We start from the raw sequence: 144,179 nt of genomic DNA, 5'->3' as shown, positions 1-144,179 counted from the left end.
ACATAGCGTGCCGTTAAAGAAACTATGGATTGTGTATGCGCCGGTGACATCATTAAAGATTGCAGGACGGATTATAAAGACACTGTACCAGTAACTGAAATTTCACAGACAGCGATCAGCAGGCTTAGCACTGTAGATTCTAATGAGCTAAAGGGAAATTTGAGAGTTTACAACAGGGGCCAGATATAAGCAAGCAAAGGGCTGCATCTGGCCTCAGGTCCACAGTTTGGTGACTGAGGAGGATCCTGAGGAGGCATCTGAAGAGGGAATTAGAGGAATGTTGAAGTCCCCCCGCCCTCAGATCCAACTTTTATGTTTTTACATATTTAAAAGTCACATTACTGTATGTACAGAAATTCATAAAAACATTATGAGGCGCTATCAATAATCTTTTTGCAAGGTAGGTACAGTATATCCCTCATAGACTCTCAATTCATGATAGTTGAATGAGACCCATAAAACGAAATAATAATAAACTAATAATAAATATAATGTTTATGCATATCTGTATCTTTTGAATTAAGAGGTCCATTGGCCCCAAAAGTGCAAAGGAACTGGCTCCTGCAAACATTGCCATGTGACCTAACAGACACTGGCAATAATATATTTACTCAGCACTGTGTGCATGTTTATATAGATATGTATAGGCCTAGGAGGATACACTTACCTCCCAAAATAATGAGGTGCTTAGAACATAGCACACCATTATGTTTTTATTAATTTTTGTACATGATGAGGTTTTTAATATGTAAAAATTAAAAGCCATGCTTAAAAAAAATACTATTAAGCTGCACAAAAGTGCCTTAACCACTTCAGCTCCGGAGGATTTGGCTGGCCAAAGACCAGAGTACTTTTTGAGATTGGGCACTGCGTTGCTTTAACTGACAATTACGCGGTCCTGCGGCGTGGCTTCCAAACAAAAATGGCGTCCTTTTTTTCCCACGAATAGAGTTTTCTTTTGGTGGCATTTGATCACCTCTTTTTATTTTTTGCGCTATAAACAAAAAAATAGCGACAATTTTGAAAAAATAGCATTATTTTTTACTTTTTGCTATAATAAATATCCCCAAAAAAATATATAATTTTTTTCCTCAGTTTAGCCAATATGTATTCTACATATTTTTGGTAAAAAAAAAAGAAAAAGAAAAAATCGCAATAAGCTTTAATTGATTGGTTTGCGCAAAAGTCATCGCATCTACAAAATAGGGGATAGTTTTAAGGCATTTTTATTAATACTTTTTTCATTACTAGTAATGGCAGCAAATTTTTATCGTGACAGTGACATTATGGCAGACAGATCGGACAATTTTGACACATTTTTGGCACACTGACACTGAATAGTTGTGGGTCTATACATGCAATGTACCTGTTTTACACACTATAGTGGAATGGTAAAGCTCACAGTAAATGTAATCATTTTAATTTAGGAAAGCTTGGCTCCCCTTTCAACGCTACTTAGCAATGCACACAAGGGAAAAAAGGTTTGTATAGATTGTTAGTGTAACACTGCATTGATATGTGCACAAAGTAGCACAATTGTGACTTTTTCACAGGTTTACAATTGCTGAAAATCCGAATTACAAAGCTTTCACTTAATGTGAGCATTTGAGCATTTGATGCTTGCACAGTAAACCTAAATGTCACCCACATTGTCCAAGATCATTGGCCATTCATTGAGCATAAGCATTCATTGTGAGAGAGAATATTATTTGTTATTTTAGTGCAAGGGTCTTCATACTTCCTAAAGAAAGGGCCAGATTACTGTACTTAAGACTTTTATCATTTATACTTGTATGAGGGGGAAAAATAGTTGGAGTCAGTGGGAGGTATAGTGCCCAGTTATTGTTGTCAATGGAAAGAATTATGCCCCATTGTTGGTGTCAGTGGCTGGAATTATGCCCCATTGTTGGTGTCAGTGGCAAGAATAATGCCTTAACCTTCCTGGGGGTATGATTATGTCTGATTTTTGATGCTGAATGCCGTACATTGTTTGGAATTTTATATTGTAGGCCTGTAATTCTTAGGAATAACTCACTTAAATCTGTCCATACAAGAGTCTAGTAGACATCCCGGGTATGATAAAGTTTGAAACACAAAATCATAAATTATAATATAATAAATAACAACAAATAATAGTATACTAATAACACATTTTATTCAATAAATTTTATTCAACAATATAATCAAAACACTGAAATTTGTCCAAACAAGGGTGCAATATTACTAGTCATATTGGTTCAGTAAACATCCCGGGTATGAAAAACTTTGAAACATCGGACTGCACAAAGTCTGACGTCACAGGACAATGGAATCTGGTTTCCTTTCGGATTTTCTTTCCACTGTCATCTCGCTTTGAGCAACAAACCAAGCACATTCTTGTAAGTGCTGACTTTTTCTCAGTTGGTGGGATGTAGTAGATGAAGTGATGACCAGTCAGGCATTCTAACTGGTCTCAACGCCAGCAGTACGACGTCCAGCTCTATTCAAAATTTGGTGGTTCATGAAGATCAGTTCGGAAACTTTCCAAATAAAGACAGAATGGAATGTAGGCATTCCACAAGCATTGCTCAAGAAGATGCCCGAAGATCTTATAGTACTTTTTTTGCTGTTTCCACATTGCTGGATAGAATGTCATTGCTTGGTCAGCTCTATCAACACCTCGCATGGTGTTATTGTAGTCTATCACTACTTGTGGCTTCATGATTTCTTTCTCACCTTTTGTGCGTACCATAACAGCAGAGGTATTATGGACTGTACTCCTTAGGCACACTTCTTTTTTGTCACACTATCGCAGTGCCATCATTTTGCCTTTCTGCCAGGCAATCATTTCTCCAGTCTTCTGCTTCTTACTGACAAACATTGGCAGCATGTCGCTCCGGTTAGCCCTAACGATTCCCTAGGCAGTGTATAGGACAGAATTCCAAATGTAGCCAGTTGACAACTCGCATAGCATGAAGGATTTTGCGCCAAATCTTGCTCTCTTTGACGCCATGTATTGTATCCAGCTGAGCCTTCCCTTGTAGGCCATTAGACTTTCGTTTATGCTAATATCTCTATCTGACACATAGCTCTGTTGGAAATTCTTTAGAATCATTTGATATACTTCCCAAATTTTCTTGAGTTTTGGTGCTAGATGAGTAGTTTCGTCAAGTTCTTTGCTGTTTTCGAAGTGCAAATATTTCATTATCAGGGAAAATTTGTACTCTGACATGACCATGCCAAAGAATTGAGTGGCAAGTAATTTGTTAGTTGTCCAATACCACTTCTGCAGGGATTTCCCCACCACTCCCTGAAGTACTATTAGGCCCAGAAATTTCCAAATGTCATCTTTGGTCATTGGTTCCCACTTTCTACTTCTTGAAAACTTCCGATGCATAGTAGCGTGTTGCTCTTGGTACCGGTTTGTCTCTGTAACAATTTTTTCAATAACCTCATCACTCAGAAATAGTGGATATACTTGTAGGTATGCCAAGGGGTCCCCTTCAATGTCCACTTTCTTACCAGGTGCTCCAGTAAATGGGAATCTTTGGTGTGCTGCATGATCCGTACTGCAGTCAATAGAGCACCAAGTCCACGCACCACTGAGCTCTGTTGCAAAATCGTCGCTGAAATCACTTTCTGTGTCTGATGACGAATTTCCCCACAAATCAATATCACTCAATTCTGCAAGTGATTCTGAATCGCTATCGCTGTTTTCAAGCAGGTCATAAACCACTTTTGATGTAGAGGCACACTGTTTGGATGCAATGGATGTTCTCCAGTTTCCAGGCAGAAAGAACAGTAAAACTGCAGGCAGGGCACTGGACAAAGCACTGGGGACAAACTGAGGTCAAATGATTTGATACAGTAATGTAATCCAATAGGATTAAAATGTATTGAGTGTGTGCTGTGTTTTATATATTTTGAAATTGCCGCCGGTTCTGCCCCCATGCGTCGCAGCGCTCACAGGGAACAGCATTCAGGCAGAAGATCTAGCCACCGGACACAGCGAAATTACATAGTGGGATCGTGGGGACAAGGTAAGTAACCTCTTCCAGGATCCTACAATGCAATACCGAGTGTGGCTTGGGGTTACCGCTAATGGTACTGAAATTTCACCCCAAGCCACACTCGGGAATACCACCAGGGAGGTTAAAGAAGTAAACCCTGGATTTTTTATTTTTTTTATAAATTATCAAACAACAATGTATATAGATGCCTTCCATATTAAAAAATTATTAAAACGAGTGTTGGAAATACCTTTTATTTCTTTTATAAAATATACCTTCTTCCTGGAATCGGCTGCGCCATCTTTACTACTGATTTCTTGTTCTTGGGTAGATGTAATTTCCACCCTTTCTTTCTTTCCCTGTCTAAATCTCAAGCATGCGTGATCGCTCGTATGGAAGTAAGTGTGCTGCTCTGGTTCACTCCCCCTGTATAACGTCTTATACAGCCACAAGGGGAGAACCATGAAGCTAAAGAGGAGGGCACACTATTGTGAGGCTTCCTGTATGTGCTGTCTTTAGTATAAGAAAATAATCCGGCATGCTGTGGCTATTGCTGTGGCTATAGAAACGGCACACATAGCGTGCCGTTAAAGAAACTATGGATTGTGTATGCGCCGGTGACATCATTAAAGATTGCAGGACGGATTATAAAGACAATGTACCAGTAACTGAAATTTCACAGACAGCTATCAGCAGGCTTAGCACTGTAGATTCTAATGAGCTAAAGGGAAATTTGAGAGTTTACAACAGGGGCCAGATATAAGCAAGCAAAGGGCTGCATCTGGCCTCAGGTCCACAGTTTGGTGACCACTGTTTTAATATATATATATATATATATATATATATATATATATATATATATATATATATATATATATATATATATATATATTATATTTATATTTATATTGTTGTGACAAACAACCCCTGTTGTGCATGAAGTGTATCTGCCACATAGGATTTTGCAGCTCATAAGGTAAATGGGTGGCAGTGAGAGGTTTGGATCAGGATGCACAGGGTTAAGCTCTGCCCACACCTTGCTCCTGGGGTACAACTTTTCTTTCCCTGGGTTAATTGGTTGTTGGTGCTGAGAAAGAAGACAAGCAGGCTGTGAGGTAACATGTCTGCAAGCCTGAAGCCGACCCAGTGAGGTCTATTTACTAGCCAGATAGCCAGGAGGCTTAATAACTGTTTTGCTGGACTATTTTTTTTTTTGGTCTGTGATTCTTTTACCCCTGCACGGAAATCCTCTTTTTTTGCTGAACAATAAACATTGACAGGAAACCCTTAAACTTACATGTGGCTTTGATTACCCCTTTGCAAACTCTTCACTTGAAGCTGAACTGAACCCCCACAGTATATATATATTTTTTTTATTATTATTATACACGATTTATATAGCGGCAACAGTTTACACATCACTTTACAATGTATAGGGGGGACAACACAATTACAGTACAGTTCAATACAAAAAGGTACAGGAGGGTCCTGCTCGTAGAGCTTACATTCTAAAGGGAGGGAGGGGTGGTACAAAAGGTAATAGCTGCAGAGAATGATTTTATGGGGGTGGCTCTGGGACAGTTGTTAAGTGGGTGTGGGATAGGCTTCCCTGAATAAATTAGTTTTCAGGGATCTCCTAAAGGTTGACAGGGTAGGGGCTGATCAGATATGCCGGGGAAGGGAGCTCCAGTGGATGGGAGAGGCTCTGGAGAAGTCCTGAAGGTGAGCATGGGAGGAGGTAACAAGGGAGCTAGAGAGCGGGAGGTCCTGGGAGGAGCTGAGGGGACGATTTGGGCGATATTTGCAGATGAGGTTGGTGATGTAGATGGGGGCGATGTTGTGAATGGCCTTGTGTGTTATGGTTAGCATTTTGAATTTTACACGGTGGGGTAGGGGAAGCCAGTGAAGGAATTGGCAGAGAGGAGCAGCAGTCACAGGTCAGTTAGTGAGGTGCCTGCTTAAGGGTAGGCCATTAAGGAGAGAATTGCAGTAGTCAAAGCGGGAAATAATCAAGGAGTGAATAAGTTGCTTTGTGGTGTCAGTCAGGAAGGGTCGAATTCTGGAGATGATGCAGAGGTTAAGGTGGCAGAATTTAGCCAGAGATTGTATATATATATATATATATATATATATATATATATATATATATATATATATATATATACACACACACACACAGTTATGCTCAATAATGAATAACCCAAAGACTTTTTTTCACTCATGGTTAGTGTTTGGCTGAAGCCATTTATTATCAATCAACTGTGTTCACTCTTTTTAAACCATAATAACAAAAACTAGCCAAATTTCCCTGATTAAAAGTTTACATACCCCAGTTCTTAATACCGTCAAATCAATGACAGTTTGAAGTCTTTTGTGGTATTTGTGGATGGGGCTTCTCAGATGGTAAAGCTGCCCATCCCTCTTGGCAAAAAGCCTCCAGTTCCTGTAAATTCTTGGGCTGTCTTGCATGAACTGCACGTTTGAGAGCTCCCCAGAGTGTCTCAATGATATTGAGGTCAGGAGACTGAGATGGCCACTCCAGAACCTTCACTTTATTCTGCTGTAGCCAATGAGAGGTCGACTCGGCCTTACTGTGCATCTTGAAACAGCCATACCACATGATTTCAGAGAGTCCTGTATTTCACCTGAAGTTATTTGTGGGTTTTTCTTTGCATCCCAAACAATTTTCCTGGCAGTTGTGGCTGAAATTTTAGTTGGTCTACCTGACCGTAGTTTGGTTTCAACAGAACCCCTAATTTTCCACTTCTTGATTAGAGTTTGAACACTGCTGATTGGCATTCTCAATTCCTTTGATATCTTTTTATATCCCTTTCCTGTTTTATAAAGTTCAACTATCTTTTCCCATAGATCCTTTACAATTCTTTTGCTTTCCCCATGACTCAGAATCCAGAAACGTCAATGCAGCACTGGATGAAAGATGCAAGGGTCTGTCAGGAGTCCAGAATCTGATTGACCTTTTATAGACACACACTAATTACAAGCAAACAGATCGCAGGTGAGGATGGTTACCTTTATTATCCGTCCAAATCCTCCTATGTTAACTTGTGTGCATGGCCAAAATCACCAGGGTATGTAAACTTTTGATCATGGTCATTTGGGTCGTTTCTGTTGTGATTATGATTTAAAAAGAGAAAAGAGAAAACACACTTGATTGATAATAAATGGCTTCAGCCAAACATTAACCATGAGTGAAAGTGTATATATACACACACACACACACACACACACACACACACACACACACACACACACACACACACACACACACACACACACACACACACACACACACACACACACACACACACACACACACTGTATTTCTTCTATTTTTTTATACTTCGGTATATGTGAACCCTCAACTAAAACAACCTATTCAGTTTTAAGAACAGAAATGAAAGGCAAAACATTTGTGTATACAGTATCTCACAAAAGTGAGTACACCCCTCATAGTTTTGTAAATATTTTATTATATCTTTTCATGTGACAACACTAAAGAAATTACACTTTGCTACAATGTAGTAGTGAGTAGTGAGTGTACAGCTTGTATAACAGTGTAAATTTGCTATCCCATAAAAATAACTCAACACACAGCCATGAATGTCTAAATCACTGGCAACAAAAGTGAGTAAACCCCTAAGTGAAAATGTCCAAATTGCGCCCAAAGTGTCAATATTTTGTGTGGCCACCATTATTTTCCAGCACTGCCTTAACCCTCTTGGGCATGGAGTACCCCAGAGCTTCACATGTTGCCACTGGAGTTCTCTTCCACTCCTCCATGATGACATCATGGAGCTGGTGGATGTTAGAGACCTTGCGCTCCTCCACCTTCCGTTTGAGGATGTCCCACAGATGCTCAATATGGTTTAGGTCTGGAAACATGCTTGGCCAGTTCATCACCTTTTAAACATAAACTGTAACTCGCGCTAAATGGAATAAATGTGAACTAAACAATACACATGTAAGACCGCAGCTGCTGTTACAAAGGTACTAGAACCTTATAAGGTAAAATAAATCAATAACAGCGCTAGCGGAATAAGGTGCTACCATTTGACACAATGTGATACCATATGACACAATATCATATACAATGTGACACACTGAACGATAAAAGTGCTTAAGTTCTTTCAATAATAAACAATATTGATAAAAAAACACAATGTGACTCACTAAACAATAAAGAAAAATATTAATAAAAGTGTTTAAGTGCTTTCAATGATAATCAATATTGATGAAAAACATGCTTCCAATTCTTTAGAGTCCCCTCTCGTGACCCCACTCACCAGAGTTAATGGCCCCTTGGCTTTGCAGTCCATGGGTCAAACCAGGCTTAAGGTATTTAGGAGGTATGACACAGGTGATCAAATTATCAAAGGTGATGGGTCTCAGTGGGATCCAGGATATTAAAATATGACGAGGTAAAAAAGAGAGAAAAAGTACATGTGACGTACCACCAGTATAAAAGCACACTGCGCTGCTAACATATTTCACTCACGAGACTGAATGCAAAGACAAGCACCAGCGTGTTTCCGGGTCCGCACCATCCATGTGCGTTCCACGGGAACCGGAAGTAGCGTTATAGTGAACCAGTGATGCTACTTCTGGGAGCATCACTACTACTAGTAGCATCACTACTAACTACTTTTCCTACACAGGGAAAATGACTCATTGGGCCCAATTTGGACATTTTCATTTAGGGGTGTACTCACTTTTGTTGGCAGCGGTTTAGACATTAATGGCTGTGTGTTGAGTTATTTTGAGGGGACAGCAAATTTGCACTGGTATACAAGCTGTACACTCAATACTTTACATTGTAGAAAAGTGTAATTTCTTCAGTGTTGTCACATGAAAAGATATAATAAAATATTTACAAAATGTGAAGGGTGTACTCACTTTTATGAGATACTGTATATATAGAAAAGTGATAAATACCTTTCCTGGCAGTATACATTTGGGTAGCCCTGCCCCGGCTCCTACCCCATAGGACCCCACTCCCATAAATTTTCAGGCTGAGCCAGAGGCCGCAGTCCTTTTTTTCTCCTCCTCACTCATAGGACCATTTTGTATGAAGTTCTCCTTCCTACCTTTTGGAAGTATCTGCGGCCAGGTCTCATGTGGGACAGCTGTGCAGATGTCAGGTGCGTCCTGTGGTGTCCAGAAGTCTTCCAGGATAGCTCCAGTTGTCACTGAGTCGATAGTTATCAGCGGGGTGGTGTCATGGCACACATATGTAGAGCATCGATGCCTGGAGAAGCGGGGGGGGGCAGCCATTGGTGGGTGTTTTCATTGGTCAGATGCCCAGGCTATTGGTGACCAATAAGTGGTTGGCTGCAGCTTCTGTTCCTGCTCTGGGATCCGGGACTCCCTGCGAATGCATCGATTGCCCTGTGGAAGAGGTCCAGGATATGCGAGTATGTTTGGCTTGAGGTCAGCAGAGGGGACCAGATGCCATGCATGCCGTTAGGAAGTAACTCCACTTATGTTTAAAAAAAATAACAAAAATATAAATTTATGAAGATGACTGAGCTCCCTGGCTGATCTTTATGCATTGCAGTATTTTACGTTTGTCTTTTTTTCTGTCCTAAACAAGATGTTGTATTGCAGGCTCTGTTTAATGAAACACCTGTTGTAGTGGTGCTCTGAAACTGTAGAGTCAGTATTCCTTTAGCAGTAGTTAACCCCTTAGGGGTTTTTCTAACCAAACAGAAACAATTATCACAATGTCTTTTTTTGAACAGCTTAGGAAACTTCAGCTGCAGTTTGAATTGGGAAGGTTATTTAATGATTTACTACATTTCTTGAGTAGCAGTTGTACATGTTATAATATTTCATTTTTTCTTAACAATGGGGGGACAGAGGGGGACAAGACCCCCGAAGTCGGAAGAAGACCCCCGGGCGGCGATGAAGAAGAAAGCCAGGCTCCTCCGCTAGTAAAAGAGCTAGCAGAAGATAGCGGAGGAGTCCGGCGAGAAGACCCCCCCAAGACGGAAGAAGACCCCCCGAGCTGTGCGGACCCCCCGTCCGCAGACCCTGACAACCAACAGCCATGGTTGTTGGGAAGAGGCCCTTGTCCCTTTCCTGACCGGACAGGTTGCGTAATCGGATAAGGGTCTTATATGGACCTTGGGGGGACCCCATGCCGTTTTTTTGGCATAGGGCTTCCCCTTTAAGTCCATATCAGGTGACAGGGCCAGTGACGTGTCAATCTCGCCGCCGAAAGCGGCGACATTGACTTCCTTTGCTCGTCCCGGCTACCTGGAGCCACGTTCAAAATGAACGGACTTTCCTCCATGTGTGGGCAAGTCCGTTCATTTCAAAAGTACGGCGGACTCCCGCCATAGTCCGGCAGACCTAGTCCGCCGGAAAAGTCTGGTTGTGTGTGGGCAGGTCCGCTCGTTCGGAAAGTCCAGACTAAGTCCGGCCAGACTAAGTCCGCTGGATAGTCTGATCGTGTGTACGCGGCATTAATGTAAGATCCTGCAGAGGTACCTGCAATGCAAGTATTTTTAGCACTTTCAAAGAAGTGTGTCGCCTTTTTTCCCTATGATGTTTAAGCTAGAAGCTCATTCTAGAAGAGTGGTGCAAATTAAACAGAAGGACAGAGCAGCAGAATGTGATAGTGGTCAACACCTTGCAGCACTGGGTTTGCTCAGTTCAAACCCCAACCAGGACACTTCTACCTGCACTGCAGGATGTCAGATTAGGCACTTATAGACCCCTTGCTCACTGTGCTGCCTATAGTGTCGGCTGTAAAACACCGATATTTTTAGCACCGTTTTACCGCCGGATTTGCGACGCATTTCGGGCGCTAGCAGGGCGCTTTTAACACCCGCTAGTGGCCAAGAAAGGGTTAAAACCACCAATGACATTTTGCCGGTGGTATAGCCATGCAGTCCCATTGATTTCAATGGGGAGGAGCCGTGGAGGAGCGGTAAACACAAAGCTCCTTCATCGTTCCAAAGAAGCTGCTGGCAGGACTTTTCCTGATGACCTTCCAGCGCACCACTTCACACTGGAGACAATGGTGCAGCTGTTTGAGGGCAGATTGCAGGTGCTATTTTTAACGCTATAGCACCTGAAAAATGCCGTCGGTGTGAAAGGGGTCTTAAGGAAGAGGATTTCCTACATAATGAGTCACCTATTTGGTTGATGTGGCCTTCATGAACTTAGCTGTATGCATGGAGTTGCATTGCAAGATGCTGTGTCCTTTAGGGGTATACACAATCATGATGATTGGGTGTGTCTTTGGGGGGCGTAGTGTTTTCTAAAGGTACCTTTATGTGTTGGTCTTGTCCTTAGGGGGCATATCTGTCTGAAGTTGCAGCCTGTGAATCTGCCTTAACCTTTGCCTCTCTTCCAATGCAATGGAACTTGGGATGAACAATATTAATTCTTTCCTAAATAATAATTTTGACAAGTGGGACAATCTTGTCTGCATTGAGAGAGTCTAAACAGTCCCCTTCAAAGTCTAGCTTGATTTTATAGCAGAGTCAGTTTCTTACTCTAAAGAGGTTTGCTCCTGCAGTTGGAGTCCAGATTGAATTGAAGAGAGAAAGAGAGTCCTCAACCAAGTAGTCAGCAAAGAGCTCCACTTCTGGGGGAGAGGTTGCTTACTTGTATTTTTCAGATTGTGCCACCCATACATATCTTATGGGTACCTGGTTCCCTCTTTTCTGATAGGAGGATACAGCATTCATCTCAGACGCTTGGACCCTCAGAACAAGCACTTCAGGCCATGTTGGACAATCGGTCACCTTCAAGCCTCTGTGCCAAGTGGAATCCTTTGCTCCAGCAACAATAGACAAGTTCTGCTAGCCAACATCAATCTTACCATCTCTAGGGATGGAAATTCCAATTACAGCAAATGTGATTTTAAGATGAGTACTATTGTTGCTCAGAGGGATGCCTATTTTCAACTCCCAGACATATCTTCTCTGACATACCTCTGTTTCTACATGTGTCAAGGCATAATGCAGCACACATGTCTGCTGGTTGGAATCCCGATCCACTCCTTCTCTAGATAGGGATCCCTGTCAGAATACAGAGGGAGTTCTCAGAGCCCTACAAGAAATTGGCTGGCTGGTCTTTCAAAAAGGGTCATGTGACTCCTATACAAATCCTTGTGTATCTGAGAGCTTAATTCATTATGGTTGAGGATACATTGTTTTTTGCCACTAGAGCATACTGATGGTAGGATGCTGGGTAATATTGGCTTTTCTCTCTTCATTTGTCAGCATCTCAATGCCTGATGATCAGGACCATGGTCTCTCTCAATCTATATTGAGGTGGGCTCAATGAAGAAGGCTTCCTGTCCTAAAAGGTTTTTTTTTTTTCTCCAATATTGATCATGCACCCAGCTATTTATGTCTCACAAACAGACAAATAAAGCCTTGGGTGCTGGTAAAGTAATAAATCTTCTGTGCTGCAGAGCTATTGCCAGTGAAACTCCCCTGTCGCGTCGGGAAGTAGTTGTTGCCAGTGGAACTCCCCTATCGGGAAATAGTCATTGCCAGTGGAACTCCCCTGTCAGGAAGTTGTTTCGAACATTCTGGTTTTCTGGCAAGCTCTTTCTGCTCTGTTTGCCTGACAGCAGGCTTTTTAGTCTCCAATGAGGCTGAACAACATTGCAGTGGTGTCCTACACCAGGAAGCAGGTCAGAACCTGCAGGGTCAGTCCACTGAGAAGAGGTAGAAATGACTGTGATCTGAGTGGAGTAGCATTTCTCTAATATCTCTTTGAGTCTACATTCAGAACTTCTGGGAAGAATCCATATATGTGGCCCAATTGGGCAACAAGTGGTTCCTACATCCAGGTTCCTCCAAGTGCATTTCAACTCTGGACAAGATTTCAGAGTTAGATCTTCTAGTATCTCCTTACTATTACAAGCTGGAGAGCCTTTTCCCTAGCGGCCATATACAGTTTTTTGGGGTCTGTTGCTTAAGACCATGGCAATTAATGCAGGAATTACTAATTGGCCAAACAGGCCTTGGTCCCTGCTTTTGATACCGGATTATTGCATTGAAGTTCTTTCTCTCGGATGAGATCTTCTGTTACAGAGTGCAATGCTCCACCCTTGTTCAACTATTCCAGTTTCTTATCCTGGGAGGAGGAGACTGATCAGGCTTGGCTGTTTCTCTAAGCCAGTGGTTCTCAACTCCTGTCCTCAGGACCCACTAACAGGCCAGTTATAACTGATAACTGAAATACATCACAGGTGATATCATTTGCTGCTCAGCGATTGCAGTATTCTAGTCTGCATCTCCCCAAGGTAATACTTAAAATTTGGCCTGTTAGTGGGTCCCAAGGACAGGAGTTGAGAACCACTGCTCTAAGCTAATATCTATAAATCCTACAAAAGAAAAGGATTTCAATAAAGCGTGTTCAATTTAGACTGCTTTGTTTTCTTTTGCTTTGGTCCTCTGGCCAGGTACATTCTGGTCTTAAACTGATATTATGCTCTCTTAGAGTGCAGATCACTGCAGTCCCTGTCATATCCATCATTTCATAGGTGGACTATCCCTTACTCATCCAGCACTTTGATGGGGGGCTGCATCTGAGACTTGAAGGAGAACCAAGACTCTCTAGGTGGGATTTACTACTTGCTCTGGACTTCCTTGCTACCTCCAGATGAGATCTATTTTCAGTCCAGCTTGGGTAAAGACTGAGCTATTAAGACATGCACTCTTAGCCCTTGTACACACGGTCGGATATTCCGATGGACAATGTCTGATAGGACCGTGTTGTCGGATAATCCGACAGTGTGTGGGCTCCATCGAACTGTTTCTATCGGAAGATCCGACGGACCAAGTTTTCCAACTTGTCTATAAAATTTTCTGACAACATGCTCCGATCGGACTTTGTCCGATCATGTGTAGAGAATTTCCGATCGGACAAAGTGCCACGCATGCTTAGATCAAATTCCTAGACCAAAGCTATTGGCTACTAGCCTGAACGTAGTCCCGTCGTAACGAAATAACGCCATCACATTAAGTACGATCGGATTTTCTGGCAACTTTGTCCGACTGTGTGTATGCAACAGTTTCGGACAAAATCCGTCGGACAAAATCCAACGGATTTGGTTGTCGAAATGTCCGACCGTGTGTACAAGGGCCAAGGGCTATCTCGTCAGCCAGGAAGTTTTCCAAAATCAAAGCTTTAGGCTAGGAAGGATCCTTTGGTTACTTAGAGCTTCAGATGGGATCACCTCCAGGCCAGTTGGAGTAAGGATTGAGCCATGATTTCACTCTCTCTAAGGGCTACATCCTCAGACGGAAGCTTGGCCAGAATCAGGGCCTTTAGGACCCTTTGACAGCGTTTTGCTCCAGACGGTATCTCTTTCAGTCCAGTTTTGAGTAAAGTCTCAGTCATAAAGAGAGCCTCTCTAAAGGTTCTTTTTTTCCTTCGGTCAGGAGGTTTGCTGGGATCTGGGCCTTGTGCCATGAGGGATCCTTGTTGTCATTCTGCCTAGTATGGGTAGCATTTATATCCATTCTGGGTTGCAATCTGAGGAGAACAAAGGTTTGTTCCTCCCATATGCAGAACCACCAAGGATAACTGCTTCCATACCATGTATATTGGGATACTTTGAGCATGCTCTCAAGCTATAGCTTTGCTCATTTTTAGGACATATTTGTCACTCTCTCTAGCAGAACCAGTGGGATGGAGATATCATCCACAATCATTGCTGGATGGGTCATTCCAGCTAGCCAATAGGCTTATAGAGCTCAGGGCTTGGTTCCTATGGAAGAAGTCACCACACACTCAACCAGGAGTGTGTAGGCTTCCTGGACTCCCTGTGAAGGGGCGCCAAGAATATTTTTAGGGAGATGACATGTCTTCCATTAAGGCTGTTTTGGCTCATTGTGGGGTGTAGCTAACTTCCTTATTCTGTTAATGTCTATCCATAGGTTTTCTGTTGCCTAATGCTCTGATTGAAATCCTACTTTTTTTTGCATCCCACCATTGTTTTTTGGGCTAGTTAGTTCCCAAATGTATGCTGCCATGGAAATCTGTCAGGAAAATAAAAAAATGTCATATCACATACTTAATGTAATTTTACTTTCCTGATGTCATGAGTAGGCTAGTTACAGAAAACAGCCTCTGGCTCAGCCTGAAAATTTATGGGAGTGGGGTCCTATGGGGTAGGAGCAAAGGCGGTGCTACCCAAACGTATGCTGCCATAGAGTCCGCAAGGAAAGGAAAATTATGTTAAGTATTTCATAGGAAATTTTTAATTATTTTCCCCTTTTTTTTTATAAGTGATCCCATACACTCTGTTCTCAGCTGCATAAGGGGCTTAGAGAGGTGGGAATGGAGACACAGCAGTACACTGATATTTCCAGTGAATGGCTGTGCAGAAGGGAGCGTTAGAAGAAATATGATCATTGGAGGGCAGTTAGGCTGTGCTCCCAGCAGACCAGAAATCTGACAAAAACTGGGAAGGAAATTATTCTTTGTCTAGCATGGTCAGTTTAAAAATAGGAAAGCAGGGGCGACTGGCATAATCTCCAGGTATTTCACACAAAGGAAAAAATACAACACAACACAAGTACATGGTACAGACACATAGCGGGAATATGAAATGTTGGGGTAACATATTCTTTAATGCTAGATTGGTTTATTAATATTATATAGATTTAAATCGTTATTACATCTGAATTAAAACAAAGTATTTGACATTTTTATTGGGAATACACTTAATCACTTTCTCCTTGTGGGTGATATTTTTAGTTTAACTAATATTTAGAATAAGAAATGTTTGTGACATGCTATATGAAGTCCAACTGGATCTTTGAAGGCATGCGCTAACATGAATAAGCCTGTTAGTATAATGGTATTACAGCAATTCATTACAATGAAACCCTTTCCTTTGTTCCTGGTTTCTAAGATCTTATTTTCTGTGTATCATCCGATTAAATTCAGCCTCTTGCCGACTTGATGTATGCAAATCCTGCCAACATCTTTTAGAAAACTGCATGAAAAATGAGGCACTTGTGTCCTGCCTTGAAGGCTTGTCTTTCCCTATGTTACAACTTAAAGTGCAAGAGCAATTGTGTGAGTGTTTAAGCAACCAGTTTATAATAGGTTTTTGCAAATTATAATGCATGTGCTATACAAAAGGACACATTCTGTTGATAAGCAGAGTTACAGGAAAATATTTTTATTAAAATGTGCATTGTAAAAAAATAATAAGTTTATGTCACCACTAGGATCCACACATCTCAGTTTTATCTATGCCAGACAGTATGAACTCAAAACTATAATAACCAAAACCAGAATATAATTTTTCCCCCGTTCACCTCTTGTCCATTCATGCAATGCCTTGTATTTTATAAATGGGTATATAAATTGCATTATGGCTTTGGTGTATGAGAGCTGCATCTCTCAAAGTCACAGCCAGGGCAGGACTTACCATTGGGCTTGACTGGGCTCAAGCCCATGGGCCCCCGCCAAATAGGCCCCCCCCCCCGCCGAGATACATAGCCGAGTGTACTCGGCTCGGCTCCACTCACAGTCACGCCCTATGATGGACTTAACACAGGCACTGGGTGTGACCGTGAGCCAAGCTGAGTACACTCGGCTACTCTCTGCTCCGTTTGGGACTGCGAGAGGACCCGAGAGCCACCAAGATAAACAGGACTCTGTATTTCGGCGGCGCCATTTTTAAACTTCAAGACTGCAATGACAAGGCTACAAATGACAAGGCTGCAAATGACACTAGGGCAAGGCTGCAAATGAAAAGGCTACACTGACAAGGCTGCAAATGACACTGACAAGGCTGCAATGACACTGGACAAGGGTGCAGATGGACACTGATAAGGGTGCATTGATGGGCATTTAAGTTTTTTTCCTTAAACTTCCCTCCTAAAAGTTTTTTTCCTTAAAATCCCCTCCTAAACTTCGAGTGCGTGTTAAAACGCCGGTGCGTACGCTGATAAATCCGATAATGTATAGAAGGTAGGGCCCGAAAGTGACTCAAGCCCAGGGGCCCCCACCACCCTAAGTCCAGTCCTGGTCACAGCACCAGATATATACGATCTGGCATCAAGGAAACTGTAAATAATAGATACCTGAAGACTTCATTGCGACGAAACATATAGGGCGTGGACTGGACTTGGATGTTGAACTGAATGGAAGAGAGAGCTGTCAACTGTTTACAACCCACAGCCATCTGCTTTTATAACAACACAGGAGTGTGTTTTAAAGTGATATATGCATTCTTCTTTTTTAACATATGATTGGTATTTTATTGATATGATTTTATGAATAAAAAAGCAGTGAACACTATGCCAGTTTCTATTTTCTTTTGAGCATATAACAGGAGCGCCCAATCTTTTGACCTTCCTGGGCTCCATTGAAAAAAGAGGAATTGTCTTGGGTCACACATACAAAACACTAACAAGAAGGATAGCAGGAACTTTAGAACACCGCAAAAGTTAGGACCCGAATAACTAACCCCATTAAAGTCAATGGGATCTGAACGTCAAAAATCAAAAGTGCTAATTTTGAAGGTTTATATGCAAGTAATTGCCCATATAATGGTTATAGGGGGGTCTGTGTCCTGCCCTGGGGGACATGTATCAATAAAAAAAAGTTTGTGAAAAATGTAATTTTTAAATGAGCAGTATTTTTTTTTATTTTTAAAGTGAAAGCATAAAAATGAAACATTCCTTCCAGTATATTGCCTGAGGGGCCCCCTTAGTCTACCTGTAAAGTGTCAGATCTGTGCCTTGTCTAATAATTAAATTTATAAAGCCCAAAAAAATAAATAATAATTCCCTGCAAGCTGCCTTTATTTTGCTCAGCAACAGCTGGGGAGCCAGTGTGTATGATGAGGCCACAATGTAGTGCACTGGGAACAAGATTAGAGATTTTTTGGATACATTCTGGTGCCACTTTGACTTTGGATAGAAGTAACAAATGCATAAAAATTGGTCTTTGGGTGTCGATGGCGCCTTCCCATAGTAACCCTCTAGCGGTAATCTTGATTAAAACAAGAATTGGCCTTGCTGTAACAAATTGCAATAATATGCACCTGTATAAAGAAAACTCTGAAAAAATGGTTCAACTCCTACAGAAGGTGAGTTAATCCATCAAGAAAGAGTTAAAAACAGCGCGTATTATTTCTAAATACAGACAGTAACAATAATAAGCATTCACATAGTTTAAAAATCTCCTCAAAATATTCAAACCAAAAAAATGCTAAATGATTTCCAAGCTCAATGTTTTATATTGTGTCCATTTAAACCAATGTCCAGCTCAAAATTAGTGCTTGGTGACGGAGATATCGATCTCACAATTATTCAACATAGTTCATTGGAAATTATATATTGCACTATTGCCCGACATGCACCTCCACACGTGCATACATGTAAAACACTGCCCGAGATTGTTGCCAGTAAAGAGATAGTCCCCCTTAGGTATTACTCTTACCAGACGTTGGCTGGTTTCTCGCAGTTAATCAAGAAATCCTCATAGGCGAAAGATGCAGGCGTCTTCCTTTCTTCCTTCATATACTCCTCCACTCAATCTCCGTCGAAGGTATAATTAGAAAGAAAAGTGCATATAGCGTAATTCCGTAAAACCAATGAATGCTTTATTAGATTTAAAAACCCACAAATAATACACTCACAAACGTAAAGAGATTTCAAGCATAAATTCAATATGTAGATTGACAGCTAGGGTCAGGTAGAGATAGCTAGGCTAAACGATGGTCCTACCGCCCTCAGCGACAGATCACTCAGCTGATATTCCTCGGCTTAGCGCTTCTCCCCTTCTTACTCCTGTCACTCCTGCTGTGTTCAACCTCATATGGTTCCACCCTGACGCGTTTCGTCTTACTGACATCATCTGAGGGTGGGGCCATACGTTCCCATTCCCTTTTTATATCTATTCGGGTAAATTAACTCATTAACCCTTCGTAAACCATTTTCGTATCTATTCTAATAGACCTCTATGTTATATGTACCCTGCTTGTTGCTGAGAAGTCTTGCAAAAATCATTATAGATAGTTCTACCAAATCACCTTATCTTATATTATTCCTCTTCAAATAACATTTCTAACCGAGTCATGGCTAACATGAAAAAAATATATAATCTAAAAAAATATATAAATACCTTAATGCTGCTAAGCATATACAATAAGTAAAAAACGACGGCAAGTATATGGAAAATAGACCAACAGAGAATAAACAAACAGAGAATAAATAAGAGGCAATGAATCTGTTGTCTATCAAAGCATTCCACATGTGCGGAACACCATCACATTCAGCAGCGCGCTTCAGCGCTCATCAGAAGAATGTAATAATAAAATGTTGAACATCCTCCTCGGGGAATGAGTAAATGGTCACCCTTAATGGTCACCCTTAGTGGGGGACTCACCCGAGTGTTTTAACCTTTCAGGATATCTGCTCAAGGTGCTAACTTTTAGAAGCAGCGGTGGATACAACAGCGCGCGTAAGCGCTGATGGAGAGCAATATAGCATGGAGAGCGTATGATGATAGCCACTTTCCTTAAGAGGTTGCTGAATGGTCCTCCTTGCTGGGCAATGTACATTACCCACATCAAATAATGTATTTAGGGAGACCGGCGGACTCCACAGCGCGCATCGGCGCTCATCTAAATGATAATACACATTCTCCTCCAAAGCCAATTTCATGTTCCTCCCGAAATGAGAGGGCATCTATTTGTATCTTCAGTTTCCCGCTGCAAATACTACCGTTATATTACTAATCTAGTACATGTCATCTGCTAATTCACCTTCCATAGATTCAGCCCCGTCCCACACTGCACAATGGGCGGATCGGCATTCCTCATCTACTATCCCATTAGTAGCTTTATACAAATACCACCCTTTTTGGCAGCAGGGATCTGGTGTGTATTTCATCTAATCATACACTCCCCAATCTGAATCGATGGGGGGGATTGGTCCAACTAGAAAAACCTGGTTCTTATTTCGTTTTATCCCCTTATATAGTTTAATCTATTTTTTATCCATACTTAAACCATTGATCACTACAACTTTTATTCAAGCGTTGGTTTTGTATAAAAAAAAAAAAAAAAAAAAAAGTTAAAACTACACATACCCGCATATTACCCCCTTCCCCCAAAGTTAAACCGATCTCATCCTAATTCTACTATTTATTTAGTCCGAAACAATTATCTGTTCCAACTGTATTATTACCGTATATAAATCTAAAAAATTTAAAAAATGTCCAAATAAAATACTGTCCAAATAAAAATACCCTGAAGAGAGTATAAAGATGCAATGAATCCGAATAAGGAAAACGGCAACGATATGTGATATTGCAACAACTGCTTCTTCCCACAACTTTCCAAAAGGAAGTATTGGAATATGAAAGTCTATCCGCACATATATGCATACATACATACACACACATACACACGCACACAAATGCATGTACGTACACACACGTTAAAATCAACATGCGTATAAGAAGTACATATATATGTATGCATATATGCATGCATATGTACCTGTTTCGCGAAAACATGTATCAAAATTACTAAAAAGTTAATTAAGAAGTGTGTACTGCATATTATGTCGCCTGACCCTCTATATACAGTACTTCCTTATCAATAACGTGCAGATATTAAACGGAAAAGAAGATTACTTATAAAATGCGATTATTACTCCAGAAACGAAGGTGCATGTGTTCTAAATGCACCGTTATTTTGATATATTGCCTTTTTAATTTTATTTTTTGATTATTTAATTTTAATTTTAACTTGTCTTGAACAACAAACCCCCACAAAATCACTGTTATTATATCTCTAAAAATCACTAATGAAACAATTCACGTCCAGTTCCACGTTTAATCCGCTAGGCGTGAGCGTATTCATTTGATATATCCATTGTGTTTCTTTTTTGGAGATTTCTCGGACCATATTTGACCCCCGCCAGTTGGTATACACCCTATCAACTCCCCAAAATTTTAATAAAGAAGGGTCCTGATTGTGGTGTTTTTTAAAATGTAGGGACACACTGTGGTCTTTGTAACCAATTTCTATATTATACATGTGTTCTGATATGCGCTTCTTCAATGTCCTCTTTGTTCTTCCTACATACATCTTATTACATGGGCACTGTAACACATATACCACATGTGTGGAATTGCAAGTAATAAATTCCTTAATTTCAAATCTCCTATTATTACCTGTTGAGGAGAATTCCGTAAGGCCTCTGATCACATGGTTACTAGTGACACAAGGTTGACACCTCCTGCATGAAAAAAAACCACATCTATCCCAGAAAGTTTCCAATTTTTTGGGGGGATTCAGTATCTTTTTTACCAACCGATCACCAAAATTCGGTGCCTTTCTATAAATAAATAACGGTTTGGGAGGTAAAGCCTGAGCTAATGTTCTATCTAAAAGCAATATATGCCAGTGTCTTTTCAGTATGGTCTCTATTTCTTTATATTGCACATGATAATCTGAGATGAATCCCCATTCTTGATTAGTAGATTTCTCTTTTAATTTATTTTCTAGGCACTTATGCCTCGGGATATTTCCTATTTCAGCTACTACTTTATCCAAAACTTTTTTGTCATACCCTTTTTCCACAAAACGCTTCTTAATGATATCTGACTGGATCAAGAAATCGTCGTCTAATGTGCAATTGCGTCGAATGCGCATAACCTGACCCTTAGGAATATTTTTTAGCCACTGTGGGTGATGACCACTCCTCAGAGGTAAATAACTGTTCCTGTCCGTGGGTTTAAAATACACTTTTGTGATGAGGTCCACACCTTGCCTTGTTATCTCCACATCAAGATAATGTATTGTATCTTTACTGCATTCATATTCCAAATGGATATTATTATTATTGGTGTTTAGCAATTTCATAAATTCACCCAGAGAGGGTTCTGAGCCCTCCCAGATGAACAGGAGGTCATCTATAAATCTTTTATAAAATACAAGGGGTGTGCTGTGCTGTTGTTGTCGTGCAAAGACCACTCTGTCTTCCCACTCGGCCATAAATAAATTTGCTATGCTGGGGGCAAATTTGGCCCCCATAGCTACGCCTCTTTTTTGGGAGAAGAATTGCTGGTTGTACCAGAAATAATTCTGGGACAAGCAAAAATCCAAAGCTTGTCCCAAAAACACCTTCTGTTCGTAGGGTATATCTTCCCTTTTGCTTAAGGCCCAATTTAGAGCCAGTAGGGCATCGTCATGCTGTATAATACTATACAAGGAAGATACATCAGCTGTAACTAAATGAATATCTGCCCCTTCTGTTAATTTTATCTGGCTTATTAATTGTAATAGATCTTTAGTGTCTTTTAAATATGCCTTCGTGTTTTGGACACTAGTTTGCAAAAATTTATCAAGGTACTGGCCTAATCTTGCTGTTACCGATCCAATACAGTTTACAATTGGTCTGGCGGGGGGTTTTGTTGGATTCTTGTGCACCTTGGGTAATGTGTAGATTGTTGGTACTCTACAAAAACTAGGTACCAAGAATTTAGATTCTTTAGCATTTAAAACCTTGTTTTTTACTCCCAGGGAAATCAATTTTTCTAAATTTCGGTGATACAACAGAGTTGGATCCTTATTTAATTGTATATAGGTGTCTTTATCGGATAACATGTTTTCTAACTGTGATTCGTAAAAAGATTTGTCAAGAATCACCACACCCCCTCCCTTGTCGGCTGGTCTGATTATAATGTCCTTCCTTGTTTCCAACATTTTAATACCTTCTTGCAAATAGTGAGGGTTTATGTTTTTTCTTGGTACTATGGTCTCTAAATCTTTTAAAATTAAATTTTTTTAAATACTTCAATATGCTGGTTTGCGACATTCGGAGGGTTAAACAGGGACCTATTCTTTAAACCACTGTCTACACCCACTATGCCGTTATATGTAGCTTTTCGATTATCAGAATTAGAATTTAAGAAATGTTTTTTCATATTAATTTTTCGAATGTATTTGTGAATATCCATATAAACATTGAATTTATTTATGGATTTTCTGGGGGCACATTTCAGCCCTAGTTGCAATATATTCGTTTCTTTTGGTGTTAATGTGATGTTACTCAAATTGTAGATTCCACCTGATCCTGCTCCCTCCTTCTTTTTTTGGACTCTCCGACCTGCTCTGCATCCCCTTTTTGATCTCTTGTATGTTGAACTAGTTCTTGCAATTGTTCTGCTTTTTGATATGCCGCCTGAGCTGGCTGCCATGTAGTTACTGGCTGTTGTTGTACTGCTTTTTGAGGGGGTTGAGGGTTCGGTTGGTTGTAAGGGGGGTTCCACCATCCCTGCTGCGGGTGCGGAGGAACTCGATTTCTCTGGGAGTAATTGTTGTGGGGAGGGTTCCTCCCCCTCCCTCGGGGTGGCCATCGTCCTCTCCAACTCCCTCTTCCTAAAAAAGGCTGTGGGGGGTTGTAATTGTTCATTGGGGCTGCTCTTAAGGGGTCAAATCTATTCGAAATAGGGACACTATAATGTTGTTCAGTATATTCATGCCTCAATTGTGGATAAATATCTGATCTTTCTCTGTATTCACCTCGTCTGGCTCCTTTCGGGAAATTTCCCTTTTTTCTTCCCCTCTTATACTGTGGCTCCACAATGGTCCGACCCTGTTCGCAATACCTTGGGGTGGATTGATCATTAGGTCGAATAATTCCCCCCCTCCTCTCTCCTGCTTTAGGGGTCACAGGAGGGCATTCTCCATTTATCATATTCCCAGAAGGTTTGTCCCCTAATTTGCTTTGCCAAACATAAATATTTTCATTTTTGAAATCATTAAGATCTCTGTGGAATTTTTTTACTTTCTTTTTTTGGGTATCTGCATCGATTTTTTCTAATTTCCTATTAATATTAAAATTAAAATCAGTCCATAGCTGAGTCCCTCTGATACTAACTAATTCATTAGATAATTCATCGATCCGTTTTCTCAGTTTTTTCATCTTTCTCTCTTTCCTCCTTAAAACTAATTGCTGCAACTTAAATCCTACCCCATTAAAAAAATCCAACCACTCTCTCATAGATTCATCATCATCCAATCCATCCTGTGGAGTGACTTCCCATCTTAAACTCCGTACAATGATATTCTCTTTCAAATATTGTTCCAGGGTACATATATCCCACCAGGTTCGCACCTGTTTTTCTAAAGCGTTCCCAAGGGACTGTAAAATGTCTTTAAAATCACTTGTTTCCGCTGTTTCTACATTTGTGGCAAAAATCGAACCGATATCTATCTGTCTATGGGTCAAAAACTCCACCGCCTCCATAGCAGCTTGTTTAAATTAAAGACAATCAAATACCACAATATTCCTACACTTCGCGCCGCCTAGCTAGATGTAAAAAAATTAACAAGCGCTCACATCTAAAACTGTATGTGTGCGTATTCTGGAGGATGTGGAATTATGTTCCTATTTCGCAGCTGTTTTAATTAGGTTCTATACGCTGATACAACTTTATCACTATTGTATAAAGAAAACTCTGAAAAAATGGTTCAACTCCTACAGAAGGTGAGTTAATCCATCAAGAAAGAGTTAAAAACAGCGCGTATTATTTCTAAATACAGACAGTAACAATAATAAGCATTCACATAGTTTAAAAATCTCCTCAAAATATTCAAACCAAAAAAATGCTAAATGATTTCCAAGCTCAATGTTTTATATTGTGTCCATTTAAACCAATGTCCAGCTCAAAATTAGTGCTTGGTGACGGAGATATCGATCTCACAATTATTCAACATAGTTCATTGGAAATTATATATTGCACTATTGCCCGACATGCACCTCCACACGTGCATACATGTAAAACACTGCCCGAGATTGTTGCCAGTAAAGAGATAGTCCCCCTTAGGTATTACTCTTACCAGACGTTGGCTGGTTTCTCGCAGTTAATCAAGAAATCCTCATAGGCGAAAGATGCAGGCGTCTTCCTTTCTTCCTTCATATACTCCTCCACTCAATCTCCGTCGAAGGTATAATTAGAAAGAAAAGTGCATATAGCGTAATTCCGTAAAACCAATGAATGCTTTATTAGATTTAAAAACCCACAAATATTACACTCACAAACGTAAAGAGATTTCAAGCATAAATTCAATATGTAGATTGACAGCTAGGGTCAGGTAGAGATAGCTAGGCTAAACGATGGTCCTACCGCCCTCAGCGACAGATCACTCAGCTGATATTCCTCGGCTTAGCGCTTCTCCCCTTCTTACTCCTGTCACTCCTGCTGTGTTCAACCTCATATGGTTCCACCCTGACGCGTTTCGTCTTACTGACATCATCTGAGGGTGGGGCCATACGTTCCCATTCCCTTTTTATATCTATTCGGGTAAATTAACTCATTAACCCTTCGTAAACCATTTTCGTATCTATTCTAATAGACCTCTATGTTATATGTACCCTGCTTGTTGCTGAGAAGTCTTGCAAAAATCATTATAGATAGTTCTACCAAATCACCTTATCTTATATTATTCCTCTTCAAATAACATTTCTAACCGAGTCATGGCAAAAAAAGAAAGTAAAAAAATTCCACAGAGATCTTAATGATTTCAAAAATGAAAATATTTATGTTTGGCAAAGCAAATTAGGGGACAAACCTTCTGGGAATATGATAAATGGAGAATGCCCTCCTGTGACCCCTAAAGCAGGAGAGAGGAGGGGGGGAATTATTCGACCTAATGATCAATCCACCCCAAGGTATTGCGAACAGGGTCGGACCATTGTGGAGCCACAGTATAAGAGGGGAAGAAAAAAGGGAAATTTCCCGAAAGGAGCCAGACGAGGTGAATACAGAGAAAGATCAGATATTTATCCACAATTGAGGCATGAATATACTGAACAACATTATAGTGTCCCTATTTCGAATAGATTTGACCCCTTAAGAGCAGCCCCAATGAACAATTACAACCCCCCACAGCCTTTTTTAGGAAGAGGGAGTTGGAGAGGACGATGGCCACCCCGAGGGAGGGGGAGGAACCCTCCCCACAACAATTACTCCCAGAGAAATCGAGTTCCTCCGCACCCGCAGCAGGGATGGTGGAACCCCCTTACAACCAACCGAACCCTCAACCCCCTCAAAAAGCAGTACAACAACAGCCAGTAACTACATGGCAGCCAGCTCAGGCGGCATATCAAAAAGCAGAACAATTGCAAGAACTAGTTCAACATACAAGAGATCAAAAAGGGGATGCAGAGCAGGTCGGAGAGTCCAAAAAAAGAAGGAGGGAGCAGGATCAGGTGGAATCTACAATTTGAGTAACATCACATTAACACCAAAAGAAACGAATATATTGCAACTAGGGCTGAAATGTGCCCCCAGAAAATCCATAAATAAATTCAATGTTTATATGGATATTCACAAATACATTCGAAAAATTAATATGAAAAAACATTTCTTAAATTCTAATTCTGATAATCGAAAAGCTACATATAACGGCATAGTGGGTGTAGACAGTGGTTTAAAGAATAGGTCCCTGTTTAACCCTCCGAATGTCGCAAACCAGCATATTGAAGTATTTAAAAAAATTTAATTTTAAAAGATTTAGAGACCATAGTACCAAGAAAAAACATAAACCCTCACTATTTGCAAGAAGGTATTAAAATGTTGGAAACAAGGAAGGACATTATAATCAGACCAGCCGACAAGGGAGGGGGTGTGGTGATTCTTGACAAATCTTTTTACGAATCACAGTTAGAAAACATGTTATCCGATAAAGACACCTATATACAATTAAATAAGGATCCAACTCTGTTGTATCACCGAAATTTAGAAAAATTGATTTCCCTGGGAGTAAAAAACAAGGTTTTAAATGCTAAAGAATCTAAATTCTTGGTACCTAGTTTTTGTAGAGTACCAACAATCTACACATTACCCAAGGTGCACAAGAATCCAACAAAACCCCCCGCCAGACCAATTGTAAACTGTATTGGATCGGTAACAGCAAGATTAGGCCAGTACCTTGATAAATTTTTGCAAACTAGTGTCCAAAACACGAAGGCATATTTAAAAGACACTAAAGATCTATTACAATTAATAAGCCAGATAAAATTAACAGAAGGGGCAGATATTCATTTAGTTACAGCTGATGTATCTTCCTTGTATAGTATTATACAGCATGACGATGCCCTACTGGCTCTAAATTGGGCCTTAAGCAAAAGGGAAGATATACCCTACGAACAGAAGGTGTTTTTGGGACAAGCTTTGGATTTTTGCTTGTCCCAGAATTATTTCTGGTACAACCAGCAATTCTTCTCCCAAAAAAGAGGCGTAGCTATGGGGGCCAAATTTGCCCCCAGCATAGCAAATTTATTTATGGCCGAGTGGGAAGACAGAGTGGTCTTTGCACGACAACAACAGCACAGCACACCCCTTGTATTTTATAAAAGATTTATAGATGACCTCCTGTTCATCTGGGAGGGCTCAGAACCCTCTCTGGGTGAATTTATGAAATTGCTAAACACCAATAATAATAATATCCATTTGGAATATGAATGCAGTAAAGATACAATACATTATCTTGATGTGGAGATAACAAGGCAAGGTGTGGACCTCATCACAAAAGTGTATTTTAAACCCACGGACAGGAACAGTTATTTACCTCTGAGGAGTGGTCATCACCCGCAGTGGCTAAAAAATATTCCTAAGGGTCAGGTTATGCGCATTCGACGCAATTGCACATTAGACGACGATTTCTTGATCCAGTCAGATATCATTAAGAAGCGTTTTGTGGAAAAAGGGTATGACAAAAAAGTTTTGGATAAAGTAGTAGCTGAAATAGGAAATATCCCGAGGCATAAGTGCCTAGAAAATAAATTAAAAGAGAAATCTACTAATCAAGAATGGGGATTCATCTCAGATTATCATGTGCAATATAAAGAAATAGAGACCATACTGAAAAGACACTGGCATATATTGCTTTTAGATAGAACATTAGCTCAGGCTTTACCTCCCAAACCGTTATTTATTTATAGAAAGGCACCGAATTTTGGTGATCGGTTGGTAAAAAAGATACTGAATCCCCCCAAAAAATTGGAAACTTTCTGGGATAGATGTGTTTTTTTTTCATGCAGGAGGTGTCAACCTTGTGTCACTAGTAACCATGTGATCAGAGGCCTTACGGAATTCTCCTCAACAGGTAATAATAGGAGATTTGAAATTAAGGAATTTATTACTTGCAATTCCACACATGTGGTATATGTGTTACAGTGCCCATGTAATAAGATGTATGTAGGAAGAACAAAGAGGACATTGAAGAAGCGCATATCAGAACACATGTATAATATAGAAATTGGTTACAAAGACCACAGTGTGTCCCTACATTTTAAAAAACACCACAATCAGGACCCTTCTTTATTAAAATTTTGGGGAGTTGATAGGGTGTATACCAACTGGCGGGGGTCAAATATGGTCCGAGAAATCTCCAAAAAAGAAACACAATGGATATATCAAATGAATACGCTCACGCCTAGCGGATTAAACGTGGAACTGGACGTGAATTGTTTCATTAGTGATTTTTAGAGATATAATAACAGTGATTTTGTGGGGGTTTGTTGTTCAAGACAAGTTAAAATTAAAATTAAATAATCAAAAAATAAAATTAAAAAGGCAATATATCAAAATAACGGTGCATTTAGAACACATGCACCTTCGTTTCTGGAGTAATAATCGCATTTTATAAGTAATCTTCTTTTCCGTTTAATATCTGCACGTTATTGATAAGGAAGTACTGTATATAGAGGGTCAGGCGACATAATATGCAGTACACACTTCTTAATTAACTTTTTAGTAATTTTGATACATGTTTTCGCGAAACAGGTACATATGCATGCATATATGCATACATATATATGTACTTCTTATACGCATGTTGATTTTAACGTGTGTGTACGTGCATGCATTTGTGTGCGTGTGTATGTGTGTGTATGTATGTATGCATATATGTGCGGATAGACTTTCATATTCCAATACTTCCTTTTGGAAAGTTGTGGGAAGAAGCAGTTGTTGCAATATCACATATCGTTGCCGTTTTCCTTATTCGGATTCATTGCATCTTTATACTCTCTTCAGGGTATTTTTATTTGGACAGTATTTTATTTGGACATTTTTTAAATTTTTTAGATTTATATACGGTAATAATACAGTTGGAACAGATAATTGTTTCGGACTAAATAAATAGTAGAATTAGGATGAGATCGGTTTAACTTTGGGGGAAGGGGGTAATATGCGGGTATGTGTAGTCTTAACTTTTTTTTTTTTTTTTATACAAAACCAACGCTTGAATAAAAGTTGTAGTGATCAATGGTTTAAGTATGGATAAAAAATAGATTAAACTATATAAGGGGATAAAACGAAATAAGAACCAGGTTTTTCTAGTTGGACCAATCCCCCCCATCGATTCAGATTGGGGAGTGTATGATTAGATGAAATACACACCAGATCCCTGCTGCCAAAAAGGGTGGTATTTGTATAAAGCTACTAATGGGATAGTAGATGAGGAATGCCGATCCGCCCATTGTGCAGTGTGGGACGGGGCTGAATCTATGGAAGGTGAATTAGCAGATGACATGTACTAGATTAGTAATATAACGGTAGTATTTGCAGCGGGAAACTGAAGATACAAATAGATGCCCTCTCATTTCGGGAGGAACATGAAATTGGCTTTGGAGGAGAATGTGTATTATCATTTAGATGAGCGCCGATGCGCGCTGTGGAGTCCGCCGGTCTCCCTAAATACATTATTTGATGTGGGTAATGTACATTGCCCAGCAAGGAGGACCATTCAGCAACCTCTTAAGGAAAGTGGCTATCATCATACGCTCTCCATGCTATATTGCTCTCCATTAGCGCTTACGCGCGCTGTTGTATCCACCGCTGCTTCTAAAAGTTAGCACCTTGAGCAGATATCCTGAAAGGTTAAAACACTCGGGTGAGTCCCCCACTAAGGGTGACCATTAAGGGTGACCATTTACTCATTCCCCGAGGAGGATGTTCAACATTTTATTATTACATTCTTCTGATGAGCGCTGAAGCGCGCTGCTGAATGTGATGGTGTTCCGCACATGTGGAATGCTTTGATAGACAACAGATTCATTGCCTCTTCTTTATTCTCTGTTTGTTTATTCTCTGTTGGTCTATTTTCCATATACTTGCCGTCGTTTTTTACTTATTGTATATGCTTAGCAGCATTAAGGTATTTATATATTTTTTTAGATTATATATTTTTTTCATGTTAGCCATGACTCGGTTAGAAATGTTATTTGAAGAGGAATAATATAAGATAAGGTGATTTGGTAGAACTATCTATAATGATTTTTGCAAGACTTCTCAGCAACAAGCAGGGTACATATAACATAGAGGTCTATTAGAATAGATACGAAAATGGTTTACGAAGGGTTAATGAGTTAATTTACCCGAATAGATATAAAAAGGGAATGGGAACGTATGGCCCCACCCTCAGATGATGTCAGTAAGACGAAACGCGTCAGGGTGGAACCATATGAGGTTGAACACAGCAGGAGTGACAGGAGTAAGAAGGGGAGAAGCGCTAAGCCGAGGAATATCAGCTGAGTGATCTGTCGCTGAGGGCGGTAGGACCATCGTTTAGCCTAGCTATCTCTACCTGACCCTAGCTGTCAATCTACATATTGAATTTATGCTTGAAATCTCTTTACGTTTGTGAGTGTAATATTTGTGGGTTTTTAAATCTAATAAAGCATTCATTGGTTTTACGGAATTACGCTATATGCACTTTTCTTTCTAATTATACCTTCGACGGAGATTGAGTGGAGGAGTATATGAAGGAAGAAAGGAAGACGCCTGCATCTTTCGCCTATGAGGATTTCTTGATTAACTGCGAGAAACCAGCCAACGTCTGGTAAGAGTAATACCTAAGGGGGACTATCTCTTTACTGGCAACAATCTCGGGCAGTGTTTTACATGTATGCACGTGTGGAGGTGCATGTCGGGCAATAGTGCAATATATAATTTCCAATGAACTATGTTGAATAATTGTGAGATCGATATCTCCGTCACCAAGCACTAATTTTGAGCTGGACATTGGTTTAAATGGACACAATATAAAACATTGAGCTTGGAAATCATTTAGCATTTTTTTGGTTTGAATATTTTGAGGAGATTTTTAAACTATGTGAATGCTTATTATTGTTACTGTCTGTATTTAGAAATAATACGCGCTGTTTTTAACTCTTTCTTGATGGATTAACTCACCTTCTGTAGGAGTTGAACCATTTTTTCAGAGTTTTCTTTATACAATAGTGATAAAGTTGTATCAGCGTATAGAACCTAATTAAAACAGCTGCGAAATAGGAACATAATTCCACATCCTCCAGAATACGCACACATACAGTTTTAGATGTGAGCGCTTGTTAATTTTTTTACATCTAGCTAGGCGGCGCGAAGTGTAGGAATATTGTGGTATTTAATAATATGCACCTGTAAAACAGGTGCAGAAAAATTACTCTTTGGGTGTCGAAGGTGCCTTCCCACCATAGCCCTATAGCGGTGCTCTTGATGAAGCACCGTTTAAAATTTTACAATAAATACACAACATGAGTCAGGTTATATAACAGGACTTAAGTCAACTTTAACCGCTTCCGGACCAGCCACCGCAATTATACTGTGGCAGGTTGGCTCCCCATCGTAGCTGTACGTCAGCTCTTTAAGACGCCTCCGGCATGCCCGAAGTGTGTCCCCAGAGCCGATTACCGGCAAGCACCCACGATCCTTCGTGACAGAGCGAGTACTGGGATCTGTATGTGTAAACACAAAAATCCTGGTTCTCTCAGGAGAGAGGAGAGATATCATTTGTTCATACTAAGTGACCACCGGGCACCCACGGTCCTTTGTGACAGAGCGAGAACCAGGAACTGTATGTGTAAACACACAAATCTCAGTTCTCTCAGGGGAAAGGAGTGAGATTGTGTGTTCATACTAAGTATGAACACCGATCTCTCTCATTTCCTAGTCAGTCCCATCCCCCCTACAGTTAGAACACACCTAGGGAACACAGTTAGCCCCTTGGTTGCCTCCTTTCCTGCCAGCGTCATTTATACAGTAATCAATGCGTTTTTATAAGTGTCACTGGCCCCAAAAATGAGTCAAAAGTGTCTGATTTGTCGCAGTCCCAATAAAAAAAAACACAGATTGCTGCCATTACTAGTAAAAAAAATAAAAAAATAAAAAAAAATGGCATAAATCTATCCCCTATTTTGTAGACGCTATATCTTTTGCGCAAACCAATCAATATACACTTATTGCGATTTTTTTTTACCAAAAATATGTAGAAGAATACATATCGGCCTAAACTGAGGAAAATTTTGATTTTTTTTTAAATTTAGTATATTTATTATAGAAAAAAGTAAAAAGATATTGTGGTTTTTCAAAATTGTCAGTCTTCTTTTATTTATAGAGCAAAAAATAAAAACCACAGAGGTGATCAAATAGCACCAAAAGAAAGCTCTATTTGTGGGAAAAAAAAGACAGAGAAGGCAATGGCTTGGCGGGAGCCATTCCCCTGTCTACACTGTCTGTGTTGATGAGGGAATTTCTTTCCTGCAACCCGTGGTTTTATGGCCAGCCTTAGTTACATGATTTTAAGCATTAACTAGTAGATGTAAGTCCTCACCCAATGGTGTATACGTAGTTTGCAAAAGCACAGTGTAAATGTACTATTAGAGCAGCAGCTACCCCAGAGAATTGTTATTTTTGCACATTTTTTTCCCACAGAAGCACTAGGTAATTCACGTATTTGTACAGTATATTGTTACATGGATGACTTTATTGTATAAAAGCACAGTGTAACATACACAATTGCATTTTTTAAATACTTGTTTTCATCTTTTTTTTTAGCCTTTGTTCCATCTTACTGCTGATCTTTAGGAGACTCTTTGCAGCCAGTGTTTAGGCACAAACACTAGCATATTTCTCATGTTAGACAATATACATGATGACAATGCAGGAGCACAATTGTGAGACATAGTGTATAGTCGCCTCCAGGAATTTTGAATGAAATTACAGGTTCCCCTGGATTGGAATGATGTTGTATTTTATCTACAGTATTTTATCATCTGTAATACATCTTTAACCACTTTCAGACCGGACCATTTTTCTGGCTTAAGACCAGACCACTCTTTGCAATTCAGCACTGCATTGCTTTAACTGACAATTGCGCGGTGGTGCGACGTGGCTCCCAAACAAAATTGACATAATTTTTTTCCCACAAATAGAGATTTCTTTTGGTGGTATTTGATCACCCCTGTGGTGTTTATTTTTTGCGCTATAAACTAAAAAAGAGCGACAATTTAGAAAAAAAAACACATTATTTTTTACTTTTTGCTATAATAAATATCCCCCAAAAATGTATAAAAAACGTTTTTTTTCCTCAGTTTAGGCTGATACGTATTCTGCTATATATTTTTGGTAAAAAAGTAAAAGTTATAGCGTTTACAAAATAGGTGATAGTTTTATGGCATTTTTATTAATAATTATTTTTTTACTAGTAATGGCAGTGATCAGCGATTTTTATTGTGACTGCGACATTATGGCGGACACATCGGACATTTTTGAAACATTTTTGGGATTATTGTCATTTATACAGCAATCAGTGCTATACAAATGCACTGATTCCTGTGTAAATGACACTGGCAGTGAAGGAGTTAACCAGGAGGTGGCAGTGTAGGGGTTAAGTGTGTCCTAGGGGCGTGTTGCTAACTGTGGGGGGTGTGGCTGTGTTTTACAGATCATTGATCTCTGCTCTAATCACAGGGAGCAGAGATCAGTGTCACTGTTGCTAAGCAGAACAGGGAGATGCTTGTTTACTTTAGCATCTCCCTGTTCTTCCTCCCCGCGTGACAATCGCGGGTATCCCCACGGTGATCGAGTCCATGGGACCCGCGATTGGACTCACGGGGCTCCCGACCAGCGCGCACGTGATGGCACGGCTGCACATTTAATGGGACATACCTGTATGCCCATGTGCCTGTCCATGCCATTCTGCCGATGTACATCGTCGTGCGCCAGTTGGGAAGTGGTTAACCACTTCAGCCCCAGGAAGGATTTACGCCCTTAATGACCAGGCCATTTTTTTGCGATACCACACTGTGTTACTTTATCTAACAACTGTGTGGTCATGCGATGCTGAACCCAAATAAAATTCCTGTCCTTTTTTTCCCACAAATACACCTACGGCATTTTGCGCAGCCTTGCCAGCCCGCCACAGTATAACTGCGGCAGTTGGTTGGCAAGCCGTTAAACCAAGCTAAGTAAATTTTACTTTTATTATTGTACTTTTGAGTTGTCTGAAATTATTGCACTACATCCACGTATCTGAAAGGTTAAACATAAGTATCTGGAAGTAATAAAATATAACCCTTTATTGCACATCCTTTCGTAGAAATCCTCCTCCTCCTATTCCCAATCCCCACTCCTACCGATGTAACCTTCCGCTGTGGCAGGAGTTAATAGAGCAGACAAAATTGGTCATCTAGACTGCTCGTCATTTCCGTTCAGCTGCTCCATTCATGAAAGCCGTAACTATAGTTTCTATGAATGAAACACGAGGATGATTGAAAGGCCACCCCCTCCATTTATAGATCACGCTTCATTCAAAGAAGCTGTGGTTATGGGTTCTATGAATTCAGGATCTGGGAGGAAAAGGTGAGCATGGTCAAGCACTCTTGATAAGTGCCTGTGGCAGCTCCATTGACTCCATCGTTGCACCAGAAGACTATAGCGGCAGGAGAGGGGGGGGGGGGTGACTTGGAGGAAGCAGCACAAGGGACACAAGGCATCAATCATAAGTAATGTCCCTTGTGCTGATTTTTGTTTTTTGTTTGTTTTTTTGAGGGGTGGTTCAGTAAACATAGGCTTTAAAAAACTAAGGGCTTAATTTCACTGTAAAAACAAAAGGCAGAAAAACCTGCAAGGAACTGGTTATTTGTGATATTAGATGACAGCAGCAGAAAATATAAAGAATCTCAGTGTAGCATCAAATATTTGCAGAGGAGTGGAGAGTGGGGGTAGAACTTTATGACTCACCATTACTTCATTCCTCTTAGTGTCTTTCTAGAACAATATTTTCTTTGTGAGCTTTAAATCAATCTCTGGATCAGCGGTTTTAAACACAATACTGCTTAGTTTCTAGATGAAAGTGAATAAAGTCAAGTATGTAACCGAAATGATTTCCTCTGATAAGTAATGTTCTAAAAACTATAAAGTAAATTACTACCTCTAGCTTGGGCCATTGCCAAGGCCGTCTCTTGATAGAGAGATTTTATTCTTGTAGCTCTTCAAAAGGTTTTTCCAGATATTAAAATCGACATCATGACGAAGGAAAACTTCAAAAAGAATGCATCTTTTTTTTTCTACCGTAAACAGGTACATTTGAAAGATAGAACCTGGTTTGGGAATAGGGGATAACAGCTCCACTTTTGCACCAGTTTTAGGAAACCAGCCTTGAAAACCTTGAAGCTAGGAAACAAGTTGCTATAAGAAAGTTCTCCAATTTTGCTCAAGCTTTTATAAATTAGCCCCAGCAGCTAAAATCAATTTCTTGAGGGAAGATATGTAGAAATTGGAGCAAGGAAATTTTAGGAAAGGTGGAGTAGTTGCCTATAGCCATCAGCTAGTTTTTATCTTTTATTCCAATTAAAACAAAGAATCTAGGCCACAACTTCACTTTCCTCTACTTCCCTACTAGTTTTTATGGCTCAACTATTGGTTTAGAGCAGGAATGTTAAAATCAGATAAAAATAAAGGGGCTGCATTATATCTATTGAAGACTGCACCTACTAAACTTCAGAAAAATATTATAGTTTTACGTTTTAAAATAATGCAGCTTACATTATTGAGATGGAGAAAGGGGCCATAAATAATTTCCTTAATGATTTAGATGCAAATTAACATAAAGACGTAACTGAAGAACACTGGGGGTGCATTTGTTATTTTTTTTTATTCCTAAACTGGTGAAGGCTGCACAAAAAGAGCATTAGGGGGTCAGCTGGAAGAAGTTCATAAAGCACCAAATCGATATGCCTGATTTAGAGCTTAAATAAAACAGATCAGTGGTTTAAAATGTAATGCGTTTTGAAATAGGATTTTTGATTTACCTTGGAGGACCTCACAGGACAAAGGTTGATAATTCAGTCGCTGATGAAGTTAAAGCCTAGTACACATAATGAAATGATTGGATGAATGATCGTCTGGGTTTTTTTGCATGCTAGTCTCCATATCGAATGCGAATAGGTTACTAAAGTACGAAAATTCTCGTACGACAGAAAAAAAAGTGCTGTAATGTATTGTATTTTCGGACAAAAACTGTACTGATTAAATGAAAATCGTACGATCTGGTATTGAACAAAAGAAGTTTTCATGTTTGTCCGCTCAGAAAATTTCAGACGACAGCTGTATACTAACGATCAGATTATCATACGAAAGTGGGATTTTTTATCTGGTTTTCTCATCAAGTGTTCAAGGCTTAAGCAGCTACCAGATGATTGGATTGGTGAATAAGAACTTGTAGGTGCACATTAATAAACAAATCAAACGTAACTAACATTGATAATCTTATCTGTAAAACCTTGCTACTCTACATAGTTGTGCATTCTATAAAACCCAACCATGTTTAAAGCAGTTATGCTTTCCTTTCCCTCAATAGCAACCCCCATCATGGAGGCTTTTTTGTAAATTAGGAAATTCTGCTCATTTGCATGTGCTTCCTGGCTGCTTGGATGTAAGCAATGCAGGTCTCAGACCCCAGGACTATGGTCCATGCCTCCCATTCCTCCTGGCTATTCACGAAACAAAGCCTTGGGCATGATGGGGGCCTTAACTGTGATAACTTTGTTGTGCCCGGAGTTCAGCTTTAAAGGAAACCTTTCCATAGGGAAGCACGGTGACTGCAATTGCTGACTCTGTCACATTCTGCAACTGCTGTCTTTCTTGCTTTTATGATATCCACTTGCACAATGCTTTTAGTCACGTAAGTTACTTTCCAGGTCAGTGACAAACAGTATAAAAAATCTACGGTCAGCATAATAGTCATGTAAATATCATTTTTGAAAGTAGGTCCGTCATGAAAGCCTCATTCATATCCCTTAAAAATGTTTACCTATTTAAAAAAAATGTGTTTTAAAAACAGCTAGTATAGGTACCTAAATTGCATTGCAGTGCTGTCATTTTAAAATAGTGAGGTAGATTTACTAAAACTGGTGCAGCTGTGCATGGTAGCCAATCAGATTCTAAGTTCAGTTGGTTCAATTAAGCATTGGCAATAAAACCTGGAAGTTGATTGGTTTCTATGCAGAGTTGCACCAGAGTTTGCACGCTCCAGTTTTAGTAACCCCCCCCCCCCCCCCAGTGTGTTTGATGCCAGAAAGAATGATCAGAATGGTCAGAAGAATGGCCTGTTCAGTGTTTTGTGACCGTACCACTGCCAAGCAGCCAGCTGGGTAAGTTGGGTGACCAAGCTACATAGTAGGTAAGGTTAAATAAAGACAATAGTCCATTCAGTTTAACCTGTGTAGGTGTACATGCGTCAGTGTCTATAACGATTTCCCATATCCCTGTATGTTGTGTTTTTTAAGTTGCACATCCAAGAGTCTCTTAAATATATCCATACTCCCCATTGACACCACCACTTGTGAAAGAGAGTTCCATATCCCCGACAGTGAAAAACTCCCTGCGCAGTTTAAGAGGTTAAACCGCTTCTCCTCCAATCTCATTGTGTGGCCCTGTGCTTTGATCTCCATTGAGATATTTGTATATCGATATCTCCTTTCAAGCGTTGTTTCTCCAGTGAAAATAGATTTAGTGCTTGCAGGCGTTACTCGTAAATTAGGTCCTCCAGTCCCCTTATCAGTTTTGTTGCCTTTCTTTGGACTCTTTCCAGTTCCAGCACATCTCTTCTGAGGACCAGAACTGGACAGAGTACTCCAGATGTGGTCTAACCAGAGTTTTATAAATTGGCAGGCTTATTGTTTTATCTCTGGAGTATATCCCTTTTTTTGTGCATGCTAATATTTTGCCGGCTTTGGCAGCTGCAGTCTGACATTGCATGTTATTGCTCAATCTGTCATCTACTAGGACCCCCAGATCTTCAACCTTGATTCCCCCAGCGGTTCTCCCCTAGTGAGTCGTTTACATTTAAAATTTTTGCCCCAGGTGCATTACTTTACATTTCTCCACATTAAACCTCATTTGCCATGTATTTGCCCACTCCATTAATTCATTCAGGTCTTTCTGTAAAATTTCTATGCCCGGATGTGAAGTTATTGCCCTGCCTAATTTTGTGTCGCCTGCAAAAACTGAGATTGAGCAATTTATCCCATCCTCTATATCATTTATGAATAAATTGATTAGAATTGGTCCTGAGACAGAACCTTGGGGTACCCCACTTACCACTGCAGATCAGTGTGAGTACACGTTATTTATCACCACCCTTTGGACATGCCCCTATAACCATTGTTTTACCCAAGAACAAACCCTGTGGTCCATGCCTGCAGACCTCAGGTTGTAAATTAAGCATTTATGGGGGACTGTCTTGAATGCTTTTGCAAAATCCAGGTACACTAAATCTACAGGCCTCCCCCTGTCTAGATGGCAGCTTACTTCCTCGTAGAATGTTAACATATTGGTCTGGCAAGAATGACCTTTCCTAAACCCATGCTGAGAACTACTAATGATATATTTTTTTTCAGTACCTTTTTGGATATAGTTTCTTATCATCCCCTCTAATAATTTACCCACTATTGATGTTAGGCTGACTGGCCTGTAGTTTCCAGGGATTTGGCTGCCCTTTTTGAACATTGGTACCACATTGGCTTTTCTCCAGTCAGCTGATACAGTTCCTGTTGGTATGCTGTTCGCAAAGATTAGGAACAATGGTCTGGCTATAACCTGAGTTCTCGGAGGACTCTCCGGTGTAAGCCATCTGGTCCTGGTAATTTATTTGTATTAAGTTTATTAAGTCTTTCCTTCACTCTGGCCTCTGTTAGCCACAAGGGTTTGCCCTGTGATGTGTCACTACCAGCAGTGCTGTATCCTGGCCTAGGCCGACAAGGCCCAGGCCTAGGGCGGCACTTTGCAGGGGGCAGCAAAAAAGCCGCCCCTTTGCTAGGGTGATGGCAAAAAAGCAGCCCCTCTGCTATGTCCCGCAATGCAACAGACCCAGAGCAGTCCGGAATGCAGGCTACAGGGGCAGACTGAGCATCTGTAGCATTGGCTCCACTCCCACCTGAGACTGGTCACTAGTTGCTAGATCCACTTGGTGTCTAGCAACCAGTGACAACATGGCCTTGAATGCCCAGCATTCAAAGTGGAGGAGGATTCAACTTTCTCCTCCTCCGCGCATGGTGCTCGTGAGGCCCAAAGCAGCTGCCAAGTTGAGCCCACGGAGAGTCCCAGCAGCGTGGTGCAGGTCAATGGAGCTAAATCAGCAAATCAGCGTCTTCACATAGCGAGCGACTGGCCCCAGTGTCTGTGGGGAAGGCAAGCAGCACTAGCACAAAGCTGTCTAGAGGGAGGGAGAAGACATCCACTGCCACCCTGACCTGAGCATCAGCGGGCACATCATCCTTGGCGCCTCCCAGAGTCTGCACTCCTCCTCCAACTTCCACTCTGTTCGCAGCTGTGACATGACATCAGTAGGAAGACCGAGGGCCCAGAGGATGAGGGTGGGCAGGAAGTAGGTGCATCACACACACTTACCCACAGACGGGGGGCACAGGAGGGACTGCAGGCAGGGCTAGGGGGTCTCTTTCACCCCCCTTTCAAGTTTTTATTGTGTTTTAATTTGTCTTTACTAGTAATGGCAGTGCTTAGTGACCTTTAGCAGAACTGAAACATTGCAGCAGACAAATCGGACACCTAACTCACACTTTTGACACTTTTTGGGGAACAGTGACACCAGTACAGTGAACAGTGCTAAAAAAAACACCAGCAGGGAAGGGGTTAACATCAGGGGGTTAAATGTGTGCCTAGGGAGATTTTACTAACTGTGGACGAGGTCCGGTGTTCCTGCTTCACAGAAACACGCAGTGTCTTCTGTACTCGTGATATGACAGTCTGCCTTGTTTACATAGGCAGACTGTCATTCTGCCAGAGTACTGAATGATCAGTGGGTCCGGCCGGACATCGGGTCTGCGGGACCTGCTGATCAACTCCCGATGTGTAAAATCACAGCGAGAATGAGCTGGCGGTGTCATGTGCCCAACACCCAGACATACAGAATCACGTATATATATACTTGATTCTGCTCACAGTGGCCGCCCAGTAGCAGTAAAATGTCTATAGGCCAGTCATATAGTGGTTAAACAGGCAGGGGTGGGGAAAAGTTTAGTTTAGACTTGCCTAGGGCAGCACAAAACCAGAATACGCCACTGACTACCAGTACTGTCGTGGTCGGTTCCCCACATAAAAAACTGAGGACAAGAAGGCATTTAGTACAGTTGCCCTCTCTGTGTCATCCGTAACCATCTGCCTATCCTTTTTCTTTTATGTGGCAATGTGCTCTGATCTCAACTTTTTTAAAAATCTACGATATATTGGAATAAAAAATACTTCCTAAGATATATGGAAGAAAAAATGTCCCCTGGGTCTAGAGACAAGTAAGCTTATGATTCCAATAAAGCCGATAAATGGGTACGGGGGGGAGGGGGTAAAAAATCTAAATAGGAATGCAATACATCAAGTGCTAAACACTGGTGATTTGGTCAATGCTTTCTGTTTCCTTTTAAACACCTACTTCTTCAAAGGTGAGTCAGCCTAATATTTCTACAGCAGCAGGAATTGATTCACATACAGCACCGTTTTTTGTTTTGTTTTTTTACCTCCAATAATGTTGGATCCCAAGAAGGGTTCCAACATGGAAACACAGGAACCCAAAACACCATTAAGCCCGATAAAGTGATAAATCTCTCATCACTTGTTCTAGCAGATAATCAAATTGAAGTATTATCTTTGGGACTAAATTTTTGTCCAACGCAGAAGATCGATAAATTTGAGTTAGTAAAGGATGTTCATCTTTTTATATAGAAATTGATGTATAAAAAAGATTTTTGATAAAAATCAGGAACCTTTGTCAACCAGTCCTCCTAGTGAATTATGGGAGAATTTTTCAATTGAGGCTCTATAAGCCATCAATGATTTGATGGATCTTTGGGAGGAGGGAAACCCACCAGGGGGCTCATTTTTGCTGGATGTTGGTGAAGTTGGTCTTCATCCCTCCGGCATAAGTGGGCCTCCTATGGACTCTTGTTTCCCACCACCCAAACTTTATAAACCTAAATCTCAAACTTTTCCCTTCCTCCACGCTAATTCCAATATATGGGCGTTTACCCAGCAGGTAGTTAATGTGATCCAAAATACTAGATGGAAAAACCCAGCCGTTCCCAATCTCAGGCCAGGGCACAACATGGCCCTGGATGAATTAAGAAGAAATTCTGATTTAGTCATAAAGCCTTCAGATAAAGGTAAAAAACATTGTTGTAATCAAGGTTGCCCAGTATGAACAAATGGTTTTGGACATACCTGACAACCAAGAATGGAAATTTTCTTGGCTAGAATGACCAACAAATTTAGATGCCTTGTAAATGAAGCCTTCCTAAAAGGCACTATTGATAAGAAAACACTTGAATTTCTTGATGTTAGAACGCCTAAAACGCCAACTTTGTATGCGCTAGAAAAAATCCACAAGAGTCTAAAAATCCTCCGGGAAAGCCAATAGTATCAGGAAAGGGGTGTCTAACTGAACCTGCTAGCCAACTAATTGATGATTATTTGAGACTACATGTTAAAGCACTCACCTCTCATATTCAAGACACCAGCGATCTCATACGAGCCCTGGATGGCATAGATATGCAAGAAGGGGCCTGGTTGTGGCCCTCGATGTAGAGGCTCTCTACAACTCCATCAAGCAGGTCCCTACAACCAATTCATTCCCACACTTTTGCGATTTATCCTAGTGAACAATGTTTTTCTTTTTAGGCGCTCCCACTACTTCCAGGTGCAGGGGGTTGCACCTGGAAGTAGTGGGAGCGTATGCCAACCTGTACCTGGGGGGGTGGGAGCGTGACTTATTCTCAAGAGAGGATTTTCAGGAACATCTGAGCAATATAGCCGTGTGGAAGAGATTTATTGATGATGTTTTCTTTATTTGGTTGGGGTCTCTGGAGGGTTTGATGTGATTTTTGGAAGTCTTGAAGATTAATGATTATAATCTCAAGTTTACGTTTACCTACCACCAGAAGACTGTACATTTCTTGGATATTGAGATCTATAAAAATGAGGATGGCAGTCTGGGCTCCACCCTCTATAGAAAACCATCACCAGGTAATACTATTCTTAATGCGAACAGTTCCCACCCGACACCTTTGATATCTAGTATACCATATAGTCAGTATTGCTTTTAGTGTTATCAAGCGCAATTGCTCCAAACAGGAAGATTTTATGAGGGAGTCTAAAGCATTACAACAAAGTCTCAAAAAGAGAAGTTACAGCAAAAATCTATTGAAAAAAAGCTTTTTTAGTGGGCCAATAGACAAAATAGAAACTCCTTGATACATGGATCAAAACCAAGGGTAGAAGATAATAATGTAAGATTAATTACACGTTATTCTGGGCAGCAGAGTCAAGTTCAGAAAATAATAAGCAAATTTTGGTACTTTTTGAGGGCAGATGAAAAAGTTGCTAAACATATAAAAGAATACCCAGAAATTGCATTAAGAGATCTGAATCCCTACGAGATAAATTGGTCCACAGTCACCATGTACATTCTAGGAAGAAATGATCTCCCAAAATTGGTGGTACTGCCAAATGTGACAAGTGCAACTTCTGTCGATACATCTGGGAGGCGCAGGAAATCCCATTGCCCAATGGCAGGATGTATAGACCTAATTTCTTTGCTAATTGCCAATTAGGTCGGTAGGTATCATGTATTATATGGAATGCCAATGTGGCATTTTCTACGTTGGAAAGACCAAGAGGCTGTTTTTCCATAGAATTAGGGATCACGTGGGATTGGTAAATGCCCCATTTACCACCATTTGAAGCTACAAAGATGAGTTTTTTTGCCTTGGAACACATCCCCCCAAATGAAAGAGGGAGTGATGTGGACAAGTTGCTTCTACAACGAGAAACAAAATTAAAATGGATTTTTAATCTTTCGGCACCAAACATCCAGGGCTAAATGATGCGCTATGTTTCAAGCTGTTTCTATAGGGTTAACCAGGACCTTGGGATGATTTGTCGTCCCAATGTGTTTTGGCTCTCTATTGCCGTTGCCATCTACCATTATTTTGAATTAAGGGGCCATGGTAATGGTTAATTTGCATTTCAAATGTACAAATTAATTTTATTGTGAAGTTCCTCTGATGGTGTGTCACTCTGATTCCTATGTGGTGTGGGTACTTGGTGTCCTTTTGTGGCCTGGGGGAGTAGGTGGACATATGAGCACCTTTTTACCTTTGATAATATGATAATCGTTCATGTTAATATAGCTATTTTCAATTACATTTAACTTGATTATCAAAGAATCGTTTTTCTTTCTTCCCTCCAGATGATCTGCACTGATTGGACATTATCTAATTATTGTGGAGATATTTGAATTTGGATTTGTTGTTTGGTGATATGAGCATTCATTGATTGCCTGATTAATTGCTTGCTGACCGACTCACACCGATATACATCAGCAAAGTGTCACGGGTGTGCAAAACAATGTATCCGTAAGTCGCTGCGTCATCCATCATCCACCGTGGGAGTGTGCCCGCGGGTGGCCCGTGATCGTGGCACGGAGAGGCAGATCGGGGTGATACCTATGTAAACAAGGCATTTCCCTGTTTTGCCTAGCAACATGACAGGGATCTACTGCTCCCAGTGATCAGGAGCAGTGATCTCTGTCATGTTCTAATGAGACCATCCCCCCTATAGTTAGAACATGCTGATTGAACACAATTAACCCCTTGATCACCTCTTGGTGTTTTACCCCTTCCCTGCCAGTGACATCACAGTAATCAGTGCATTTTTATAGCACTGATCGCTGTATAAATGCCAATGGTCCCATAATAGTGTCAAAAGTGTCCGATCTGTTTGCCGCAATGTCACAGTCACAATAAAAATCACAGATTGTCGTCATTACTAATAAAAAAATAATATTAATAAAAATGCCAGAAATCTATCCCCTATTTTGTAGACGCAATAACTTTTGTGCAAACCAATCAATATAGGCTTACTGCGATTTTTTTTTTTTTTACCTAAAATATGTAGAAGAATACATATTGGCCTAAACTGTGAAAGAAATTCATTTTTTTATATATATTTTTTGGGGATATTTATTGTAGCAAAAAGTTAAAAAAAAATATAGCTTTTTTTCCTAAATTGTTGCTCTTTTTTTGTTGATAGAGCAAAAAATAAAAACTGCAGAGGTGGTCAAATACCACCCCAAAAGAAAGCTCGATTTGTAGGAAAAAAAGGATGTGTTTTGTTTGGGTACAACATTTCACGACCGCGGAATTGTCAGTTAAAGCGACGCAGTACCGAATCACAAAAAGTGCTCTGGTCAGAAAGGGGGTAAAATCTTCCAGGGCTGAAGTGGTTAAATACAATTTATGAAATTTGTATTATCAATTTGATTACATTTTTTGGTACCTCAAAACTCCCAATCTCCCAAACAAAATTTACGTCCTTTTTCCCCACAAATAGAGCTTTGTTTTGGTGGTATTTAATCACCTCTGCATTTTTTATTTTTTGTGCTATAAATAAAAAAGGCTGTGAATTTTGTATAAAAAACAATATTTTTTACTTTTTGCTATAATAAATATCCCCAAAAATGTTTTTTTTTTTTTAAATTTCTTTATCAGTTTAGACCATATATTCTTCTACATATTTTTGGTAAAAAAATTGCAATAAGCATATATTGATTGGTTTGCGCAAAAGTTATAGTGACACATATTTGGGACCATTGACATTTATACAGTGATCAGTGCTATAAAAATGCACTGATTACTGTGTAAATGTCACTGGCAAAGAAGGGGTTAATACTAGTGGGCGATCAAGGGGTTAAATGTGTTTTCTAGTTAGTGTTTCTAAAGCCTCATACATACGATCGGACTTTGTACAAACTTTCCTGTGGATTTTTGTACAAAGGGCGTCGACTGAGAACTTGTATTGCATACACACGGTGGGACTTTTTCGGCCAACTTATACCAAATCATGTGTTTTTTCTGCTCTTTACCGCCACCTTTGGTCAACTTCTGTATTGTTGTCTGATCTTTTGCATTGGTTCTGGGCATGCGTGTTTGTACTTTGTACAAAAGTCCTATGGTTTTCTGTATACACGATCAGACTTTGCTCCATCGGACTTTTGTTGCCAGAAAGTTTGTCCATTCGCACAGCCAACAAAAGTCCGATGAAAACCAAAAAAGTTTGTCCGATGGAGCGTACACACGGTCAGATGTTGCTCCAAAACAGCTAATTTGCATGTTTGTTGTCAAAAAGTCTGATCGTGTCTATGGGCCTAAACTGTATGGGGATAGGACTGACTGGGGGAGGAGACATATCGCTGTTCCTACTTACGAGGAACAAACAATATGTCTCCTCTTCCCTGGCTCTCTTGCCACTCTCTCTCTCACAGATGCCAGCCATGGCCAGCCATGTGCATCGGGTCCCCCCACCATGCAGCGGGCTTGTGCGCCTCTGCCAGGTTTTAAAAGGCACAACGTACCAATACGTTATGATATGGGAACATGCCACTTTGCTGGCGTATATTGGTATGAGTCGGTCGGCAGGTGATTAAAAGCCCCTCCAACTTCGTGGACATTTTTCTTCCCAGTAGAGCTGCACCATCATCCCCTTTAACCACCTCAATACAGTGCAGTTACACCCCCTTCCTGACCAGACCAATTTTCAGCTTTCAGCGCTCTCACAGTTTGAATGACAATTACTCAGTCATGCAACACTGTACCCATATGAAACTTGCGTCCTTTTTTCCACACAAATAGAGCTTTCTTTTAGTGGTATTTAATCACTAGTGAGTTTTTTATTTTTTGTGCTATAAATAAAATAAAATGTAAATTTTGTGAAAAAAATGCCTTTTTCTTTGTTTTTGTCATACATTTTTGCTAATTAGTAATTTTTCTTCATACATTTTGGCCAAAATTTATACTGCTACATATCTTTGGTAAAAATAACCCACATTAGTATATATTATTTGGGCTTTGTGAAAGTTATAGAGTCTACAAACTATGGTGCCAATCGCTAAAAATTGATCACATCTGATCAGGCCTTCAGTACATCAGGTGTACCTCATTTCTTGAAACACTAACAAGTCAGGAAAGTACAAATACCCCCCAAATGACCCCTTTTTACAAAGTAAACATTCCAAGGTATTAAGTAAGTAGCATGATGAGTTTTTTTAAGTTGTCATTTTTTCCCATAATTCTTTGCAAAATTAAGATTTTTTTTATTATTATTGTTTTTTTACAAAATTGTCATATTATCAGGTTATTTCTCACACACAACATATGCATACAACAAATTACACCCCAAATTACATTCTGCTACTCTTTCCGAGTACGGCGATACCACATGTGTGAGACTTTTACACAGCCTGACCACATACAGAGCACCAACATTGATGTAGTACCTTCAGACGTTCTACGAGCAAAAATGACGCATCTCATTTCTCAACCACCTATTACACTTTTGAAGGCCCTGGAGTACCAGGACAATGGAATTTCCCATAAAATGACCCCATTTTGGAAAGTAAACACCCCAACGTATAATCTGTGAGGCGTAATGAGTCTTTTGAATGGTTACTTTTTTTCCAGAAGCTTTTGGAATATGTGGAAAAAAATTAAAACGCATTTTTTTTTTACACAAAATTGTCAATTTATGAGATATTTTTAACACATAGCATGTATATAGCAAAAATTACAACCCACAACACATTCTGCTACTCCTTCCGAGTATGGCGATACCACATGTGTAGGACTTTTACACAGCCTGGCCACATAGAGAGGCCGAACATTGAAGTAGTACGTTCAGGCGTTCTAGGAGCATAAATGACACATCTCATTTCATTCCTACCCATCACACTTTTGAAGGTCCTGGACCACCAGGACAGTGAAATTACCCACAAAATTACCCCATTTTGGAAAGCAAACATCCCAACGTATATTCTATGAGACATGGGCTGCAAATAGGTACTCGGGTACTCTGATGGGCTGGAGATAGGTACTCTGGTACTCTGATGGCCTGGTGACAGGTACTCGGGTACTCTGATGGCCTGGTGACAGGTACTCGGGTACTCTGATGGCCTGGTGACAGGTACTCGGGGTACTCTGATGGCCTGGTGACAGGTACTCGGGGTACTCTTATGGCCTGGTGACAGGTACTCGGGGTACTCTGATGGCCTGGTGACAGGTACTCGGGTACTCTGATGGCCTGGTGACAGGTACTCGGGTACTCTGATGGCCTGGTGACAGGTACTCGGGTACTCTGATGGCCTGGTGACAGGTACTCTGTTGGCTTGGTTACTGGTATTTGGGTACTCTGAAGGGCAGTGACAGGTACTCATATGGACTGTGACAGGTACTTGGGTACTGAGATGAACTGTGACAGGTACTCAGATGAACTGTGACAGGTACTCGGGTACTCAGATGAACTGTGACAGGTACTCGGGTACTCAGATGAACTGTGACAGGTACTCGGGTACTGAGATGAACTGTGACAGGTACTCGGGTACTCAGATGAACTGTGACAGGTACTCGGGTACTCTGATGGGCTGTGACAGGTACTCGGGTACTCTGATGGGCTGTGACAGCTACTCGGGTACTTTGATGGGCTGTGACAGGTACTCGGGTACTATGATGGGCTGTGACAGGTACTCGGGTACACTGTTGAACCGTGACAGATACTTGGGTACCATGATGGACTGACAGGTACTCAGGTACTCTGATGGACTGTGACAGGTACTCGGGTACCCTGATGGACTGTGACAGGTACTCGGGTACCATGATGGACTGTGACAGGTACTCGGGTACTCTGATGGACTGTGACAGGTACTCGGGTACTCTGATGGACCGTGACAGGTACTCGGGTACCCTGATGGACTGTGACAGGTACTCGGGTACCATGATGGACTGTGACAGGTACTCGGGTACTCTGATGGACTGTGACAGGTACTCGTGTACTCTGATTAACCGTGACAGGTACTCGGGTACCCTGATGTGCCGTGACAGGTACTCGGGTACTTTTATGGGCCGTGACAGGTACTCGGGTACTCTGATGTGCTGTGACAGGTACTCGGGTACTCTGATGGGCTGTGACAGGTACTCGGGTACTCTGATGGGCTGTGACAGCTACTCGGGTACTTTGATGGGCTGTGACAGGTACTCGGGTACTCTGATGGGCTGTGACAGGTACTCAAATACTCTGATGGACTGTGACAGGTACTCTGATGGACTGTGATTGACAGGTACTATGAGGGGTGGTGACAGGTCCTCTTTATTGGGGGGGGCAATCAGTGTGATTGGTGTACACTAGGCGGTAACGAGAAGTTACCGCAATCTCCTCCTCACACACGATTGGTGTGTGAGGAGGAGAACAACCCGGTAACATCACGTTACCGCGGTTTGTTTACATTTTAGTGATCGGCTGTGAAAGGATCACAGCCGATCACGTGGGTAAACAGCCGGCCAATGGCTGTTTACCAGCGTCGGTGACGAGCAGTGTTCCCGGGGAACACGCCCCCACCGACGCGCTCGCGCGCATGCGCCATGCACAGCCGGGGTGTGACCATGTGTGATCGGCCGTGACTTCATCTCGGTACTCTGATGGGCTGGAGATAGGTACTCTGGTACTCTGATGGCCTGGTGACAGGTACTCGGGTACTCTGATGGCCTGGTGACAGGTACTCGGGTACTCTGATGGCCTGGTGACAGGTACTCGGGGTACTCTGATGGCCTGGTGACAGGTACTCGGGGTACTCTTATGGCCTGGTGACAGGTACTCGGGGTACTCTGATGGCCTGGTGACAGGTACTCGGGTACTCTGATGGCCTGGTGACAGGTACTCGGGTACTCTGATGGCCTGGTGACAGGTACTCGGGTACTCTGATGGCCTGGTGACAGGTACTCTGTTGGCTTGGTTACTGGTATTTGGGTACTCTGAAGGGCAGTGACAGGTACTCATATGGACTGTGACAGGTACTTGGGTACTGAGATGAACTGTGACAGGTACTCAGATGAACTGTGACAGGTACTCGGGTACTCAGATGAACTGTGACAGGTACTCGGGTACTCAGATGAACTGTGACAGGTACTCGGGTACTGAGATGAACTGTGACAGGTACTCGGGTACTCAGATGAACTGTGACAGGTACTCGGGTACTCTGATGGGCTGTGACAGGTACTCGGGTACTCTGATGGGCTGTGACAGCTACTCGGGTACTTTGATGGGCTGTGACAGGTACTCGGGTACTATGATGGGCTGTGACAGGTACTCGGGTACTATGATGGGCTGTGACAGGTATTCGGGTACACTGTTGAACCGTGACAGATACTTGGGTACCATGATGGACTGACAGGTACTCAGGTACTCTGATGGACTGTGACAGGTACTCGGGTACCCTGATGGACTGTGACAGGTACTCGGGTACCATGATGGACTGTGACAGGTACTCGGGTACTCTGATGGACTGTGACAGGTACTCGGGTACTCTGATGGACCGTGACAGGTACTCGGGTACCCTGATGGACTGTGACAGGTACTCGGGTACCATGATGGACTGTGACAGGTACTCGGGTACTCTGATGGACTGTGACAGGTACTCGTGTACTCTGATTAACCGTGACAGGTACTCGGGTACCCTGATGTGCCGTGACAGGTACTCGGGTACTTTTATGGGCCGTGACAGGTACTCGGGTACTCTGATGTGCTGTGACAGGTACTCGGGTACTCTGATGGGCTGGGACAGGTACTCGGGTACTCTGATGGGCTGGGACAGGTACTCGGGTACTCTGATGGGCTGTGACAGGTACTCAAATACTCTGATGGACTGTGACAGGTACTCTGATGGACTGTGATTGACAGGTACTATGAGGGGTGGTGACAGGTCCTCTTTATTGGGGGGGGCAATCAGTGTGATTGGTGTACACTAGGCGGTAACGAGAAGTTACCGCAATCTCCTCCTCACACACGATTGGTGTGTGAGGAGGAGAACAACCCGGTAACATCACGTTACCGCGGTTTGTTTACATTTTAGTGATCGGCTGTGAAAGGATCACAGCCGATCACGTGGGTAAACAGCCGGCCAATGGCTGTTTACCAGCGTCGGTGACGAGCAGTGTTCCCGGGGAACACGCCCCCACCGACGCGCTCGCGCGCATGCGCCATGCACAGCCGGGGTGTGACCATGTGTGATCGGCCGTGACTTCATCACGGCCGATCACGTGGTAAACAGCCATAACCAATGGCTGTTCACCCCGTTCGGTGGCAAGCGGTGTCTCCGTGACACGCCGCCACCGAAGAAACAGGGATGCGCGCACACGATCGTGCGCATTCCCTGTTTAAACGGGAGGCCGTCATATGACGGCCTCCTGCCACAATAGGTGCGCCGCCTGGCCGTCATTGGACGGTCGGCGGTCAGAATCTAGTTAAGGTACAACCTGTTCTTACTAAACGTCTGGTAACCGACTGAGAAGTCAGCACAATTCTCCAGAAACCTGAACCCCTCTTTCCTACTCCAGTTCCTCAGCCATTTGTTCAGTTCCCTAAGCTCCTGCTGCCTCTCTGGTGTGTCTCAAGAGACAGGTAGTATTTTTGAGAAAACTATCTTGGAGGTCCTTCTCCTCAATTTACTCCCTAAATCCCTGAAATAATTTTTTAAGGCCTTCCTCTCACTTAATCTGTCCACCCGATCCACGATGTGCTGAACACGAGCACCCGGTAAACAACATAATGTTCGGCGACCACGGCCTTTTTTGACAGATTGCCCTTTCTGACCTCCTAATAATTAAGTAGTTACCCTACTTAACTGTAGGAAAGAAAAGTGAGGGGACAAATTTGGCCTTTACTGTCTGTAAAGCGTTACTGGATCACTAGAACAGCTGAACAGAATTTAAAATCCTTTAGCAGGTAAAACAGTTGACATATATTTACTAGGGTGTATTGTGGCAATGACAGTGGTGCAATAGATGTCACAGCAGGTAAATTGTACATGGATAGTACACAGCAGAATAATGTAGATTTGATTACTGCCTTGCTTGCCATGCACATATATGTATTCCATCTGTTTATTTGGTGGTTTGGCGTGTATAATATATATTTTTACCGATATCACTTGTATTTATGATGTGCTGTATTTTAAAACACCAAATTCATATGATAAATGTATTAAATAGAAAATACTTCTAGGTGTTCTTGTACAATTGGTTAAAAACTAGTCTTATAAAAGGTACATTTGAACGTCTGTATAATAATAAGTGAACAAAAGGCTGCCACCTACTGGCCATTATATATACTGTTCACTATAGAGATGTGTTTGTTTTTCTCAATTTTTTTTTCTCTCTCCTTTCCCTCAGATATGTTTCATTATTATTATTTTTTTTAACATTCTGCTTAAAAATTTGTAAATCAGTACTGCTTGGACCTTGAAGAAGGGGACATACCCCGAAAGCTTGTCCTGAAAAATTGTATGTTAGTGCAAATAAAAAAAAGTATCACGGACAGTATTCAATTTTCTGTCACTATAGAGATACAAAAGGGAAACTGACTGCTACCAAGGGTGAGTAGTTTCTCTAATTTGGATTTCATGTTTACACGCTTGTGCTTCCATACTTTTTATTGAAAAAGAAAACATTTATTTTTACTACTAACAATGTTGGGAAGACACAAGCTTACATTGGTATAACCAGTCAGTTCCACAGTAGTTACATGCTTACCATGTTCAAAACAATATCCCATGTAAAATAAAAAACATATTATAAACCTGTCCCTTAGTCTATGTTTTTTTTGTGCTACAACATAGGTCATGTGTCCTCATTTATATCCTATCCTCCAGCTCCCCTCCCCAGAGCCTGGCAGGCCTACAGAGCTGGGAAGGAGTTCCACTCACCCCTAAACAATAGAGTGTCACAGTATTTATAGATATACCCTTATGGTGAAAAAGAATACACAATTAACTGTAAAGCAGGTAAACCTGGAACCTCCAACCAACCATTCCATATATTTTCACATTTTGTTGGGCTACCCCTATGTTTATACATTAATTGTTCCTTTAAGAGGGTCTTGTTTATGGCAGTGACCCACTTCACATATGTAGGAGGTAACGCAGAGAGCCATTTCCTGGCTATAAGTTTTCTAGCAATAAACAGGACTCTAAGAATAGCAGTATAGGTATGGGGTGTATACAGCTCCTCATCTAACCAGCCAAGTAGGCAAAGTTTCATATTTAGTGCAATCGTGAGGTTCCAAATTCTGTTAAGAGAGCCAATCACTACTGACCAATAGCCCATCAACTTGGGACATTTCCAGAGCATGTGCATAAGTGTACCATTGTCCACCTCGCATCGGGATATAACGGACTGTTTCTTCTATGCCACTAAGGAAATTTATATGGGGTACGATAAGTACAATGGATAATAAACAGTTGGGTATGTTTTTGGGAAGAGGAAAGTGATACCCTAAGGACATTATTCAGTGTAGTGGATCATTCCTCATCTGAAATTTGACCTATATCCTCCTCCCAGCCAGCTCTACAGTTGACTGACATAGCCTTGGATATCTAACACAATAATGAACCATATAGGGAAGAAATCTGCCCCGTCCAAGACGATGATGACACTAGCTGCTTAAGCACGGTAGGCATAGTTAATTCCCAGTTAGTTATGACATACTGCACTGAAATGACGTGCCTGAGTTGCAGGTATTGGAAAACTTGGTTATTTCGCAAACCATATTCCATTTGCAGAGACTGAATCTTTCAAGAGGTTTCCTTGGTATAACTGAGGGATATACACGAAACCACGCTCAGACCAAGCGGAGAAGCCCCGCAGCTTATCCAGCTTGGAGTAGTTCCCATTGTTCCAAATACAGGAACAGTTAGTGTGTGTGTATATATATATATATATATATATATATATATATATATGTATATATTGGAAGCGCTGCTTGATCTTATTCTGTCTATGCCCCTGTACACACGGTCGGAGATTTCCACAACCAAATCCGTCGGATTTTGTCCGTCAGATTTAGTGTGACGGATTGTGTCCGAAACTGTTGCATACACACGGTCGGACTAAGTTGTCAAAAAATCCGATCTTTCAGAACGTGTTGATGTAATTTCGTTATGATGGGACTAGATTCAGGCTAGTAGCCAATAGCTCTGGTCTAGGAATTTGATCTGAGCATGCGTGGCACTTGGTCCGATCAAAATGCTCTACACATGATCGGATTACGTCCAACCGGCCCAGTTGGTCGGGAAATATTTCCAACAAGTTGGAAAATTGGGTCCGACGGAGATTCGGACGGAATCAGTCCGATGCATACCACACACAGTCGGATTATCTGACGACACGGTCCGATAAGACGCATTCCGACGGATTCTCCGACCGTGTGTACGCGGCATAAGAGTACTAATGTGGGGTGACTGAACATTGTTATAAGTTCTCCTGCCTCTATACAGTATCTCATGAAAGGGAGTATACTCCTCACACTTTTGTGAATATTTTATTATATCTTTTCATGTGACAACACTGAAGAAATTACACTTTGCTACAATGTAAAGTAGTGAGTGTACAGCTTGTATAACAGAGTAAATTTGCTGTACCCTCAAAATAACACAACACACAGCCATTAATGTCTAAACCACTGGCAACAAAAGTGAGTACCCTCCTAAGTGAAAATGTCCAAATTTGGCCCAATTAGCCATTTTTTCCATCCCCAGTGTCATGTGACTCATTAGTGTTACAAGGTCTCAGGTGTAAATGGGGAGCAGGTATGTTAAATTTGGTGTTATCGCTCTCGCTCTCTCATACTGGTCACTGGAAGTTCAACATGGCACCTCATGGCAAAGAACTCTGAGGATCTGAAAAAATAAAATTTGCTCTACATAAAGATGGCCAAGGCTATAAGAAGATTGCCAAGATCCTGAAACTGAGCTGCAGCACGGTGGCCAAGACTATACAGTGGTTTAACAGGACAGGTTCCACTCAGAACAGGCCTCACTATGGTCAACCAAAGAAATGGAGTGCACATGCTCGGCGCCATAAAGTGTTAAAATTTTGTGTCACCTGAGGTTGTCTGTCATATCCAGAGGGAAATATACTTAATTGCTGCAGAGGTTGAAGGGGTGGGGGGCCAGCCTGTTAGTGCTCAGACCAAATGCCACACATTGCATCAAATTGGTCTGCATGGCTGTCGTCCCAGAAGGAAGCATCTTCGAAAGATGATGCACAAGAAAGCTCGCAAACAGTTTGCTGAAGACAAGCAGACTAAGGACATAGATTACTGGAACCATGTCCTGTGGTCTGCTGAGACCAAGATAAACATATTTGGTTCAGATGGTGTCAAGCATGTGTGGCTGCAACCAGGTGAGGAGTAAAAATACAAGTGTTTCTTGCCTACAGTCAAGCATGGTGGGTTTAATGTCATGGTCTGGGGCTGCATGACAGCTACTGGCACTGGGGAGCTACAGTTCATTGAGGAAACCATGAATGCCAACATGTACTGTGACCTACTGAAGCCAAGCCTGATCCCCTCCCCTTCGGAGACTGGGCCGCAGGGCAGTATTCCAACATGATAATGACCCCAAACACACCTCCAAGACAACCACTGCCTTGCTAAAGAAGCTGAGGGTAAAGGTGATGGACTGGCCAAGCATGTCTGGAGGCCTTAACCCTATTGAGCATCTGTGGGCCATCCTCAAATAGAAGGTGGAGGAGTGCAAGGTCGCTAACATCCACCAGCTCAGTGATGTCATCATGGAGGAGTGCAAGAGGACTCCAGTGGCAACCCGTGAAGCTCTGGTGAACCCCATGCCCAAGAGAGTTAAGGCAGTGCTGGAAAATAATGGTGGCCACAAAAAAATTTTTTACACTTTGGACCAAATTTGGATATTTTCACTTCGGGGGTGTTTTCACTTTTGTTGCCAGCGGTTTAGCGATTAAGGCCTGTGTGTTGAGTTATTTTGAGGGGACAGCAAACACTACTTTACATTACACTGTTATACAAGCTGTACACTCACTACTTTACATTGTAACAAAGTGTAATTCCTTCTGTGTTGCCACATAAAAAGATATAATAAAAAATGTACAAAAACGTGAGGGGTGCACTCACTTTTGTGAGATACTGTACATTCCACTAACCTTCACTGGAAAGCAGTGTGTGTACAATGTTCCCAATAGGGTCAGAAGGCTTGGGGTTTAGCCATCCTGTTCAATGCTGCAATTGCTCTGCTAAGTAGTAATAATATGGGTTTGGTACTGCCAGTTCACCCAAGTCCTTAGCTGCTTGCAAGGTTTCCAACTTGATACGAGGGACCTTTTTCCTCCATATCGCACAAGGAATATGGTGCTGCACTTTTTGAATCATGAATAGGGACACAGATGGGTGCATTGTGGAGCGCATATAAGAGCTGCGGACTCCAGATCATATTTATCAGATTGCAGAGCCCTACTACTGATAAAGGTAATTTGATCCAGCTAGCAGTTTTTTCTTTACATTTTTGAGAGTAATGGATTAAAATTAAGTTTAACCTATAACTCAAAATTGGGATGAATGACTATGCCCAGATACTGAAAGGTATCAACTATTTTAATCTGCTTTGCTAGCTGGGGTAGGGGTACAGTGAGCGGATCCAATAGCAATAATGTGGACTTGTCCCAATTTATTTTGAATCCAGAAAAGGCTCCAAATCTTTGTATTAACGCCATGAGATTCTCCAAAGAGTCAGAGGTGTCCCCCAGACACAGGAGTGCATCATCGGCATATAATGCCAATTTGTCCTTCAGCTTTCCCTGTTTAAATCCACAGATGCTAGGGTCTCCTCTGATGGCAGCAGCCAGGGGTTCTATGGCCAAGGCAAGATTGGTCTGGGTGGACAATTTTGACTACCACTTTCGAGAGTCTCATGGCTATGACCTTAGTAAGCAACTCAAGGTATTCGGGGAGATCAAGATCCTTCCCTGGTTTCAATATGACCACCGCCACTACTTCATACGTATCTTGATCATGTGCATCTATAATTGTATGGCGTAACTCCGGTAAGAGTATATTGCTAATTTTTTAAACATAGTTTACCTTTAACTGTTTACCCTTAAATATATTTTTTTAAATTGCATTTTCAAATATTGACATGAATATGTTGTGTAAAATATTAGAAAAAGTGAAGATTGTTTTCAAATAAATATGTTGCACATATCATTGGATATAATTACTTAGCCAACTTGACTATTGGCTCCAGGAACACCACCCATTTTCTTGGTGAGTTGCCAGGCTATTTCTTTATAGACTCTTCAGGGGTATCCACCTTCTTTTATTTTGTGTGATTATAAAATTACTAAGACAATAAAAACTTTTTAAGCCTGATTGATCTGAACACCGGCTGCATGTTCCACTGATTACAATGGTTTAAGTTCAAACTGCATCCTTTCACAAGAGTGTATTTTACATCTTTAAGCAGAAAAAAATACATTTTATATAGCAAAAGCAGGTGCATTGACTGACTGATAGTCATAGTCATGTAAGCAGGGGCAGAACAGGGTCCTAGCCAAAAAAAAACAGCTCCCCCTCCCCTGCCCCTTCCATTGACATTGATAAGGACTACAATAGGCATAAATAAGCTGTCCAATTTGCATTTCTGAGCTGGCATAGCCTCTCATATTAGACATCAACCTTGTGTAGTGACAGGCAGTTGCACAGATTTGACCAGTTGTGCTATTCCACTGCTTTACTACAGAAGCTTGAAGGTTGTAGCAGGGCCCTTGGATATCCACCAGTCCCTAGGCTCTGCAGTAGGTTGCCTTGTGGATAATAGGCCTCTGCATTTAAGAGTAACACCATGAGTATTACAAAAGTTGGAAAGTGTTCCTTAAAATTTTGTTTATATTGATTTGCAATGTAATTAAATACAATAACAGTATGCTGCAGTGCAGCAAGTATGGACCTTTATTACCCTGAAGTCCCTCCTTCCTGTGCCATGGGAGAAACCCTGAATGCATGCACCATGCATACACCTTTCACATATACACATACCTATCAACTTTTGAAGTTCAGAATGAGGGACACCAGCAGGAAATGATCTGCGGTGCGCTTAGTGTGCCGTGGAAAAACGTGTGTGTGGCCAAACCCAAGCCAAGGAGGAGGAGCTGCCACATATACACAGCAATGTGGGACCCGAGACAACCCCACACAAGCAGGTTGGGTGTTAGTGCCCGTGCTAGCACGTGCTTGCGGGCTAGTTACTGGAACCAAGTTCTGGAAGCACTGCAATATATAGACCACTCCTTTGGTTCTGCATAAAATAAAATGTTTTATTGTGTACGCCCAAGTGGTACTAGTGTACGAAAATCTTGTGCATTTTTGACCATTAAAATTTGTATTTTTACACACATAACACCTTTTACAGGGATAAAAACCCTCTCCCTGGAAAAAAAAAAACTCATTTGTATTCCTGGGGGTGTCCACTACATTACGTGCTACTATATCCCTCAAAGTTGGCGCCCTCCTATAAATCGGTGCATACTAGCTCATTATGCCTTTTGCCTTGTAGGTGTGAAAAGAAAAAAAAAAAAAAAAAAAAAACACGTCAGCGAGTTTACTACCGCTTTAATTTTCTGCCACACTAAGCATTATGCTTTTAGGCCAAAAAGTTCAATTTTGGTCTCATCTGACCAGAGCACCTTTTTCCACATGTTTGCTGTGTTCCCCACATGGTTTCTCGCAAACTGCAAACAGGACGTCTTATGGCTTTCTTCTTGCCACTCTTTCATAAAGGCCAGATTTGTGGAGTGCGTGACTAATGGTTGACCTGTGGACAGATTATCCCACCTGAGCTGTGGATCTCTGCAGCTCTTCCAGTGTTACTATGGGCCTCTTGGCTGCTTCTCTGATAAATGATCTGCTTGCCCGGCCTGTCAGGTTAGGAGGACGGCCATGTCTTGGTAGGTTTTTTAGTTGTGCCATATTCTTTTCATTTTTGGATGATGGATTGAACAGTGCTCTGTGAGATGTTCAAAGCTTGGGATATTTTTTAAAACCTAACCCTGCTTTAACCTCCCTGGCGGTATGATTATTTCAGATTTTAGGTGCTGAAAGCAGTACCATTATTTTGCATGGAAATTTGGCGTTTTATATTGTAGGCCTGTAATTCTTAGAAATAATTCACTTAATTCCACCCAAACAAGAGTCTAATTTTAAATGTGAAATCAAATTATAATATATATAAAAAATAAATAACTATAAATAACAAATAATAAAAAATATTCAATAATGTAATATCAAAAACACTGAAATGTGCTGAGTTGCAGAGTTGTCGCCATCATTACTTTTAGTGTTTGATGACAAATTTCCCCACAAGTTACTATCGCTCAATTCTGCGAGTGATTCTAATTTATGTTTTCTAGCTGGTCTATAACCACTTTTGATGTAAACAGACATTTTTTGGTTGCTATAGACAATCTCCAGTTTCCTGCCATAAAGAACAGTATTTATAATATAAAACTGCATGCAGGACACTGGACAAACCACTAGGGACAAAGGGGATGTGCAATTATTTAATACAGTACTGTAATCTGTAACATACTGTGTTTTTCACTTTTTGAATTTGGCGCCGAACTCAGTCCCCATGGGTTGCAGCGCACGGAGCTCTGCCCTGTCACAGATTGCGCGAGACACGGTGGCTCGCTGATCACAGCGGGGAGACATCGCTGGATCCAGGGGACAAGGCAAATAACCCCCTACATGGATCCAGCGATGCGATCCCGAGTCTGGCTCGAGAATACCGCTTTTGGTAATTAAAACTCACCTTGAGCCAGACTCGGGAATACCGCCAGGGAGGCTACACTTCTCCACAACTTTATCCCTGACCTGTCTATTGTGTTCCTTGGCCTTCATGTTGCGGTTTCTTCACCAAGGTTCTCTAACAAACCTGAGGGCTTCACAGAACAGCTGTATTTATACTGAGATTAAAATACACACTGTAAAAGGGGGCTGAAAACAAATGCACGCCACACTTTTCAGGCATTTGTAAAAAAATGTTGAAAACCATTTATCATTTTCCTTCCATTTCACAATTATGTGCCACTTTGTGTTTAATTCCAATAAAATACATTTGTTTTTGATTGTAACATGACAAAATGTGGATAATATCAAGGGGTATGAATACTGTTTCAAGGCACTGTATGCTATTCAAAATAAAAAAAAATTCTAAATTCTGAAGCATTTTATTTCATTGTGGCCCACGACCTGTTACTAAATCACTTATGTGGCCCTTGCTCTTTAAAAAGTATAATAAGAAAAGTATATGTTCTTCGCTAAGTCATAGCTAAAATTCTCCAGTCAGCAGGGAGTGTGAGCTGTGCTGATTGCCAAACTTTCTTGGACTCAATAGGGGGGCGTCAGACCTCTTCAAACAGAGGAATCCTTTTACAAAGGTAGTAAAGCCCCGTACAATGGGCAGAATGTCGGGAGACATTTGCCAGTTCAAAACAGCCGACATTCTACTTGTGCATGTTGATCAGCTCGACAGATTCTGTCAAAAGTGCATGCCGGAAAAAAAAAAAAAAAAAAAACGGTCAGCTTTTTTCAGTTTAAAACTCGGGGTTGAATGAAAAAAAACAAATCGTGTGTACCTGGCTTCAGGGGGCTTTCTCTGCAGCATTTTGGTAAGAGACAGGCTTTTTTTTTTTTTACCAGGGCTGTGATTGCTTTCTAAAGAAAACAAACTGTACAATTTTAAAGCTGAACTCTAGGTATGTTTTTTATTGCATAGTTAAATTGGTCTAGCTTGGAAAAATGTAAGTATACATATTTCATACATTTAGGACTGCTGTGGAAGTAGATATTTACTGTGATAGTTGCAGCTACTGCAATGAGGAATACAAAGCGTTCTCAGATTGTGCGAGGTCACACTGAGTACTAGTGACACAGGGAAATGGTGCGCAAAACTCTTGAGAGGCAGAAACACCTTGTTTGGCCTCAGCCAGTCCTTGAACAGAACATGCTGTACTAGAGGGTGAATCAGAAAGGGCCTAGTAGGTTTCTTTGTTTTGGGAAGGGATCCGATACTGGTGAGCCTAGGTCCAGCTGATGGCAATGGTACTATCTTCAAACAGGAGTACAACTCCTCCACCAAGTTTGGGTGAGATCAAGGGCAACCGTTTATCTTCCCAGAAGTTCTCAGTCTTCGACAGCTCCACAGTGGTGGTATACATAAACTATCAGGGAGGAACCACAAGAATCACTATGTCAAGAGAGGCAAATTGAACCTCTTTACTTCCTCATCTTTCTGCCTTCTCCTTATCTTCATCAGGAAGCAATGCTGTTGCTATTGACAATGACTCAGCAGAGGATGCTGACAAGTGGCACACATTATGTTTATAGCGGCAACATGCCATTTAAAATGGCACACACTAGACCATGGCTGTGACAAATCTAAAGTACCACGGTAGCCCTGTGAAACACTTCATTCAACCTAAGGTGCTCTTGCTGCCCACCCTAATGTGCCCAAGGCAGGGGCCTGATGTCCCTGGGGGGGCCCACACAGGAAGAGACAAAGTCCCACACTCACCACACCAGGTCACAGGCAACATTCCAGGTTATATATCACCAGGTAGAAATTCCCTACAATACCCACTTTGGAGGAGGAAAAACTCTCCTCCGTAGAAAGGGTCTTCAGGGACTTGACTTACCAGGATACAGATTGCCACTGCCCTGGACCTGTAGAATGCTCTACAGAGTTTGCATGTTCTCCCTGTGCCTGCATGGATTTCCTCCCACACTCCAAAAGACATGCTGGTAAGTTAATTGGATCCTGTCTAAAATGGCCCCAGTATGTGAATGTATGTGAGTTAGGGATCTTAGATTGTAAGTTCTTTGAGCGTAGGGACTGATGTGAATGTTCAACATATATGTGAAGTGCTAAGTAAATTGATGAAGCTTTTAAAGTAGAGTCCACTAGTGGAGGTAACATTACAGGCCAGCCCAACATCTTCCATTTTGTGTGGTCCAGGTACAGTTCGATCCATGGCTCAGAGCTCCATGGCTCTCATGCACCATTTATACAGCCAGTGCCCACAAACCCAGAAATAGGATCGAGAGAAGATGGCAGCACCAGGGAGCTGGGACAGCACTGCGCTGGAAGGCTCCATGTGCAGGTAAGTCTGTGGTGCATATTAGTACATTATGACCTAAACCTGCAGGGGGGCCCGTTTTATTTTTATGGCAGTTTATTACTGCTTTAGGGAAATCTTCAAAAAATTATATGGTCTGTCCTACAATTTTGTTTGCCAGTGTTGTCTTCTGAAGATGACAATATATAAATCTATGATCAAGACTTGAAAAGCCATTGTCTTGTACCTTATGATGAATACAAGTGCAAGTAAGAATTTAACTATAAAAAAGCAATAGCAGTTGAGAAGTACAATTTTGTTTTAAATATTGTTGATTTTTAAAAATGGCAGTCTGCAACCTTTATGGTAGAAAATAACATCTTTTCTTTAATAGGCTTAACGCAATCACAAAAATACTGTCCACAATAGTGGGAATGACTGAAGACAGTCTGTGCTTTATTAAAGGAAAGCCTTGATGAAAACACATTAAACTCATCGAAAAGGCTTCAGAATCTCTGCAGCAAGTATATAAAAGTCACAATCTTTACCTATTTCAGGGGTACAGGTAGTGTGGAATTCATTTAAAACATATACAATATACAACACAATGAAAAACACAGTTCAGATAATTTAACAATGATTTACATTTGAAAGTAGACACAGCAATTTATACCAAGACCCAACATCCTTTTATTAATTTTTAAAATATTTAAAAAAAACTGACCTGCTTCTTGCAACATTAAGGCTTGTATTGAGCAAAGCAAAGAATAATGTGCAAAGTAACAGTATGCACAGCAACCAATCCAAATGTGTGTCTCATGATTCTGACTGCTTTAAAACTGATCCACCTAATTGGTTACCGTACTACGATATTATGACTCTTTGCACTCACTCATTAAATAGTAACCAAGAGGAAGCACTGCTAAAGTGGTTTCACTTAAGGTCTGGCATCTGACAATATATTATAAAAAAAAAAAAAAAAAAAAAAAAAAATGCATTCTGGGTGCATCAACTTAAAAATGCTCGTAAATTATGTCTAAAGGCTGTGCGAATCAAACAGTGGTGAATTCGATTTAACAATTAATTATTCCTCCACCAGAAAGCAGATCGCTGTGAGCCATTTCCACATGTATGCAGTATATTTGCACTGCAATTTATCCAGATAATTCATGCCACAGGTTGGAAGATATCAAGTAGTCCCAGTAGATGTACCATGGACTGTAGGAAAACAGCAAACTAGCTAATCTATTGAAATTCCTCACCAGCTGCACCTTTTATTACTAGTCACAACTGCAATTATATTTCATAGCAATCCATTACCAACAGTTATATAAAAAATAACAAAAAAACAGCAATGATAGACAAGAAAGAAAAACACCAAAATAGAAAAAAAAATGCTTTGGCATTTGGAGGTCAGTAACCATTTACCACAATCAAAAAAGATAATTTTTTTCCCAGACCAGCTTCACAAGTATATATTGCAATGACAGACAGAGAAGAAACCTTTTTAAGAAGTGCAGTGAAACCCATATACAATTTGTAACAATATTAACATAATATTGTATACAACTTGGTCACATATAAAATTGTATGATCTGTGAATATGAACATGCAACATTTGTAGGTTTCATTTGATAAACTATTTAAAGTGGAAGTTCAGTCAAAATCTAATTAAGGCTAAATCTACTCCCATCCCTAGTCTACCGGTAAGACTTTTCCATCTACCCTGTAAAAGAAAAGATGCTTATACTTACCTATTCTGAAGCTGCTCTTTTCCAGTCCCATTATCAAGTCTCAGCGCTGGCTTCACTGTAGAGGAGAGGCAGCCAACAACGGATGCCCCATAGTAAGCCTGTGGGTGACATCAGCACAGGCATTTGCCAACGTTGTCGGAGATGTCTTCTACTTACTGAAGCCAGTGCTAGAGAGATCATCTGACCGAACTGGAGCGCAGTCAGAATAGGCAAGTATAAGCATCTTTTCTTTCACAGGGTAGATAGAATAGTCTTAGAATAGGGGTTGGAGCAGATTTAGCCTAAGTTAGATTTTGACTGAACTTCCACTTTAAAGTAAATGAGGAATGAGAGATTTTGATACAAGCACAATTTTAGGCATCCCCTGTAATATGAAATACATTTTCAAAGAGATAATTTCTAAGGTGTGTGGGATGCACACACTGTAGTTTTAGTCATTTACTTCAGGTGATAATGAACCCAGACACTCCCATTCAGGAATCAATCTGGAAAGGGCATGGTGAAAAACAGATATTTCTGAACAAAAAAAAAATCAGCAACAAGGTTTGTTAAAATGCCTGCAATGTACAAAAATCAACAAAAAAGTGTAATTACACTTTAAGTGAACTATCCAACAATGCCCTGAAATGATACTACACCCCCCTTATCGCACTATTTTGACATTTCACTGCATTTGATAATCTATGAACAGTGCAAAGATTTTCTGATTAAATAGTAGTTCATTTGTTGCATTGCAATTTATTTTCACAAACTGTTGAGAGGTTTTGCAACATGTATTCTTGCAAGCACCATCCAGAACACGTTTCATCACTTTTTAATTTGAATACTCTTGTGTCCTTTCATTTGGAGTAATTCACAAAATTTTTGCTTTAAGGTAGAACTACTGACGCTCAGGCATTTTTCCCCATCTGTGTCCTATTTGGGACATTTCCCTTTGTTTCCGGTCTCATAGCCACAAAAGGAAGTGAGTGAAAATCAAGTTGTCACCAGGACTTGTGCCTCCGTTAGAAAATGTCCCCTCTGTTGCTGTTCTGGCCACAACTCAAAATGTTTAATTTTACAAAGAGGGTGAATTTCCATAATGGGGGCACAGACAGCAATAAAAACTTGACAGTTCTAATCCATCTCGATGCTATCCACATTTTTTTTTTCAAATGTTGTGTTTAGTTATACTTTATTGATACATTAATTATCTGAACAGTGTAAAACTATGAAAGATTTAGGGTGGTATTGCTTGCAGCAACCAGATTTTTCAGTTTTTATACTATGCTAGAAAAAATAAAAATAAAAATAGGATTGAGCTTGAGGCATACAGGCTTGTGTGGCAACTATGCAACAATAAAATTAATTGTGTGATATTTTGTTCATACATTCATTAACTTTACCCTCGCATTCATTTAGTATGCAGTTTATAAGATCAGAAAGTCAGTAGCCTTTTATCTAAGAAGGCAAAAGAGAAAGGTACAGTAATTCATAGCAAACATCCTGATTAATCAATCTTTTATTAGTTCCACTAGACTGAACTAGTGCAATTTAAAATTAATATTCTGCACTACCATTGCTGTCTGAACTATTTTACTAACAAGTAGAACAATTTACAAAATATTTAACGGTTACTTATAGCAAACAATCAGGTTACTTGCTGCATGTAAAATCAGATTGTTTGGTAAGGGTAACTGCACCATTAGCTCTGAATTTTGCCCCTCAGACCCAAGCGGTCATTGTGCAAATGAAGACCAACATCCTACAATATAGGGCTGATTTAAAAGAATGGTGCAAATAAACTGGAGCAAAAGTAGATCACTAAAAAGATTAAAAGTAGATAACTAAATTGATATGTAGTTGAACATTATGGACGGATGTTCCATTTTTGTTCCAGTTGTCTTTGCACTAGTCATTTTAAATTAGAACCCATTTTAGTGTCTGCTTTTTACCTGGAAATAAAATACATTCAACCAAAAAATTATGGCTTAAAGCTGAATATATCAGCTTAAAATAAAATAATCATATTATAGTATTTAAAAATCATTAAATGACTGCAGAACACATTAGCTCAACATAAATATCGAAAGGAAACTAATTTCCATGGTTATACCTAGCCAACGTAAAATATAAGATCAATTAAACTCTTCAAGGGCAGGTTTCACGGCCAGCACACACTGAAGATATACCTAGATAACTTCTTGTAGAAAGCCAATCCTGATTTGCAGGGATCTTCATATGGATGGATATTAAAATATTTACATAAAGAGGTATGGAAAATTCAGACTATAGAACAGATTGTCCACTGTAACAAATCTTAAAATCCCTTCATGCTGCTGCTTCACATCGTTGGCTGAACAAGACCTCCACTATGCTGGGATCTGCCAGTGTAGATATGTCTCCCAAATCTTTCTCATTCCGGGCAATCTGTCTGAGGACCCTCCGCATTATTTTACCTGAGTAAACAGAACATTAGTCATTTAGTTATGTTTCTACTCAATCAGCCAATGCTGTAGTCATTTAAATCCCATTGGCTACTTAAAATACCTAAAATCTATTGTCAGCAGAGTGAACCCCTTTAATTTATAGTATAATAAAAATAGGATTTTTGCACTCACCGTAAAATCCTTTTCTCTGAAGTTCATTGACGGACACAGCACCTTTAAATCTTGACCTTCGTGTTAAATTGCCACCTTTAGGAGAGGACTAGGCAGAACACATAAAGCTGTACAGTAGCGCCCTCTGCTACCAGCAGCTCAGTTCGTCAAAAAGCAGTACAAACATAAATAGGAGGGGTGGATGTTGTGTTCGTCAATAAACTTCAGAGAAAAGGATTTCACGGCGAGTACAAAAATCCAAATTTTCTCTTTCATTCATTGACGGACACAGCACTTTTAATCTTGACCTTAGGGATGTCCCCAAGCAGTGTCAAAAACGAGGGGTCAGAACAGAAAGAAAATAAACTCCATCCATAACAAAAAGAACTCCTCAACAGAGGAGTTGCTTGCAACTTTAAATGGCCGCCTGCAAAACCTTGCAGCCGAAGCACGCATCCGAAGATGCGCTCACATCAACCTTGTAAAATTAAGTGAAAGTGTGAACGGACGACCAGGTCGCCACCTTACACACCTGGGAAATGGACGCTTGATGTCGGAAAGCCCAGGAGGCACCAATTGCCCTGGTAGAATGTGCCGTGACAGGAAAGGGGGGCGCCCGCCCCCTTATGGCATAAGCTTGAACCAAGATCTGTCTGATCCATCGAGAAATGGTGGGCAAAGAGACCGCCAGGCCCTTCTTCGGACCACCAACTGATACAAACAGGGAGGTCGACCTCCAAAAAGGAGCTGTAGCAGACAAATATACCCACAGAGCCTGGACCAAGTCCAAAGAATGCAAAGCAACCTGTTTGGGATGTGACGGCCGAGGACATAAGGATAGAAGCACATCTTCATTTAGATGAAAGGCCGAAACAACATTTGGAAGAAACAAAAGGCTGCAGACGCAGCACTGCCTTATCCTTGTAGAGGATCAAGTAGGGAGACTTGCATGACAAGGCCGCCAACTCAGAAACCCGCCTTGCAGATATAATGGCCACTGGAAAGACTACTTTCTGAGAGAGTGTCAAAAACGGGATTTCCCCAATGTTTTCAAACAGAGGTGTCTAAAGCACCGAGAGCACCAGATTCAGGCCGTAGACAGTGGCGCGCCGGCGCACTATCGCCGATAGCAGCATGCCGTTAGTGGCGGCTCCCGTGCGCATGCTCGGGAGCGACATCATCGCTGCTCCGATGCTGTGAGAAGATGGACGCTCCATACTACAGGGGACAGCAGTGACATCGCTGGCTTCTGTGCCAGGTAAGTGACACATATTGGGCTACTATGCGATGCATAGTAGCCCATTATGCTTTATCTTTGCAGGGAGATAAAGAAGTAAACCCATCTTCCTCTTTAATGGTGCTTAATGCAAGTTTCTGATCCCCTCCTCGCTGCAAAAACAGCAGGATCCTGGAAACTGAGTATGTACGCGGACGCCACCCCATCTCCTCACACATGGAGAAGTAGGCCTTTCACGTACCATGATAAATCTTCTGAGAAGAGGACTTCCGCTCCCTCAGCATAGTGGAGATTACCGAAGCCGACAGTCCTCGGTCCCTTAAAGCGGTAGTAAACCCGCTATTTTTTTATTTTATTTTTTTAACACCTGCAAAGCAAAAGGCATAATGAGCTAGTATGCACCGCATACTAGCTCATTATGAAATACTTACCTTAGAATGAGGCCCCGACATCTGGCCCGATCCACGCCGAGGGAGCTGACATGCTCCCTCTGCGTTTCTTCCGGGTATCGCGGCTCCGGCGCTGTGAGTGGCCGGAGCCGCGACATCGTCACTCCCGCGCATGCGTGCGGGAGATTTCATTCCGGCCGGTCAGCCACTGCCGGATTTTCAAGGCGAGAATCCCCTTGCAGTCAGTGGCGCAAACCGAGGGGAATATCTCCTAAACCGTACAGGTTTAGGAGATATTTTTTTTTACCTACAGGTAAGCCTTATTATAGGCTTTCCTGTAGGTAAAAGTAAAAAAAAATGAGTTTACAACCACTTTAACATCTGGCTTTCAACAGCCATGCCATTAAAACCAGCGTCCGTAAAAAAGGATGAAGTATTAGACCTTGCGGCAGAAGGTCCTCCTACAAACGGCAGCCGCCAAGGAACATCCACCACCATTCGTACTATGTCGCCGTACCAAGGACATCAAGCCCAATCTGGGGCAATCAGAATCACTGGAATCCCCTCGGTCTCTGCGTAGCAGACGAGGTAGGAGTCTGAGCGGGAGGGGGGGTGGGGAGGCATAAATCAGCCGATAATGCCCCCATGGAGCCACCAACGCATCCACCCAGGGATCTCTTGACCTGGCCACAAACCTCCGTACCTTCAGATTGACCCGAGAGGCCAAGAGATCCACATCTGGCGTGCCCCACCTTAGGCAAATGAGCCAAAAACACTTCTGGATGCAGCGACCATTCCCCCTGGTCCAGAAGCTGACAACTGAGGTAGTCCGCCTGCCAGTTTTCTATGCCCGGAATGTATACCGATGACAGAGCCAGCATGCGCCTCTCTGCCCACTGTAGGATGTGAGCGACCTCCAGCGCTGCAGCTGAGCTCCTTGTCCCTCCTTGATTGTTGACATATACGCCACCGCCATGGCATTCCAACTGGATCCTGACCGGACGCCCCTGTAGCCTCTGCGACCATGTGGAGAGGCACCGCCTGATTACCCGAAGATCCAGCACATTGATTGACAGGCGGGATTCTTCCTGCATCCAGCAACCCTGGGCTGACTGTACACCCCAAACTCCCCCCCAGCCGGTCAGGCTGGTGTCCGTTGTGATCCCCGTCCAATGAAGAGGAAGGAATGACTTCACGGACCAAAGGGATGGAGACCTCAGCCACCAGAGAAGGGAATCCCTGACTAGCTGGCTCACCCAAATTTGACAATCCAGAGATATTGGAGATTTGTCACATTTGGACAGGATCTCTTTCTGCAAGACTTGTGTGGAATTGAGCATACGATACCGCCTTAAAAGTGGCTACCATGAGACCCTGAACTCGCATCCAAAAACGCAGCGACGACCACCGGCGGGACATCAACAACTGCACTGCTGAGTGAAGAGTCTTCAGCTTGTCTGAAGGGAGAAAAACTCTCGCCCCTGAGGAGTCCAGAATCAAGCCCAGGTACTCCAGGCACTGAGTCGGCACCAACACCAACTTCTGAAGGTTCAACACCCAACCAAACTCCCGGAGAGCCTGTATGGTGATCTCCACATCCTCCCTTAATTCTGAGGCAGAAGCTGCTCTCAGGAGGAGATCGTCCAGGTAACCCACGATTGCGATCCCTCGTTGTCTTAGCAATGCCAGAATTGGCCAGAAAGGGGCTAGCACCTTGGTGAAGACCTTTGGCACCGTCGCTAGGCCAAAGGGGAGTGCCACAAATTGGTAGTGCTCGTCCCCGACCGCAAATTTTGGAAACCTCTGATGGCTGATGCATATGGGGACATGCAAGTATGCATCCTTGATGTCCAAAGACACCAAGAAATCCCCCTGATGGAGTGCAGCAACCACGGAATGAACCGATTCCATCCCGAACCTTCGCACCTTCACGAAGCAGTTGAGGGCCTTGAGATCCAGGACCAGGTGGACCACTTCCTTCTTTGGGACTACAAACAAACAGATTGGAGTAGAATCCCTGAAACCTTTCCAGCGTCGGTACAGGTACTATCACCCCACGCAGCAGCAGGTCCTGTACTGACCCAGACAGGGCCTCCTGTCGAGCCGGCAAAAAATAAAATAAAATCAGTTTGGCAGACAAGAAAGAAACTATCTTGTAGCATGACAAAACCAGTTCGCAGACCCACTGGTCAGAAAGAAGAGAGGTCCACTGGACTGCAAACTCCCGAAGGCAGCCACCCACCTCAGAGTTGGGTGGGGGCGGACCTTCATGCAGCAACAGTTTTGCTCGCAGACTTGTTCGGCTTGCGAAAACCAGAGACGTTTTTTGTCCCTCCGCGGGTACCTTTTCGGACTGGGAATGCTTACCTGCCAACCTGGACAGACGAAAAAGCTACTTTTGAATGGAAACGAGGGCCCCTGCTTACGGCGTGGCTCCTTACCTATCATGGACTGTGGGAGCAAAGTACTCTTTCCTCCAGTAACATTCTTAATAATGTTGTCTCACCTTGAAAGGGCAAATCCGCCAGTGCTTTCTTAGATGTCTGGGGTGCAGACCAGCACTTAAGCCAAATCAGGCAACGCAGCACCATTGCTGATACGGAGGCTCTAGAAAGAAAAGGGGCCGTTATGCCGGGCCGCATCACAGAAATACTTAAGGCCGTGCACCAACTGGTCTGCCAGTTCCACACAGACTGGAGAAACCTGTTGCTTCCCCAACTCGCGGTGCAACAACGCAATGCTGACCACCGTAAACATGGACCGAGCCACCACCTTAGCCCTTCTGTCGGCAGGGTCCTTGAAAGCATGGCACCCTTCACCTGGATCCTGGTTACCTTATTTAACCTGGATACTGGGGGGGGTCAACCAGAGATGTGCATTTTTTCAGGAAGCTTTCCTCAAGAGGGTAACGCACCGCCATTCGTCTCGGGACTGAAGAGGCCCCCTGTGGGCTTCCCCATTCCTTGTAAATGAACCTATCAAAATAAGTTAAATATGGAGACACCTTAGCAGTGTGGACTGGCGTGTGGGACCCAAAAGGGACCGTCACCTCTGCAGATGCCCCCACCGTATACTCTATCTTTAGGGTATCCTGCACCGCTGTGATAAGTGCTCCTACTAACACTTTTTCCTGCGCTGACCCAGACACAGAGTCATCCTCACTGTCTGAATGGTCCTGGTCTGCATCCTCTAAAATGGCAGAACAGGAGGAGCCTGCCACAGCGGGACCCGAGCCTGAATCAGAGCTCTCCCCAGAGGACGGGGGAGGGGGTGTTTTTTACCCCCTTGCACCCACATGCTGCTTCTAACCTGGCAACAAAAGATTCCAGGACCGCCGACAGAGCGTCCATAGGCACTGCAGATGCAGGGGAACCGGTTGCTGATGCCATGCTGACCCACTCTCACCTGTCACCCTTAGGGACCCAAGGCGAGCAACAAAAAATGCCCACCCTCCTAGCTGCCACAGACTGAGGAGCCCCCTGCAGGACTCAACATCCTGACACAGGTACTGCGCTGTGCTGCCGCCGTCTGCTCACCCCTCTGCCGCCACCGTCTGCTCACCCCTCTGCCTGCCACGAGGTGTTCTGTGTCAGTTTTGCGCTGTTCCAGGTTTAACCAGTGCCTAGCGCTAGAGTATAACAGATCTGAGGCTACTAAAAAAATGGCCGCTGGCCTCCTCAGCAAAAGCATCCACAACCGCCGGGAAAATGGCCACTGGACTGAAAGAAAATGGCCGTGGTTAAGCACATGGCTGCGCCCGCAAGAAAACGGCACACTGTGACACGGACAGCAGTAGCCAAGTCATATGTGTGCCCTGGAGCATATAGCTCATCGCGGCTGCCCCTGGACCATACGGGGCATGTCATGGGCAACCCAGCCCGTAGCTAAGGTCTGCACACACTCGATGGCCAGGCTGGGGAGACTACCAGGATCTATATTATCCAGCCTGTCACCCAGCCCGGCTGTTGACTGTAGATCACAGGAATCAAAAAACAGCGGAAAAATAAAAAAATTCCAAGGACCATTGATCCCCACAGGGAGCCAGGTCCTTCTCCTAGACTAGGCAGAAAAAAACTGCGCTGCTGGTAGCAGAGTGAGGGGTCATAGCCAGTAGGACCGCCCCCTGGGCGGTACTGCACAGCTTTGCTGTTTTTATGTGCTCTGCCTAGTCCTCTCCTAAAGATGGCGATATAACCCTAAGGTCAAGATTAAAGGTGCTGTGTCCGTCAATGAACGAAAAAGGAAGATGGTTTTGTCAGGGTTGGGATGAGATGAGGGCCAGACATAGATTGAAATGTGGTCAGTCCATGCTGAAGCGACTGAATTTTGATTACTCTACTGCCAGTCTAAATACTATATGCTATTGGAGGTAGCTAAATAAATTTTGTACTTGGCCCTGCACTGATACAAATGAAAATAACTCCTTCCAAACGTGCAAGACTGATATTCACTTACAGACCTGCCACAACAACAACATTACCCAGAAGCCCTTTTTCTTTTGGAAGAGGTCGTCTGAATTTCTTTTTTTAATTAAAAAACAATGCTTTAGTGTAGTAGAATCACAAGGATAATGCACAGAACATTCAATAAAAATAAACAATCTTTGGCATTACCGTACAATGAAAAGCAGAAGGAACATTGTAGCACATGCATCGGTTCAACATCTAAAAAATTTCAGATGCATTGAAGTTTATCAGGGACATCTACTATGCCCTCACAAAACAATCCATCTCTACCAAAGATGGGGTAGGAGCAATGAAACGGGAAGGATATAGTAAGCGGTAGGTCGGACAAGCCTAAAAAACTGGGAAACACCCCATCTGAAGGAGTTATATGACTCAAAACATTGACTGTTGTGATAAGTCTGAATAGACATTAAAAATTCATGTATACTTGTATTTGCAGCTTATATATAGATATATTCAACTGAAAATGTCTTTGAAAAGGATGGTCATACATGTCGAAATCCAGCTGGACACATTATTGGAACTTTAGAGGAGATTATAAGCCTATTTAGAGTTATCCTGGGGAGGACCATCAGAAGGGTTCATTATGTAATATTTTTCAGCAAAAAATAGCATCAGGTCCTAGCTCTGAAAAGGGTCGGCAGTACCTTCTTGCTTGTTACTCTTAAGACATATGCCAGTCTATGGTCAGCTTACTGTATATACATACTGTGTGTGCTTAATTGTTTACTATGTTGGTAGCATTTATATAGAATTTACCTGATCGTGTTTTTGGTAATCCGGGAGCATTCTGTATAAAATCTGGTGTTGCTATAGGTCCAATCTTCTCACGAACTGTAAAGAATAAGATTTCAATAAATTGTTCAAAGTCCATACAACAGTTAAATTTGTAACATGTTAGCAGGATTTACAGAGCATGAGTAAGCATGAGCAGGTTTTGGTGTCAACAAAAACTCAAGTTTGGGGTTTCATAAGGAACTGTTCTAAAAATCTGATCTTTGTATAATCATTAATGTAAAGCATATAAACCATGGGTGGGAAATTAATTCCTATAGCTGAACCGACAGTATGCACACCAAAAACAATATATCTTTGGCTCACCTTGTTTTTTAAGTTCTTCTGAAATGACTTCTGTGAATTTCTTTCCATCTTTCAGAATGACAAAGCAGTAGAGACATTCTCCTTTCACAGTGTGTGGGCGGCTAACTACCGCTGCCTCGGCAACTGCTGGATGCTCTGCCAGTGCAGCTTCGACCTCGGCAGTGCTTAACAGGTGGCCTGCAAGGGACATTTCATGTTCACTCCTTCAAACAGGTGTACAGTGTGCGAGTACACATTAGGTGCAGTATGCAATTACAGTATATTCTATAAACAAAAAAAACAAAAAAAAACAAAACAAAAAAAACCCGCTTCAAACTCCTAGGCACTAATCACGCCTGTTTTATTTCCCTTTTTCTTTCTTTACTCCCTTTCCTCTGTTTATAATGCTTTACCAATATTAACTTGTCAAGCTATATGGAACATCAGTACTACTGTACCACTAATTGGCCACATGCAGATGGTTTTAGGTGTACGTCTTCACGCCAACGTATCACCGTTTCCTTGAACAGTCATGAAGAGGTTTGACTACTCTCCTAGGTGTTTTGTTACCAGTTGAAATCGAAAGTAAAAAAATCGAATGAAAAAACTAAAAAACAATCTTGTGTTTACTATATGTAAAAATCAGGCCTAGAATAATATTTTCAGAAGTAAAATCATTGAAAAGTATGACTGCAATAAGGCTAAATATCTGAACCACAGCCATGATGCAGATGATCTGAAATAGTGATTTAACTCCACAGTAATACTGCTTGGAAAGACTGAGCACCAACAATCTGCCATAATAATCCAAAATAAAAGCAAAAAAAAAAAAAAAAAAATAAAAAAAAAAAAAAACGCACACATTCATGTGTAGCCATTTAAAAAAATATATATATATATTATATTGCACTTACAAAGTAAATGGGCAGAAAACAGTCACCAACTATACATAAATAATTTTTTTTTACTATACTATACTAAAAAGGCCATTGTACCATCATACATAGTGATCCACTCAGTGTTCCAGAACCAGCAGTCTTGTGCATCTCTGCTACTCAGACTGATGTGGCACCACGTTTCAGAGAGGCTCTCGCCTCCTCAAGGGATGCATTTATGATTGATTTAACGTCTTAAAAGTGGCTCATGCACATGCAATTGGCCCAGTTTCATGAGCTTTTAATATACATAATGCATACCTGACACATTCAGCATGTCATCTATCCGACCTGTAATCCAGATGTATCCATCCTTATCCCTTTTGCATCCTATCGATTTATAAGAAAATGTGTCAAAATGTGTTTTATTATATACAGACTGCTTTATAAATATAATAAGTGACCTGCCAGGCAGGAAATCTTTACCATCTCCAGCCACATAGTATCCTGGAAACTTTCGGAAGTAGGTATTTTCAAAACGCTCGTGGTTGCCATACAGAGTCCTCATTATGGATGGCCATGGCTGTTTAAAGACCTAAAATTTTAAAAATGGAATGAGAACCCAAGACAGAAAATATAAAAAATGCACTGACCGCTATACTGAGGGAGATTTACTAAAACTGGTGCAGCTCTGCATATTAACTAGTCAGCTTTCAGGTTTTATTGTCAAAGTGCAACTTAACAAGATGACGTTAGAAGCCGATTGGCTACCATGCACAGCTGCACCAGATTCTAAATGCACCAGATTTAGTAAATCTCCCCTCTTTCTGTCCTTTATTTGCAGCTTTTGTAAAATGAGTGGATAAAGCATTGCTTTCCTTTCCCCTTTGAGCATCGGAGTGGTGCCTTCCCAATATGTCATATGTACTGACTGCTACACACCAGAGTGGGAAAGGCTGGCAAGGCACAGATGTCTTTCCCAATCTTCAGCAATTCTATGGTTAAGCATATACAAAACGAATTCTCTATCCTTGGGGCTCCATGAGCCATTCAACTATTGTTTAAAGGTGTAGAATTACTCTTTGCATCATGTTGAAAAGGGAGAAGTGCTGACAATAGAATAGGTTATTAATATTAATCAGTTTTATATACTCAACATATCAATATGCAGACATGGAAAGATCACATCTAATACACAAACTGGTCATTCATCTATCTGGCTGGGGTACTGAACAGACTATATATAGAACATTTTATATTGCACTGTCTATGGTCAGTCCTGGCAATAGGTACATCCACAGTATGTATAGTGTAGAATGAATTTCTAAGACCTCACTTACCAGATAGCCTTCAGCTTCCCCCACTAGTTCCTCTCCATGCTCATTCAGCACAGCAGGGACCACACCGAAAAATGGAAAAGTCTGTAACATACAATTTAGTCAGTGTATGGACACCTGTACAAGTGAAGACTATAGGAAATAAACACTGGGCACTGAGATGTGTGTGGCATGTTATCATGGTAGTACAAATAAAAAAAACACAATTTTAGTCAGAGACTATTAGTTGCACAAACAAGTACCCATTATGTATGTTGCACCATGTATTCATACAGAAAACAGATTTGCAAACAAAGCTGGACATAAAATGGATGGGAAGTTAATTTAATAATTGTCACTTCAACCTATTCTATCAATGAACTGCTGGAAGTGAACTACTTGAAGTTCCTGTCTGCACAATTTGGGTATATATGCTAGGTATCAAATGGTCATATCTTTCTAATTCAGCTTTATTTGTGGTAATTTGAGGGTCTACCTTAACAACCTATTCAGTCTATCCAGTCAGCTAGGCCCTACACTGCATGCAAGATCTAAACTATGTTGGTTTATCCATGGGTCAGTCTATTGTTGGCTGTTGTAATAAAATGCTCTTAAAAGGGCTCTTCCAGAGGTGTTCAGTCTGAATTTGTCAGTTTTTCAGACGGATCCTGACTGGACGACGCTATATGTCTATGGGCAGGTGGATGTAAAAAGATGATTATTTGTCAATATCCACATCTGTCCAGGTCAGTTTTTTACCACTTCCACATATATACGGCCTTGTCTGGTTATACCAGGATCATGGCTGTAGCTACGTTAAAGTACTTCTCTGCCGTTAATCATCTTTTGTGTAAAATGATCCGAGTGGATTTACAGCTGTTCGATCAACTTTACAGGTTTTGGTTGGGGTGCCCACCCCCATCGCCACCTTTACCGAGCTCGCCCATCTCATTGGGGAGCCCTGTACCAATGCAATCAGTCAGGTCGCATTTATTGTGAAGAGTGGAATTTAAGTTCTTGTCCCTCTTCTGGGACGTCAGAAACCAGAAGCAAGAGCCTGGGCCCAAACGGTTTTTCAAGCATTTTCTATAAACAGTTTAAAGCTACTTTAGCTCCCATCATGGAGGCTACATTCAACTCAATCTCGGACTTGTAATTGCAGAGAAAAAACACAAGAGGCTCATATTACTCTTATCCTCAAAGATCAAAAAGACCCAGCCGAATGCTCAAATTACCATCCAATATCTTTAACCACTTTCAAACCAGGCACATCCTCCCTTCCTGCCCGGGACAATTTTTAGCTCTCAACGCTGTCGCACTTTGAATGACAATTGCGCGGTCATACAATACTGTATCCAAACTAATTTTTTTTTATTTTCCTCCCACAAATAGAGTTTTATTTTGATGGTATTTGATCACCTCTGCGGTTTTTAATTTTTGCGCTATAAATGAAAAAAAAAACGACAATAAAAAAAAAACAAAAAAAAAAAAAACTGATGGTCGTTGGCTAAGATTGTTTTGCTAACACTTTATTATATTACAACTATAAACCTCTATGTAGATTTCTGCCATATGATGCGTTGACGTGTTGAAATCTACCTTTGGTGATTAGCCTTTAGGAGAGAGTCAACAATATTATTAGGAATTTTGTTATAACACTGCATTTTCCAAAAACAAAAATGTATTAAAAAAAAAAAAAAAAAAAAACAGAAGCGGTGAGAATGTCGTCACTTCTGGTTTTGGTCCGTTTTAGAGCTGCGCTATCGTTAAGGATGGGATTCTTTCCCCCTCGTGACTTTAAAGAATTTCTATGCAGAGTTTGCTGCTAAAGAAAAAAAAAAACCCAGGCAGTCTGACCAGTTTCACAACATTCCTTAGCTGCTGAGCCAACTATAAACATTGTAACATTCTGTTCTTTAGATCAAAGGAATGACTTCAGTCTGTAAATGAGGGAAGTTTAACCACTTAAAATGGATGTAAACCAGATTCATGAAATTTAGGCTGGGCACATACATCTGTAGTTTTTTCTTATCTCTCTCCAAAGCCCTTAGACCCATGGCTTTCTTCTGCTCCGTTCTTCTGTTATCAGCATGATAACTTCTGACAAGTTCTGACATGTGATAAAACCAGCCTGAAATTTGTGTCAGGGCAGATGCTATAAATAGATTAGCAGACAGCTGGTCGATTCACAGCACAGCTGTGCAAGTCTCTGCCTATGTGGAGGGGTGCCTTTCCTCCAATCAGCTGTTTCACAGTGTATGGCAAGACTCCCCTACCCCTGCTGGAACAGGAACAGAAAATTCTAACAGAATGTACACTTTCTAAACAGTATATAAAGCTGAAGACAGCAGATATACATGTAAAACTTATGTAGGGAGATTTGTTTCATCTTGTATCATCTGAAGCTGTTCACTTTACTGGGTATATGTGAGGGTTTACATCCACTTTAAAACAAGTGAACAAAAATTATAAGACAAGGTTGCGCTACCAATAATAATCAAAAATAGCAGCCAGCATTAACAATGATATAAATAGTGAAATGTGAACAGAAATATAAAATGCAGCGTTCAAGGAATGTAACAACCCAAAATACTCCCTTGGGAGGAATATTCGCTAGGTGAACTTGTGAATGTAAAAACATATAAACTTACTTATATTTATGTTTATGTTTTTACATTCAAAAGTTCACCTAGCGAATATTCCTTCCAAGGGAGTCTTTTGGGTTTTTATATTCCTTGAGCGCTGCATTTTATATTTCTGTTTACATTCACTTTAAAGACTAAACCTTTTTCTGACACGTTGGTTTCAAATTTAAATCATTATTTTTGCTAGAAAATTACTTAGAACCCCCAAATATTTAATTTATATTTTTTAGCAGAGACCCAAGAGAATAAAATGCTGGTTGATGCAATATTTTATGTCACACTGTATTTGCATTTTTTTTTTGGGGGGGGGGGGGGGATACACTTTAATGAATTAAAAAAAAAAAAAAAACAGTAAAGTTAGCCCAATTTTTTTGTATAAATGTGAAAGATGATGTTACACAGTGACAATTGTGACAGAATTGTGATCTTTATTCTAAGCAAAAAAAAAATCCTGATTCTCATTTTTCCCCAGAATCGCACAGCTCTAGTCTGTTTGTTTACAAGCCATTACCAAGTCCCATTTTGATCAGATGCTTTGGAGGCCAGGAGAGACATGGGATATGATAGACCAGGGGGGATGTTGTGAAAGCAATATAAAATGATCCAAAAAAAAGTGAAATACATTTAAAAAAAATTATTTTATTTATTTTAATGTAACGCCCCCTCCCCCCCATGCTCAAACACAGAATGTAAACACTCACGTAGGTCCCACATGTGTGTGTAAATGGCGATCACACCACATAGGAGATATCACAGCAAACAATCAGGGTGACAGCAATAATTCTAGCGCCACACTTCTTGTGCATCTCTTAACTGGTAACCTTCAAATGCTTTAAATGGATAATTTATTGTACCATAGTTTGTGGCTATTCCACAGACATGCTCAATTTTTAAAGTCCAACATGTTTGTTATTTACTCAGCGTAACATCTTTTAGACTTTAATGTATTGCTACTTACAGCTGATCCAGGTTTCAGTGGCGTGGCAGCCGGGAGAGGAGTTATCACATGACCTCCCTGAAAACAGATCAGTACGAGAGATTTTTAGTTTTTCCTTCTGTGGTTAAAGAGTAATTCAGAGACATAAGTGAAAGCATTGAGTGAGCTATTAATGTTATCCAGTAAAGACAGCCACTGTGCTAAAGACAGAAGGTTCACCCAATTTACAATACTCTGCACAATATGCAAAAACATCCCCATATAGGATTAGTAGGCATGTATATACTGAAGTCCTTGCTATGTAACCGTCTTGTTTCTACATTACCAAATCACACTCAGCTTCTAACGTAAAATTTAAATTTGATTGGGAACTTTTTTTTTCAATTAGACTCTGTATATATGGAAGGAAGTAAAGAAGGATTTTCCAGGATCACCCGATTACCGTCAAAAAAAGATTCAGGGGACAAGTACAGTACAGAAAAATCTAAACTACTAAACAACTAGGTTATATACTGCGTTGGCTGCCCCAAATTTTATATTTTCTCCACAACTCGCCGATATGGATAGGTTTCAGGTGGTTTAAGAGAATAGAATCTCTGTTTAGAGTTTTAATATGGAGAAAGGGGTATGCCTCGTCACAGTTTGATGATGTTGGGATGCCCACACAACGCACTTATTGAGGCCCTCGAGGCAAACTCATTCGACATACGTTGTCCAACGATAAACCAGATTGTTAAACTTTGGAAAACAGCAAAGGCCTTACTAGGATACCAGGGGGTATCTGTTCTGGCCCCCTTATGGGACAATATAAACCTAGTCGAGTTAGCCAAAGTTGAAAGATGTAGGGAATAGGTGAATAAAGGGATAAACCAACTAGCTCAAATATTTCAAGGCCCAGACATTATATCATTCGTCAATTTAAAGCTGGAATTTCCGTTGTCGAATCATTCGTTCTACAAATATCTCCAGGTCAGACATGCAATCCAGACACAATTTGGGTCTCAAAAGGTGCAGTGGACCCAGATCCCTGTTCTCTCACAAATTATGTCCCTTGACTCACTCAAGGGACTGATTTCTTATCTGTATGCCAGATTTGGGGATAAAATGCTAGATCGCGAAGGCCTGGCTAAAAATAGAAAAAAAAATGGGAGAGGGATGTGGGCCCACTGTCCAACCCCGACTGGGATCGGATAATTGAACAGGGAACTAGTGTTTCAATTTCCCCTTCGCAGAAAGCTTCCCATCTTTTCTTTTTTTACCGGGCATATCATACCCCTAAGAAAATGTTTAAACTGCGTTGGAGAGATAACAACCAGTGTCCTAGATGTGGTTTAGCTGGAGACTTTATCCATATGCTTTGGAAGTGTCTGAAACTATTTAGGTATTGGATGAAGGTTATAGATCAGATCAACAGAATCTTTAAATTAACATTAGAAGCAACGGTCAGGACCTGCCTTTTGGTTATACCCGAGGGATGCATACCGTATATACTCGAGTATAGGCCGACCCGAATATAAGCCGAGGCCCCCAATTTACCCCCAAAAAAACTGGCAAACTTATTGACTCGTGTATAAGCCGAGGGTAAGACATGCCTGTCCATCCCTGTGTGTGTGTCCGTCCATCCCTGTGTGTCCGTCCATCCCTGTGTGTCCGTCCATCCCTGTGTGTCCGTCCATCCATCCCTGTGTGTGTGTGTGTCCATCCATCCATCCATCCATCCCTGTGTGTGTGTGTCTCCATCCATCCATCCATCCATCCATCCCTGTGTGTGTGTGTCTCCATCCATCCATCCATCCATCCCTGTGTGTGTGTGTCTCCATCCATCCATCCATCCCTGTGTGTGTGTGTATCCATCCGTGTGTGTGTGTGTGTGTGTGTGTGTGTGTGTGTGTGTGTGTGTGTGTGTGTCCAGCCTACCTGTGTCCCGAGCCTTTGTCCCGAGCCTCCGTCCCGTGCCGAGCCTCCTTGCCTCCGTGCCGAGCCGCCGTGCCTTGCCTCCGTCCCGTCCCGTGCCGTGCCTTGCCTTGCCTCCGTCCCGTGCCCTCTTCGTCGGCGCCTCGGCGGCCATTGTAAAATTCAAAAGCTGCGCCGCCGCCTTCGCCTGTGATAGGCGGAACACTGAATTTCCCAGCAGCCTGTGTTCCGCCTATCACGTACATCGTATCATCCTCGTCCGTAGTACGAGGATGATACGATGTCCGTGATAGGCGGAACACAGGCTGCTGGGAAATTCAGTGTTCCGCCTATCACAGGCGAAGGCGGAGCCGGAGGCGCGGCTTTTGAACTATAGAATGGCCGCTGTCTGTCTGCTCGACACGCTGATCGAGCGGGCAGACAGCGATGACTCGAGTATAAGCCGAGGGGGGCACTTTCAGCCTCAAAAAAGAGGCTGAAAATCTCGGCTTATACTCGAGTATATACGGTAATTCCTAAAGACACTATTGAACCAGTTATAAGATGTCTCTTTCAAGCAAGGAAACTAATTGCCCAACAATGGCAGTCACACTAGGGCCCGCTAGTCGAAACTTGGCTAGCAAGTATAAAAGCAACAATTTGCAATGAGAAGTTCTTTTTTATTAAACAGGGTAACAACAAGAAGTTCATGAGGATATGGGGATCTTGGTTGCGGAGGTTGGGGATTCCCCCATAAGCAGACAGGTTGGTTATGCTCTCTCCTATGGTTTTTCCTCTGGGCCTCCCCATGATCCTTCTGATAACCAGCGAATAAGATTGGTAGAGAATTGCGGAAGGGTGAGAGGAAAATTAGATTTAAACTAGGTGTATGGCGTGATGCTATAGGGATGGTGGGGGGGGGGGATTAGGCAAGGAGGAAAACAAAAATATAGGTATTAGGTGTCAGGGCACTAGTATTAGCCATTGCGACTATTTTGAGAACGCTAAAGGGTGTTAATGTTTCCGGGTTTTTATTTTCTTCCTTTTGTAAATGTTATGAATCTTTTATGTGTTCACAAGAAATTTTTGTATAAATTAAAAAAAGAAAGAAAAAAGTATGCAATTAAATATGCCACGATGATGTGGAATTGCAAAGAGACATAAATGAGCTGCAAGGTGAATCAAGTCTCCTGCATAAGGTCGATGATGTGGCAAGAAAAAAAAAAAAAAAAGAAAAGGTTATATACTGCATACAAATCTAAAAAGGATTTAAAAGCAGAACTATAGCCAAAACACATTTTTTCTATTTTGGATAGAGTAATGGAGGGTAATAACCCGTCAGATTTTTCTTTGTCATCTGTGTCCCATTGGGGAGATTTCCCTTCACAGATGGAATTATTTGGCCTCAACACTAAACAATCTGTCTGGTGGAAATCCAATACAGCTCACCATCCAAATAACACCATTCCTATAGTAAATCATGGAGGTGGTGATATCCTGTTATGTGGGCATTTCTCTGCAGCAGGGACTCGATCACTTGTCCTGATAGAAGAAAAATGGATGGGGCAAAATACCATCAAATTCTTGAGGAAAATCTGCCCTCTGACAGAAAGTTGTCAATAGAAGAAGGTTTACCTTCAAAACATAACAATGACCCAAAACACACAGCAAAAATAATCACACCATGTCCTTGACAGAGAACAGGGTGAATGTCCTGCATGGCTTAGTCAGAGACCAGACTTGGGTGCACATATCTGGAGTGCAGTTTGCAGTCCGGCGTCCTGTGCGTTTCTGTTCACTAGTTCAGGTGCAGATTTTTCTCTGAATTCACACCTCAACTGGACCCAAAAATTGCACAGGACCCTTTTAAAAACAGCATCGCACCAGCCCCAGACATGTGTGAAGCGGCTCCATTGAAAGCCATTCACACTCACATGTTATGCAAATTGGATGCAAGTACAAATTCATTCAATTTGCATAGATGTGAACCCAGCCTTAAACCCCATTGAAAATCTGTGGAATGACTTGAAGACTGCAGTCATTACTATCTGACTTTGTAGTGTGCAATATTAATGCTTTATTGGCACTATCATTTCTGTCTTCGGCCACTAAGTGGGGCTGTATGTTCTCTATGTGCGCTTTATGCAGTTGGAAGCTGTAACTGCCTGTTTGTTTTCTACTGTTTTGTACATTACAACTTTGTGTTTATAAAGTATAATACAATTTTTATATATATATATATATATATATATATATATATATATATATATATATATATATATATATATATATATATATATATATACACACATATATACATATATATACACACACACACACACACACACATACACATACATACACATACACACATATACACACACACACACCCCATGCCTGACACGCAGACAGTGTCAACTATTCAATACTGGTCGCATCTTGATTGGTGTTGGCCAACACAAAACAAAAAAACAACAAAAAAAAAACTTGATATTATTTTCAAGCATAGATATCTGACCTTAGAAAGTCATAAAGATCTGGAATGTGTCTGAAACTAGGCAATCGTATGGGGAAATGTCAACTGTAGCACTGAACAAAATGTATGTCTAGCTTAGCGTACACTTCATTAGTTGGCTTAATCTATAGGACAGTAAAGAAAAGAATATGCCTTTGTCACATACCCTTTGGTACAGAGCACAGTAACATTTGAAAATTGTGGTAGATGTAGATAACTTGTCATCAATAACAGTATACACATCATAGGTCACATGATAATGATTCTTAGGTATACAATTTATAACTTTATAGCCTCAACTATTTAGAATAAAACATCACACAGAGAATGGTTTGCTAAACTCATTATTAAGATTTATTGCATACACAAAGTTCAGAGACTGCAGTACTAACAACTCCAATATATCCATTAGCCTCTGCATCAAGTGTGCAATCATTTGCAAGGACTAGCAAATTACATATAGGCATTACGTTGTTAGAACTTCACCTTCACGCCTAGCTAAAACAAGTACCTTCCCACATTAAATTGCTCATGAGCATGACTCTGCTATGCCACAGTACGCCATATCCTGCAAATACAATTAGTGACTCTCTAAAGCCCCATACACACTATCAGTTTTTCTGCTGAGTTGTTCCTTCAGATTTACCAAAACCATATAATATGAGGTCAAACCTTAGGAGTTCCAATTTGTATGCAATCAGGCAGGCCCTTGCACTACATTGTTTTGGTAAACCTGAAGGAAAAACTCAGCAGAAAAACTGATAGTGTGTATGGGGCTTAACAGGTACAAGAGCACTTAGTCAAAGTAGTATAGGACGATGCTGTGTGCATGAGCCTTAAAAAAAAAAAAAAAAACAGAAGAGACCCACTAAATGAAGTAAAAAAAAAAAAAAAGTTGAATAGTAGTTTATTTGTACAATTAATGCTGATACCTGACTAGTTGCCATGGACAACACCCTGCATTTTCATTGTTTCAGTCAGAGAAATAAACCAAGCATTCTCTGGACACAAAAAACACACACACACACACACACACACACACACACACACACACACACACACACACACACACACACTATTTAATCTTAAAAGACATGGTAAAGTGTAATATGGACATCCATGGAATGTGTTTTTGTTTGAAAGTTTGCACTTTTCCACAATGCAAACTCCCTAGAATTTTTCAAATCATAGAAGACTAGCTTCATTAGAATTTCCTTAAACATGTCTGAGTTCTCTGTGCTGGAGGGGGTCAGTCTGCACTGAGGGGTCTGTGTGCTGGGAGGAAGGATTGGTTTGCATTGGGGCAAATCTGTCTGTAGGGAGGCAGGGGAGTCTGTATAGAGGGGTCTGTCTTGGAGAGGGGTCTGTACCAAGGGGGTGGAATTTAGGAATTTTAGGGGAGTTCTGTACTGTAATGGTGCGTACACACGATCGGAATTTTGGTTGGAAAAAGCTCTAATGGTTTTCCCGACGGAATTCCGACAGGATTTCGCTCAAGCTGTCTTGCATACACACGGTTACACCAAATTCCGACCGTCAAGAATGCAGTGGCGTACAACACGTACGACGGGACTAGAAAAAGGAAGTTCAATACCCAGTAGCCAATAGCTTCCATCTCGTAGTTGAAACTGAGCATGCGTGAGTTTTTGCGCATTGGAATTGCATAGACATGATCAGAATTTCTGATGGAAAGTTTTTCCGTCTGAAAATTGAGAACATGCTCTCAAACTTTTGCTGGTGGGAATTCGGCCAGGTAAATGTCGATGGAGCAAATACACATTTTCCAATGAAAAGCTCTCATCGGTCTTTTGCTGGCCAAAATTCCGATCGTGTGCACGCGGCATTAGAGACATGGACGATTTGTACTGGGAAGAGGGGCAATTTTGGCTGAACTCTGAAGTGGCCTGTGCATTTTGTACTCCTGACCCCTGCACTATAGACACTAAGCCCTGGTTCACACTGGTGCGTTTTGACATGTCAAATCGCCGGCAAGGGCGCCGTCCTAATCGGTGCAAACGACGCACCGATTTCAAAACGTAGTCTCTGTACACATTTTTGCAATTTCAGGGTGCAATTTCCATTGACATCTGTGCAGAAATGTCTGAAATTGCGGCCAAAATTGGGACTGAATGCGGGAGTGAAATCATGCAAGATCAACGGCTTCATTCCCATAGCTCCGTGTGAACCTGAGCTTAGGGAAATTTATCAAAATTGGAGCAGACAGGATCTGCAGCAGCTGTGCATGGCAACTAATCAGCATCTAACTTACATTTTCAAAGCTTAATTGAGCAAGCTGAAGGTAGACGCTGATTGGTTGCCATACACAGCTGCCTCAGATTCTGTCGACTCCAGTTTTGAAAATCCCCCTCACTGTTTTACATTTCATACTCCTGACCACTTCAATCTAGGCACATTACTCCTGAAATTCTTCTTTAAGGTAGACTGTGTAAGATAATTATCAGCCCTGGGTGCCGGATGTGCTAGGTATGCCATTTACTGCTGGCAAGAATTTTCCAATTGTTGCCGGAAGCCACCCCTGGCCACGCACAACCTCCCATGTGAATATAGCCTCATTTGTCCTGAAAAAATGCTAGCCATCTTTTCATTAAGAAAAGTCAAAAAGATCTTGTGTCCCTTTTTTTGTCTTGCATTATTGGTGGGTACAAGTATAAATCCTTTATTATTATTATTTTTAAGACAAACAAACAGTGAACGAGGAGTGGTCCTGACACAACGCCAGTCCCCTACATGACCAACATGGTCAACTATGACAACATTTCAATCTACCTAACATAGGTATCCGACTGTGTGTACATTTGAAAAACCATCCCCTATCCCCCCCTCCCCTCAACAACCCATAACTCAGTTCACCGCAATCCTCAGGTGGCAAATTTACCCTACAGCGCTACAGTGCTAAAAATAGTGCCTGTATAGCGCTTGAAAAAAGCGGCTCCTTTCACTCCAGTGTGAAAGCCGGAGGGCTTTCACACTGGAGGGTTGCGTTAGGACGGTAAAAAAAAAAAAAAAAAAGTCAAGCTAGCAGCATCTTTGGAGCTGTGTATTCACCGCTCCTACCCACTAAAATCAATGGGGCAGCACAGCTATACCGCCGGCAAAACGCCCCCTGCAGTGGCGCTTTGCGGGCGGTTTTAACCATTTTTCACTATTTTTAGCACCAATTTACCATTGTTTTACCAGCGCTATTCGGCAGCTAGCTGGGCGGTTTTAACCCTCATTAGCGCTGCTAAAACAAAGGTAAAGTGGAGCTATAAATAGCTCAGCTTTACCGCCGATGCCCGCACCGCCCTAGTGTCAAAGGGGATACACCGGAATACAGTCCACAGGCTTATTGATGTGGCCCATGCAATGACAGGGCACTGCATGTCTATCACCATCAGATTAGTTCAATACCCAGAGGACATATCTACAATTATTTAAGCCCCACTTTCAGCATAACTGGAAACTATTAGGGGTCTTTTTAGTCCAGACTCCATTATTGCAGCAGACTAAACAGTAAGCCAACATATCCAGCAGTTTTATGCGAGTTAAACCATGCCTGAAAGACTTTGTTAAACTTTTTCCCGCACCCCCTCGGAATGGTACGTTGCCTTATAGTAGGGCATCATGGAATCCACAATCCCTTTCCAAAAAGGGTACACTGGGGGTGTGGAAGACCTCCATTTGAGCAATATAGCCTTTCCCCCATAGAAGAATAGGATGTTCAGTAACGTTCTAAGAGCTCTGGAGGGGACCGCCTCTTCTACCAGGCCCAATAGACATACCCTTACTGATATTGGGATAGGTACTTTCAGTATGTCTTCTATCCAGGAGGCCACCCCTCCCCAGAAGGTCTTGATCTGAGGGCATTTCCAGAAGATAGGTTTAGTAATATATTTTAATACTGAATTTAGTCTGAAATTAGGTGGAATAAAAAAAAAATATATAAAATAAAAAAGGGAGGAGAACTCTGCTTATCATTGGTGTACTTCTAAGGCCATGTTTTGCCCTCTGGTAATTTCACAAATATTGGCAAACTGGGAAAATAAAAAAGAACTGTCCTTCCGTCTTGTCTTATAAGAATGATATTTTAAACATAAATCAACAGCCAACATAAACAGTTCTAATTATAAGGATGCAAAACTTACTGTTTCTGTCTGCCAAAAGGTGTCAACAATGGGACACCTCTTATTGCCAACGACATTATAGTACCACAGCCAGGCTTCTGGATTGATAGGTTCTCCTACAGTTCCAAGAATCTTCAAAGAACTTAAATCGTATCTAGATTAAAAAATATTGACCATTATGAATTATTTTAAAGACATTTCCTAAATATTAAGCTGTCCAAACACCAGAGAACCCTGCATCTTGGTGGATAGTAAACTTGGACATATTCAAAACATTCAACATTCATACTGTGTAGGAAACAGGAGCAATCATGATACATGCATACACACCGCATTGTGTCCTTTGTGGCACTATATGTTTCTTACTGCCCACCTAATATCTGCATAGATACATTTTTAGCAGCAAAAAAAAGTCATCCAACATTTCTTTCTAGATTCAGCTTCGATATGTGCTTCTTAGAGGGGCTTTGTAATAGTTATGGGTCAATTGTTAGCATTTATTTCTGCTCCTAATATTTTTTTCCACAGTTTCAAACTGGCAAAATTATGACATTTGGGATGGAATTTTAAACAAAAATCCCCATTTGACCAGTATAGGTATGGTTCTGGTCCACCTTCACAAAAATGTCAACAGTTTAGTCACATGAAACTGGAAAATAAATGATAACTATAGGGGTCAGATTACTGGGGAAGAGCCTACAAAACTGGCATTTTATTATTAATTATAAATTATGGGCGTCTGCTGTGAGGCGGTCTTACAGCCCGTGGTGGAGCCCTTCTCAGTTCACGTCGTGCCAGCGTGCCGCTGGTATGTGCTGGCGTGCGCAGGGCTTATATATGCTTGTCTCTCCCCCGACACGATCTTGCTGCTCCTCATTTGAAGACGCCACACATCTTCTGCCACATATGTTTGTCTTACAAGACTATTCTACACATTGCTTTGTCACTCACCATCTCACTTGCTTTTTACTATTGGGTGTTTGTCTGGTCTCAGGGTTTTTTTTTTCCCCTTTTCCCCTGTCACGTTTCTTTGTTCACGCATAACAATTCAAACACTCACCCTTTCACCCATCACCATGTTCACTTATATTCATCATTGTCATTCAGACTCACTAGGAGCATTATACGCTGACACGACACTTTTCATTTATTTTCAGGCAGCTTTCACTGGTTTACTTTGTTCTTCCCATGAGTTAGCAGACTGTGCTGTGTTGGTTTTAGGGGGACTCTCTGTATGTGCCTCAGCTCCCGGGAGTGACAGCTGGTGGGGCCCCGACCTCATGGTCGTCGCTTCTCATCCCATTGGACCTTATGCAAGTACTCAGGATGGGCCAATTTGCCTTTTCCTGATATTTTTTACAACTAAACTAATTTTATTTTATTATACTCCATAGATATTTTCGAGCATCCGCCCCTGAAGAGTGTCAAACGCGTTGGGCCTATAATATAATACATTACATACGATACCGTTACATGTCTGTAACAGACTTATCAATTCTGATTTTATTCATCTACTTAATATGGTTCTAATGTCCTTTATATTCTCATATTGTTGCTAGTGTTGCTTATATTTTACATGTATTTTTATGAATTTATGTAATTACTCTGGAGTTGTCTGATACTTATGTATATGTTTTTGTCCACTCCACACGAGTACTCAGATGTGTGGATGGATTAACAGATGAATGTATAAATCCACTGTGAAAGGGGTCCTTAACATTGTCATGCTCTTGTATACATAATATTTATGACTAATAAACTTGTACTTTTTCAACATACCTCCACAATGTGGACGACCTCATTTAAAGTCCCACCTACCCTTGTTTTTCTATATGAAATAGGGATGGAAGCACACTACATATGTGCCTCATTTAAAGTCCCAAATCCCCCCCCCCCCCCCTTTTGCTAAAAAGATATCCAAGGAACTGAGAACGCCAATCAGCAGTGTTGAAATGCTAATCAAGAAGTAAAAAATTAGGGGTTCTGTTGTAACCAAACCAGGTAGACCAACTAAAATTTCAGCCAGAAAAATTGTTCGGGATGCAAAGAAAGTCCCACAAATAACTTCAAGTGAAATACAGAACTCTCTGGATGACAATAAGGAGGCAACTGAAGAAAGATGGGCTGCATGGTCAAGTCGCTAGAAGAAAGCCATTACTACGCAAATGCCACAAAGTATCCCACTTACAATATGCCAAACAGCACAGACAAGCCTCAAACCTTCTGGCACAAAGTAATTTGGAGTGACGAGACCAAAATTTACCTTTTTGGCCACAACCATAGAAGATACATTTGGAGGGGAGTCAACAAGGCCTATCATGAAGGGTACGGAGGTGGATCGCTGATGTTTTGGGGATGTGTGAGCTACAAAGGCACAGGAGATTCGGTCAAAATTGTTGACAAGAGGAATGCAGTATGTTACCAAAAAATATTGGAGGAACATTTGCATTCATCAGTCAGGAAGCTGAACATGGGACGTACTTGGACATTCCAACATGACAATGATCAAAACCCAAGGCCAAGTCGACCTGTCACTGGCTACAGTAGAAAAAAGTGAAGGTTCTGGAGTGGCCATCTCAGTCTCCTGACCTCAATATCATTGAGCCACTCTGGGGAGATCTCAAAACGTGCGGTTCATGCAAGACAGCCCAGGAATTTACAGGGACTGGAAATTTTTTGCCAAGAGGAATGGGCAGCTTTACCATCTGAGAAGATAAAGAGCCTCATCCACAAATACCACAAAAGTCTACAAGCTGTCATTGATGTTAAAGGGGGCAATACACGGTATTAAGAACTGGGGTATGTAAACTTTTGATCAGGGTCATTTAGGTAGTTTCTGTTGCCATTATGATTTAAAGTGGTTGTAAACCCACTTTGAAAAAAAAAAAAAAAAAAAACAAACACCTGCAAGACAAAGGCATAATGAGCTAGTATGCATAGCATACTAGCTCATTATGTAATACTCACCTGAGATCAAAGCCCTCGTTGTGGTGCCCGTACACAGTACCGGCCAGTGACATCACTCCCGAGGGTTACTTCCGGGTATCACAGTTCCAGCGCTGTTATTGGCTGGAGCTACGATTACGTCGCTCCCATGCATACACGCGGGAGTCGGCGGTAACGGCACACTCACTGAAGCAAACAGAACGTGCGCACCATTGCATCATTGCGCATGTGCCGATGATGTGGGCACATGCAAATACAGGGGATATCTCCTAAAACGTGCAGGTTTAGGAGATATCCTGGGTAGCTACAGGTAGGCCTTATAAGCATATTACCTGTAGCAAAAAGTGGTCTGTAAGGGTTTACAACCACTAAAGCGTAAACAGTTGATAATAAATGGCTTCAGCCAAACACTAACCATGAGTGAAAGAAAAGTTGTTGTGTTATCATTCATATTCTCTGAAAAATGGCCAAGAAATCAAATTCTGCCAGGGTATGTCAACTTATGAGCACAACTATGTGTGTATAATATATCTCTCTCTCATATACACACACTAATTTATTTATATATATATTTATATTCTTTTTTTTTTTTAATTCATTTAGATAATATACAGTCCTTGGAGGAGTGTATGTCTAATTTGGGAGAAAGTATTTTCCGATGAGCTGTCACACTCCAAAACACTTACTTCTGAATTACTTCATTTCCATACTTCATGAGCAGGCGGATGGCAGTGGGTGCCGTGTAAAACTGGGTCACTTTATACTTTTCAATGATTTCCCAGAATCTCCCCACATGTGGATAGGTAGGAATGCCTTCAAACTATAAACAAAAAAAACACATAAGTTGTGCTGGAAGAAATATGTGTCAGTGTCAATTCTCAAACTAAATTATAACAGATCAGTTTCAACAGTATTGCACTGTAAAACACCCGAATTAAAATCTTCGGATGGCAGTTGCTATTTCCTATGCAGCTTCACTGAGAATCAAGTTACTGCCCCAGAACTAGTTTAAAAGAGATGTATGCTTTTTTTTTTTTTTAAGATTCATACTTACCTCGATGTGAGGCTGAGCCGGGTGCCGGTCCAGACATGTGGGCAGATCACGACTGGACCCGCTCTGTGGCGCCAACAGCAGGCTTCACCCCGTTGTCTGCTGATAACAGGTCACAGGAGTGCAGAACGAACTGTACCCCTGTGATCCACAGAAGTATACAGCCAACAAGAAGCTTTGGCTGTATGTCTCTTTTAAAAGTCTGAGAATAATTGCTTCCATTACAAATGTATTTTGGAATAGGCCAAAGATGTATTCAGGGCCATTTTCAGCACCGGAGCCTGAAGGCACATAAACTTTGTATAACTCTTCTGCTAAAATCATCTTTTTAGAAAGAAAATATTCTCTTCTTTTAAATTGTCCTAACCTGGAATAATATGCAAATAGATAAGGAAAAACGGAAAAAGAAGGACGGGACTGTTACGGTGCTGATAATAGTCAGAAAGAAGTATATAAATGTTTAGATAAAAGAAAAAGTTTTATTAAATGTAGTAAAAACAATCAAGAAAATACAAAAATTAACCAAAATACATATATTGGCTGCCATACAAAACAGTATATTAAATCCAACAATTAGTTTGAATAACCCTATTCTTGGCAGTTCAGATGGAAAATTCCCGACATGTTTCGCCTATTAGGCTTCTTCAGGGGAGCCAATAATTGGTGGAAGAGAAATTGTTTTGTTTAAAATACTATTTATTAGTATTTTAAACAAAACAATTTCTCTTCCACCAATTATTGGCTCCCCTGAAGAAGCCTAATAATAGGCGAAACATGTCGGGAATTTTCCATCTGAACTGCCAAGAATAGGGTTATTCAAACTAATTGTTGGATTTAATATACTGTTTTGTATGGCAGCCAATATATGTATTTTGGTTAATTTTTGTATTTTCTTGATTGTTTTTACTACATTTAATAAAACTTTTTCTTTTATCTAAACATTTATATACTTCTTTCTGACTATTATCAGCACCGTAACAGTCCCGTCCTTTTTCCGTTTTTCCTTATCTGTTACAATTGGGATGAGGTGCGTTGATAATCCCTTGCCTTACTTAGCTTTTTTCATTCCCCTAATATGCAAATAGGTTTACAAGAAAAACATATACATTCACTGCTAGAAAACGGCGTCCAACTACAGTGAAAGGCCTTCTACATGCACAGGCCTACTGTGCCTAAGAGTGGTTTGACACTGCTGCACTGCAGTTTGGCTGCAGCACGAGTGCATCCAGTGTACTTGTGGTTTATGTACAGACTACCCACAGTTTCCCTTAGACTTATTAGAGTGCACATTATTGGTCCTGCATACTGCATCTTTGGAAACGCACCAAAAATGTGCGATCTAACAGAAGTTCATGGGAAACTGTGGGTAACTAGCACTAAAACTGTAGCTACGCTGCTCTGCACCCACGCTTTGGCCAAACCGTAGCACGGCAGTGTGAAACCACCCTGAGGTTAAATCCAGCCTTGTTTGTATTATATAACAGACAGTGGGTTCATTCACTAAAAACTGGAGTGTGCAAAATCTCGTGCAGCTCCGCACAGAAACTAATCAGCTTTCAGTTTTTTTTTTGTTTTTTTTTTGTCAACGCTTAAAAAGATATTAACCACTAGAGGACCAGCCGCCGCAGTTATACTGCAACAGGTTGGCTCTCCTGGGCAAATCGGCGTAGCTATATGTCGGCTACTTTAAGACCACTAGGGGGCGCGTGCCCGAGGCTCAAGGGAGCCAATCTGCGTGCCTGGCAGCCGCAATGTCCGTCAGGCATCCACGATCGCTCCCAAGAGAGAGACAGAACGGAGATCTGTCAATGTAAACAGACAGATCTCATTTCTGTCAGTATGAACAGGAGATCTGTCTCCTCTCTCCTAAGTATGAACAGCGATCGGTCATAGGCAGTAGCCCCCCTAAGTTAGACTCACTCCCTAGCACACACATTTAACCCCTTGATCGCCCCCTAGTGTTAACTCCTTTACTGTATAAAAGGTCATTGACAGGGATCAGTGGCTATTTTTAGCTCTGATCACTGTATAAAAAGGTCAATGGTCCCAAAAAAAAGCATCAAGTGTCCAATCTGTCCGCCACAATGTCGCAGTCCCAACAAACATTTTTTGGGTACAGCGTCACACCACTGTGCAATTGCCGATTGGCTACCAGTGTCCTAATTTTTATTCTAGTCCTATTCTGAATCTAAAGAAACAAATACATCAATATTTATTGACCTTTTATTACTTGTGCTCAAACAAGTCCATTGAGTTTATTTATAGTATGTGTTCAAATTATTCTTTCATAGACCTAAGAACTAAAGAAAGGGGATAAAACAAGGGTGCTATTTCTCAAACATTATATGAATACTATGAATAAGACAAAAGTTGCTTTCTTGTTAGTAGCACCTTAGCATTACATTGGTTAAAACTTAAAACTGAACAAGATTTTGTTTTTTGAAAATTATTATTATTCTTATTCAGTTTGCACAGTACTTTACAAAATATAGGGAGATGATACAAGAAGGATATGGAGAGAACAGCTTATGGGAGCTTACAATCTTAAAAAGGGAGGGTCAAGTGATAAAATAGGCGAGAACTGTGTGGACGTTTTATTACCAGATGTAGATACAAGAGCAGGTCTGACCGTCCCATCTGTACTCAATGTATGAACATGTGATTATTCAGATATGAGCAGTGGGAATTAGAACTTCCAGCATCAATAACATTACTGAACGGTTTTAAAAATATCACAGCTAACTCAATGGTAGTGAAAAATGTCTGTAGGGATGTATGGTATATAAAAAGTGAATGGCCAGAAAGGAGCTCATAAAGTTTGTTATCAGAAAGTTGTTCACTCCACAGATTAATAGAGGTAGTTTTAATATCCAGTAATTCCTAGATACAGTGGTGCTTTAGGCTCCTATGAACAAGAGTACGCTGCAGACAAATGCATGGGGTCTCAGTGAAGCTGGCTTATAGACAATGAGGCCAAGATAAAGCGACCCTCTTGTCTTTAGCTTGTGGACTCAGCTAGGTTATTTATGGAAGCAATGCTGCAAATATTGCAATGAGTATTGCAAGTATCGCAGGGTAAAAAGTTATGGGTTTAGCCTTTTATCTACCAAATGATTTGAATTTATGCCCATCCAAGACTGAGATTTGCACAGCTCTGACATGCAGCACAGCCCTGTCTGGCAGGGCATGAGACTTCACTTTTCTATGTTGAAGTTAAGTAACAGTTAGGGGCAAAATGGTGGCTTAGTGGTTAGCACTTTTGCCTTGTGGCACTGGTGTCTTTGGTTTGAATGCCAACTAGGACACTATCCTCATGATCTCCTTGCTTGCATGGGTTTGTGTGTGTGTGTGTGTGTGTGTGTGTGTGTGTGTGTGTGTGTGTGTGTGTGTGTGTGTGTGTGTGTGTGTGTGTGTGTGTGTGTGTGTGTGTGTGTGTGTGTGTGTGTGTGTGTGTGTGTGTCTCTAAACCCAGCTCACTGTATCTGGTCTCCCACAGTACACAAAACATGGAATGCAATTATTTTAGTAAATATAAACAGCTAAATACCTTTTCTCATCAGTAGTATAAAGCAGTCTTGTGACTTCTATCAGTGTCGAGCCAAGCACTAGTTAAAGCTTGTAGGAGGAGTGTTCATATTGCACCGAGCTATCCCATCAAGATCCAGGACCCCTGACCCTGTGTCTGGACAGTGCTAATTGGCCCCATGCTGATCACATGCACTCTCCCAAGAAAAAAAACAAAACACACCTCTCTAGCAATACACACCATATTGAGCATGTGCAGCCTGACTCCATAGACCCTGTTTTATCAGGAAATTATCAGGGGACAGCGGAACGAGGGGAGGATCTGTGCATACAGGATCAAACACTCACTGTGGAACCCTTTAGAGTTTGACAAGCATGCTTTACTTCAAAATGATTTTACGGTTGTGGGTTTAGTAACACTTTAAACCCAAAACCAAAAATTTTATATATTGCAGCTTACCAATCATTAGATGTGGTGGCTGCATTCGTTTCTTTTACATGCTTTTCCCCCTTCTGTTCACCTGGTGATCTGGCCAGTAACAGACCTCCTGTATTAGGATTGCCTCTACTCTGGATGAAGGAGAACTTTAGGACAGCAGTAGTCTCAGTGTGAGGGAAGGGGCATATTAGATGTACTAGCAGATTTATTTACACTAACAAACACTTTATCAGCAGTTAGAGCAAACAGTTTTGTTCCTTTTGGCATAAAAGGTTTTATGTATATAAAAGGCTGATCATTGTAAGCACCCGTCAGTGGTAAATAGTTTGTCTCATCCCTGTAACTGATACATTGTGCTGGAGAGTTTGTACTTTGAAAAACAACCAACTTACTGGGCAGATCACCAGGCGAAAATAAGAGAAAAACAGCCTTAAAAAGAAAAATGAATGAAGCCATCACATCTATAAATTGGTAAGCTGCAATATAATACACGTTTTGGGTTTAATGTCACTTTAAGACTAAGCACATACAGCCCGTGACCTGACAGTGAAGAAAGAAACAGCTCATTGACTAGAGCATCTCACCTTTAATGCTTCCTGCCTAATCCTGCTTATCATTTATTTTTATTATTTTTTATAACACAGCACACAACTATGCGATTGATAAATGAAAGGTCAAAAATGACACAGATCCCGTGTCAGTAAATGATGAAACAAAAGAAAGATACAATACATGGGGAAAAAACAAAAAAAATTAAATAAATAAAAACAGAATATATTAGGCTCCATGCACACTGAAGCTCAAAAAAGCTATTTCTGGACGCCAGATTGCTGGCAGAAAACGCTGGTTGAAAAACCTGCTTTTAACAGTGTTTTATACTAGCGTTAATGAGCGTTTTACAGCGTTAGCGTTAATGGGCGTTTTTTATAAAAATACACAGAGGACACTCCAAAAATCCCACAATGCATTGAAAAATAGAATGCCGAACACTAATGAACAAGCGTTTATGAGCGTTTATCAGCGTTTGTCGTTTTTTGGCGCTGAAAAACGGCACTTTGAACGCGAATTTCTGGCGTTCAGAAAAAAGCCCATAAACTCCACTGCTCATTAAAGCTGAAAAACGTCCATGTGTGCATGGACACATAGGCTAACATAGAGTGGAGTTTATGGGCTTTTACAAAAAACGCTCAAACGCCAATAAACTGCAGTTTATCAGCTTCAGTGTGCATGGAGCCTTAGGTCGGCCATACAGGTCTTTCTGAGACAAAACAGCTATTAATAATTTACAGCCATTTGCTTACATAGAGGTGGAAAGTCATATACCTTAATAGCCCCAATACAGTACAATGTATGTGTTTACGCTCTCCTTTTGGCAATAGTCTCTCTTTTGCAGAAGTTGGCCAGATATCTCTAAAGTACCTGGTCTCCTTCCTATAAAGCTGGAAGTGAAGAACTGCCCCCCTCCCCCCTCGAACCACTCCAATCAGCGCTCTCTGCCATTGGCTGAGAGTGAAGATTGAGAGTCGGTCAGCTGCTGGTTTTCCAGCATGCACGTCCAACAGAAGATGGCTGAACGGCTGGCTTCTGACAGACAGACCAACATACACATGGGCCAAATGTCGGACGGTTTTCTTTTAACCACACATTGTCTCCCGACATTCGGCCCCTGTGTACGGGGCTTAAATTGTGCAGTTCTCTAGTGTAGGCTTAACCACTTCAGCTCTGGACCTTTTGCCTGGTCAAAGACCAGAGTTTTTTTGTGATTCGGCACTGCGTCATTTTAACTGACAATTACGCGCTCGTGTAACGTGGCTCCCAAACAAAATTGACGTCCTTTTTTCCCCCACAAATGGAGCTTTCTTGGTAGTATTTGATCACCTCTGCGGTTTTATTTTTTGCGCTATAAACAAAAAAAGAGAGACCATTTTTGCTATAATAAAATATCCCCAAAAATATCTAAAAACAAAAAAACTAAAAACTTTTTGCTCAGTTTAGGCCAATACGTATACTTGTACATATTTGTGGTAAAAAAAAAAAAAAGCATGTGACACGACACTGATCACCGCTCCCGATCACATGGAGCTGTGATCAGTGTCCCGTCACTAGGAGGCATGGGGAAATGCTTGTTTACATCAGCATTTCCCCATTGTTCCTCTCCGGGAGACGATCGCGGGTAAGCCTAAAGATATAGAGTCCGCAGGACCCATGATCACACTCACGCTGCTCGCGGCGGGCGCGCACATGTGCGCCCACAATGCCGCATCTTAAGGGGCAAGGTACAGGGACGTTAATATGCCTGTATGTGCCCTTCTGCCGACGTATATTGGCGTGAGGCGATCGGCAAGGGGTTAAAAAAGAGTAGCTCCACGTTTATTGAGAAAAGGAAGAAAAAACAATCCCTTCATTTTTGCAGAAGATGTGTAAAACCTGACTTGTATCTTAATGCAATATTCTTCACACAAGCAGGAAATTACATTTCTGGAGGTCTTCTGTATACCAACTGTATACAGAGCGCCTCTAGAAGAGATATTGCATCAACTTACAGTAACTATATTTTAAAAAGGAGGAAGTCATTTTTAATAAGATTAAATTGCAAAGTGGCTTGTGTAGTAATAGTATATGCTATATTATTTTTCCCACAAAAGTAGAGTAACCCTATAAATATAATGACCAACCTCTGACTGACTACTAAAACCATGAAGAAATGTTTGATTTCCCCAAAAGGGTGTCCAATATATTGATTACAAATTTGTCAAAAGCCACTGAAGTTTTACAGCAAGACCCACCCATAGAGTTTTTATACAAAACCTTCTTTGTATTAGAAGAGCCATATCGTTTGAGAAGCTTACCATGACACTAGTAGCACCATTAGCTAGTGGACCATAAGTGATGTAAGAATGACCTGTAATCCATCCAATGTCAGCTGTGCTCCAATAGACATCATCTTCATGGTAGTCAAACACATACTTGAAGGTTAGCGCTGTGTAAAGCAGATATCCTGCAACTGTGTGAAGCACTCCCTGCAAAGAAAACAGAGAAAGCATGTCTTTTCATATGCCTTAAAGTGGTTGTAAACCCCATTCATGAAATCTGACTTGGGCATATATCTGCAGAGTTTACTTATCTCTGTCCAAATCTCTAAGTCCCATGTCTTTCTGCTGCTCCGTTCCCGTTATCAAAATTATAGCTTCTGACAAGTTCTCTGACACAGGAGATAAAGGCAGCTGGAAATGTGTTGGGGAGGGAACTTGGAGATAAATTAGAAGAGGAGGGTGTGTGCCCTTCCTCCAATCAGCTGTCACACAGTGTATGCCAAGACTCCCCACCACAGTGGTGGAACAGGAGGAAAAATTTGTAACAAGATGATCACTTTCTAAACAGTATATAAAGCTGAAGACAGCAGATATACATGTAAAACTTATGTAGGGAGATTTGTTTCATCCATGTGCATCATCTGAGGCTGTTCACTTCACTGGGTATAGGAGAGAGTTTACATCCCCTTTAAAAAGGCATAGGTCACCTTTACCAAAAAAAATACTTATGCAGAGAAGTCTTGTTTCTATATAAAAGTGTGCAGCTTTGCCAAAAATTGAAGAATGCCTCTGCTATAGGCCATTTATATATCTCATGAAGCGCCTGACTAGAAACTCCAAAAGGACATTGCTAGGAGACTCCTAGCACTTAAGCCAGCCCCAGATGGTTCAAATCTTGGCCGGTTCAGTGGGGACTGGCCGATATTCTAACGATGTATGGGCAGGCTGATTGTACTCAAGTCAATCAATTGATCACCTTGGGTACAATCAGCCTGTTGGATTTTAAAAGGCTAAGTTCACCTTTTTTTTTTTTACTTTCTAAATTCCAGCTCCCCTATGCACCAATATAGCATTCATATACTTTTTTGCAAAAATACCAAAGCTTTCCATAAAATCTACAGACACATATCTTACGGTCCTACATCCATGATTCAAAATGTATCTATTGCTTCTGTCCTACGTCCTTACAGACTGTAGGTCATGACACAGGAAGGAATTGACCAGCTGATCTCATTAGCACACACCCTGCATCATCCACCGTCCTATTCCCAGGTGAACAATTTTTAAATGAAATGCAATCAGTGATCACCCTTCACTAAATACACAATATACAAATCAGATTGCATAGTGTATGGCCATCTTTATACAATAACATAGAAGGGAGTGGACAGAAACACTCAGCTGTGTTTTATAGCATTTTCACTCATCACACATAGGGCAGCCCATCCACCCGTTCTTGTGTTACCTCACCAATTTCACATCTAACATAGTTGGAGCGCCTACTTTGCGTCTTGTTTTTCCTGTGACATGCATAGGGTAACCTGCTGATTTAAATGGACTGTGCTATATGTGGCTTATGGGACAGGTTGGCGTTTTGTGGGTTGCGTGTTTTTTTACTGTGCGTTTTGCAGCATTTGCCATTCATTTTTTTCACATTGCAAAATGTGTGTTTGATGTGCCATTACCGTTTAATGGCACTGAAAATGCAACTAGTAATTTAAGGCGTATAAAAGGTAGCTACACACTATACAATCTGATTGTACAATCTCCTATAGATGGGCCATCAATTATATAGTGCAATGGCCTGCCTGATTGAATACAGAGTGATTGGCTGGATAGGCGTTTATCTAAAGGAGGAGACTGTACAATCAGATTGTATATATAGTGTACGGCCACCTTTATACACCTAAAATTACTAGTTGCGCTTTCAGTGCCATTAATTGTTAACACCACACCAAACAGAAGCAAACACACATTTTGCCATGTGAAAAAAGGAGTGACAAATGCTGCAAAAACACACAGTAACCTACAAAATGCCAACATGTCCAATAAGCCACATATAGCACAGTCCATTTAAATCAACAGGTTGCCCTATGCATGTCACATGAAAAACGAGACACAAAACAAACATTCACTCCCACTATGCTAGATGTGAATGGGCCCTGAAAGTGAAATTGGTGTGTTAACACAAGAACAATGAGGCTCCATTCACATCTGTGCGTTAACTTGCATGTCATAACTGCACCAAAAATCGCAGTAATAACAAACGCACCAAGCTATGCTCTTAAAAAAAAAAATAATAATTCTGAAGATTCTTTGGGGTGATTGCTGCGTGTAGGGGAGCTCATTCAGGTGGATGGGCTGCCCTATGTGTGATGAGTGAAAATGCTTCAAAACACCTCGGCCTATGCAGAGATGTGAACGGGGCTTGACAGCTGAGTGTTTCTGTCCACTCCCTCCCATGTACTTGTATAAAGATGGCCATCTGATTGTATATTGTGGATTTAGTGAGAAGGGTGATCACTGATAGATTGCATTTAATTTAAAAAACGTGCAGCTGGGAATGAGTGGGTGAATGATGCAGGGTGTGTGCCAATAAGATCAGCTGGTCAACTCCTTCCTGTGTCATTCCCTATAGTCTGTAAGGACATAAGACAAGCAATAGATACGGGTCTGTAGATTTTATGAAAAGCTTTGATATTCCCCCCCAGAGAACAAAATAGCTCAGCGAGTCAGTGTTGATGGGGGAATCAAGCTATTTTCTTTCCTGCAACCCATAGCTGCAGGAAAGAAAAGTGCATCATCTATGGTCTGCTTTACTGTTCACTTTCACCGTCACAGGAGCAAGCTCTTTTTCTGAGTAATGCTCACCCCTGTGATGGTGAAGATGAATAGCAAGGCAATGTCCTAGAAGTTTTTCGGTCATGCTTTATGAAGTACATAAATGGCCTACACCCATTACAAGAATTTTACTTAACTTTGGTGTAAGCTGCAAAATTCATGCAGTTCTTTGCTAATTGAAAACGATAAGAATAATAATAATAATAATGTCACATTCTTTACTTGTTACAACAAGGAAAATAAAAATAATTCTTCAGTTGCACTTTAATATCTTTCATATCCCATTAATTCTTATACTAAGTGGGAAATGGCACATCTGTAATACATTGCACCACCTTGTAAACAGCTCAATTGATAATCTATTAAAAATGAACAGAAAAAGCATTGCCTCATGTTTATAGCCGACAAGCATAAATAAAGCAATCCTAGCCTTGTTAGATGTGTGTAAAAAAGAAATTGTCACTCTGTGTAATCTAGAATGTTTAAGCAGGGAGTGGCTCTCTTCAATGCGTCATAAAAAAAAATAAGAATGTGTTTACAAACGTCCCTACATGCTACGTGGACATAACTGACGTGACATTTTTCTGCACAGCTTCTTCCCAGAGTCCGACACCAATAGGAAACTTAAAGTGACACTAAAGTTTTTTTTTTTTTTTTTTTTTTTTAAATAACAAAACAGTCATACTTACCTCCACTGTGCAGCTTTATTTTTGGCCCCGAACATCCTCGTCTGGGGTCCATCGGCAGCTCTCGTGGCTCCTCACCACATTAGATAACCTCCAGGGAGAAGCGATCTCCCGGGGGGTTAGCTTGTGGGCACACTCCTGAGTCATTCATTCGGCATCCATAGAAGCCGAATGTATTATTCAGCCACGCCCCCCAGGTCAGTGGATTTGATCTGCAGCAGCGGGATCCAATGGCTGCGCTGCGATCAATTCATCCAATCAGGACCCAAGACACCGGCTTTAGGGGGGGTACAGGTAAGTAGAACGGGGGCTCGGGAGGGCTGCAGCATTACAGGAGGTTTACAACTCCTTTAAAGAGATACCTTTACTTATACAGGTAAAGATGACAGATGTAAAATGTATTAAGATGTAGAAGTTTTTACCAGTGTTCTTTATTTTATCTGACAGTAACCTTCACATTCAATTCACTTACCATCTTCTTGTGGTGATAAATAACCAACTTTCACCAATGCAAACGTGTACTTCACCAGTAACCCCCAATGAAGGAGGCACTTCATCAGTAACCACCAGTATAAGGGGACCCTTCTATCACCGATTACCAATGTAAGGGAGCACTTAACCACTCACTACCAATGTAAGGGGGTCTATTCCCTCAATGAAAATCAATGTAATGGGACCCTTCGACCACTGACCACCAGTGTAAAAGGGGCATTTTAGCACCGGACACCACTACAAGTGAGCACTTCCAATGTCCACAAATGTAAGGAGGCACTTCTCTTACTGACCACTAATGTAAGGTAACCCTTTTCCTACTGATCCCCAATGTAAGGGGGTGCTTCTGACACTAGGGCTGCAACGAACGATTAATCGGTTAATAAACTTTAAAAAAAAAAAAAGTGGTGTATAATTTTGTTAATATGGAACGTTAAAAAACCCAAAACAATTTATTCTTAAATATCTCTATGCAGTGGTAAATATAAATAACCAACTATATGGTTAGAGAGCAAAATCTCTAATCCACTCTGAAAACAGACAGAAGAGATATACTGTATATACTATTAGAGGAGATCTTCCCTCAAAAAAAAAAAAAAAATGTATTTTAAGAACGTTTGTTCGATTTTCTAATTGTTAGTGGGGTCAAATCGATGTTCATTTTCAACCACAGTGACGGGAGAATTTGGAAACAGAAAACTGCTTGGTGAAAGGAATTTTCAGACAGTGTATGTGGTTTTCGTTCAGAAATTACATTCATTTTAAAAACAATGTTAAAAATAAGTGAAATTTTCAAAACATTCTTTCAGCGAATGTACAAGGATTTTTTGTCTGAAAATTGATCCATGTGGCCAGCATAAGGCTCGGTATGCAGTTTGCTTTTGATCTGTTTCTGCAGTGCTTTTTGATTTTTGTGCATGTGATTTTGCTGCGATTTGAGTTTTTGCATTTTTTTGGCCAATTTGTTGTTGGGCAGATTAAAAAACACAATTTGCTGCAAAACCCATTACATGCTTTTCTGCAGCTTCTCCATTGAAGTACATTGAACCTAAAAAGTATTGTTTTGTGTAAAAAAAAAAAAAAAAGTCCCTGACCGTTTCCAAATACCCAGCGGCTGAAAAAAGCATAGATGTGAACGTGTCCCATAGGAAACCATGTAAATGAACTGTAGTGCGTTTCTGCAAAAAGCACCAAAAAAAATAAAAACACATAGATGTGAACCAGGGCTAAGACGTTTAGTAACATAATGGGGTTAACTAAAAAAAAAAAAATAAAAAAAAAAATAAATAAATAAAAAGTAGCCCTTTATGCTACATCAAAAAGCAGATAATCACTACTGTAGGGGGTTCATTTTTTAAACTGTAGAACTGTGAACGTGGCATTTACAGTAGCGATTATTTGCCATTTTTGTACTATAAAGGGCTCATTTAAGTTTTTTTAACCCCATTATGTTACTGGCCGATTAATCGATTATGAAAATAGTAATCAATTAATTTCATAATCGATTAGTTGTCGATTCATCGATTAGTTGTTTCAGCCCTATCAGACACTGACCATCAATGTAAGGAAGCACTTAATCAATGACCATCAGTGTAAGAGGGTGTCATTCTATTCCTGACCACCAATGTTATATGACCCTCCCCTCACTGACCATGTAAAAAGGCAGTTTATTACTGCACAACAAATGCAAGGGGAATTTTTCCAAATTACCACTTATATAAAGGGGGCCCTTCTTTCACCGACTACCAATATAAAAAGGAGCACTTTGCCCACTGTTCATCAATGTAAAAGGTTGCGCTTTTCCTGCTGACCACCAATGTAAAAGGAGTACTTTTCCACTGACCACTAATATAAAAAAGGACTCTTTTCCCAATGCTCACCAATGTAAAAGGAACGCTTTTTTCCACTGAATATCAATAAAAAAATAACTCTTTTCCCAATGCTCACCAATGTAAGGGAGGCATATCCCATTTATATATCTAAGGTGACCACCAATGTAAAAGGAGAATTTTCCTGCTGACCACCAATATAAAAACGTTTTCACAATGACCACCAAATGTAAAAGGAGAACTTTTCCCACTGAATACCAATATACAAGGACTCTTTTCCCAATGCCTACCAATGCAAGGGAAGCATATCCCATTCATCATCAAGCTAAGGCGGCACTTTACCACGGACCATCAATGTAAGGGAACGGTTCTCCCATTGACTTCTTTACACTGTCAACTAATATAAAGAGGGGCAGGACAAGCATAAAAATATAATTGGTATCTCAAGGTGTTTTCATCTAAGAGTTTAGATTTTAAGAGCAGTAGGAGACAAAGCAGAGAGAACCAACCACAGTAATTTTGCCTGAATAGACTGATGTCAGTTGAGTACATTCAATGGCCACTTCATTTGTCAGACTCAGTTTAACTAAAGATATTTTAGACCCATTCATAGACACTACAGCCTATACAACTATATGATACAGTGAACAGGTCTGTCTTGCTTGATCATTTTGGATACATTTCCTAACATAGAACAACAGGATCTGTACCTTAGGTTTCCCAGTAGAGCCACTGGTATAGAGAATGAAAAGAGGATCCTCTGAATCCAGCCACTCAGGTTCACATTCTTCTTTTGCATCTACCATCAGCTCATCCAACCACAAATCACTGTCTGGGTTCCAGGAAACCTTCATACAAAGCATAACAATATAGGATTATAATAGCAATAGCATAATAATCAATAGCATTTACAGTGCCTTCATACATCTTGAAATTTTCCACATTTTGTCATGTTACAATTGAATCAATTGTGGTTACTTCAATCATCTCCAGGTAATGTGTGTTACCATATTCCCTCTCTCTTTTTATTTCTTAATGCTATAGTTGACATATTACAATGTTAACCACTTGACCACTGGGCACTTAAACACCCTTAACCACTTTCAGACCGGACCATTTTGCTGGTAAATGACCAGAGGTCTTTTTACAATTTGGCACTGCGCTGCTTTAACTGGTAATTGCGCGGTCATGCAATGTTGTACCCAAACAAAATTTGCGTCCTTTTCTTCCCACAAATAGAGCTTTCTTTTGATGGTATTTGATTGCCTCTGCGATTTTTATTTTTTGCAATATAAACGTAAAAAGACCGCAAATTTTGAAAAAAAAATGATATTTTCTACTTTTTGTTATTAGAAAAATCCAATAAACTCAATTTTAGTCATACATTTAGGCCAAAATGTATTCAGCCACATGTCTTTGGTAAAAAAAAAAAAAAGTCAATAATTGTATATTTATTGGTTTGCGCAAAAGTTGTCACATCTACAAACTAAGGTACGTTTTCTGGAATTTACGCAGCTTTTAGTTTACGACTGCCTATCTCATTTCTTGAGGTGCTAAAATGGCAGGGCAGTACAAAACCCCCCCAAATGACCCCATTTTGGAAAGTAGACCCCCTAAGGAAATTGATAAGTGGCATGTTGAGCCCATTGAATATTTTATTTTTTTGCCTCAAGCGATTGAATAATGACAAAAAAAACATTTTTTTTTTTTTTCTTTTTTTTTTTACACAAAGTTGTCACTAAATGATATATTGCTCACACATGCTATGGGCATATGTGAAATGACACCCCAAAATAAATTCTGCTGCTTCTCCTGAGTACGGGGATACCACATATGTGGGACTTTTTGGGAGCCTAGCCGCGTACGGGGCCCCGAAAACCAAGCACCGCCTTCAGGCTTTCTAAGGGCGTAAATCTTTGATTTCACTTCTCACTACCTATTACAGTTTTGAAGGCCATAAAATGCCAAGATGGCACAAAACCCCCACAAATGACCCCATTTTAGAAAGTAGACACCCCAAGCTATTTGCTGAGAGGCATGTTGAGTCCATGGAATATTTTATATTTTGCCACAAGTTGCGGGAAAATTACAAACTTTTTTTTTTTCACAAAGTTGTCACTAAATGATATATTGCTCACGCATGCCATGGGCATATGTGAAATGACACCCCAAAATAAATTCTGCTGCTTCTCCTGAGTACGGGGATACCACATATGTGGGACTTTTTGGGAGCCTAGCCGCGTACGGGGCCCCGAAAACCAAGCACCGCCTTCAGGCTTTCTAAGGGCGTTACAGTTTTGAAGGCCATAAAATGCCAAGATGGCACAAACCCCCCCCCCAAATGACCCCATTTTGGAAAGTAGACACCCCTAAATTTAGGGGTACACTAGTGAGACTAGGTAATAAATGGCGGGTGCCCTGAAACTATAAAAAAATAACTAACCAACCAGCGTCACCTGTAACAGTTATATGGTGATCACTGGTGAAAGGGTTAACTTAAGCTTATTAGGCTGGGTTCACACTGGAGCGATGCGGGAACACCACGAATCCGCGGCGGGTTCCCGCATCGCATGCCTCCCGGCGGCAGTTCACACTGCCCTATGCGAACTGCTGGGAGTGTCAGTGAAATGTTAATGACACCCCCAGATCAGTTCGCATATCGCAGTGCGATCTGCAAACTCGGATCGCATGGTGTGAACACCCATGCGATCCGATTCTGCTGCGGGCCAAAAAAAGGGTCCCGTGCGAATTTGCGGCGGGTGCGATGCGAATTCAGCCATCGGATGTGATTTGTGATCAGATCAGATGTGATTTGCACTGCAGTGCGGTGCGAATCACATTCGTTCTCATAAACCGCTGCAATGTGAACCCAGCCTTAGTGACACTGGCGATGGGGGTGATCACGGGGTTAAATCTTTATTGGGGGGGTTAGGGGGGTACATTAGAACTAAAGGGGGCTAACCCCAACTGCCCTAACAGTTATTACAGTCACAAATGACACCAATGCAAAAAAAATAAAAAATGACATTGGTGTCACTGTGACTGGGGGGCAGGGGTAATTGGGGGGGTGTGAGTGTGCCTGGCATGTTCTACTGTGAAGTGTCGTGTTGGTGCAACTCACCGATCCTCTCTCCTCGGTGTCGGAACGAAAAATACAGACACGGAGGAGAGATTACATCACTTCCTCTCCTGTGTTTACATTACAGGAGAGGAAGTGATGTCACGAAGGATTTCTATTCGTCGGGAGCGACCGCGAGGGGGTGGCCATGAATGAATGGCCGCCCCCTCATCCCGGATCGCTCCCGAACGAATACCGACCGCCGCAGGCACCGGGCGGGGGCCCGATCGGGCCCCCGACCCGCGTGAAGGCAGGGACGTACATGTACGCCCATATGCCTGCCCGTGCCATTCTGTCGACGTACATCGTCGTGCGGGGGTCGGGAAGTGGTTAATAACCAGACCAACTTTCAGCTTTCGATGCTCTCACATTTTGAATGACAATTACTCAGTCATGCAACACTGGACCTATATGACATTTTTGTCCTTTTTTCACACAAATAGAGCTTTGTTTTGGTGGTATTTAATCACTGCTCATTTTTTTTTTTTTTTGTGCTATAAAAGAAAAAATTACCAAAAATTCTGTAAAAAAAAAAAAAAAATGAATTTTTCTTTGTTTCTGTTATAAAATTTAGCAGATTAGTAATTTTTTCTTCATAAATTTTGGCCAAAATTTATACCACTACATATCTTTGATAAAAATTGGTGTATATTATTTGGTCTTTGTGAAAGTTATAGAGTCCACAAGCTATGGTGCCAATATCTGAAAATTGATCACACCTGAAGTACTGATGGCCTATTTCAATTCTTGAGACCCCAACATGCCAGAAAAGTACAAATACCCCCCAAATGACCCCTTTTTGGAAAGAAGACATTCCAAGGTATTTACTAAGTTTTTTGAAGTTGTCATTTTTTCCCACAATTCTTTGCAAAATCAAGATTTTTTTTTTTTTCCACAAAATTGTCATATTATCAGTTTATTTCTCACACACAGCATATGCATACCACAAATTACACCCCAAAGCACATTCTGCTATTACTCCCGAGTATGGCGATACCACATGTGTGAGACTTTTACACAGCGTGGCCACATACAGAGGCCCAACATGCACAGAGCGCCATCAGGTGTTCTGGAGCACTCCTACATGTAAAAATCATCATTTATTTGCTAGAAAATTACATAGAATCCCAAAACCTTATATATGTTTTTTTTAGCAAAGACCCTAGAGAATACAATGGTGGTCATATTTTTTCGAATGCTTTTTTTTTTGGAAAAAAAAAAAAAAACAATTTTGTGCTTTAAAAAAAAAAAAAAAAGTTAACAAAAAACAGTAAAGTTAGCCAAATTTTTGCATAATGCGAAAGATGAAGTTACGCCGAGTAAATAGATATCCAACATGTCACTCTTCAAAATTGCACACGCTCGTGGAATGGCGCCAAACATCGCTACTTAAAAAGCCCCAAAGCGAAGCTTTCATTTTTTTTTTACTGGTTACACGTTTTGAGTTACAGAGGAGGTCTAGGGCTAGAATTATTGCTCTCGCTCCAACGTTCGCAGCGATACCTCACATGTGTGGTTTGAACACAGTTTTCATATGTGGGCGGGACTTACGTATGCGTTCGCTTCTGCATGTGAGCACATGGGGACAGGGGCGCTTTAAAAAAAAAAAAAAAAAAAATCTTATTGTTCATTTAACTTTATTTATTTTAGTTTGACGTTTTTTTTCCCCAAAAATAAATTTTTTGATCACTTTTATTCCTATTACAAGGAATGTAAACATCCCTTGTAATAGGAATATGGCATGACAGGTCCTCTTTACAGTGAGATATGGGGTCAATAAGACCCCACATCTCACCTCTAAGCTGGGAAGCCTGAAAAAAATAAAAAAATAAAAATAATGACGGAGCGATCACTTGGTAAACGGCCACGATGAGCGGCCGTTTACCGTGATCCATGATGCGCCGGGTCCACAGGTCACGGATGCTCTCGAGTGCGCGCCCCAGTGGGCGCGCGAGAGCGGAATTCTGGGAGGCCGTCATATGACGGCCTCCCAGAGTTAAACAACCGCCCTGTAGCCGTCATTCGGCTATGGGCCAGATGTTAAGTGGTTAAACTGTCCCTCTCTGCAGATTTTTGGGGGGTCCAGTATTTTCCAACGCGCCCTTTTTATCAAAGCTTTTCATCAAAACCTTCTTTTACTGCACATCTATTTGATGTGATTTCTGAACTATAGACTTTCAAGTTTGTATGCACATGGTGAGATATGATTTTTCTGCCCACCTTTTATCATTTTGATACAATGACATGTGTTTAACGTTTTGAATTCCATGATTAATTTATATATTTGATATGTTTAATACCCCTATGTATCTATTTATATATGTTCTCTTAATTTGACATATCCTTTATTCTATGTTTTTCTATTTTTCTCAGTTTTTAATATTTGCTGCATTATCCTGAAGAAGCTCAAGGGAGCGAAACATGTCGAAAATCGCAGCATTAGCATATGTGTCGGATTGGTAACATTTTGTGGCGTTATGATCTGTACCCTTCCTGTAGACATTAAATGGATTTATTTTTTTTGAAGACTGTATGTTTATTTGTGTAATTTATTTTAAACAGTTTCGATTATTTAATAAAAAGTGTCTTATTTATGTGGGTATTATCTTTGATTAATTTTATTTGGGTACCGTTTAAAAGTCCCGGGGGTTGGTTACCCTCCAGCCCCATTTCCCTTTTTCTTTCCTCATTTTTTGCTAAGTGCATGTCACACTTTTCAGATATTTGTAAAAAAAAAAAAAAAAAATTGAAAATCATTTATCATTTTCCTTCTACCTCACAATTATGTGCCACTTTGTGCTGGTCTACCACCGTGATGGGCAATCTTGACACTTCAGATGTTTTGGAACTATATTTCCCATGATGCTCATGGACTCTGCAGTGTAGTTTAGCATCATGGGAAATTCCAAAACATCTGGGGTGTCAAGGTTTGCCAACACTGGTCTATCACATAAAATCCCAATAAAAAAAAAAAATAAAAAAAAAAAATTGCAGTTTTGGTGTAACAACAAAATGTTGAAAATTTCAAGGGATATGTTTTTTTTTTTTCCAAGGCACTGTCTATTTTAATGGTGACAAAATAGCCAAAATGATAACGACTATAATAAGAAAACAAAAAAAAAAAAAAAAAAACACAACATGGGTAGGGAATTATATTATTGAAAGAGCATAATAGTTCTAGAAAAATATACAAAATGATTACCTGAAGTTTTGATTTATTTTGGTTGTTGAGCCTTCCACTGAGGTGTTTTACCACAATGCAGTTCTTCACAGTGTGAGCCCTAGTTGCAAAAGTGAACATTGAACTTTCATCCATCATATATCCATAATAAAGGAGCCACAATCGTATACACTATACAGTATTCTTATACCATGAAAAACAACATTTATAAATGCATTTTATACAATAATGAGTGTTAGCTATTGGAACATAATGTGCCAAGTATGTATCTGCTGCTTGTATTACCAAAAAGGGGTGCTTTGCATATACACTAACCGTATAACCATTGCAAAGTTAAACGGACTATCTTCCACTAACAATCACTTTCTTTTAAGTAATCATAATATAAAATTTGCCAACGCATACATTTTACAGAAAAGTTGTTAGACCTACAAAATATATATAAAAGCGCAGTAAACATTGTATAAAAAAGGTATAGCTTTTACTGAAGCCAACTAGGGCAAAATGGTAACGTGGCATTTGCTAAAGTGGAAAAAACAATCTTTATACAATACGTCAGGGTGGTTTTACCACTCTTTGCTCATAAAATAAAAATTGTAAACGTGTAATAAAAAGTCTAAACGTGCAATAATTTGCTGCCAAACACAATGCTTTCAAAAGTGCTGAAGTGCCAAAATGGCAGGTAACACATTGAATGTTTGGACTTTATATATATATATATACACACACACATATATACACACACACATATATACATATATATATATATATATATATATATATACATACATATATACACACACACACACACATATATGTGAATTGTTTGGAGATTCAGTGGGGTTTTTTTTTAGGGGGGGGGGGGGAATTGTAAGGCTTGAGTCTTTTATTTAGATATATTATGTAGCGTCACTTTGCACTTAAAAGGGCAGCAACCTGGTCACTTTTTTGGGTTATTGGTTTCTGTTTTTTTGGGTTGGTTTGGCGCCCTTTCATATTTACTACATGACAGTATGGTACACAGTCCACCCCTATCACGGCTGAAAAACAAAATATCCTACCATTATCTTTATCTAACCAATGCTATATCTCAGACAATTAATTCTAAAAAGCATGCTCTCATACAAAAATAAAGGAAACAGACTGGAATAAATAAAACCTACTTTTCTTTGCATTTATGAACTGCCTCATCTGCGATGTGTTTCAGGTTGATCAATTTTTCGCCTCTGAAAACGCCATCTGAAAAACAGTGTTCAGATCTTATTAACATGAAGCAAAGTGGTGCATTATGTATTGTTCCAAAGCACATAAGAGTTATTTTCATACCTGCAGTAATGAGGACAGCGCACTGGGAGTCCAGGATTCTTTCACAAAGGGATTCTGAGGAAAATCCTGCAAACTAAAAGAGCAAGAAAATGTACTATACTGTTAGAGCATTACTAAAAAAAAGTTTTTTTGTTTTTTTTCAAAGCAAAAGAACATAGCTGAACTACCATAGATCTACGATGGTAGTCAGACATGCATGCACACTTTGATTGCTCCTGTGCACTGGGAATTGGTGGCAGGCCCATGATCTCTCAGCTTAGCCAAACCGTCTTGTTTATGTAATTGTAAAGGGGAATGGGCATGAGAGGAGCAACGCCAAACGTTGTAGAGGGCGGTTTACCTCTATGGAGGGAACCGAAGCGACCAAGACAGGTTGTCTAACCAGTGGGAAAAAAAAAAAAAAACAACATCTTGCCCCTGTAATTTTCATGAATGGAGAGCGCTAGGCCAACATTAATACCATAAACAATCTGCAACGAAAAGTTTGAGAGCACAACATTTTATTGAGGTCTTGGACTAGATAAAAATTATACAAACAAAAAAGAACATAAAACACATTTTCGGGGACATACAGGTCCCCCTTTCTCAAGGTGACAGACAGGAGTCCTGCGTGTCCCTGAAATGTCTGTTTTTTTAGGGTGTTTTTGTTTGTGTACTGTTATTTGTGCAAAGCAGACCTCAGTAAAATGTTGTGGTCTCAAACTTTTTGTTCCAGGCTCTTTAACTATATTAATGTTGGCCTAGCTCCCCTCAAAGAACTCACACTAAAAAGTGAGAGACCATAAACATTTTACTGGAGGTCTGTTTTGTATAAATAGCATTATTCAAACAAAAAAAAAACCCTCATAAAACATGGGAGTTTCAGAGACTATTAGGACCCCCGTGTCTGTCACCGTGAGCAAGGGGACTTGTATGTCCTTGAAATTTCTTTTTTTTTAATTTGTATAAATTTATATATGCAAATAGACCTCCGTAAAATGTTGAGATCTCAAACTTTTGACATACAGGCCTTTTTTTGTTGCTGGTTTTCTAACCAGACCAATAACAACATGTTCCCCAGCACAATGAAGAGGGCTAGGGAGGATGGAAGCCTTGCACAGACATTAGATCACCCAATCTGTTCAAAAACGTTTGGAATCAATGCCCATCATTACTTCGTAAGTGTTCACCTCTACAGAGCTAAATAAACCTATCCCACAAATAACTGTTGCTTCTATGTACTACATGAGTGATGAGTAAACAGAATTTGCATTTCTTGCAGAGCTTGTAACCTAGTGGAGCAGTTGTCAGTCTCAGACTGTCATCTAACAACCTATTTCAGCAGCTACTGTACATTACACCAGTGATTTGTTGTGCTTTTTTGGATTAAAGTGACAGAATAGATATTCATGTACACAAATTAAAGTTTTATGCACATAAGGCTTGTTTATGTATTATAAATAATAGGATTTTTATAACGGCTTACCTGTAAAATCCTTTTCTTGGAGTACATCATGGGACACAGGGCTTAAGTAATAACTTAATGGCTTATAGGCCACTTTCAGGTGATGGACACTGGTATACCCAATCCAGGAAGTTCACTCCCTATATAACCCCTCCTCCTTCCAGGAGCACATCAGTTTTTGTAGCAAAGCAAAATACTTAAATCCCAAAAAAGAGGAGGGACCTCTGTGTCCCATGATGTACTCCAAAAAAAAGGATTTTACAGGTAAGCTGTTAAAAAATCCTATTTTCTTTATCGTACATCATGGGACACAGAGCCTTAAGTAAAAACGTAATGGGACGTCCCATATCAATGCTATTTGAGGGGAGGGAGACACAACCCGGAGGGTACCCCTGGACTTGAGGACCTATACTGCTGCCTGCAGCACACTGCACCCAAAGGCGATATCCTCATACCTCCTTAAATCCACCTAATAAAATGTTGTGAATGTATGCACTGAAGACCAAGTTGCGGCCTTACAGATCTGAGCCTGTTGACGCACTGCCCAAGAAGCACTTAACGCCCTGGTAGAGTGCGCCTTAACTTGAAAAAGGGGGAATCTTATCCCTTAAATTATAAGTTTGAATTATAAAACTTGCCGAATCCACTTAGCGACAGTAGATTTCGACGTTGCCTATCCTTTCTTAGGACCCTGTGGCTGAATAAATAGATTTTCACTGCTCTCACGACATCAAGACAATGTAATGACTTTTCTTCCCTGGAACATGGTTTTGGGAAAAAACGATGGCAGGACAATATCTTGGTTCAGGTGAAAATTTGAGACCACTTTTGGTAAAAAATATGGACAAGGGCATAACACCACTCTGTCCCCATGAATAATCAAATATGTCTCTTTACAAGAAAGAGCAGCCAATTCCAAAACCCTCCTTGCTGAGGCTATAGCAAGCAAAAACACCAACTTTCTCAGTGCAAATGGCTGTTTTTGTAACACAGACAAAACTAAGTTCAAGTCCCAAGGGTTCAAAGGAGGTTTGACTGGCGGATTAAGCCGCATCACCCGTTGCATAAAACCCCAGACTAAAGAATGTTTAGCAAGCGGTCTTTGAAATAAGACCGATAAAGCTGAGACTTGGCCTTTAAATGGTACTCAAGGCCAATTTCATCTCTACCCCTAATTGTAGAAAGGCAAGAATTCTGCCTATGCTCCATCTTCAAGGGTGCCAACCCTTGGATTCACACCAGGAAACATAAGCCCTCCAGACCCTATCATATATAGTTCTGGAAGCTGGTTTCCTTGCATTAAACAGGGTAGAGGTAACTGACCCGGAAAGTCCACGTTTCTTCAGAATGTGGGTTTCAATAGCCAAAATTTGAATTTAGAGACCGCACCAAACGAGCCACCGACCGGTCTATTAGCAATAGATCTAGGTACGCCAAAACTGTTAGGCCTCATGCACACGAGACGCAGTTAAACGCGTGTTCAGAGGCAGTTGGACACTTTTTTCAACTGCTCCTGAACTCATTCAATGTTATCCTATGTATCCATGCACACAGTCTCGTTTTTTGCCGTTTTTATGCAGTTGCGTTTAACCTCGTTTTTCCAGAAGCAAAAAAATGGGTTCAGACGCAAAAGTTTCCACGTTTCAGACGCAAAACGCGGCAAAACGCCGCTACCGCGTTTTGCCACGTTTTCGTTTATAAGCGTTTTTAAAGGTGACCTTTTTTTTTACATTAAAAATCTCAAAAATGATTGCAAATGATGAAAAACCATTAGAAAAATATTTTAAACAATTGCAATTGCAAGTGGACAATCCACAACCTGTGGCAAGTGACATGGCAGGTGGCAAGTGACATGGCAAGTGGACAATCCACAACTTGTGGCAAGTGACAAGGCAGGTGGCAAGTGATGTGGCAAGTGGACAATTCACAACTTGTGGCAAGTGACATGGCAGGTGAAGTGGCAAGTGACGTGGAAAGTGGACAATCCACAACTTGTGGCAGGTGACGTGGCAAGTGACCTGGCAGGTGACGCGGCAAGTGACCTGGCAGGTGACGTGGCAAGTGGAAAATCCACAACTTGTGGCAGGTGACTGGCATGTGACGTGGCAAGTGGACAATCCACAACTTGTGGCAGGTGACGTGGCAGGTGACGTGGCAGGTGACGTGGAAAGTGGTGTGGCAAGTGGACAATCCACAACTTGTGGCAGGTGATGTGGCTGGGGACGTGGCAAGTGGAAAATCCACAACTTGTGGCAGGTGGCATGGCAGGTGACGTGGAAAGTGGAAATCCACATCTTGTGGCAAGTGACGTGGCAGGTGATGTAGCAAGTGGACAATCCACAACTTGTGGCAGGTGATGTGGCAAGTGACGTGGCAGGTGATGTGACAAGTGGACAATCCACATCTTGTGGCAAGTGACGTGGCAGCTGATGTGGCAAGTGGACAATCCAAAACTTGTGGCAGGTGACGTGGCAAGTGACGTGGCAGGTGACGTGGCAAGTGGACAATCCACAACTTGTGGCAGGTGACGTGGCAAGTGACGTGGCAGGTGATGTGGCAAGTGGACAATCCCCAACTTGTGGCAGGTGACGTGGCAAGTGGACAATCCAAAACTTGTGGCAGGTGACATGGAAAGTGGACAATCCACATCTTGTGGCAAGTGACGTGGCAGGTGATGTGGCAAGTGACGTGGAAAGTGGACAATCCACGACTTGTGGCAGGTGATGTGGCAAGTGACGTGGCAGGTGATGTGGCAAGTGGAAAATCCCCAACTTGTGGCAGGTGACGTGGCAAGTGACGTGGCAAGTGCACAATCCAAAACTTGTGGCAGGTGATGTGGCAAGTGACGTGGCAGGTGACGTGGCAAGTGGACAATCCACAACTTGTGGCAAGTGACGTGGCAGGTGACGTGGCAAGTGGACAATCCACATCTCGTGGCAAGTGACATGGCAGGTGATGTGGCAAGTGACGTGGCAAGTGGACAATCCCCAACTTGTGGCAAGTGACATGGCAAGTGACGTGGCAAGTGAACAATCCAAAACTTGTGGCAGGTGACATGGCAGGTGACATGGCAGGTGATGTGGCAAGTGGACAATCCACAACTTGTGGCAGGTGACGTGGCAGTTGGACAATCCACAACTTGTGGCAGATGACGTGGCAAGTGACGTGGCAAGTGGACAATCCACAACTTGTGGCAGGTGCCGTGGCAAGTGACACGCTAAATACAAGTACACTGCAGCTCTCACAGCTGCTGCTACTCACTCTGGTCTCACAAAATTGCTGAAATAGTTAATAATACTGTTTTTTGAGCTGGGGAGGGTCTATGATGTTAGTTTAACTAAACGCTTCTAGACGCAAACGCGGTAAAACTGGGTAAAAATCCGCTAAATCGCGGTAAAAATCGCGGCAAAATGCGCGTTTCTAAACGCCGGTTTCAGCTTTTAAAAGCATGTGTCCAGCAGAGTTTGCATCTGCGTCTCGTGTGCATGAAGCCTTATGCTCTGTGCCGTTAACCTGGATAGAGGTGGGCTTGCACTTTTGTAAACACCCGGGGTGCTGTAGCTAGTCTGAAGGGCAGGGCTAAAAAACTGGAAATGCTGCTGTTCTAACTCGAACTGCAGAAACCTTTGGCGAGCGGGAAATACAGGAACATGCAGCTATGCATGAAGTTATCCCCCTAGAAGGATAGAAACCACTGACCTGATCTTCAGAAACTGATTTTGATTTTTTAGATCTAGAATGGGTCTGACATCTCCATTTGGTTTTGGTACCATAAAAAGATTTGAATAAAACCCCTTTTGTGGGGATCTGCATGATCACCCATTGAGATATTAATCAGTATAGTGCATGAAACAGATTGTCTTTTCTCTGGACCTTTGGGAACGATTGACCTCAGGAAACAAGACGGTGGAAAGTCCTGAAATTCCAGCGTTACCATGGAGATGACCCATCTGTCCTGAATTTCCTCTTGCCAGTCTTCTGAAAACTGCAGAAGTCTTCCCCCCGCCTTGGTGAGGGGGGTTGCCTCTTTACGATCAGGCTTTAGGATTCTGCTTTGCAGGTTTCAGGCCCCAGGACTTTTGAACCTGGGCCTGACTGAGGTTTTCCTCTAGAGTCTGACGGCAGAGGCCCTTGCCATTGCCCAGAGGCGGAAGCCCCTGGCGCAGGGGAAATAGCCCATTTAAATGATGGGCATTTATACTTTCTTTTGACTGGCAAAAGAGTACTTTTCCCACTAGAAATTGTTTGGATATACTGTATATTTGTACAATTCTTCCCCAAATAGCCGCTCCCCGTGAGAAGGGATCCCAGTTAGGAGATTTTAACATGATGTTTTTCGGCTGATCGATTTTTTAACCACAGGATTCTATGCATATGTAAGAGCATAAGCGTAAGGCAGGACGCCTGGTGAATAGAATCTTTAATGACATCTATGGCAAAGCATAATGCTTTTGGTAGTTCAGCCAATTCTTGGGCTTTTTGTGCAGGAACCTCTTTAAGGGCCTGTCTAAAATGGTCCTTTAGGGATTGACAGATGCCTATTGCAGCAACTGCAGGCTGAGTAATGGCACTTGCCAAGGAAAAAGCAGATTTTAACAGGAACTCCTTTTATCTGTTGGATCCTTAAGCATTTGTGCATTCTACTGGAAAAGCTAGGTTTTTATTCACACTGAAAAATCGCAGCATCAACTGCTGGTAATCTCCATTTTTGGTGAATTTCTCCTCCATGGGATAGAGAACTGAAAATCTTTGGAGGGAGGAAATGCTTATCCAGGTGATCCCATTCAGCAAAAATAAGCTATTCTAGTAATGCATGGACAGGAAACGCATGTAAAGGCTGTGAAGGTTTTAAAGGTACCCAAGGAAGAAACTAAGCTTTCAGGAGACTCCGTTAGGGGTAGCATGAAAGTAGAATGAACCATCTCCGTAAGAGATTGTATCAGCAATTTTGTGAGGCTAAAAAAAGTTCATCTACAGTTGTTTCCTGTGCAGAGGAATCATCGGTTTGTTTTTCCTTCTGATTGCATGAGGGCAATACCTCATCCTGTGCCCACTGTTCCCCTTGCAAAGGGTCTGAAGTGGGGGAGGGGGGGGATCTAGTCCTCTTCCTATCCATTTGAATGGAGGATGTGATTAAAGGTCGCTTATCTTCCTTCCAGACCCTGCAGGGTGGAGGAAAGGACATATTCAGTCATGTATACAGGGGCTGAAATGTGAGCAGTTGCACCATCAGTTTGTTCCAATGGTTCAGCCTGGCTTGTCATAATTGGCAATTCAGGTGAGGATGACAGTGTGGAAATGCGACTGGAGATCCTAGCACTTGGGGGTGAAACCTTTGGTACCTTTTTGGTCTTTGTGGTGTATTTTTTTGGCAGGCATAGTCCTAAGCACAAAAACAGAGGCACTATTAAATTGCACTTTATCGCTGAACATATAAAGCCTAGTGCTGGGAAAAAAGTCCTTCCTGTATCAGGAATGCCAGTTGCAACCCTCACATGCCCCACAGCTCCTGTGTCCCTGTGTGCAGACTGCTCGTTTCCTCCTCGTCAGCCAAGGAGAGAGTGTTAAAGCTGTATTTTTATCATCCTGCCCGCCTTACGTCCTCGTGGACATTGCACGGTGCTGCACCTAGGCTCCACCCCCTCCGTAAACCCGCCCCCTAGTTTTTTTTTTATTTTTTTAAGTTCCTCTGCTAATGTGCGGCAGCTTTCAGGTCTACAGACCCAATGGGGGGCGGGGGGCTTTTGGAGCGGCAGAGCCCCCAACACCAGCCAGCAAAAAGGAACAGCATATGGAACAGAATCCAGGACCAGGGGGGGGGTATTAATTACAAGGGGGGTACACCGCTGGTGTTTCCCCAACCCAATGTCCCTTCAGGGGGGGAGAAGAAAAGCATTTTGGCAGATCTTACCTGAGAGAATCCCCCTGCGCAAGCTGCTGCGGCCACACACAGACTGACACTGAGCTTTACTGTGAAGACAACAGATTAAAAGGTATGTGCCTAGACTCCCTCTAGTGGAGAATTAAGGCATGACAAAAAATTTTTCCCTTAAAGAAAGCATAGGTGGACTTTTTAGTTCCTACGTTTCTTCACTTACCTCATCCCCGCCGCAGGATTTGCTGAATTAACAGACAATCTAATCTTCACCCATCATGGCGGGCTGCATTTGGCTAACCTTCAAGGACCATGTCCCTTTATATCAGGGTTCCACTCCCTTGGACCTGTAAAAAGCACCCCACCAGGAAAGCTTTAGGTAATGTAGCATGACCAAAGCCCTGGGTCCCAGGGTCCAGCCCTACAAAGAGGCGTTACAGGCAAAACCTCGTGCTTCAGATACGAGGCCCAGGTACCATCCACTTTGGCCTCAGTGGCACTTTGGATGGATCTGGTGAATGAAGGCTATTTAAATCCAGCATGCATCCCTCCTGGAGCTCCTCAGAGTACATCTTCACACGTGACCAACACCGTAGACACTGGCGAAAAAAACTGATGAGGAGGAGGGGTTATATAGGGAGTGAACTTCCTGGATTGGGTATACCAGTGTCCATCACCTGAAGGTGGCCTATAACCCATTAAGTTATTACTTAAGGCTCTGTGTCCCATGATGTACGATAAAGAAAACACTTTTTGACCCTGGGCTCAGTTTCAACAATCTTCTGTATGATCATGCTCTACTCTAACAATAATGACATTGTAAGTAATGCCGTACACTAAAGAAAAAAAATACAGCACAGCAATTTTTAAGAAGATCATGCATCATTACTTTGTAGGAGACATACATACCACAATAGAATGAACTGCACCAATCCGAGCACATGCCAACATTGAATACACCAGCTCTGGGATCATTGGCAAATAGATGGCCACTCTATCTCCTTTCTTCACACCTATTAAATTAGTATATTTTATTAATATGGTTAGAAAGTATAGACTTTATAATTACAGATGGCAAATTACTCTGCAACTAGTAATCCTGCTGCTGGCAATATGTTGAAATCTCCAGTGACAGGATCACCAAAAGGCTGCCTGTGTGTCTTTATGGGGCACACATGGGCACCCTCTTTAGTGGTCCTGCAGCTGGAGATTTGTATCCAGCCTGACATCACCATCAACTGTCATTTTCAGTTTACTGGTATTAAACAAACAGTCAGCCCATCAAAAACATAAAAATATACAATTAAATTTTTTTGTACGTGAGGAATTGGTAACAAAAAAAAAAAAAAACAAAAAAAAAAAACCCAAGCTTAAAAAAAATAAAATAAACTGATCATATAGTGTAAATAAGAAAATGGTATATAATGCATATAGCAAAGCCAATTTCAAACCTGAATATGTAGTTAAAACTCTAACACCCCCCCCCCCCCCCTCCTCCTTCCCCTGCATCCTTCTAGGACACGTCACAGTTCCCAGAAGGCTGCTGGGCCATTCACAGAACACAGCGCTGCTCACACATGCGCAGAGGGAAGCCAGTTATGAAGCCGCAAGTAGTCACAGCAGGCTTCCTAAAAGTAAATGCGTTGAGGTGAGGACTGCGCTGGATTCATGTACATGTAAGTGTCCCATTATTAAAAGTCAGCAGCTACAGTTTTGTATTGCTGACTTTTCATTTTTTGTTTCTAAGTTGAAGATCCGCTTTAGCAATCATTCGAAATCCACTGTATGTGGCATATCAACCAAATGGGTTAACTATAGGTTGAATATTTCAGCCAGAAGGGATTGATCAGAAAAGAAAATCATCTATCGAAGAGTGTATGGCCATCAGAAGTCACAATACTTTACCTCTGGTAGATTCTGCACCAAGGTCCAAACAAACACAGTAACATGTACATACATTTATTACATGATTCTGGAGATAATAAAATACATTAAAAAGGTTGTATTATATTATCAAACCAGGAACAGGGCCCACCACAGGATCCTTTGTTGCCTCAGTGTTTATTCTGACATGGGCTGAGATATTTCACCAGCCTCCAAGGATAAGAAAATTAAGCAAGGAGTTTAATTTCATGTTTCACATTAAAGTTGAACACATCCTAATGCTAGTTTCTGCATATGTCTTAATTATATTCTAAAAAGGTCTATAACAGCAATATGCAATTAGCGGACCTCCAGCTGTTGCAGAACTACATGTCCCATGAGGCATAGCAAGACTGACAGCAACAAGCATGACACCCAGATGCAGAGGCATCATGGGACTTGTAGTTTTGCAATAGCTGGAGGTCCACAGAGAATTGTATACCTATACCTTTGCCATCAACAGGGAATATAGAACATGAATTGTATGTTTATGTTCTATACATTGCTGTGTACTTTACTGGTATTGTTCCCATTCTCAGTGTACCCCATACACTACTTACCCAACTTCCTTAAGGCATTTGACAGCTTGCAGACTTTTATCAGTATATCACCATAGGAAATTACAGAAGAATCTGCAGGCGAATTCCCTTCCCTGAAATTCCAAAAGAAAAAATTGGTTGTTAGTATTAGTTTGGGAGATTATCTTCAATGAAATAAAACATAATCTCTGGTGTATTTTAGTTTAGAGCAGAAACCAGAGGGTTGAATCCTCTATAGGCTGCTTCTTGTATTCTTGTTTCTCAGGGACTCTGTATGAGAGATCACAAGCTCCTGTCACCTGTTATTCTACAATGTAGCAGGAAGACAAAGTCATCATGCTGCAGTTTTACAGTTCTCTTGCATGGATGTACCAAGTACCATGTAATACCTTTTGAAATATGCACAGTACATACAAAGACCTGCTATCTATCCATTGCTGGCACTCATTTCTATGATTAATCAGTGCAAACCAGGGGTGGACTGACAACTCATGGGGCCCCAGGCAATAGAGTATGGGGCCACACAGTACACACACACACACACACACACACACAGTAAAAGATACTGAAGAGGCGTGGCAGCTATAACCTTGGGGGGATTTAAAAAAAAAAAAAAAAAGAAGAAGAAGAGGAAAAACCACAGATTTTTACATACTTTCCCTGGTTTTATTGAGGCTGGTAACCCTGATGGGGCCCCTTAGTGGCATGGGGCTCTCAGGCAGTGTCCGAGTGCCTGAATGGTCAGTCCACCCCTGGTACAAACACAAGCTTGTGTCATACGTGAATGGTGCTAGATGTGCACACATGTATATGGCAGTTAACCACTTAAGCTCCGGACCATTTTGCGATTCAGCACGGTGCCGCTTTAACGGACAATTGCACGGTCGTGAGACGTGGCTCCCAGACAAGTTATTTTTTCCCCCACAAATAGAGCTTTCTTTTGGTGGTATTTGATCACCTATGCGTTTTTTATTTTTTGCGCTATAAAAAAAAAAAAAAAAAATAGAGTGACAATTTTGAAAAAAAAATATAAAAATAAAAAAAGGGGGACGTATTTTTTACTATAATAAATATCCCCAAAAATAAATACATATTTTTGTTAAAATAAATAAATAAATAAATAAATAAATGGGAATAAGCGTTTGATTGGTTTGCACAAAAGTTATAGCGTCTATAAAATAGGGGTTAGTTTTATGGCATTTTTATTATTATTATTTTATTTATTTATTTTTACTAGTAATGGTGTCGATCTGCTATATACAGGTAAAGCTTATGTAGGGAGATTTGTTTCATCCCTATGCATCATCTGATGCTGTTAAATTCACTGGGTATATGTGAGGGTTTACATCCACTTTAAAAAGGGGTTGTAAACCCTCGTCATAGAATGCATTAAGGTGAAAACCTCCTTTGCTGCAGCAGCACCCTCGAGTCCCACTTATACTTACCTGAGCCCCGTGCTCGTTCCCACCATGGGAATTACACCAGCTCTGGCCAGTGTGTCATCCGATTGGATAGATTGATATTAAGTTGCGCTAATCAGCCAAAAATATGAATGAAATGAGTAAGAAATGACAACAAATCAAGTCCATCCAATGTAGCAATATCAACGTGGCAATAACGAATAATACACCCAAAGAAACGTGATGTGAAAAGAAGAGATGACTCACTACTAAATTTACTGCCGCTTGCCGACCCCCTATGATCTCCTATTACGGGAGATCACAAGCGCTTTCGGCTCAATACCCAGCCAGGGCCTTTAACGGACACAGCAACGGTCACAGTCACAGCGTCTTAATAGGCTTCCATCACTCATATAGAGTGCAAGGACTCAAAATCCCCATGAAGAAATAAAAAGCTTCCATAGTGTAAACATTTTTAAGCTCACTGAGGGGTGATGGTGAGAGATTGAAGAAAACATATTGGATGGACTATTTGTTGTCATTTCTTACTCATTTCATTCATACTTTTATAGATGATTAGTGCAACTTATTATATGGAAAAAAAGTGTTTGTTACTGTATGTATCTCACAGGAAGTTGTTGCTTTTTCACACATATCGTTTTTCATTTTTGGTAGCGCAGTAATTACTTTTTGCTGGATAGATTGATAGCAGCACAGCCATTGACTCCTACTGCTGTCAATCAAATTCAATGATGTGGGCACCGGGGGGAGGGGCCAAGTCCTGCTGTCTATGGAGCGCGCCCGAACAGGTGTCCACGAAGGAGAGCGTTTCTCCAGTGGGGCACTCAAGAAGAGGAGCCAAGAGCGCCACAGAGGGGGATCGGGGCCACTCTGTGCAAAACCAACTGCACTGCGGAGGCAGGTACCATAATAATAAAAAAAATAAAAATAAAAAAAAAAGGATGGAGGATGAAACTTTACAACCACTTTAAGTTATTCTAAAGAACCTGCCACTTTGCCCTCTTAAAGACCTGAAAAAGTATGCAGCAAATGAAAAAGTCAGGGAGAACACAGGTCTCCTTATCTGCACATTTGCTACAAGTCACTTACTCAGGAAACACTGAGACTCCTGGCATCAAACAATAAAATGGATATAAACAAGTCATTGCTTAAAAATGTTATTACATAAGAGAATGTCTAACAGGAGCAGATTTTATTATTAGTACAGATACTTATATAGTCATTTTATGCAGTGCTGTTAAATTCATATGCGATTCAATGCAGTGCGTTTTAGCCCATTAATTTTAAATGAGCTCCAATCGCGCCAAAGTCGTGCATGCCCCAATTTTGGTACTGCATTGCAACCTGATCACCTCACTTCTGTGCTATGCGAGCTGGGGGCAGGTAAATGCACTACATTGCCCACCTGCATATGGAGTGTTAAGATTGCACTGACACTCACTGCAAATCGCAAGGGAAGTGCGAATTCAATGGGGTGGGGAAAGTGCACATGGATCGGGGGGGGGGGGGGGGGGTTTCCGCACAGCATTTGCGTGAACCTAGGCTCAAGGAGCTTACAAATCAAAAGGTCCCCAACTCAAATTCATACATACACATACAAGGGACAATTTAGCCAGGAAACAATTAACCTACTAGCATGTTTTTGGTGTGTGGGAGGAAACCCATGCATGCAGGCACATCGAGAACATGCAAATTCCAGGCATGTAGTGCCACGGTTGGAAATCAACCTGAAAAGCCACAATCCTACTACATACAAGTGCATTTTTTTTTTATCTAACAGTCTGTAAACACAACGGTCACAGAAAACATGGACTGGAATAGACATGTTCTAGTCTACTGTTGGAAATGTCACATAGGGGATACACTGAAAAGCGATAAAAGTTACAAGATACTGACTATCTGCGCTAGACTAGCTGACATTTTTAGAGCGATAAATACATGTCAATAAACTGCAGTGTGTACGTGTGTTGACTACCTAAGAAGTGCAAGTATTATCAGGTATTTCAGCAGTTAAAGGGACACATATCCTTTAGTTCTGTGTACACAAGCTGTGGCCAGCACCCTGCCTTACTGACGTGGAACCATCAAGATATTGCCACAACAAAAGTAAAGTTCACCTGTCAAATAAATAAAAACACACCACACACACACACACACACACACACACACACACACACACACCCTTCAGAAATGCACAGCTCATTATAGATTTTTATAACCAAAAAACATAACAAAGGATACAAGATGACTTATTTACATATTTAGTAGAGCAAATTAAGAGAAAATTGTAGCAACTCACAATAGCTTATCACAACAAAGTGCTAGAAAGTACTGCATTTTGAAAATCGTTTTCCACTAAACGACTTTATAAAGCCCCTAAATTCACAACAGGACCGGTCATCTACATTTGCTAGCCGATTTTGCTCTACGCAGTGTGGTTACTTTGTTTCTTTGCCTAGGCAGTTGCTTTTCTGCATAAAGTCTCGAGAAGGCTCACTATTTAAAATGCACTTTTAATACAGTTGATGCAATTACACACTTTCATGACAAACAACTGAGGTCTTCTTACAACGATCAAATGATTAATTGGGTTTTCATTTAACGTTGTTTACACCTAATCTGATGGGTAAACACAAGTGTCTGAATAGCAGGAGACAGTATGACATGGCTAGAATCATGTTGGGATTGTATGTCGTTGTATGCAGTCACTGTATACCATATCTTGCATGTGATCCATGTACTTTGTTCAGATGCTGTATATCCAGCTAAACATTGGGGTTGATTTACTGGTTTTTGAGTGCAAAATCTGGTGCAGCTGTGCACGGTAGCCAATCATGTGGCTGAATTCCCAGAACCACAAAGGAAGCAGATGCTGGGAGATGTGAAAAGGTGCGTCACAATAAACCATGTCTTATATACAACCACCTTTCACCGTGACCACTGATCACTATGACACAATTTTGTGTTATATTTGAGCTGTCCTGATTTAAATCATTCAACCCGCAGACATCACAGCAAGGATGGATATGCTTACCTATTCTTCTTAGAAAGCTCCGGTCTGGTCTCGGGATCTCCCCAGCGGCCAACTTCAAAAGAGAGGAGAGAGCACTGACAATGGATGGAATGCCTGGGCAGTGACGTCATCCATAGTCTTACTATGAGGCATCCATTGGCAGCTGTCCCTCCTCTCCCCTGAAGCTGGCTGCTGTTCATGTGACCAGAACGGAGCACCCTAATAATAGGCAATTATAAGCATCTTTGTTCTTCAGGGTAGTTAGTATAGGAGTTAGAAGGGGTGCGGGAGTAGATTTAAATGTACTTAGTCCAAGCCCTGACTTTTACTTTAAGGTATATAAATGACAGCTAGAAGTTGATTTGATGTAAGGCCCAAATGGTTCAGATTCTGTCTGCTCTGGTTTTAAGAATTTTCTCCCGATATGTTTATGGACATCATTGCTCATCCAAGATCAGAGCATTGCATGATGTGAGCCGATTTTTTTTTTTTTGCTGGTTCAGTCAGCTGCCGAGGAATGGAAGGACAGGTGGTCACACAGAAAAAGATCACTTGTCTCCACATATACTGTACATACAGTGCCTTGCAAAATTATTCAGCCCCCTTGCGTTAATACTTTGTAGAGCCACCTTTTGCTGCGATTACAGCTGCAAGTCGCTTGGGGTATGGCTATCAGTTTTGCACATTGAGAGACTGAAATTCTTGCCCATTCTTCCTTGCAAAACAGCTCGAGCTCAGTGAGGTTGGATGGAGAGCGTTTGTGAACAGCAGTTTTCAGCTCTTTCCACAGATTCTCGATTGGATTCAGGTCTGGACTTTGACTTGGCCATTCTAACACCTGGATGTGTTTATTTGTGAACCATTCCTTTGTAGATTTTGCTGTATGTTTGGGATCATTGTCTTGTTGGAAGATAAATCTCCGTCCCAGTTTCAGGTCTTTTGCAGACTCCAACAGGTTTTCATCCAGAATGGTCCTGTATTTGGCTGCATCCATCGTCCCCTCAATTTTAACCATCTTCCCAGGCCCTGCTGAAGAAAAGCAGGCCCAAACCATGATGCTGCCACCACCATGTTTGACAGTAGGGATGGTGTGTTGAGGGTGATGAGCTGTGTTGCTTTTACGCCAAACATATCATTTTGCATTGTGGGCAAAAAGTTTGATTTTGGTTTCATCTGACCAGAGCACCTTCTTCCACATGTTTGGTGTGTCTCCCAGGTGGCTTGTGGCAAACTTTAGACGAGACTTTTTATGGATATCTTTGAGAAATGGCTTTCTTCTTGCCACTCTTCCATAAAGGCCAGATTTGTGCAGTGTACGACTGATTGTTGTCCTATGGACAGACTCTCCCACCTCAGCTGTAGTTCTCTGCAGTTCATCCAAAGTGATCATGGGCCTCTTGGCTGCATCTCTGATCAGTCTTCTCCTTGTCTGAGCTGAAAGTTTAGAGGGACAGCCAGGTCTTGGTAGATTTGCAGTGGTCTGATACTCCTTCCATTTCAAAATGATCGCTTGCACAGTGCTCCTTGGGATGTTTAAAGCTTGGGAAATATTTTTGTATCCAAATCCGGCTTTAAACTTCTCCACAACAGTATTACGGACCTGCCTGGTGTGTTCCTTGGTCTTCATGATGCTCTCTGCGCTTTTAACAGAACCCTGAGGCTATCACAGAGCAGGTGCATTTATACAGAGACTTGATTACACACAGGTGGATTCTATTTATCACCATCAGTCATTTAGGACAACATTGGATGATTCAGAGATCGTCGCTGAACTTCTGGAGTGAGTTTGCTGCACTGAAAGTAAAGGGGCCGAATAATTTTGCACGCACCACTTTTCAGTTTTTTTATTTGCTAAAAAAGTTTAAAATATCCAATAGATTTCGTTCCACTTCACAATTGTGTCCCACTTGTTGGTGATTCTTCACAAAAAAATAAAATTTTATATCTTTATGTTTGAAGCCTGAAATGTGGCAAAAGGTTGAAAAGTTCAAGGGGGCCGAATACTTTCGCAAGGCACTGCATCATACATAGACAGTTTTTCACAAGAATGGCTGTCATGTTTCTAACAAGCAGTGTTAATTGTGTAGTTATTTTAAATGAACAACACAAGGGAAATGTAAAAGGTGGTTTACAGGAAAGAAGCTTGCCTCATCTAGGGCCTGCCCAAGGATGGCATTCTTTATAGTTGCCACCATTATAAGGGACATTTTCCCTGTTTGACAACAATGATTTGGTTTTTAGCAGTGATTCCCAGAGACCTGAAAATTATTTAGGGGTTCCTCTGGGGTAATAAGGTTGAAAAGGGCTGGTTTAGACTTCACATTTTTTACAAATTTAAACCTTACTAGCAGTTCATGAAAGTTTCACCCAGGATTCTTACATTTTCTCATCAGATTCCTTTGTAAAACCGTGTGAATCCTGGGTGAACTTTGCGTGAAAATAATTTATAAATAGGTCTTCTATAAAAAGACAATTCTGTTATGTCATGTAAGAGTTATGCAAGGCTGCAATCATCAGCATGTATAATAGTCTGACATTTTAAGACCATGTCAAACCTGTTGTTTGAATATTAATATAGCTGTAAAGTGAGCAAACATAGGCCCTCTCATTTTATTACCACAGTTATATATATATAATAATGTCAACATAACTATTCAAAACTGAACTCTAGACAAACTGGTCCACATACAGATAAAACATACTGTATTTGTATGATTTTTGTTCAGGGGATTTTGGAAAGAGAATATAAGGGGAGATGAAGTAAGTATACCATAGGCACTGTAGGATTTCTGTCGTTCAAATATAAGGGGAAGATTCAGGCAGTTCAAAATCAGCAGTATTTTAAAATTCAGTTTGTAATAATGATTACAAGGGACAAAAAAAAAAAAAATTATATATATATATATATATATATATATATATATATATATATATATATATATATATATATATATATATATATATATATATATATATATATATATATATATATATATACCCAGGACCCTGCATTCACTATATCTGGTCTCCCACAGTACACAGAACATTGAAATGCATTAGTCTTGGTATATATAAACTGCTAAACACCTTTTCTCATTAGCAGTATATAGTAGTCTTGTAACTTCTATCAGTGTGTGGTTAAAGCTGGTAGGAGGGGTTTATTTCTCCCCAGATTGCCCTACAAGAATGCACCCCTGACCCTCTGTATGGACAGTGCTGATTGGCCCCATGCAGATCACATGCACTCTCCCAAGAGGGAAAAAAAAAAAAAACACTCTAGCAATACACACCAAACTGAGAATGTGCAGAGTGCATCCAAGGCTCTGTTCCATCAGGAGATGGATTGGGGACTGTGAAGGAATGGGAGGATATGAGAAGACAGGATCAAGCAGCCTTTTTTTTTTTTTTTTTTTTACACAATGCAGAGGATTAACCCCTTAACATACTGTATTGCATATACAGACTGATTTTATGGTTGTGGGTTTAGTAACACTAACTTTATTTGTAACATGTATAGAATGAACATGATCTATTGTGAAATCATTTTTTCATCGATTGGTTCATCTGTACTATGTTTCTAATTAACCTCATATGGTTGGTTTCATGTAAACCAGATGTGCCTCAAGGCTGATTTTTGCTAGCCCCCTGCCAAGACCCCCAGGACAACACATCTGTGGCAATTCCTAATAAAGCAGCTACTTTAGTAGCGGGGTGCAATCATACAGCATATCACAGCTAAGAATTCAGATTGGCTTTATAGAGCGATCTAATGGTTCTAAAAATAAGAATCAAATATTGTTGCAATTCAAACCTCACCCAACTAGTATATCCACTATTCAGAGCATTTGTGGCCTAAGTCTGGGTTAATATATTGATCAGGGATATGCGGAAATCAGAAGAAATGGTGTTTCATCTGTCAGATTTCCTGTGATGATAGCACCAGTTAGCTTGCATTCTTGACCCATACAAACTGGGCTTCTCAAACAGCTGCAGTCTCTTGACATCTAAAGCCAGCACACATTTATATTAGTAGTGATGTAACAGTATCAATGCAAAGGTAGCAAAGATTCGCTACTATATAATCCGGTTTAAGCCCTTTAGATCAGGTATAATACTAGAACAGCAATAGAAATTCAAATTGCTATCAGTACCATCATTAAAAGAAACCCTTCAGAGACAGTGCTGGTGATGCCTTTCTATATTGCTCTCTCTCTATTACCATAATCACCACTGCACAGGTCATCCAGATATATATCAACATGTCCTTTAAGTCATCCAACCTCTATTCCTGCTTACCACAAGAAGCCAAGAATATCACTGGGCGGAGGTGATACATTTGCTGTGTGTCTTTGTAATGGGGACAGAATGTCACCTTTATTTAAGATGAGTAGGAATGTTGGCTGACCTAAAAATCAAATCATGTTGGAGACTAGGAGTGTCATCTAAACAGTTTCTAGGGCAGTGATTGTTAAACACTGAAGTCCAATTGTTGGTGCCATTGGGAGAAATTGTGCCCCTCATTGGTATCGGGGGGGGGGGGGCAGACATAAGCGGAGCGGACACAGACAAGCCACCCGCCTGCTCAGCGGGGATCAGTGCCCAGATTCCCCGCTGAGCTGGTGGAGTCCGCTCCACGTGGAAGAGCCTAACAGGGACATAGAAAGCAAAAAATACCCAACATGTTCTAATCCCTCTCCATTCTATTCAGAACTAAAACAAAAAGTTTTGCCTAAAGTATACCTATACAAAGAGAAACGAATGCACAGAACAGTGATTGTAGGTGCATGTTTAAGATCATGAAAGGATATACAAAGAACACCACTGCATATGTTATCTTAGTTCTTTTTTTGTATGTTGGCTGTGCAAAGATAACATCTGTAATATATGAAATGCATCATGTATAGGCACGCTGGTTTAAAACTAGATCTGCAGAGATTTGATCAACAGCCAATAATCAAAATCCCTTGTATGTGGCTGCCTTTATTCTACCTGGCTATATGGTTATCAAAGCTCATTGCTTGTTATTCTACTGTAAAATGTACCAGAACAAGTAGAAGTTATCTTGTGAGTCTAAGTAATATCATATACTGGTTCCAACATGATTTCCAAGGTATGTCAGCACAAAACATCAAGATGCTGCTTTCCTTCCTAAATAAAATCAGTTTCCAAGATCACCGACTAGAACATTTCCTGTTGTAATGAGCAGCAATAAAGATAAACCCCAGAAAAACTGACAGGCTGGTTGTATCGATCAACTTGAGTACAAACAGCATACCCGTGCATGGTTTCCATTTCAGCCACTCCCTGCTGAACCGGACGAGATTCATTTTATATCATAATAAAAACTAAAATTAAATTCATCACCAGGAAGTCAGATTTACATGCAACATTATATGACATAGACACAGATCCACCCCCCCCACCCACGCCATATCCCCCTCATCACAAACACCCCTCAGTCACAGATCCTCCATCAATATTACAGACTGCTCCTTCCATAAGATTGCAGCACTCCCCCTCCCATAACTTATTTACACAAGACGGAAGCATGGTATGTCTGGTTACTAGACAGCGGGGCAGTCCCAGCAATCACCCACTTCTTAATTTAAAAAGGGGGGGGGTTACCTAGTTTTGACAGGTATCCGCTTCTTAATTCTACTTGGATCATCTCTTCTACCCCCTCCATTCAGTCTTCAGTGGGAAACCGGCTGTGAAGTCGCAATTTGTCACAGTTGGGTGCCCACATTTGAGATGCTGCCACCAGGGACAGAACGACTTGGGTGACCACATTGCTGGATCATGGTACAGGTGAATGTCTGTTTATTAAAAAAAAGTCAGTAGCTAGTTTTTGTAGCTGCTGACTTAATAAATCCTCAGACAGTCATTGACACTGCGGCTGTCTGAATACAATAGCTGGCAGTAGAGATTCCGCAATCCTTAAGCAAGTAAAAATCTCCATACTTTTTTTTTTTGTTTTTTTTATTTCCTTCAAAAATTTCTGTGTGAAATACAATTATTCCTAAGTCCCTTACACACGATACAAATTGGATGGAAAAATTTGTACGACGAGCTGTCTGATGATTTTCGTATCGTTCGTATGGTGGTTTTGAAAGCCAATTTCGCTTTTTTATCAGACAAAAGCTGGATGTGCAGACTATAAAATTTTAAAAGACGTGAACTCAACGTCCAATTTTCGTTTCATTAGTACAGTTTTCGTACAAGTAAAAAAAAAAAAAAAATTCGTAAGAGCAAGACTACACATCTCTCAATCTTTCATAAAAAAATAAAATAAAAAAACAACAACACACAACAGGCTTGTGTTCACATATCCAAACAAATGCTTCCTTAAATTAGTATTCACCACTATGTGTTCCAATCATCCCCTGAGGAAGCCACGTGACCCTGTGGCGTAATGTGTAGGGGAGGGGCCAATCTGTTTTCACACTGAGGCGCGCATTGTGAGCATACTGTGTCGTATAACCGCACTGTGGGGACTTAAAGCTTTTTAGTTTGGTGCACTCTAAGCAACAGAAAAATGTGAGTGTTTTTATACTTTGTGTTTAATAAACCTGTTGTTTTAAAAGATAAAGCGCTATGTCCAGCTTTCTCTCTTTACGATTTGGGCTTATGGAGATAAGTGTAAGAGAATGAGGATTCTAATTTCAAGATTACCAGCAAAAGAGTGAAACAGCATAAAACAGATCCCCAGAGAGGGACAAAAGCGCAAATAGACCATTGGTTGGTCTCATCTCCAAGGTGAGGGCACATCGGATGAGGGGATAATCACTAAAGCATGTGGATGACTGGAGCACATAGTGCTGACCACAAGTTAAGGAAGCAGCAGTTTCAATATGTGAACACAAGCCTTTTTTTTTTTTTTTTTTTTTTTTTATGAAACATTGAGCATATGCGAGCAAATTCATACCAAAGGACACTTTATGGACTAATGCATTGTTTTGTTTAGGTTATATATGGTTTTATATAATATGCCGATTTTGAAAATTGCTATGCAAGCAGATTTAAAGGGATACTAACACATTAGTGTTTGGGAGTCTGGCACCACATTTGAATACAATTTTACTATGGTATTACATTACATTCTTTTAGTTTTGCATCAAGCAGTAAACATTAAAGCCTTGGTCACCTGGGATTTCATTAAAATGTCCCTCTTGAGGAATTTGAGGAATCCCAGAGACCATACAGGAAGAGCAGGAAAATCTACACAATGGAGACTCAGATCAATAAATTAAGGCAACAGAGGCTTTAACATTTACTGTTCGAAGCAGTGTATTAATAGCTGTGAATTTATCAATCTATTTGTGCTGTTTTTTTCCCTGACCATAAGACACCAGACTTTTCAGATAATCTATAGATTTTTTGGTCAAATTTGAAGATGATCAGACCTCCACCTTCTGCAATCAATGTTTCATGGAAGATTTAGAGTAGACTCTTGGGAGCTCACCTACTGAGCCAATCTAAGGCACGTGTAAAATTGTTCACACTGTACAATCAGATTGTATAATCTCCTTTAGATCTACCATCAAATATGCAGTGCAAGGACCTGGGTGATTGGATACTTTTTGGATTGTTTAGGCTTGGCCTTGTACAATCAGAATATACAGAGTATGCCCACTGTAAGAGAACTCTTCCAAATACTGTTGATGGATTTTGAAAAGCAGGGATTTAAGCTCACCACAGGTGGATCAAAATTCATCCAGTTCAGCAGGAACCAGACAAATTTTGAATAGTGTGTGGCCATTCCTGCTCAATGGAAGTCAATCATTAGATCGACTTCTGTTGAATGGCCAGTTGGAAAATCTTTTGTTTTTGATAGCAGCAGGAGCCCCTGTCAGAATACAAAGTCTTAGTTGGGGGGGATACCTCCATTCAGCTGAATGTGGATGAAGGAATCTGGGTTTTTCTCCTGCTAAGGAACACCACATTAAGGCCCCTTTCACATGGGTGATCCGATCAGGTCCACTTGTCAGTTTTTCAGACGAACCCAATCATACCCTCCAGTGCCTTCTATGGAGCGGTGGATGTCAGCAGATACATGTTCACCGACACCCGCTATCCCATCCGATCCCATCTGCCCAAAACAGACGAATGGGGGACCTATTCCCCATCCACCTAGCAGATCGAATTGGATGGCATTGGATCGAAACAGACAGGCAGTTAATTTCCATCTAATTGCCCCATAGACAAGAGTGGGCTGTGTCTATGTCTTCTCCGCTATGCAGAGCTATCCGGCTGCTCAGTGGGGAACAGCGGAGAGATTCCCCGCTGAGCAAGCAGAACCTGGTTCACAGAGGCGTCTGTTTGAAAGGGGCCTAAGGCCTCCTGGGATATATGGATGTACATACAGTCTCACAGCAGGCACAGCATTTGCCTAGGCCCTAAACCCTTTAAAAAAATTAAATAAATAAAAAAGCTGTTATGCGGAGAAGGGGGGGGGGGGGGGGCAGGAGGCACTTTCATTTTCTGGCTAAAGACCTGCTTTCAAATAGTTTATTTGGACCAACCAAATTATTACCTTCACTAAGACCCCATTCACACCTGAGCATTTTGTAGCTTGAAGCCTGAAGCTACAAAACGCTAGAGGGGAAAAAATCTATTATTCTCAATGGAGATGGTTCACATCTCCACTCCATGTCGCCTGAAGCCGAACTCCTGAAGCTCAAACAAGTTCCGGACCCTTTTTTGTCGCTCAAATCAGGCAGATTTGGGCGTTTTTCTTCTTTTAACATTGGTGATCTTTTGCCCTGCACAAAATTGCGGTAAAAAACGCTGCAAAATCGATTTTCTGCTTGAAAACTCTACGCTCAGGTGTGAATGCAGACTAACAGATACACCAACTGTTGAGTGCTGCCTCAGCTACATACAGTATACAGCAATGTGTTCAGGCAGCAGTATGGAGACTTCCAGCCCAGCCCCCAAAAGAAAAATCAGGCTGGGCCAAGTGCATTTTCTGAATGAATACAAGGCTTCCTATGATTAGCTGAGGTGGAAAGGTGCGTGAATTACGTCAACACCAATTAATTTTAGAAAGCTTAAAGTGATTGTAAAGGCTTGTTTCTTATTCGTTCCGAAGGAAAACCTATGCTCTTTAGGCAATCAATACGATCATATTATACACAATGTAAACCATTCTATACAATGTAAATACAAAAATGTGTCCGAGTACTTCTATCTTTGTGGATTTCTTATGTCACATGGAGGCTTGTGTACACACAGTTACATAATTTAACTAGGCAGGTCAATTAGACACAGTGTTTACTATGTAGGATGTATTACCAGAAGTATGCCGTCTTGGCCCCAAGGTTTTTCTCCAAGACATTTCTGTCCAGCACATTGTAGCACACATTGGTTTTTGCCCCTTTCATGAATTCCACAAATATATTGCCTTTGGTGAGGTCAAAATTATAATCCAGCACCTTGCCACTGGGAGGGGATTTCCAATAAAATTCAGAGGCAACCTCCGTCCAAAATTCTGCAGAGGAAAAAATGTTTGAGGAAGTGATAAACATTAAATAAAACCATAAAAATAATAATCAATCTATTGAAAAATATCAGTTATTTGACAGTGTGAAACCATTAAGTTATGAAGAGAAATTGCCTTATTCAATTACAGTTATTATTGGTAATGGTACCCTGTCGCTACATTAAACCCTTGCCGACACCTCCCACTGGACCTTTAAGGTGTCCTGAATGAGAGGAGGCAGTGTTCCTGACCATGTACCGATGTTACATGATTGTGAACCACTGCCAACAGCTCCCAATCACGAATGGTGAGCAGGAGCTGTCTGACTGCACAGCTGTCTGGGAAGGCACCATGAGTGTGGTTATACTTACCTGCTCTGTGCAGGTGTTTCACACAGTGCAGCACCAATCCTCCTCTTCTTGTGTCCCCCACTGGCACTCTTAGCCCCTCTTTCCTGCAGAGTTCCCTCACAGCAAGCAGCTTGCTATGGCAGCACACAAGCAGGCTCCCTCCCACATTGCTGCTCTGTGTTCATACACACACAGTGCATGGCTCGGCCCAGTCCACTGCTATCTCCTCATTGGCTCACTGGCTGTGATTGACAGTAGCAGGAGCCAGTGGTGTGTCTCGGCCAATGAGGAGGAAGAGACCTGGGAGAGCCGCTGCTCTCATACTCACTGCTGGATCGATATGAGGCTCAGGTAAGTATTAGGGGGGCTACTGCACACAGAAGGTTTTACCTTCATGTATTCTATGCAGGAAGGTAAAAAAAAATCTTGAGCTTTTAAAACCACTTTAAGGCCAAGTTTACACTTGCGACAAAACTTGTCACTCTTCTGAAAAGCATTTGTAAGGCATTTGACTGGTGGTCATCGTCTCCCACTGCTGTCAATCAAAGTCAGTGACAAGGGAGTGGGGGGTGGGGCCAAGTCCCATTGTCCATCTCAACGGACGCAGCGGGGCTCAGGAGCAAGCCCATACGAGTGTCCCCATGTGAAGAAGCTTCCTATTAGGGGCACTAGCCAGAGAGGAGGAGCCAGGAACGCCAGTGGGGGACCTGAGAAGAGGTGGTTCAGGTCCGCTATGTGTAATTCTATTGTTAAACACAAAAAAAAAAAAAAAAAAAAAAACACACATTAAACAAAACCGTAATATATAGCATCTTACCAATTCTTAAATGTACTGGCTGCATTTGTTTTCTTTTTTTCTCCCCTTTATATTCCCCTGGCGACAACGCCAGTAACACACCTCCTGTCTCATTCTAAACTAGACTCCTCTACGTCTTTCTCCAACTGTGGCTGTCTGACCTCGCATCTGATGGATTCAAATAGTTTGGGAGCCAACACCACAATGCCAATGATCTGTCATGGGGATACTCAGATCACCATTGGAAGGGCGACCCCCGATTAATTAGCAGGGGTTACCAATGATCAGAAAATTTTTAGGAGTTCCTCGGGGGATGAACCTTATCTCAAAAGGGTTCCCCGGGGGGTGAATATTCAGGGGGTTCCTCTGGGGTGAACCTTATTTCAAAGGGTTCCTCTGGGGTGACAATTCAGGGGGTTCGTGTGTGTGTGTGTGTCATTTCAGGGGATTATGTGGGGTGAATATTCAGGGGGTTCCTGGGGGGGGGTCGTTCCAGGGGATTATGTGGGGGTGAATATTCATGGGGTTCCTCTGGGTGGAAACTATTTTAGGGGGTTCCTGTGGGGTGAAAGGCTGAGAAGGACTTATAACCCTGTCCTGGGGCTGTCTAGAAATACCTTGGGGGTGGTGGATGGACTTGTCGTACAAAGCCTGGTATATATCGAAGTCTGGGATGTGTGCATGGAGTTGCAGGGAGTCTCCAGGCGGATAGGTGACCAGTTCCTCCTCCTCCTCCTTTACATGGGTCACTCCTGATGCTGCCTTCACCTGGCTTGGCATGTTTGCTGCAAGAAACCACAGAGAGCAGTGACTCGTCCCCAGTCGGAATGGTGGAGATCGCGGATAGCGGTGCCCCTCCTTCCTGTAGATGTCAGTGAATGGAGCTCCGGAGGATTTGGAACAGGTTAATCCCTCCTCACCGCCTCCTTCTCCTCAGTCACAGCTCTCCCTTCTGCCGCTCCACAAACCTATTTGCGAATCTCGGCTGGGTCTGTATACTCATATCTCGCCATCCAATCACAAGCCTCCGTGCTCACACTCCTCCACTTTGATTGGTTGCGGCGCACTCGGCTCATCTCTTGCCATTGTGTTTCGGAGGGGATGTGGTGTGGAGCCAGCGGGCGGAGGAGTGGAGGGGAGGGCAGAGATATGGCTCCGAGAATACAGGGATTGCCTTGACACCTGTGCTTGGAAGTTGTCCTCTAAATTCTTGTGTTGTCATTCTCGAATTGCTGTAGTAAGCAGCTTGGTGAACTTACAGCAGTCTGCGGTGGGTGAAATGTGAGAGCTATTCAAGCCCAAAACCAGCATTCATTGGAGGAAGTTTCTGATGTATTACAGATTGTTACCTCCTAATTTATATAGGAGACACTTGTAGGGGCAAAAAAGCCAAAACAAGCAAATAAAGGGTATTAAACGCAGCTATTTATTTTTTGATGGGCCCTTATGACGCCACATATTAGCACATTATGACAGACGCACACGTCAAACGCAGCCCTCCGGTGCTAAGCCTTTCTGCTCCTGCCTCTTCCATCTTTCTCTGCAATCGCACTGGCAGTGTGCGTCATAACACAGTGAACTGCACATGCACGAGTGATGTCATCAGCCAGAGCCAATGATTAAAGCGATGGTAAACTCTAGGAATGTAAAACAAAAAAAAATCCCCCCTGCAAGGTAATTATTATTATGATACAGGATTTATATAGCGCCAACAGTTTGCATATCATATTGTGCTAGTATGCACCGCATACTAGCGCATTAGGAAAAACTTACCTTAAAGCGGAGTTCCACCCAAAAGTGGCATGCAATTTTTTGGGGGGTTGGGGGAGCAAGTACCTAGTTTTGACAGGTACCCAGCTCCTATTTCCACTCGGGCCACCTAGGTGACTTTAGCAGAAGGTCTTCTCTCCCCCTCCCTCCTGCAATCTTCTGGGACATGTCACAGGCACCAGTGACGTCACCGGCTGCTGTTGGCTAGAATGCCCAGAATATCTCCTAAAAAGTGCACGTTTAGGAGATATTCATTTTACTTACAGGCAGGGCTTTTTTTCTCAAACAATAGGTGCTGGAACTAAACCACGACCCCCCAAAACCCCGCCCCCCCACAAACACCCTCCAAATCACATCAAATAGTGGGTGTGGTCATATTTCACAAACAGTAGAAGGGTCTTAAAGGGGCATTAAATAGCAGGATTGCATTACATACAGAGTGCAGAGTTCACGTGGGTTACACACAGAGTGCACAGCTGTCACTTGTAAACACAGAAACCAGACTTCTGTGTATACAATTGATTGTGGTGAACAGACACCAAAGGGTCTGAGCCAGAGGTGGTGGAACTGAGTTCCACCAAGTTCCCCTTGAAAAAAAGCCCTGCTTACAGGTAAACTTTATTAAAAGCTTACCTGTAGGTAAAAATACAAACAGAGGGATTACAAGCCAGGTGTAGGCAGCATCAGGAGTGACCCTCCATCTACTTTAACCTACAGTCCCTTCTTACAAGCAATGTTCTTTGGATACGCCATGCAATAAACCACTTAAGAAGAAACTTTAGACCAGACATTAAACAGTTATTGGTAGCTTTACTGAAGATAGGCAACATAAAGGTACAGTTCTTAACAGGCAGCTTCCCTTTAGTGCCCATAGGGTAATCATGGTGGTTATGACTAAGGCCTTATAGGCTGAAACGCGTCAACCTTTCTTATTTGCGCTTGGTCACTGTGGCTTGTTAACTACATTTCTTAAGAGCAATCATCTTTTCCTAATTTCTATACTCAGCCAACAACTGTGGATCGAGCAACTGGGAGCTCTGCTACCTATGTGATGTATGGGTAGTAGCACTGACTTTTTTGTTTATATAGTGTAATCATACCTGAATAACAGCAAAAGAGTCCTTAGTGTCAATTAAACGCAGAGTCCATCATTGGTAAATATTCCACCAGAGGTAACACAGAGTCCATATAGTCCATCTTTGACAAAGATCCTTAAAAGGCTATCAGGGTTCTCTGGTAGTTGAAGAGCCCTTTTAAGGGATCCTAAACTCAACTCCATAAAAGCCTATTTGTCCATGCACACATAGGCTTTTACAAGAGTTTAGAAGCTGCTGTAGTTAGGGGAGGTTCAACAGAAGAATTTCATTCAGGATAGGAAAGTTTTGACCTCTGGCCAAAAAAAAGAGGCAAAATTACGTTAAAATCGCAGCACAATTTGGCCACGTTTTGCACTTTCCAGTGGCCGACAGGTAACCTAGTCTGTGTGTACTTGAGCCCTTATGTGGATCTGTGGAAATTTGGCTGGAAAATCTAGCCAATCAATCCCCAGATCCACCACACATCTACATTGTAACAGTTTCACAGGAAAGACAGCCGACTTGACGCAGATAACTGCAGAACATGAGTCAGCACAAAAAAAAACATTATCCCTTCTGTAGGCTACTGCCAGGGGCAGTCTACAGGAGGTTGGCAATGGTAGGTTACAGATTTCCTTTTTATATGTACACGTACTCAAGTGAACTATAGGCACAGCAGTTATACCTTGTTGCATATACTTACATATATTTGCATATGCATTTACTAAAACATGTAAAAGGATATTTTGAAATGTTAAATGTGCTTACTAAAGAGACTTTTACCCAAACAGATCCTAACACATCATGCCAAGAGCCAATAAACTTATCAGTCATTGAGTAAATACTGTCTCGATGTGGGTTATGTTCTCATCAAATACCTGCTATTCAAATTGACAGACGGTCTGGGCTGAACTTTAATAAACGTATTTAAAAGGTCATTACACCCCAAAGTGGTATTTTAGTTCTAGTTGGCATCTAGGGGATTGAGTTAGCCCCTGGCTTAATATACTGTATGTCTTGGATTATGTCTTGGATTATTTCCCATAATTTCCATAATTCTCAACTTTTTTTCCAGCCCACGTGGAAGTTTTGGGTGTTCCAGCCCACCTTTGCGTGCTTTGTCTTCTCTTGTTGTGCTCAATAACAACCCCAACAGGGAGAGTGAGAAACCCTCAAAACTACCAATGCAGGTATGTAGAATGAGATCTTACAAATAGATTTATAAGAGATCCAAGAAGCAGTCAGGCAGTACTCCCGTACCAAGCCCAGGCCCCACCGGATCTGCAGAGAAGGGCTGGCCTGGGCACAGGAATTCCTAAATTATAATTTATGAGTAAGGGTGCATTCATGTATTCAGTAATGTGAGGCTGTCGGCTCCCAAAGCTAATCGTGGCCACTTGCATGCAACTGTTGCGTCCAGGGCTGATCACTCGCATATGATCGTTGCATGAGTGATTACATGCGAGTGGCTGAAATCAGCTGTGGGAGCCAGCAGCCTCACATTGCTTTCATTGGGGTTGCCTCCTTCATGTAATTGCTGGGAACCCCAGCTGGGGTTGCCACATGTAAACAGTGTTGGATGCATTTGCAGGTGTGAGTGCACACTAAACCCCGGTACACACTGACAGTTTTTTCGTTCAACCCAGCAGGCTGAACAAAAAAAAACTGAGGAGCTCGTTGAACTAACTATGCGATGTTGGTACAGCAATCCCCCCGCTGAGCTATTGTGTTCTGACAGGTGACTATAACCCCCCACTCCCCCCACAATGTCAGAACACACCGGTCAGGATGCCAATTGGCTGCTGTATTTGCGCATGTTCAGTCGGCTTCTGTCGGACAGGCTGATGTACACATGGGCCAAATGTTAGCCAGTTTCTGGTAAACCGGTAGATACAGGCCAATATTCGGCCTACGTGTACCAGGCTTAAGGGCCCTGCACAGACTTGTATTTAAAGGTCACCTACGGTCAGTGATTTCCTGGGGGCAGAAGTCACCAGTCAGGACATGTACAGAACAGGTATGATCACCTGGGGAAATGTCTATCTGATCATTAGTATCTTATTGTTAGTATAGACAAGCAACCGGGACTTCTAAGAGGGATCTGATAGAGAACATAACTGGATGGGGAGTGGATCTGAAAGAGCACAATAACCCCTATAACTGGCCATACAGTATTGTATAATTTATTAATTTTTTGTTATAAGAAATTTTGCTTTTCTAATCATTGGCGGGGTCAAATAGACGTTTGTTTTCGAGTGAGGAAAAAAAATCAAAGGAGCAGGATGGAGAGATTTTCTTGGAACTTCTATTAGTGTATATGGTTTTTGTTGGGCAAAGTTGAGCCATTTCAAAATCGAACATTAAAAGTTTTGAAGTAATTTCAAAGGATACCTATCAAGGATACTGAGGATCTTCATTAATTCGGAAACCTTCTAGAGTACAGCCAGCTCATCACTATAGGACTTCTGCATTGCTGACTATAGGAAGGAGTTCTATGGATGTCTCTGCAGATACACTACATGTACAGAGATTTACATTTTAGCCATGTGCATTCTTTGCAAAGTGAATCTTTACCTCATGTACTTAGCTCTGGAGCAACTGCTCTTGCAGAGTGCAACAGCACTTTGCAAAGTGCGCAGTCCGTTTGCTTTTAGTAAATCAAACCCCATGTTACATCTGAGCATAGCTGTCCATTAGCGTAACACTGTCATAGACATACAGAGTAGGAGGGTGTCAGGTAAGCAGATTTGCTTGTCCCTACTGACAGGAAAAGGTGATGACTATAGTAATGTGATGGCTATAGTAATTTTGTAATGATTATAATTTAATATGGAACAAAAACATTTTTTTTTCAGAGGGAACTTTGAAGGGTTAGGCCTACTGTCAGGTTCGTATTGCTGTCTGTATGAGATGATTGCTCTATAACTTCCTGTTCCAGTGACACATTCTCACCCTGACACACAATTAATCTGTGTTACATATTTCTACTAAGAATAGAGGTGCGCCTTTACTATGCATGCAACTGCATGTACGTTGCCTAACATTTACTAAGACTTTGGGCACTCAATGTAAAAACTCATGTGAATGCGCGCATGCAATGTTTACATGGACCTCACGCAGTTCTAAACATACTTCCGGGCGCAGCAGGTTATCTCAGAAAAAGTTACTTTCTCATTCTATTTCGGTCCAGGCTGCTACTTGGGCAGTTGTCATTAAACTTCCTCACATCACCCATAATATTGGCATCTCCATCTTTAGGACATTTCTAATATTTACATGCTTTCTGTGCTACTTTAAAGGCCCTGATGAAGCGGGGCTTCCCACGAAATGGGTAGGCCATATCCTTGACATCTTATACCAGGACCCACACACCCTGGACTAAAGAAACAGTAAACTGTATTCTTCTTCAGACTGCAATATGTTAAGGTTTCCATCCATAGATGGCAAATACAATGTTTCTATATATTTTTAAAATTGTGTTATAAATCATTATTTACACTCCACTGAGGCACATGTAAAGTCCCACTCTACTCCTTGAATCTGAATTTTGTATCCACCAGGGGCAATGGAGTTATAATTGCTCCACGTCTACCCCCACCCTTATATATTAATCCATCTTCTGTTAATATTGAATAGGAGATGCCCTGCGCCAAGTCCATATTCTCCCATGCGCTGAGACTGCAATAGTAAATGGAGGGGTCAAACTCTATTACAGGCGCACAATATCATAAATATAGAAACGTGCGTTGCTCCTCGCCGTGCACCTCTACTGACGGCGCATGGCTTTAGTAAATCAACCCCATGGTGTCACAGAGAACAGCGACTGAGGGGAATGTCCTAAATGGAGATACACAGATAACAATAAACACCTGGCAGAGAATTTAACACTACCTGACTGTGTCTACAGCTAAAATACTTTGGCAGACATTACACTGGTGTTATACTTTAAAAGCAAGCAGCCCTTGGTTGGGGGGCTTCTGATCCAGCTCCAGGGGCTGTGAACAGAGAAGAACAACACAAACTTGTCACAAACACTTGATGTGTTTGAGCTGTAGGGGCTTCAACAACCAACATTCTGCACACCTTCTAGGACCCAGAGCATATGCTAGGAAATAAGTGGGTGTTACTGGGCAGCCAGGTTCATATGAAAGCACAGAACTTCATGACTATTGCACCCAGGAGGACTAAGTTTTTTCACTAAGAGACACACATACAGCATGAATTTTTGAGTTAAAATAAATCATGTGGTATTTATCTCAAAAGTAGTAAATTCACTAAAAACATGTGTTATTTAACAAATGTGTTAAATATTTATGTTTTGCGTTATTTAGCAATTAAAATTTGTTATTTTTATGTAATTTTTTTTCTATTTTTTTTTTGCAGGCTTGCACTGCACCAGAAGGCACACAGTAATATTGTTAAAATATCAAAACATTGCAGGGTGCTTTCATTCACTGATGAAATTGTAAAATTTATTTTCATTCTTGAACTCTGAGGAGAACATATTCACACTGATACATTGTATACTTTTCACTGCCTGGTCAGTGCAGAGTCCCTCTAATTGTTATTTTGTACTTTTCTAAAATACTGCCAGCAAACACCAGGTGCTAAATAAGGAATGTGTGTGTTTTTTAGACCCCTTTCACACTGGGGCGGTGCGGGCATCGGCGGTAAAGTGGCGCTATTTTTTGCGCCACTTTACCGCCCTTTCGGGCGGCGGTATTTGGGTGCTAGCGGGGGTTAAAACGGGTTAAAACCACCCGCAAAGCGCCACTGTAGCGCCACTTTGCCGGTGGTATAACAGCGCTGCCCCATTGATTTCAATGGGTAGGAGCTGTTTAGGAGTGGTGAATACACCGCTCCAATACATGCTGCTAGTAGGACTTTTTTTACTGTCCTGCTAGCGCACCCCTCTAGTGTGAAAGTGAAATTAATTTAATGATTTTTCTTATTTATTTTTTGCGGTATTTACCTCACATTCGATATTTTACTTTGATGAATTGACTCTTCTTATCTCATGTGATTTAAAAAAAAAAAAAAGTCATGTGACCTTCAGATTGCATGTGGTAACCTTTAGTGAATTGACCCGAATAGGTGG

At 41.3% G+C, this 144,179-nt stretch overlaps 1 protein-coding gene across 1 annotated transcript; it reads right to left on the bottom strand.

The window, feature by feature from the left end:
- Window positions 1–61,762: 61,762 nt before the first annotated feature.
- Window positions 61,763–137,214, bottom strand: LOC143997071 (acetyl-coenzyme A synthetase, cytoplasmic-like). The gene is made up of 18 exons (XM_077492461.1): window positions 136,853–137,214; window positions 134,903–135,098; window positions 121,196–121,287; window positions 119,622–119,725; window positions 111,394–111,466; window positions 111,231–111,306; window positions 110,089–110,167; window positions 104,479–104,616; window positions 97,957–98,127; window positions 90,779–90,912; window positions 87,168–87,300; window positions 78,636–78,692; window positions 75,057–75,137; window positions 74,203–74,311; window positions 74,038–74,106; window positions 72,863–73,039; window positions 72,521–72,595; window positions 61,763–65,528 (listed from the first exon to the last, which is right to left on the bottom strand). Exons 1-18 carry the CDS (start codon window positions 137,013–137,015, stop codon window positions 65,401–65,403), a joined length of 2,055 nt encoding a protein of 684 aa, XP_077348587.1. The 5' UTR covers window positions 137,016–137,214; the 3' UTR covers window positions 61,763–65,400.
- Window positions 137,215–144,179: the final 6,965 nt, after the last annotated feature.

Source organism: Lithobates pipiens, unplaced genomic scaffold (genome assembly GCF_037356315.1).
Source record: "Lithobates pipiens isolate NorthernLeopardFrog02 unplaced genomic scaffold, aLitPip1_a1.2 Scaffold_19, whole genome shotgun sequence".
NCBI classification, from domain to species: domain Eukaryota; kingdom Metazoa; phylum Chordata; class Amphibia; order Anura; family Ranidae; genus Lithobates; species Lithobates pipiens.
This window is presented reverse-complemented; position numbering and strand designations above follow the sequence as displayed.

Coding starts and splice junctions, on each gene's coding strand:
- LOC143997071 (XM_077492461.1), bottom strand. CDS start 137,015: ATGCCAAGCCAGGTGAAGGCAGCATCAGGAGTGACCCATGTAAAGGAG. Junction 74,312..75,056: donor GGGAAGCTGAAGGCTATCTG/GTAAGTGAGGTC, acceptor TTAAAATTTTAG/GTCTTTAAACAGCCATGGCC. Junction 72,596..72,862: donor AGAAGAACTTAAAAAACAAG/GTGAGCCAAAGA, acceptor TATTCTTTACAG/TTCGTGAGAAGATTGGACCT.